Raw genomic sequence first — 144,179 nt, 5'->3', positions numbered from 1 at the left:
TATATATGTGGGATTATTGGGCATAGTGAAAGGGAACTATGTCAAGTTGGTTGAGTTGTCGGAGGCCGAGATTTAGCGGGGGTGGTCGAAGGATATCCGTGGGAGGTTCGGCGTCAAAATTGGTCAGTATCGGTGCCATGGAGGAGGGAGGCGGGGGTACCGTGGGGATCAGGAGTTGACTTTGTCAATAGGGTTCAAAATTCAAATTGTGGGGATAGGCCAAGCGAATTGATAACAATTTTCCTTTTAACTGAAATTAAATGAGTTTTTGTAACCAACCATCTGTTTTTTAGTGGTATTAGAAACGGTGATTTCGAAATTCTATTTTTGATAATTTAGCTCATAAATATTATTATTTGATATTTATTTATGAGTTTAATTTAATATTATAATAAAATTTGACCTAATAAATTTATTGAATTAATAGTTAATTGAGGTATAAAGATTAAATCGTAAAAGGATAAAAGTTTAATAGTCATATATTTTTAGTTAGCTAAGGGACCAATTAAGCAATTGAGCCAATTTTTATTAGTGAATAGTGGAAAATGATGCTGTAACAACTTGTACCCATCGCCGGATTAGGTTTACGGCGTATTCCCCTACAATCCAAAACAATCAATAACAAATAGTATCAAATTGTCAGAATTTCATGATAATTCAAATCCGAGTAATACATAAATTTAATTATGAGCCTTAAAATTAGTTTTGGAACTATCAAGAACCAATTGTTGGAATGATCACAAACCTAAGCTATATTACACAACTCTCCAAGATCAAGAGCCTGTTGATATTCACGCAACTCTTGTTGATCCAAATTGGAAGGAAGCTATTCTAGCTGAATAGGATGCTCTTTTGTCTAATAACACATGGACGTTGGTTGAATTGCCCCCCGATTGCAAGCCAATTGGTTGTAATGGCTGTTCAAAGTGAAAAAGAACCCTGATGGAATCGTGGCCAGATTTAAATCGAGACTTGTAGGAATAGGTTTTTCTCAAGTACCTGGACATGATTTTCGTGATACTTCCAACCCTGTTGTGAAATTTTCGACAGTTAATGTGTTTCTTTCCCTTGCTACCTACTATGGTTGGAACCTTCGAAAAATAGATATCAACAATGTGTTCTTAAAGGGTGAATTATCCGAGGATGTATAGATGATTCAACCTTCGAGTTTTGAGTAACACCAAGCTGATGAGATTCCTCTCGTTTGCAGACTTAACAAAGCTATCTATGGATTGCGACAAGCATCTCAAAATTGGTTTTTTAAACTTCACAATTTCTTCATAGTTTTGGTTTTATCTCGTCCGAAGCAGACTCATCCTTATTCATTTTACCACATAGCTCAGATATCACATATGTCATCATTTGAAATAGTTGTTCAACAACTTCATAAACAGTTCTCCTTGAAGGATCTTGGCTTATTGGAGTATTTTCTTGGTATTGAGGTTAAAAATTTTGGTCAGGGTCTTTTTCTTAATCAACAAAAATATGCTATAAACTTGCTCATCAATGCTGCCATGATAAACTCGCAACTTGTTCCCACCCCTATGGTTGTTGGACGAAAACTGACCAAAGATGATGGAGCTCTTCTTCATGACCCTCAACACTATCGAAGTATAGTAGGATCGCTTCAATATGTATGTCACACACGGCCAGACATTTCATTCAGCGTTAGTAAAGTGGCACAATATATGCATGAACCACGAGAGTCTCATTGGATTGCCGTGAAACGAATTCTCCGTTATTTGAAAGGTATTTTTTATTATGGCCTTATGTTTTCTCCAAGTGCATTACTATCTCTGACTGCTTATTATTTGGATGCTGACTGAGGTAGTGATGCTGATGATTGACATTCCACATCTGGTTGTTGTGTTTTTCTTGGTGCTGACATTGTTTCTTGGAGATCACAAAAACAATGGTCTGTATCCAGATCAACAGATGAGGCCGAGTATCGCAGCCTCGCTGACATTGCGTCTAAAACCATTTGGCTTCAGTCTCTGTTGAAAGACATCGGCAGTTGATCCACCCAAAATTTGGTGTGACAATTCAAGTATTGTTGCCATGGCAGCCAATTCAATTCTCCATTCAAAGACCAAACATATTGATTTAGACCTTCATTTTGTGATGGATTAGGTGTTTAACAATCAGTTTCATATGTTATGTTCCTGCTAAACATCAGCTAGCAGACGTTCTTACCAAACCTCTCATTCAACACTCTTTTCTTGAGTTAAGGAACAAGTTATATGTTGTTTCCAGTAATGATGCTCTATGCATGCTCTCTCAAAACGAGTCAAAAAACAAGGTGAATATTAGCCAAAATGAGTGTTCACATTAGCCAAATGTTCTATCCTATTGAATGAGTTGGATTTTATCACCAAGGTTTGCATAACACATTAGCAAGGTGGTTACAACAAATAGAATATTTGTACAATTTGTTATGATAATTTTCCTCTCCCGTGCTCTATAAATGGGGTCTTTTTCTCTCTATCGTAGGCAACCCTTTATGAAATATCCAAATAATATTTTATTTTGCATTCTTATTAGAATCCAGTTCTTCATAGCTCTTCAATATAGCTTGGTTTATACAATATGTAGAAATTAAATGACTCAAGGATAGTAAAAGAAAGTTTGGATTCCGTTAAACAATTTAGTGTTATCAAAAAAACAGTAGTTACTATCAAGAGTTTGAATAGAAGGACTATACCCAATACCACTAAACTATTACTATTAGTAAGTTTAAGTTTTGGTCAATTAACTTCAAAAAGTTACAAACGGTCACTTAATTATTTTTTCTAAGTTTTCATTTAGTCACTAAAAGATTCAAAAGTTTTTAGTTAAGTTGCAGGGTTGTTAAGTTTTTTCTTTTAAAGTCCGAGTAGCAAATTTTAAGCGATGATTCAACGATCAGTACGACAGATTTGTACCCATCAACGAGTAAAATAACATACCTTAAATCCAAGTCGATTTGATAGCAAATGTCAGAGATTAGAGAAGAAAGTTGTTTAGATTTTAGTTTACAAATTCATGATGTTCAAAGTTGTTTCATAAAAAAATGAACTATAGAAGAGAAGAGGAATGAGAGCTTCCAATTGGTGCATGCAATGTGAACAGAGAAGGCTATGCAACAACGATTTTAACAACTCATTGACTTAAATGAAAACTTTCTAATAAATAACTTCTTCAAATTGAATGACCAAAACGTAAATTTACTAATAGTTTAATATAATTTACCAAAAATAAAAATAAAAATAGAGTGTACTTGCCGGACTCCTTAAGTGTTTTTCAAAATTAAGTAATTTCCGAACTCCTTGAATGCCAATTATTGATACAAAATTGGGTTAAATATGTAAAAGTTTTCAAAATAAACATCAATTCTACAACAATCATTTGCTACAAATCCAATATCTAGCAATTCAAATTTAAACCTGAAATTTTCAGCGCTCATCTTATTTCACTGGTTTCATCAAGTCTTGAAAGAAAGGGTTATTATGCAATTAGTGTTTAACTTTAATTAAATTTAAGATTTAATTAAGACCGGTCATTAACATCATTAGTATTTTCTGTGAGAATCTACATGTTGATTAGGCTACCCTCATATGATTAACGAAAAATGAACATGCAAAATTGATCAATTCTATCGAAAGCTACTAACAATATATATTTTAGCTAAGAAATTACTTGTAAACATTTTAACTAAAAAGTTAGTAGTGCTGGGAGAGGTAATTATAAATTCTAAAAGATTAATCTTCGTAGAATGATACCTTTCTCATACTAAAAGAAAGTTACCACTACCAATTATTTCATCTATTATTAGCATTATAAAAGTTGAAAAATATTAATTCATTTTCGATAAAATAATCCTAATGACTCAACTTTTTCCAAATCAAATCTTTGGTCTGCTTGGTTGTTAATCGCGGTTCTTTAATTGTATTCTCTTTTTTTTTTTTTTAAATTCCAGCCTACATTATCGTAGTTTTTATTTTGTCTACTTTGTTTTATCTAAAAGTAATGGTAGTTTTAGTTTTTAAGTTCTAGTCATGTTCTAGCATATATTTGAGATTTGTCAAGGAAAGAGTGCTGTCAGATCTATTGAGAACTATTTTCGGAATACTTTATCATGATAAAGCACAATGATGGTGTTTGTAAAATTGGAATAAAAGGTAACGAGGAGGATAGACCATTCAAGACTTGACCTTTTGTACATCATTAATGCAATGGGTTTCTTGGGGCTCTTGTTAATGGTTTATTGATTGATCGAAGTTCATCATCAGGTTGGTCTGATGATGGTGAGGCTACGATGCAATTTTCAACTATTTGATCAAGGTGACACATCTCTTGTTTGTTTCTGAATTCTTCTAATATTGAGGTTATTGCCAATTTATTTTTCCCCTCTTATGATTATTCTGTTGACATGACATTTGTGTATCAATATAATATCTTATTTATCATTTGTACTATGTGACATATCTTTATATTCTTATTGTTCATAATTCTTATTAATGATGTTTTTTTTCTTAATTTCTTTTTAGCAAAACTCTTGGAACCCATAATTAAGCACATTATTTTATAACTTCATGTAAAAGTTCAAGTGTAGGACAATCGACGAGAAAGTTTTTACTTTTTTTTCATATAATTTGGAAAATTTTAAAAATGGAAAAAAAATTGATTTAGCCTTAATTCGATTGGCATGGGTATTATTATCAATGTAGGGGATGTGAGTTGGAGTGCGTTGAAATGCATTATCCTCCTATTAATCTTATGAATTGAAAAGGAATTATGTATAATTCTAAACATTATATAAAAAATAGATATAATTAAAACTTATAATAAAATTATTAAAGAAAAAGTGCATAAAAAATTGCAAGAGATTAAGTTCTAAAGTCAACATTAGAAAATAGCAGGCAAGTTGGGCAAGCCACCAAATGGTCACCAGTACTATATGTGGACCCATGGCCCAACCTTGTTTTCAATCAGCTCGACAATTTTCATACAAAAACCGAACCATGTAGCCAACTTTATAGAGTCAAGGCCAGCCCCCATCTCTCCCCCTTATCTCAATTATAAACAGTTTCCATCTCTTTTTTAATAATCGGATTGATGGTTAAACCGATCAGATCACAAGTTTAATTAATTTAAATTTTAATTATTTTATAAAATTAATTTAATGAGTAAATTTTTGTTTTGATTTTAAATAATTCACTAAAAATTTAATTTAATCCAATTTAAATCAATATATTAAATAATTTTTAATTCAAGTGTATAATCTAATTCGATTCCATTAGCACCCATACCTCAGCCTTATCCTTAAATCCCATTCCCTCTCCCACTTTGAAGCTAACAATTCAACAATCTTCCACTACTATTACTAATCCATTATTTCTCCCTTAATTTTCTTTCTAACCATAACGTTAGCCTCATTGCTTTTCTAGCTAAATCACAATATTTTATTTCAAAACTCTTTTTTTTAAATAATTAAATTAAATTAGGATAATTTAAATGGACGGTGTGGTAAGGTGCGTTTAGTTTATTTTTTGCCTCACGCTATAGTATCATTACAATATCTAATCTCATCGTTACCACTATTTTTACACTAACCGTAGATAAACATACTGTCTATCCAAACTCATCCTTAATCATTCGTTTCACAATGTTTAAAAATACTAAAATTTTGGATATTTGAAACATTTATCATATCAAATACATATTATAAATATTAGCTTCTTCCAAGGACGTAAGGAGGGGTAGGTCGGGCCCTTTTGTATTTAACATTTAATATTTTATACATATTTAATTTTTTTAATCATGAATTTTCAATATAAAATTTCTAATTCCATCCTTCATTAACTTTTAATCTCTTGTTTTAGTTGACCGGAAATTAACAAAAGGATACATAATTGTATATCATTTTGGGCGCGCCACGCATGCTGTAGCCGCATTGTCCAAATGATTGAGTAGAAAGGGTTAATTGCACTAAACATCCTCAAATCATGATTTAAAATTCTAATTTATTCATAAATTTTAAAATATTTAATTGGATCGTTAAAGTATCAATACCATATTGATTAAGCCTTTTCGTCAATCTAATGTCAGTTCGAGCATTAAATATAATCTTGAATCTAACACAAAGCTATTTGAAACGCTATATACCTATTACACAAGCAACTTAGATTTGACGTGTTAAAAGAAATATACAATACCATTAAAATTTAGGATATCTATTTCTTTTCTTTTAACACTTAAGAATTAAGTTGTTCATGAAACAAATACAAACATGTTTAAAATTTGATCCGCATGTTTTAAATATACTCAACATAAAATTTGATCTGCATGTTTTTATATAATATTTTTTAAAAGAATTTATTTTAAAATTCAATAAAAATGATATATTAATGATAAATAAATACATAAATTTGATGTTGGTGGACTCAAAATTCAGTGCCTTGGTTTTTGCTTCGTTGCAAATGCCATTTGTGCGACGTAAAAACGAAACCCAAATTCAAATCCATTTGCTAATTACAAAGGGAAACAAATAAATCCTTCATGGAAAAAAGAAAAAAAAACCGATAAGATCGAGAAAAAAAAAAAGGGAAAATTATTATCGAGCGTCAAAAAGTGGGGCCCAAAAAAGCACATTTAATTATTTTTCATGTTTTTTTAAAAAAATCATTTAAAAATATATTTTAAAAATGGAGGGCCCACTTTTTGAATTTCAGGTACGTTAGGAAACGTTGGTTCTTAGATCAGACGTCTCAAATTCAAACCTAAAAGCATTGTTTTTGAATTGGACATGAAATCATATCTTGGATTTTAATAATTTTGGATTAAAATTATGTAGAAATAATAATAATGATAATAATAAATTATAGTTCCAGTTTTGACCCTCTATGTGAATCAATAGAAAAATAAATAGTTAACACGTTGAATTCATTTCGTACCGTATGGATAAAAGAAAATTAATAAGAGAAGGCAAGGGCTAAGGAAGATGGTTTTTTTTTTCAATTATTATAAATTTATGAATTTAGAGAGAAATTCATAAATAGGGATCAACATTCGATCGAATCGAGTGAAAATATTTCGAGTTAATTGAGTTGAGGAGTCCTATTTTATCATCCCAACTCGATTTGAAATTTTCTCGAGTTAAATTTAAAAATTAAACATGTCAAATTAAAATTTTGTTACAATATAACATAAATTTGGAACTATATATATTTAAAAAAAATTCAAAAAATAAAAATAAAAAATACTTTAGTATGATAAATTTAAATAATTAATTAACTTATTTAGGTTGCCAAAATTATTATTCTAGAAAATTTTAATTTTTACCTTTATATATTTTTTGTTGAGAGAAAGAGAAATTTGTTAATTTTCAAACTTGACAAGGACCAAAAGGGTATTTACACCAATATATTATTCTAATTATTCGAGTCGTAAAATTCAACTTAATTGAATAACTCATTTCGATTAACTCAAAATTTGAATTTTTTTTAAATTTTTTTGAATCGAATCAAGTTTTGTTCACCGTTATTTATGAAGTTTCATCTTTTAAAGGTTACTATAATTTTCAACAGGTTTGATATTATTCTAAGGGAAGGGTTGTGTATGAAGGGTGGCTCGGCCCCCGAAATAGAAATTTAAAATTTATAAAGTTTTAAACTAATATACGATAGAATTTATGAAGATATAACTTATTAAAATGATGAAATTACATTCAACTTTTTATTTTGTCTTCTACTTTCAACGTGATTCGTGAGAGTGCTTCACTTGTTGAAAAGCTCGACACTTTATAAGCTTTTTTTCGAAACGAATCCAATCTCTTTTCAACGAATTATAATTACAAATACAAATAATACGAAATAGTTATAAAAACAGGGATGAAATGATAATCAGCCTATTATTATGAACGTATTACTTTACATTTCAAGTGAAGCAACAACTTTTTGTTTATTCCTTTTTATAATGCCCTTTTCAGAAAAATAAATAAATAAATAACAAATTTTCAAGTAAGAGAAGGAGAGGGATAGTTATGTAATTTCAACTCTTGTTTCTTATTTCGAAACTCCTAATTATAAATAAAGAAAAGAAAATGGAGGATTTTCAAAAAACCATTGGAAACGAAGGCAGTGAGAGAGGAGAGTCAATTTTGAAGATCAAAGCGAAATTTCAAAAACACTCACAAAAGGGGGAAAAGAAGAAATGGGAGATATTGCTTTGTTTATCGATGATTTACCATCAGATCCTTCAATTTCACACTGTAGAATTTGCCACGAAGAAGAATTTGAAAGCATGAAAAGCTTGGAAGCTCCTTGTGCTTGTTCTGGCTCTGTTAAAGTAAAAAAAAAAAAAAACGATTTTATTCTTTATTCTTTTGATTTTAATGCTTGTTTTCATGTTTTTGATTTTTTTTTTTTGATTCTCAGTTTGCACATAGAGATTGTATACAGAGATGGTGTAACGAGAAAGGGAACACAACTTGTGAAATTTGTCTTCAGGTTCGCAATCTAATGATCACATAAAAAAAAAAAGTTTCAAAATTTTAAACCTCCATTTCTGGGATTCTTCAAAGCTTGTGATTCAGTGTTTAATGATTTTCATTGCTTCATTTAAAGAACTGTTGTTAATGATTGTTTATTTAATCTTATTAGAACATTTAACAATTGGCAGTTATTAATGAAAAATTTCACTGTTCAATTAACCTTTTGTTTTTTTCTAAATGATGAAGGAATATGAACCAGGATATACAGTAATAGCACCTTCAAAGAAGTCTCAACTAATTGAAGCTGCAGTAACCATTAGGTATAATCTTTTAAACTTTCTTTTTTCGGATCAGTCCGGTACAAACCACTATTTGTTTAGCTAATAATTAGTTCAATTTAATCGCCGGTGAAATAATGATTTCCGGTAATCATAATTTTTTTGCTAAAGAAAATTGCCAGCTTTGTGCCGTTGAAATAAAAAGAATTTTTTTTAAAAAAAAGTGTTCATCTTTATTTTAAAAAAAGGTTCTCTAATTTTAATCAAAAAAAGCCAGAGACCCCAAACATGCTTTTTTCCGCTAATTACTGATTCACAACGGGGCCTAGTAGCAATTAATTATACTGTGATCTTCTGCAAATTCTGTATTTTACTTAGCAGCCTTTTCATTTAGCAGTCTATTATTTTATTTTATTTTAAAAATTTTTAATTTTTTGTTTTTGGTCCCTCAGAGATAGCCTGCAAATTCCCAGAAGAGAGGTTGAACCACTAGAAGTAATGAACGACGAAAATGAATTCTTTCAATGTACTTCAACCATTGAAAGAAGCGCCGCTTGTTGCCGATCAATGGCCCTCACCGTAAGTGTTTTTTTTTTTTTTCAATTTATTTAAATTTGCTATATCCATATTATGATTTGAGTGAAACCCTTTACCTGATCTGAAAACCACTTCATTGTTAACAAATCATTGATTTCTTTATGGTTTAGATAAAAGGTGAAATTCTATAGAAGGTTCCTGTGTTATGTGTTTTGGTTGATTTCGTCCCTCTACTACAATTCTATTAATTCTATCAAATAATTTAGCAATTTTTGTATAGTTCAATAATTTTTTGCATATTTTAAAAATATAGAATATTTGGTCACTTATAAAAAAAATGGAAAGGTGTATGGGCTGGATGGTAGTAGGAGCTGGGACCTGCCTCCACTCAAATTTTTTTTTTTTGGAAAATCTCATTAGACCCTTGAAATTTTTAAAAAATTTAATTGTCCCCCTAAATTTTTTAAAGTTTCAATTAAACTCTCTCAAAATTTTTTAAAATTCTCATTATATCCTCCAAATTTTTAAAAATTTTAATTAAACCCTCTAGAACTTCTAAAAGTTTAATTAAGCCTCCAAAACTTAATGTCTGAATCCATCACTTTTTACACTAAAAGTCGTCAAATGCATATGGTATAGGGACCATCTATACAATTTGATCTAAATAAAATGGGGTTAACTATTGCACATGCATTTTATTTTAGTAGTACTACACATGCATGTTAAGTTACTAATGTTGGTTTGTTATTATGTTAATGAATTGCCAGTTTACCGTGGTTTTGCTCATAAAACATCTCTTTGCTGTCATTAATGGCGAAACAGATGATTACCCGTTTGCACTTCTTATGGTAAGAAAATCCACCATTGTTGTACTAGCTATACTTTTTTAGCATTTACAGTATTAGGAACAGTTTACTTATTTGCCATAAATTTTTACAGATACTGCTTTTGAGAGCCACCGGAATTTTACTCCCAATGTACATAGTAATTCGATCAATTACAGCCATTCGAAACAACATTCGACGACGACGACCACGACAACATCATGTCAGCTTTCTTACCTCAATGCAATGTTATAAAATTTTCGGGTTTTTTCTTAACGATATCGCCTTGTTTCAATAGGATTCCGAGGAGATTGCCATGTCTGAAGACGATGATGATGATTGAGCAGCAGCAACTTCACATTGCCCGACAGATATAATCTTGTTGTATGTTCTTAAATCAATTCCCACTTTTAATCTGGGCATTACATTGATGCCCATCTTGTCCAAATTCCTCAATTTTTTTTGGCATCAATGAAGTATTTATTTGCAGTACTGTTTTAAATGAATAGTCAAAATTTATAAGCTCAAGTAATGCTATTACAGTGATAATCTTATATAATTTTTAAATAAAATAACTAAAAATAACATATTCAAAGATTTTAATAAAGTTTATAGTATAATTTTAAAAGAATATTCATTTTACCTAAAATGTTTTAATGGTGGATGTAATATAAATTTATATTTTATATAATAAATGGGTAGCAAGCAATGCAGCATTAAATTTATATACGGTAGATGGCCTAACTTAGAGATGACTGCAACATTTTCAACAAAGTCAGCTGATGGGCCCAATTTTTACAGATTTAAGATGAGTTACGTTTAATTTATTTTTTATCTCACGTATAGCATCTAATATTACTACCACGGTTACTTTTACACTAATAATAGATAGACATACTCTACCAGTGCTACAATCCCATTGAACATACAAATGATTAATAGTTTGGAATCTAATATATGTTATAGTTAGGTTTGGAAGCAAAATTGGAAAGTTGAGTGAGTTAGTATAGTTTTCCATATGACGTTTGGCAAAACAGAATACTGACACATGGATTGATTGTACTTTTATTACGCTACCAATTTTGTATTATAAATTTTCATTCAACACAATCAATTTCCTATTTTAAAACACCCTGCAATTTGTTATTTTACTTATTTACATAATATAAAATAGTACATGTGCTTTTGATGTTAAATTCAAAGTATTAACGAGTAACTATGTATTTTAAATAAATTTAATACATTACAATGTGAATAATATCTATATTTTAAGTTTCCATTAAACCTTCTTTATTTTCAACATAAAATCTAAAAGTTTATAATTTTAAAACTTCCTAAATATAAAAAATTATCATAACCTAAGCAATATTAAGATAAATTGACCCATGAATTAAGGCATATATTAGCAGTATCATATATTTAATCAAATATATGAGTACAAAGATTGAATTAAGACATATTTTGTTAAGATAAGATACAAGTTAGTTTGTTATCTAAGTTAAGGTAATTTAGTTAGTTGTTATATATTGTAAAGTTATAAATATACCGTTCATGTAAGTTAGAAGTATGAAATATAGAATAAAGATATATTTTTCAGTTTATGGTTCAAGATTCATCATTTTTAATATGGTATCAGAGCTAGGTAAGGCTCTAATTTTGTCATTCTCGAATGATTTGTTTGTGGTTAACAATTTGTTAATAAAAAGTAATATTTTCTAGTTTGTTTACTCAAGTGTTTTGGTAGAATTTTGGTATGATCTTAGTTGATATTTTGTTTATTTGTTCTTTATTTTCTTACTTTATTAGTTGGAGTAGCTTGGAAGAGCAAACAAATACAATAACAACTGCAACAAGTGTGGAGGTGTTAGATTACAATCATCCATTGTATCTTCATGCTTCAGATACATCAGGTACACTTCTTGTGTCAAACCAATTAATAGGGATAGAAAACTATAGCATTTGGAGTCGATCAATGTGTACAACATTATTAGCTAAAAATAAATTGGGATTTGTAGATAGTGCATGTTACAAGGGTCTATATAATGCATCATTACATCTTCAATGGTAACGGTGTAATGCTATGGTTCTTTCTTGGATTTTGACTAATGTTTCTAAAGAGCTTTCAACATGCATAGTATTTGCTTCTTTTGCATCTTTAGTGTGGAAAGACCTTAAAGAAAGGACAAGCTTGAAGGTTCAAGAATTTACTTCTTGCATAGAGAAATAACATCTCATGTATGGGGTGTAAGTTTTGTTTCTACATACTTTACTAAGCTATGTTTATTGTGGGATGAATATGATGTGTTAGTGCCATACTCTTATTGTGCCTGCGAGAATTCAAGGAAAAATGTTCAACATATCAATCAACAAAGGTTATTTCAGTTCTTGATGGCTTAATGAAACTTACAATGGTGTCAAAAGTCAAATACTATTCATGCAGCCTTTGCCTACAATTAATCAAGCCTACTTGTTGTTGATTCAAGAAGAGTCACAAAGATAGATTGCTCATAGTTCTAGTAGCCTAGAATCAATAGTCATGTATGTAGCATCTCAAGGTCGTCAAAAGAAAAGGTTTAATAGAACATTTGACCATTGTAAACTAAAATGCCATAGGAGAGAAAACTGTTATAAACTGATTTGTTATCCTTCTAATTTTAAGATCACAAAGAAGAAATCATATCAAGCTATTAATGTTTTTGCTTCAAATGGATCCCAATTAAAGATGCTACTCAATACAGTTCAGAAGCTTCTATTCCTTCTAATACAACTCTTATTTTTACACAAGATCAATATCAACAAATTCTAGTGCTTCTTAACAAAAGTCCTGATGTTACAGGAGCTGCTAATATGGTAGGTTTGGCTACTAACACTCAACACAACAAAGATTTTGAATTGATTCTTGACACAGGTGCTACCAATCATATGATCTCTATATTAGATATTTTAGAAAATCTTAGAGATTGTAGTCCCAATTAAATTGCAACACCCTATACCCGACCCGATTTACCAAACCCGGATATAGGATGCTACAATATTTAAATACTTAACAAAATTTTACAATTGGCGAAAACCATACTGAATATTCTTTTTATTTATTTATTTTCTTTTCTAAGTCAAAATTTTTTAAAGGAAACATTTATTGATTACAAAAAATTCTCAAAACAGTATAAGACATTACGACTTAAATCCTTTTTAAACTAGATTTAATCATGGCGTAGGATACTATTTGCCATATTTTCAAAAGTGCCCTTCTATATGCATAATATTGCTTTTCAAACCGCCACATTGGTTCATTCCTGGCTTGGTCCCTCCTGGTGCATTGGTTCAATTCCAAGAACCTGCATTACATATAGACGCTTGTAAGTTCAACGGAGCTTAATGAGTCTCAACCAATATTACCTTTACGCGATGTTGTTGAATTCCTCGACTTATGGATTTTGGACTTCCTTTCAGACTTTGGCTGATACTTTTCTAATTCCTAGCGGAAACAATATGCCAACCTCTACACTTGACCCCTTTATACACATTGTAGCACCCTAATTTTAGAAGATTTAAAGTTTTAGGCATATAGCCGTAAACAGTCTGTCCGGCATGGTGTTATCCACCCAAATGATCATTTTGGCGCATACGTGTGGGCGTTTAGTATCTGCCACTTAAGTTAGTAAGAATTTGATTTCATGATATCCTGCTATATTAAGGAGACGCTCATGTTAAAGGATAAAAGGGAAATATGGGATGAGTATTCACCAAAGGTATAGTATGCCCGGTTTGTATGGACTACTGTGCTAGTTAGACTTTAGTAATCTGGTTAGAAACCAACCGTATAGTTTAGTCTGATAAGTTTGATGAAGGAAACTTATTTATACTTTTCTCGAAAATTGTAGGCCGATAAGAAGGCAAGTTCTAATACGTATGACACTTGTTAAATTCCACTAAGAAAGATGAGTCATATTTATATGCGAAAGTGTGTTATGAAATGGGTTCTTTTTCCTCTTCTTTAAGTGGAATTTATAGATACATTTCTTAAGTCTGGATGTATCTCTTTATCGATAATCTAGAACCTAAGGTTATGTCATGATCAGTGGCTATTCTATTCTTAGGTAAGTATTGCTATTCTGCATGTTAAATTCTAAAAGAGTAAGTCTGTAATAGGTGCATGAATGGTAAGATGTAAGTATAAGGCTTTACATGGGAGTTGTCAGTGTTTGAATCGATAGTAAATTGTATAAAAATGAGTCCTAATGATGTTCTTATGTTCTGAAAGCAGTGTTTGTTGTTGGTTCGAGATGGATATTTAGACCTGGAGTTCTGAACTGCCGTTAGTGAGAATCAGGTGAGTTCTTGCTGATTCCTGCATGTATACTATTCATATTGAGATATACCTGTAGGAAATTGATTAAACTGTGAACCAGAAACTACGAAAAGTATAGTATGTATCTGAACAGTGAATATGATAATTTCAAGTATGTAATGATTGGCATACGAGTATTGAAACATTAAAGATTGGCTGAAAATGTATATGTCGTAAATGCATGTTATGAGATGTGTGTCTTGATTGGGTGTATGTTAGTGAAGAAAAATGTTGTATTTAGATTGTGTTAATGCATGAAGAGTCTGTTAAGAGAGTATGTGTCTATTCATTGCAGTGGTGTTTGATGGAGTTCATCGGGACTGAAAATATGAGCTTTGATATGAACTTTGAAGGAAAAGTTCATGGCCATGGCACCCTCTAAAATGATCTAATGAATGGTGATTTCCCAATGGGGTTCTCTGCGTGTCCCAAGACGATGATGGGAAAACCTCATGTAATGTAAGTTTAGGTGAATCTATATCGTAAGCACGACAACTAAGATTAGCCTTTGTGGCGTACTCTATATGATTGCCTTTGTGGCGTGTTCTGTTAGGCCTATGTGGCATGAACTGTCAGAAATATCTGGTAAGCTATGGATCTGAATGTGGCGTGTCTGTCTTTATGATATGGTATGAGTAAATTTTAGTAGTTTTGTAATAAGTATAACCAAGATAATATAATTATATGCTCTAGAATAATAGTTGAATAAAGTCGTAAGGGTTTCATGAAAAAGAAATGTGTATCTGTATGTTGAGAAGGGTATCTATCACAATGAAATGTAAATATGGAAAGTAACTTGTATTGTATTTTCTTCTAAAATTATTTTGAATCTAAGTTAATGTTTTTTTGAATTATGAGATTCTGGTATAGCATATTATGAAGTTCATTTGGATGGTAGACGCAGTGAAATATCAGTATGGATATGTGTACAAAATTGGATCAGAGTATGTTTGAGTGTAAATTAATGGTATGAAATTCTACGTAAGTATTTGCCTTATATATATGTATCCGTCCAAGATAATGTCAGTGAGAAATTGTTTGGAAAAAGAGTATGAGTTAAGGTATAGATGGTTGAAAGTGGTTTATAAGGGTTTGTTATGTTAAGTAAGTATTATGGGATAAGAGGTCTGTGAAATGATTGGAATGATTCCTCTGTTAACAAGATATAGAAGATTAGGTATGATAAATGCATGATAATTGGCGTATAAAGGAATGCTAACACTATATTGGTATCAGCTGAAGTAAATGAGGTAGGATATAGCTGGCTCATAGAAATTCATACAATATTGCAAAGTACCCATAAAGGTATGGTCATAGTGAGTTCACTAAGTACTCTTGTACTTACAAGGTTTGTTATTGCTTTTCAAGTTTGTTGAGAAGAGGCTTCGCTTGGAAAGGCAAGGCTAGGAATACACCAAGCTGGTGGCGGAGTGGGCTATTATGCATATAGTGGATTTGTGGCGCAGTCTTGAATACACCTTTTTGAGTCTGTCTTAAAATAAAATTCTAACTTGTAAAGATCTATATCAAATCTGATGTAATAAGTTATTTATCATATATTTTATTTTAAATTTCCAAATATTAAGTTTTTTTTTTGAACTTTAAATAACAAGTTTTAAATACATAAGAAATTGTAAATTGTTTTTGTTAAATGTTTTGTATCATTTAGTAACACCCGAGATTCGAACATTTCAGGGTTATTTTCGTTCACGCAATCAAACTTATACGAAGACCTAGGATGTGTTGAAGACCTAATTTGGGCTGCTAACTCCTCTATATATAAGACATTAGGGGTTGATTGGTTTATCAATTTAATTTATTTTTTATTTTTATTCTTATAAATTTATTTTATGATCCATCGTAATATAGGAATTAATTATTACTACTTAGAATTAGTATTATAAAAAATACTTTCGTTATTTATTCCATCCTCCTTTGGGTACGATCCTCGGAATACTTCCAAGTATTTCGTTGTACAATCTATATTACAATTTGACCCGTGCACTTGTGGACACCGCCGTTCTTAACTCTTATATTTTAGGGTGTATTATTTAACTATAAACAATAACTCGTTTATAAGTAGTCAATCTGCCATGCTTTTTGGGCGTCGTGGAAAAAATCTTATATCACGAACTAATCGAGGATGTGCCCCATCAAAAGGAACATTCAAATGGAGATGGAGAATTTAAAAGTTGAGTTTGTGATCCAAACATTGATGATCCCTCGAAAGGTGTAATGGAGTGGATTGTATTTTGGTGAGAAATGGCTCGAGATGTGAATGAGCGAAGGGTCAAAGACTCTAAGTGTGACAGCTCGATTTTTCAGTTGTGTCGGAAACAGTGGTTTGAGGCCACCAAATTCAATGAGTAAGCTCATAAATTTTATTATTTCATATTTATGAGTCAAATATGATTTTAAAAGGGTTTTTGAATTTGTAATTTGTGTTTTAATAATAATTTAGGTCAAGCTGATTTAGAAAGTGAGCTATCAGGACCTTGTTTCTATAAATTGAGTCGTAAATATTTTTATAAATATTTAATGAGTATTAATAAGATGGTATTAAAGTTTCGTTGAAAATTTTTAATGTTTCGATAGTTAATTAATTTAAAAGGACTAAATTAAAAAAGTGCAAAACTTACTAACTATAATAATTAAGTGATTAAATGGATTGATTAATAAAAAAGGAGGAATTAAGTAATAAATATGCCTAAATTAATGGATGAGGCAGAATTTGAATAAAAAAAATGGCAAAATTGTAATTATATTGAAATTAAATAAGACAAATTGAAAATGAAAAACATTTTAGGCTTTTCTTCTCCAATTTTTAGTTTAAAACAGATGAGGGAGAGAGCTCAAGCTGGTTTTTAATATTTTTTCCTCATGTGAGTTCAATTCTTACCCGTTTCTCGTAATTTTTATGTTTTTGAGATTGTTGCAATTAGGTCCAACTAAATCTTACTTTAGTTTTTGATTTTGTTAAAGATTTTGGATGTTTCCATTGATGAATCTATATGATATTTTATGTTAAATGATGAATTTGAGGTATTAGTTGTTATTTAAAAGTATTTTTTATGTGATTTTGATGAATTTTTCGATTAGGGACTAAATTGTTTAAATAATATAAATACAAGGGTTTGTTGTGAGATTATTTCAAAATGGGCTGTATATAATATCATGAAAATTTTTATACCTTGTATTTGTATTAAAATGGTTAATTTTCATGATTTGGGCTTAGGGACTAAATTAAATAAAAGTAAAATTTTAGGGGCAATTTTGTAAAAATATCAAAATGACCAAATTGCATGAAATGAATTGTTTTATTGTATAAATTAATAAATTGAATGAAATTATTAATTTAGATCAAGATTGGGTGGAAAGTTGAGGAAAATGAAAAATTACCAAAATGCCCCTAAACTTTGGGATTTCTGCAACTTAGCCAAGTAAGTTCGTGTAACTAAATTGTACATTTATATGTTTTAAATTGAATATTATTGTGTGTGATTTGTATGTTTGCTATGAATATTATTAATCACATATCCGACAAGTACAGAGACCCGTTTAAACCTTAAAAAATCGATGGATACAAATGACATGTCATTAAGGTTTCCCGATTGGTTGTGTTGCAGACACACCACAGCTCTTATGAGCGTCCTGATATTTGGCTTTCATGAGCTTCTCGATACTTGGCTCTCACGAGATTCCCTTTATTTAGCTCTCATGAGCTTCCCAATTAATAGCTCTCTTGAGTTTCCTGATATATGGCTTGTATGAGCTTCCCGATAATTGGCTCATAAGAGCTTCTCGTTATATAGCTCACATGAGCTTCATATTACATGGCTCGGAGAGCTTCCCGATTACATGCTCATATGGGCATACCTGTATATGAATTGACGAATTACAGATTTGTACACTTCGTGTGTACTACCCATGTGTCTAACGATATTCTAATGGTTCAACGGACAATGTTCTGTTACGAGACGATATGAGTTCGATACGAACTAATACTGGTATATACATGAAATACGTGGAAATGATAGTACGTGATATATTGATATATTGAAATGGATGGTATATGTATATGAAGAAACGGAAAGAGAATGATATGTATCATGACATGTACATATGTGAATATCTTTGATATGTTGATACATGGAAATTAAATTAGTTGAGATGAGTAATAAACTCAAGTGTGGCATGTTGAGAAAATAAGTTTATCAATGTTTAATTTATATGAAATATGTTCAAGTACACTAATAAATGTTGTTGTTTGATGCCTGGGCAAGTGTCAAGCTATTGGTTGAATGGTAATATGTTTATTTATATGATGCATTGAAAGGGTAAGTACTCAAGTTAAAATATGCTAGTGCTCATGAAAGAGTGGTAAGGTTTAAGTTATACAATTTCTTATGAAATGACTTATCAGGTGATTAATTCGAAAAATGATATGTTTAAATGTATTAGCTTGTGGCTATGGTTGAATGATATGTTTATGATTGGTATGTTATGCATATGGAATGAGTGTGGAAAGTAAAGAAATGCAAATGAAAATAAAAAAATTTGGAAGAGTTAAAGTTGTTTAAAATCCTACTATGCTAGGAATAATATGTATAAGTGATGCTGTGGATTTATTCACCTTGTGAGTTATCGAATATAACTTCACGAGTATTGCAGTATCAATAGTAGATTATTCTTGATATGTATAAATTTCATATATGAAATTAATTGATATGATTAAAGTTTATACGAGCTTACTAAGCATTTATTGCTTACGTAGTTGTTTTCCTTTACTTTCCAGATTATCGGAAGCTCGACCGGGTTGGAAGCTTGTCAGAGATATATCACACTATCCATCATTTCTATTGGTACTTTCGTATGTTTTAATTTTGGTTATAATGGCATATATAGGTAATCTGGTTAATGTTGGCCTATATGTATTTTGTTGAGATTAGCCACTTATTTGGCTTGTGTTTTGGCACATATTGATTTGTGCATATTTGTCTTATATGGTTGATGTGTGGTTTGGTTTATGGTTGTATGGTGAAAGGTAAAATGTTAGTTAAATGTGCATTTTATACACGTGGTTTGGAATGTGATGAATTTATCATGAATCTGTACTTTAATATATAAGGTATATATATCTAAATATGTTAGTATTTGAAATACATTTTGGCACCAAATGATATGTTTTGGTAGGTAAGTGACTTGGTTTGAAATAAAGCAAATTAGCTTGGTAAACCTTGGGTACAAAAATACATATAAGTTAGTTTATACATATGAATATATTGAATGCATGAATACACTTATTTTGGCTTATTTTGGATGCCTAATTACGGCTTGTTGATATACGTAATGTTGATTGTAGGTTGACACCAAATTGGGTGAGAAATGTGGCTTGTAAAATAGTCTATTTTCGTCCACACGGGCAGAGACACGAGCGTGTGTCTTAGTCGTGTGTGACACACAGCCAGGTAACATGGCCGTGTGTTCTCTGTATCTTTTAAAAGGATGCAAGTCAGTGAGTTACACGGCCTTAGACACGGGCGTGTCTCTTGACCATGTGAGTCACACAGCTGTAATGTTGAAAATATTAAATGTTTCCGAAAATTTTTTTGAGTTTTCGATTTAGTGCCGATTTGTTTTTAATGTGTATTTTGGGCCTCGAGGGCTCGTATAAGGGACAATATATTTAATTCTGATTGGTTTCTGACATGTATATTATGTGATGTGAAATATTTAAAATATTTGAAATATTTGTCTATTTGTTCTGTGAACTCCGGTAATGATTCATAACCATGTTCCAGCTACGGACTCGAGTTAAGGGTGTTACACTAAGACGTCATGGAAGTTCCACTTCGGGGGCATGACGTATCATCGAAGAGTTATTTTTATTGCTTTTTTGCAAAATTCAGACTTGTTTTGTAAATAATTAAACTAATTGAGCTGATGCTCTATTTACTTTTGTTAGTTTAGTTTTTAAATTCATTGCACGTTTAGATTTAGGACTTTATAGGTCTAATTTTTTTGTAGTTAGGATTTTGGCTGAAAAACTAAGAACTTTGGGTATTTTATAGTGGTATCGCGATACCCTAAACAATTACAAAATAAGGCACCAAAACACTCAGGATATCACTATACCCAACCCCGGTTTTGCGATACTCTGATTAGGTCCTGTAAAATACCTATTTTAGGTATCATGACCCACGTGTTTTAACCTTTTTTAACCCTAAGTGCTCCTTAAAACCTCAAATCTCTTTTATTTTCAAGCCCTAAACTCCCTACTTGGTTTGGATTCTTGTTTTTTTTTTTATTATTTGCATATGTTTTCTTTATGTGTTCTTTGTTTTTCTATGTAGGTCACTCCACTTGAAGACTACATTACAACTTCGAGCGATAATGTGAATGTGGACGACCCGACCATAACACGATGAGCAATCTAGCTATTTGATCTGCTGCAATCCGTTTTAGTAAATTAAACCATTTTTCGTACTTGAAGAGCTCGTATAAGAGCAATTTAGTCATGTTTTTACTTAGTTTTTAATTTTAGTTCATAAATAATGAAAGGAGTGATTTGAGCCATTTATATGTTGTTAGGGGCCAAAATAGGTCTAAAGGAAGGCTAACGTATTCGGTGAGTGTGCAATACATTATTCAGAGGCATAGGAATATGAGAATGGCCATGATGTTGCAACACAAAGTGTCGATGTCGTAACATAGTGAGCAGAACACTCAAAAGGAGAAAACTACCTTCAGTGTTGTGATATAGATAGAGTGTGTTGCGACACAGCTCTACAATCCAGCCTAAGCTTGTAAACTGCCATCAGTGTCGCGACACATGCAAGAGGGTGTCGTGACACCGACGTGATGAGGTGAAATAATGAGTCAATGGCATTTTGGTCCGTGCAACAAACTTTAATGCAAAAACGTTAGCTGAATAAGGTCGACAGACGACGACCAACCCTAAGCCTATAAATAGACAGCTCTAAACACTTTATAAGCAATTTTTATTCAAGTTTTAATTTACGACTTCATTTAGCTTTACTTTTCAGTTCTCTTTAGTTTATTTTGTACATAGGTTTATTTTCAATTGTAATTCTATTTTAGTTTTTGTTTTCTTTTGTTGTGGAACTCAATTTGTGGATTCATCAACTCTTCGTGGATTGTTGTTAACACAATTATCAATATATATCAGGATTTTTCTTAAACTCTATTCTTGATTTATTATTTATGTTCATCTTTTATGGGAGATTAGTAAGTGGATGTGGGAGTAATTAACTTCTATGTAGGGTTTCTTAACTGATAAATTGGTTGAGATAGGAAGAACTTAAAATCATAGGCCTGACAATTTAGGAAGTCATCTAGGTGGGAATGAACCTAAAATTGGTATTACCTATCTGTGAACACCTTACCCCAATCTGGTCTAAACTATGAGGTCGAGAGATAAGTAATTCTTGTTAACTCATTAGTGTAGTGGAAGATCAAGAGATCTTGCTAGGTTAATGAATAGTTGATTAAATAGAACCCAAAATAGGAGTTAGTTATGACCATCTAAGCGAGTTAATCTTATATCCTTAGAATTGATAAAATCTACTATTTGTTGTCCCTTATTTATTTTTATACCTTTAATTATTTTTATAAAATATGATTTTCCATCACCTTTGGATTCATCGTAATATAGTTTAATTAAATTACCAATTAGATCTATTAACGTAGATATTAGAATTAGTTTAGTTTTGCATCCCTTGGGTACAATCCTCGGAGTACTACAATACTTCGTTGTATAAATCTATAATACAACCTAACTTGTATACTTGCAAAAACCGCCTAACGATTATATTTAGTTGTAAGATTTACACTCTAAACGTTAGTACGTCCGAAGACAGTCAAGTTGTTAGCACCGTTGCCGAGGAGGCAACGCCACTAGATTAGTTTTAATTTTTGTTTTTAATAGGATAATTAGGAAAATTTTAAATTATAGATACGATTTTAATTTTTAGTTGTTTTTATTTTTCTTTACTAACATTTTAGCTTTTTCTTTGTGGTTTCAATGCATGACTTGAAGTAAGAGCACACCCATAGAGCCACCCACTGATCCACTAACTACCGTCAATCCACCACATGAAAACCCGCTCTTCGACAAATCCGCAAACAAATAACAATTACAACAGCAATTACAACAACCTAAAAATATTACAAAAAGTAATAGTTTAAGCAACCAATTTCATATTTATTTAATGACACATAAAATTAGGTTTACAAGATTATCAGTTTCGAAGGTGTTGCAACTTCAGCATCGACGGTTCCTAGCGACTAATAAAATATCAGATAAATATTAAATAAGATATTTACTAAATTATAAGTTTAATATCAAATAAATAATCACCATTGAAAGATATTTAACATTAACCATATAAATTTCATCAACAATTTGCCAATCAACATCCTCCCACTCGCCATCCGCCTCAAAAGCCCCTTGACCAACACCATTACCATCCCCCTCACAGTCCCCTTGTTGGACCCTTCTATAGCTCCCAAAAGAATCCCCTCCCCAGCTCCAAATTCATCATTCTTATAAACATGTGATGCATTATTCTCTTGTTTTACAAGTGGCTCACTATCTATTTCATGCTCCACATATTAGTCAATAACAAAATGCTTGTAGCAATAATTCAACATATCTATGATGATGATATCATCCCATACTACCTGAAGCCCAACATCCAAACTCCCACTATTAGGCACATAAAAGTAAATAATTTTCACAGTATGGAATTGCAGATCTTTTTGTACTATATTACATAACTCAAAGTAAGATATGATATCAGGATCCTTTTTTTATTTTAAGCTTATTCCCACCCACGTACCTAAGATATGAGTTACACACAAAATGCCCACCCGCATGCAAGTTGATGTAATATTCATCATCACACATTTGCATTTAATTAGAAAATATAATTTAAAAAATTTCTACTACACACTTCCGCATGTAAATTAAATAACAATTGATGCTATATGATAATGTAATAAATAATAATAATAATAAAACAACAACCAATAATAATTATTAATTCAAGAACAAATACAAGTAACAAATAATAATTTCAAAAATATGTTGTTTTCCACATTCAAAATAAATTCACATTATAATTAAAAAATACACAAAATAAATTCGTTATAGCAAATTGTCACCCAATATACACACAACAAAATCACACATTGTCATAGATGCTAAACAAATACATAAAATAGATTATTTTACTGATTGCTCACTAGAATATTAAGTTATTGAAGAGTTTAATTCAGGTTAATTTAGCTTAGGTGTCCTTGGCTTTTAAAAACTAAAATCAGTGTATTTAAATTTCCAACCAACTAATATATTCTATAAACATATTTGAATTTAATTATCGTTTCTTATTATTATTTCTATACGAGCAAGCAAATAATTTATGATGCGGTCGTTGAAAGCACCAAAAATATCTTATCCCTAATAAATAATGAAAAAGAATAATAAAAGAGAAATAAAGTCAAATCTTCAGGGACTGGATTTGCACAATATCTTGTTCCGTGAAATCCCAGGCAGAATCTTGCCCAAGAAAACCTGCGTTCCTGAAAAAAATAAGAAAATAACATAATTAAAGGTTTGGTTATGGAAACGAAAAATAAAATAAAAACATAATTAAGAATATTGAATCGAAAATTTGAGAAATTAAAAATAGAGTTGAGAGAAAGGAAATTCTTATGGGAGGTTCCAGCCTCCAGTTGTCTCGTTCCGCCTTAGGTTCAATCCTCGGCTTTAGATGATCCTTCCCGAACCAAATAAGCTAGTTATAGTGGAAGAGGACGCCTACGACCACCAGCTCCAAGGATTTAGACTTACGATTTAGTGGAACCTGACTCTAGCCAACAATCACTTCTGTGGGATCGTCTTATGCTAGATCAACGCTTCTCAATGGCGAATCCCGTGCCATTTTGTCTCTTGGGCTCACCAACCTCTGACGCAGTAAGCTAACGAACCGACTGTGCAACCTTCCCAAAACATACAAAGCGACCGCCTTTGCATACATTGAAAAGCTTACTTCTTAAGGAACATAGATGGAAGCGTCAGCCCCGTAATGCAGAGAAATGATGAATACTCGACGATGAGGCTAAGTCCGGACTCTAAGCCTCAAGAACCCTTTTTGGGGAATATCGATAACCTTCGGCTAGATGGGTTTAGTGGCTCATGATTGTGGTGTAAAAGAAAATAAATAAAATAAAAATGAAGATTTTATTGAAAGGAAATATGAGAAGAACAAAAGCCTAGACTTTTGGGGAGAGAGTGTTTACAGAAAAAGATAGATGCCTTTTGAGTCACTTCACCCCCTATTTATAGTGCTAGGGGAGATTAGGGGTGAGCATTCGATCGAATCGAATCGAATCGAATCAAAAATTTTCGAGTTAATCGAGTTTTCGAATCTCATTTTATCATCCTAACTTTATTTGAAGTTTTCTCGAATCGAGTCGAGTGAGATGGAATTCGAATCGAATCGAATCGAATATATTTGTTCGAGTTAATTTTTAAAAAATAATTTTGAGTCCTTGTAACTATTGTCACCCATCGTAATAAAATTTGTCCACCTTAATCAATTTTTTTATTAACTTTCATCACCTCATAATTTATTTATTAATTTTTATATATTGATTAGCTTCTTTGCTTGCTTAGTTGTTTCAATTATCTTTAGATTCTTGTCACTATGTATTTTGGAATTAAATAATATATTAAAAGTAAAAATACGATTTTTAATAAAAGTTATTTTAAAAATAAAATGTGAAATTGATACCAATATAAAATTTTAACACGAATATTTTATGGCATAATTAATAATTCAATTTTAATATAAATATTCAATATGACTAAACAATTCAATAATATAAATAATATAAAATGTGAAATTTAATTTAATAATATAAATAGTAGATATAAATAAAATTATTACTATTTATGTTTAGTGATTTTTTTGGATAATTTTGATTTTTATTTGAGAGTAAAGGGTGAGAAGTAAAAGTTTAGGGGAAAATAAAAGTTTTGGTGAATAAAAGTTTGAGGGAAAGTAAATAGGGGGAGTAAAATTTTGGAGGGAAAATATTAAAAAAAATGGAGGGGGGAGAGTTTGGGGTAGATGGGAGGTGGGATGGGGAGGGAATAAAAGTTTTAGGGGAAAAGTGGGAGGAAGTAAAAATAGTGGGGGAAAATAAAATATTTTGAGGGTTTTTTGGAGTAAAATTTTGAGAAATAATAAATGGGAGAGTAAAATTTTGATGGGAAATGGATTTTGGGTAGATTGGGGGGTTGGGAGGGGAGGAGAGTAAAAGTTTTGGGGAAAAAGTGGGAAGGAGTAAAAGTTTTGAGTGAAAAGTAAAAAGGTTTGGGAGTTTAGGGTAAAAATGTAAAATATTATAGTTTAATATTCGAATTATTCGAGTTATTCGAATTTGAAAACTCAACTCGATTTGAACTCGAAATTCGAAAAAAATAATTCGAGTTGATTCGAATAACTCGATTAACTCGAATAACTCGATTCGTTTAACTCAAAATTCGAATTTTTTTTCGATTTTTTCGAATCGAATCGAGTTTTGCTCACCCCTAGGGGAGATAGTCTAATCCTACTTAAACTCCCAAAAGATAAAAACATTTAATTGAAGATAAATAAAGATAAATAAAATAAAATCCTAAAATTAAATAATCCTTAATAATTATTTTAATATTAATTATCCTAATATAATTAAAATAGAGTCTGATAGAATAAAATTAATACATAAAAAATACGTTATTCTAGAGTGTTATAAAATTCCCCCTACTTAGCCCATGCTTGTCCTCAAGTATGGTTCCTATCTACTGTGAAAGTTAGATTCCTTCATAAAAGAAATACCACTCCAAAATTTTAGAAAAATCAGTTAAAAAATGCATATGAAAAATAAAGAGAACCCTAAACTTACTTTAAGTAAAACAGAAAAAGTTTTCCAATTAATACACAAAAAAATTAGAAACGACTTGAATTATTTAATGAAAATTAGGTAAATTACCAAACCTACCAAGACACCCTATTTGTTTCCTCCTTCAACCCCCAAATTATATTTTTTTTCTTTTTCATTTTTTTTACTTATTTTGATTTTGATTTATTTATTATTTATATTTTTTATGCTTTAGGAATATACTGAACCTTTTGACGGGAAGAGAGATGACAACCAAGCACCCCACCCCGGTTACTCAACCGAGCAGACTCCGAATTTATTATAATTTTTTCTTAAGAACACATCGAACCTTTTGACGCGAAGAGAGATGACAGCCAAGTACCTCACCCAGGTTACTCAGCCCAACATGTTCTTAAAAATTAATTCTGGTTAGCGGAGTTTTACCTAGCACGTCACACAACCTTTTGAATCGAAATAGGATGACAACCCAAGCACCCTACCCCAGTTACTTAGTCAGTCACGTTTTTAAGCTTTACTCATAACCACGGAAACGTTAAACGACATTTTAATAATAACTTTTTTTATGAGGACTTTAGAGAAAAACAATCAAGTGCCAAAAATAAGTTTTGGTAATTACCTTAATAGTCATGAACATATTTTAGCATGCAAACATATTAAGTGTCCACTTTGTATTACACTTGATTAATTTTACGAAAAGCAACATAAAGTTAACTCTATGAATCACAATTATTTTTAGCCTAATAAGAATAAAACAATAGAGATGGTATCAATTATGGAAATTTCGTAATTTCCTCAGAAAACAAGAATCATACTTGTAGGTCAAGCAGTAGGCAATTCTTGGTAAAAATCTTGGGGATGAAAAGAGGCAGGAGATTCTAAAAAAAAATAAATAAATATGGACAAAATGGAGCCTCAAGCAGCAACACCAGTCAAAAATAATCACAGCAACAACAACCAAAATCACAGCAGAAAATGACAGTAATAACGAAGAGTACCTCCCCCTACTGAAAGCACATTGTCCTCAATGTGGACAAAAAGAAATAAATAGGTAGACAAGTTTAAAAAAACTCCCCGTGTTGTTACTGTCGATCGCATATGATGGTTGGGGTGCGAAGAAACGGTACTGTTGTGGGTTCATGGTGAAGGAAGGCTCGACGGCAATGCGGCTTCAGGTCCAAACCATGGTGGTAGCGATCGATAGTGAGGGAGAATAGTTGAGGGAAGAGCGGCGGCTATGGTGGTTTTGTGGGAAAAGGAAAAAAATGTTTTAGAATTTTAGGGTTGAGGGGTTAATTTGTGCTGAGGGGTGGTGCTTGGGTGCAGGGATAAGGGTGGTTGGCTGCAGGAATATGGTAGTTTGGCTGCAGGCATTCTGGACTGGATTAGTATCTGGAATAGAGGCTGTTTGGTACCATGGATAGAGCTGTTTGGTTCTATTTTTCTAGCTTTTTCTTTTTTCTTCGCATTTTCGCTCTGTTTTATCTAAGCAAAAGAAGAGAAATTTATTAATATCCAAATAATTAATAAATAATAAAATAAAATAAAGTAATAAATAAAGTAAAAAAATAAAATAAAATAATAAATAAATAATAAATAAAAATTGAGTTGCCTCCCAACAAGTGCCTGTTTAACTTCGTTAGCTCGACGTCGTTATTGGTTCTATGGTGGTTCCAAATGGATTTTCTCAACCGTGTGGGCTTAAAAATTCTCATAAAATGGCTTCAACCGCTGGCCATTGACTACGAACTGCTTTCCAGATTCTTCACTCTCTATTTCAATTGCTCCATGTGTGAACACTTTAGTAACAATAAAAGGTCCTTTCCATCATGATCGAAGCTTACCTGGGAATAACTTTAACACGGAGTTATAAAGCAAAATTTTTTATCCTACCGAAAATGCATTTGAGCTATTCTCCTATCGTGAAACAACTTTGTCTTGTCTTTATAAATGCGAGCATTCTCGTAGGCATCATTACGAATTTCTTCTAACTCTTGGATGTTTAATTTCATTGCCTATCCTGTAGGTTCTAACTCCATGTTACATTGTCAAACGACCCAATAGGCTTTATGTTTCAATTTGACCGGAAGGTGACAAGCTTTGCCAAAAACAAGTCGATATAGGGTCATGCTAATCGGTCCCTTATACGCAGTCCGATAGGCCCAAAGTGTGTCATTTAGTCGAAGGCTCCAATCCTTTCGATTGGGACAAACTGTTTTCTCCAAAATAGTCTTGATTTCCCTGTTCGAGACCTCGGCTTGACCGTTCATTTAGGGATGGTAAGCTGTAGCTATACGGTGGTGGACTCCGTATTTTGCCAACAGTCCTCCATGACCTTATTGCAAAAATGGGTGCCACGATCACTGATTAGGGCTCGAGGTGTGCCAAACCTGGAAAAAATAGTTAGTTTTATAAACTCCACAGTAGTTTTGGAATTATCATTGTGAGTATGCTTTGCTTTTATCCATTTAGAAACATAGTCTATTGCAAGAATTATATATACATTCCTAAATGAAGAAATAAATGGGCCCATGAAATTGATACCCCATACATCAAAGATTTCACATACATGAAACAGGAAAATGGGCATTTGATTTCGTTTAGTGATGTTACTTGTATGTTGGCACCTATCGCAAGACTTACAGAAGTTATATGCGTCTTAGAAAATTGTGGACCAATATAGCCCACATTTTAACACCTTATGAGCGGTCCACTTAGGGTCAAAGTGACCTCTGCAAGCTTCAGCATAACAAAGATTAAGGATAGAAGTTACCTCGGTTTCTAGAACACATCTTCGTATTATCTGGTTTGAACAGTGTTTCCACAAGTATGGGTCATCCCAAATGTAATATCGAGCATCACGTCTAAGCTTTTCCCTCACGGAATGTGCTAACTCAGTGGGTAACGATCTTTTGGCTAGAAAGTTTACTATATCTGCATACCATGGAAGACGTGCCTCGGTCGAGAATAGGCTCTCAGCAGGAAATTTTTCCTTAATAGGGATGTCGTCAAAATGTACTTTTATTCTGCTTAAGTGGTCAGTAAATAAATTCTCGCATCCCCTTTTGTCTCGAGTCTCGATGTCAAATTCTTGGAGCAGCAAAATCCACCTAATGAGCCTTGGTTTTACTTCCTTCTTCACGATCAAGTACTTGAGGGCTGCATGATCAGAAAAAATAATTACTTTAGATCCCAATAAATAAGGTCAAAATTTATTTAAAGCAAATACAACGGCTAAGAGTTCTTTTTCTGTAGTGGTGTAGTTGATCTGCGCAGCATCTAAGGTTTTCAAGGCATAACATATGATATGTGGTTCTTTGTCTATCCTTTGCCCTAACACGGCTCCTATACTGCGCTCGTTGGCATCGCACATAATTTCAAATGGGTATTTCCAATCTGGCAGTTGCACTATAGGAGCGGAGACTAACTTTTGCTTGAGTGTATCAAATGCCTCCTTACATTTTGGGCCAAACTCAAATTTCTTATCCATCTGCAATAACTCACACAGTGGTTCAACTACCTTCGAGAAGTTTTTTATGAAGCACCTGTAGAACCCTGCATGGCCAAGGAAAGAATGAATTTCCCTCACAGTGGAGGGATAAGGCAAAGAGATTATAGTATTAATTTTGGCCTTATCGACCTCAATTCCTTTAGATGAAACAACATGACCCAGAATTAAACCATTGTCTACCATAAAATGACACTTTTCATAATTCAAGACAAGATTAAATTCTATGCACCTACTCAAAATTATCGTTAGGTTTTTAAGGCATTCATCAAAATAATTCCCATATACAGTAAAATCATCCATAAAAACTTTGATAATTTTTTCTACATATTCGAAAAATATACTCATCATGCATCTCTGGAAGGTGGCCGGCGCATTGTAAAGACCGAATGGCATCCTTTTGTATGCAAATGTACCGAATGGGCATGTAAAAGTGATCTTTTCCTGGTCCTCCGATGCGACTGGAATATAAAAGAAACCTGAGTATCCATCAAGACAACAAAAGTGAATTTTTCCGGCTAATCTTTCGAGTATTTGATCTATAAAAGAAATAGGGAAATAATCTTTTCTAGTGTATGAGTTCAACTTCCTGTAATTAATGCAGACGCACCACCCGTTTTGTACTCAGGTAGGTACCAAGTCACCTTTAGCATTTTTCTTTACTGTCACGCCCGTTTTCTTGGGCATGACTTGTACCGGACTTACCCACCTACTGTCAGAAATAGGGTAAATTATGTCAGCGTCTAGAAGCTTGATTATTTCCTTTTTTACTACCTCTATCATATTCGGATTTAGTCGTCTTTGCGCCTGTCGCCTCAGTTTCGTATCTTCCTCCAAGTAAATCCTGTGTGTGCACATTAAAGGGCTTATCCCTTTTAAGTCTGCAATGGTCCAGCCAATCGCCTCCTTATGACTTTCTAGTACAGGAAACAAACTTTTCTCTTCATGTTTGGAGAGTCTATTGGAGACTATGACTGGTAAGGTATTACCCTTCCCTAAAAATGCATATTTCATATGCTCAGGAAGTGGTTCCAACTCCAACGCTGGTGCCTGTATAACAGAAGGTAACAATTTAGTATTTGGAGATAATAACTCATTAATAAATTTAAATTTATCAAGTTCATACTAATCTCCATAAATTGACTCAAAATTCTCTTCCACTAAAGAGTCAATTATGTTGATACGATTTACGCTCAAGATTTCGCTTGGATGGCTAATGGCGTCGTAGACATTAAACTTTACGATCTCCCCATCAAACTCCATCGTGAGAGTTCCACTTCGAATGTCGATTTTAGTACTAGCTGTACTGAGGAACGGTCGACCCAGCAAGAGATCTGAAGATCCAGGAGTGCTATCCTCCTCCATTTTGATCACATAAAAATTTGCAGGGAAAATAAGTTCGTTAACTTTTACCAGAACATTCTCAAAGACTCCTTCTGGATGCACAACAGACCTGTCCGCCAATTGAATGATAACACTTGTTTTTGTCAAAAAACCCGCGTTAAGTGATTCATAAATAGAATATGGCATTACATTTATAGAAGCCCCTAGATCACACATAGCCTTCTTAATTCCCAGATGGCCTATTTTGCATGGTATTGCAAACATGCTCCTATCCTTGCATTTTGCCGCATTTTTCGTTGTAACACTGTGGATACATTCTCACCAACATTCACCCTTTCATTACCAGTTAATTTTCGCTTGTTGGTGCAAAGTTCTTTAAGAAATTTAGCATATCGCGGTATTTACTTGATAGCGTCCAACAGTGAAATGTTGATCTCGACATTCTTAAATGTTTTGAGGATTTTATTGTCCTCTTTACCTCTTCGACACTGGTTGAATTATTCTGGAAACGGAGGTTGAATTTTAGGCAATGGAGGCTTCGGTCGGACCTATTCGTCTTTATCAAGTTTTTTCTAGGCAATTTCTTGGCCAAGATTCTTGTCAGGAATCGATTTCAGTACCTTTCCATGCGCATTTTGTCTAAGGTTTGGTTCTGTTTGTGACGGCAGCTTCTCTTGAGAAGTTAATTTCTCGATCGATGTGGTCAACTCTTTGATGGACATCTCGATTTTCTGTTGGAAATCCTTCGTCTCTTTTTGAAAATTAAAAGTTTGTTGTTGGATTCGCTGTTGAAAATCAAGAACATTAGTTGCTAACTTATTGACCATGGTTTCTAGAGAATTACCTGAACCTTGCGGCTGTTGCGGAAACCGATTTTGGTATGGCTGGTTATTTCGTGAATTGGCCCCATAACTTAAGTTAGGATGGTCCCTCCACCCTGGGTTGTAGGTACTAGCGTAGGGGTAGTATCTCTTTTGTGGTGGCCTAGGGAAATTTCCTACAGCATCCAAATGGGCCATGGTATCATCATACAAACTGGGACATGCATCAGTTGCATGATCAGGTGTAACACATATTTTGCATAACCGGGTTGTCTTCACCTTTTCTGCAATAAGAGAGTTCATCATATTAGTAAGTCTATCAACTTTATCCTCTAAGGTAAAATTACTTAGTTGGTGAACCCTTCTAGGGGGTTTAGTATTGGCTCGAAACTGCTGAGAATTTACAGCCATCGTGGAGATCAAGTCTCTCGCTTGTTGGGGAGTCATGTTGACCAATGCTCCTCTACTAGCGGCGAGTTCAGTATTGGCTCGGAACTGCTAAGAATTTGCAGCCATCGCGGAGATCAAGTCTCTTTCTTGTTGGGGAGTCATGTTGACCAATGCTCCTCTACGAGCGGCGTCTACCATATTCTTCTCCATGGGCTTCAAACCTTCATAAAAGTATTGGATGAGAGATTGCTCCGTTTTACCATATTGTGGGCAGCTTGTACACAACTTCTTAAACCGCTCCCAATAATCATAAAGAGGCTCAGCTTCTTTTTGCCTTATTCCAACGATCTCTTTTCTTAGTTCAGCTACTCGAGACGCTGGAAAAAAACTATTCAGAAACAAATGAGATAGATCAACCCAAGTTGTAATAGACCCAGGGGTTAAATAAAATAACCATTCATTAGCGGAATCTACTAGGGAGAAAGGGAAAGCACGCAATTTAATTTGATCCTCAGTTACCCCCTGAGGTTTCATGCTAAGACAAACCATATGAAACTCTTTCAGATGCTTATGGGGATTTTCATTTTGCAACCCACGAAAAGTTGGCAATAACTGGATTAGACTTGACTTCAACTCAAAATCGGTATCCACAATAGGATATGTGATGCACAATGGCGGTTGTTTTGTTAGAGCTTCAGCTAGTTGCCGAATCGTTTGAGCCATTGGTTGGTGTGCTAGATTCGGGTTTTTGTTAACCCTAGCGTTAAGCACTTCTTCTGGTGAGTCGACTTCTACTTTTTCACTTTCAAGTGTTTGAGTAGGGTTTTCATTAACCCTGGACTCAGTTTCGTCGTCGACTTCGATTTCTGGCGGTGGGTTACTTTGAGTTCCAACCACCGCTGATTGTTTTTTCTGTAACTTTGTCTTTCTGCTATTGGCTCTAGCAGTCTTCTCAATTTCTGAATAGAATGCAAGAGTACCTAGAGCAGATATGGTCATAAGAAACAAAAAACAAGATTAGTACGTTGCCAGTCCCCGACAACGGCGCCCAAGTTTGATGCGGTCATTGAAAGCACCAAAAATATCCTATCCCTAATAAATAATAAAAAAGAATAGTAAAAGGGAAGTAAGGTCAAATCCCCAAGGACTGGATTTGCACAATATCTTATTCCGTGAAATCCCAGGTAGAATCTTGCCCAAGAAAACCTGCGTTCCTGGAAAAAAATAATAAAATAACAGAATTAAAGGTTTGGATATGGAAACAAAAAAATAAAATAAAAACATAATTAAGAATATTGAATCGAAAATTTGAGAAATTAAAAATAGAGTTGAGAGAAAGGAAATTCTTAGGGGAGGTTCCAGCCTCCAGTTGTCTCGTTCCGCCTTGGGTTCAATCCTCGGCTTTAGATGATCCTTCCCAAACCGAATAAGCCAGTTATAGTGGAAGAGGACGCCTACGACCACCAACTCCAAGGATTTAGACTTACGATTTAGTGGAACCTGACTCTAGCCAACAATCGCTTCTGTGGGGTCGTCTTATGCTAGATCAACGCTTCTCAATGGCGAATCCCAAGCCATTTTGTCTCTTGGGCTTGCCAACCTCTGACGGAGTAAGCTAATGAACCGACTGTGCAACCTTCCCAAAACATGCAAAGCGACCGCCTTTGCATACATTGAAAAGCTTACTTCTTAAGGGACATAGACGGAAGCGTCAGCCCCGTAATGCGGAGAAATGATGAATACTCGGCGATGAGGCTAAGCACGGACTCTAAGCCTCAAGAATCCTTTTTGGGGAATATCGACAACCTTCGGCTAGATGGGTTTAGTGGCTCATGGTTGTGGTGGAAAAGAAAATAAATAAAATAAATAAAATAAAAATGGAAATTTTATTGAAAGGAAATATGAGAAGAACAAAAGCCTAAACTTTTGGGGAGAGAGTGTTTACAGAAAAAGATGGATGCCTTTTGAGTCACTTCACCCCCTATTTATAGTGCTAGGGGAGATAGTCTAATCCTAGTTAAACTCCCAAAAGATAAAAAAAATATTTAATTGAAGATAAATAAAGATAAATAAAATAAAATCCTAAAATTAAATAATCCTTAATAATTATCTTAATATTAATTATCCTAATATAATTAAAATAGAGTTTGATAGAATATTTTTTTTTTTGCATTTCAACCCTTGTTTCCTCCATGCTTACACTTCTGGCACCAACTTTTCATTGTGTCGCACATTGGCTCATTTTATCTCTAAATTCACGCTTTTGGCCCTTAATTTTGCTTTTGCCTCAAATTTAGTCCCTATGAGATAAAAGATCATAAATAACTCAAATTAGTAGCATCATACTCAGAATAAATACATAATTAATATATAAAAATACTTTATTCTAGAGTGTCATCAACCTATCTAAGACCAAGAAACTAAATAAGTGTTGCTTCAGCTTCTAATGAGTTTACCAGTAAGACATCCATGCTGCCCTGGAGCATAGCTTTTTTGCTCGCTTTCAAAGCAACCTACAAGGGGAGCTCCTTTGCTGCCTCTTTTGAGCAAACATTTACTCTCAGAAGTGCATCTGCAATTATACATAATGAACTCAGACTTCTAAGGTGATCTTCATTAGATGGATCTACATCAATCAAAACAAATCAAGTGTACTCAAATTTTCAAAATTTTAAAAGTTCATGTAGGATCTAGAAATTTGTATGCTTTAGCATTTAGTGCACCTCTCACTTTTCATAAATAACTCCTTACCGAACAAGCATTTGAAAGTAGTAATGAGGTAGCTATGGATATCAATTCTAGAACAGCAATAGTTGAGCGGCAGGTCATAGACATGACTTTTGCTTTGAGCTAGCTTTAGGTTAATTATATTTTTAGTTCAAGTGAACGGGGATCTTTAAAAAGTGAGAAAAGATTAATGAGATTTCTTTGGACCTCCATCAGGAAACAAGAAAAAGCAATGACATGCCCATGAGACCATCATTAGTAAATTTAAACCATATTGTTATCTTCTGAGTGATTTGAAACTCCAGAAGCGTAGAAATATTTTCAAGAGCAACAATCGCAGAAAGAAACCTGATATGCCCCGTAGAAGGTAATTAAACGTCCTGGCAACATACTGTTTAAGAGCAACTTGGGCAGCGGAGACCACAAAAGAGTATCATTCAACAGAATATGAAAATAAACTATATTTACTCAGATTAGAGGAAGAAATGAAATATAGACTAAAAATATAATGGGTCAAATAAGTTTCAAGAAAGACCTCCAGAGAAAAACTGGGTAGAACAGCCTCACTTAACACTTCATCCATTAGAAGCACATCTGTCCAAATAACCCCTGCAAATGATTTGGCAATCAATAAGAAAAAGGTTAAATAAGTTTAAGTTTCAAAATACAAAGAAAAGAAATACAATAAATGAAAGCATTGTTTATATGATTCCAACAAAACTCAGAAACAAACAAATTCAAACTCACACCATCATTGATAAAACAATATGGTACCAAGGATCAAGTTTCTTATGAACACAAAGAAGCCTCAGCTTTAGTTGAGACACATGCTCAACAAGCAGTAACATCAAGAGCACTCTCTTGTCTCCATCAAGTAAAAAATGCTAAAGACATCTCCAAATATCGAGATAATAAATTATTTGACTAGCAGACACTTGTAAAATGTGCATTTGTAAACAATGATATAATTGTTAATAATTACGTTTAATATTCGGATAGCCATGAACAACAACAGGTCAGGAAAAGCAAATGCACCCTACTTACGAAGAACACCCAGGAGATTGCCACAAGAAATCCGACCCTTTACATACTGCTCAGTAGTTTCAAAAGTGCCAGGAGAAGCTGGGGAAAGCCAATCCCACAAGCCATATATAAAGAAATTAACAAAATGCTAGTTTATGCTTATTTACCTCATGAGCTGCAATAGGAATTGAGTCTGAAACTTTTCCTTGTTTAGGATCATTAGACTCCACAGAAACATTCTCAATTTCATCTGATTTAAGCTGAAGGTCTCCAAGAGATTGCTCTAACTTTTCAAGCAGTTTTGCCTGTAAGCTATCCACCTGCCCAAATACACATAATCTAGATCATGCATAAGATTATACTTCAAACGGATATATGAAGCAATATCAAAATCCTGTTTAGAAAGTAACATCACTGTAAGTCAAAGATATTAGCTGCACGTTTTAAAGACTTTCAGTAATCAGAAGTTTAATTTTTTAAAGAAAACATGAGAGAGAAAGAATGAAGTCATTTACATCCCTTTGCTGATGCATTTCATGTGGAGTAAAGCCATACATGGTAATTTAGTTTTTAAGCTCCATTTTGACAGAGCACAACCAGCTAGATAATTCAATCTGAAAGATTGCGGTACAAACTGAAAAATCCAATTGCTTCAAAAGCACTGCAGCTTCAAAACCAGCTCTCCCCGAGAAGGTAATTTTCAGAAAAACATTAAAAATTTTCTTTTATCTGCAATAAATCACCTTACATGCATAAGGCAAAGACCAGATGTACCTGCAAGTTTTTTACTATTATAGCAATTACTTCTTAGATGCTTGTTTACAGTCCTGAAATGACGAATCTCCATCTGCCTGGTAAGAAAACAATGGTGTGTGTTAAATCTTTTGAACAGAAAATTTTGACATAAAAGCAAAATTATGTAGAAACAAAGTGTTAAAATTAAAAAAATAGAAGAAAACAAACAAGGTAAGCAACAATGACCTTAAAAATTGGCTTTAAATCTTAGGGCTGCTGTCACATTATTCACTAGCCACCACGTAGATTTAACAGTCTTGAATACCTGAACTTTAAGCAGAAGTTACGTGTCCGGTGCAACTTCTCTATGTGTTCTCTCTTCTCAAAAAGAGAAGTGTTGATCCCATCACTTTTAGATTGCATTGACATTATCTACAATTATAAAAATGTAAAGAAGGAAAAATTTTCAGCTTTGAGTAATTCCCTTTTCCTCGTTTCTTAATACATTATTCAAAAATTTCAACTAGAACTGACATGAAGAATGTCGAAACCCTTTTTTTTATCGAATTTTCATTTTGAAACAAATGAAAATGGAAGTTGCCACCGTGATTAGACAAGGTCGTCACCTCCGATAAAAGGTGACTCTGAGGAAGTTTTCAAAACTAAAAAAACCAAAAGGTTTTTGGTCATTTTTTGTTTTTTTTAATGGGTTTTTGGAGTTTTGGCTTAAGATCTGGGTTGAGGGAAACTCAACGGCCAAAATAGGCCCTTTTTATGAAGTCCTGCCACCGGGGGCAGCGGTCACCGTCGTCGACGACCGGTGGCCGCGATGGAGCAGCGACGGCTCTCATGGCCGGAGAAAGGACGTTTTGTTTTTTAAATTTTTCGAAAATAGTCTATTATATTAGACTTCTATGTTATTTTATTATTGCTACAACGTGCCCCGGACCATGTTTAAATATATTTATCCATTTTTATATTATGTCTGAATAAGTTAAATGCATATCACTTCAAATATTACGTTCGTTTTCACACGATGTATAAAAAAGAAAAATTTTTAAATCGAAGCAATGTTCATTATTTTTGGAATTAGAAGAGTCGTAATTTACGGAATATGACTTCTTTCTAAAACCGAAATAATCGAATATCTATTTCAAAAATAATAAAAAAACGAGATTTAAGTAATGAACAAATGGTGCTTACTTTTGTCTTCGAGGATTTAAGGCATTGTGTCCTAACTTACGGGACAGGATCATTTCTTCTCGATTAACTTGAAATAGGCTATTTTCGTGAAAAATAATTTAAAGTAATGTCTTAATACAAAAAGGGATCGTGTTTTAAATTTTCTTCAAATTTTCAATTCTCGAGATTAAGACATTCAGTAATCTATTAGGTACCAATTTTGAGCGTCACGAGGGTGCTAATTCTTCATCGTGCGTAACCGACTCTCGAACCTATTTACTGGATTTTGTAGACCAAAAAGTATCGTTTAAATAAATCTAACATTTTATTTAAAATGAGTTTTGAGGTGATCCAATCACATCTAAATATAAAGGATTGATAGCGACTCCTAATTTCTTATTTCAAAATAAGAGGTCGATCTAAAAAAAAAAAGTTTCGACAAAGAATATTCCAACACACCTTGTCAAGCAGATGTTCCATATTTGTTTCCATGCCTACAATATTACTTTCATCCTGTTAAAATCAAAATTCCAGTACAAGAAACAGTGCTTGTGAACAAACTTCAAAAGTCCAGATAACTTGATCGAACAAACAACAGTTGCTACCACATCAAACATCTTGCTGAATCAAAAGGAAATAACAAAATATCTACGAACAGATATAATATTGACAAACCCTATAGTTTTTCCCAAATTAGCAGTGGCGGATGTTAACATTGATTTTAAGATTTGAAACAAGTTACCGTTTAACTGCATCCGTGGTACTGATAAACTTGTTGTAATTCTCGTAAACCAGCACTTGCAAGTCGGTATCGATATTCTTAATTTCGGCTGCCATTTCAACATGCCTCTGACGAAGCGCTTCCAAATTCGACTTCCGTATCTGTACATTTCAATCCAATCCATGTTTGAAGGTATCAAACCCTCCGAATCAACAATAAATCCAACCAAAAACATGATTAATCTAATCTAATCGACGAATTCCATTCCGAACAATCGATTTCTATAAATCTAGCATTAGAATTCAGTAAAATTTCAATCCGTAATTCAGATCAAAACTATTTGGAACGTACCAGGAGATTCATGTACTGATCGGCATTGAAAGTAGTAGTTTCGATAGCGTCTAAGCTGCCGTGGTTGGAAGGAGAGTCGTTTGTCGAAGAAGGATCTGGAGAGTAGAAGCTCGACAGCAGATGTCTCATTCTCTTCGCCTTGTCGTCCAAAGGAATTCTCACTTGACTGAACTGAACTCCGACTCCGAATCTCACTTGACAGCAGCCGCCATTTCTCACCTTAAATGCTCCGAGTTCTCATAAAATATAATTAAAACTGCTCTCTTTTAGAGTTTTTTTTTTTTTTTGGTAAGAATTTGGACAAATGCCTCGATTGGTGATTTCATAATCAAGAACATGCTTCAACGGGTGATTTATAAATTTTATATAAAATTAATAAATTAAATATAAATGTTTCTTATGTTTTATTTTTATTTTTTAATTGTCCAGAATAGTCATGAAATAGACATTGATTGGGTTGTCTTGATATTACATGGCATATGGATAGGAAAATGGAAATGTAGGTTGAAAAGACCACATTTCGATTAAAGTCCAATTGATGTTATACATGATTAAATCGAGAGTAAATATATTATGGAGGTATTTATATTAAGAGTTGGATTGTATTTTTTTCTTAAAATTTGACAAATCAATCCATATATGTTATATTAAAGAACAAGTTGATTTTTTTAAATTTCATCTAATTCTATTTTTAAAAACTGGAATGGCTAACGGAATAACCAAATAATTAAATGTGACATACTACGTGTATCTTATACTGATGTATATGAAATTTTAAAAAAATAATTTTACTCTTTAATCTAACTTATAGGAACTACTTTACTTAATTTTTAGTTAATTTAACTCATAATATAAAAGACTCAATACTTATACCTTAAATTCCGTATATTTTTGTGTATATATATAGTAAAAGCATTTAACAAATCCTCCTTCATTTATTAGAATCTCATATGAGATATAATGTAATAATTACCATATCTTTTCTCATTTATATAAAATCTCACAAGATTACATAAACAAAACAACCTAAAAAATTTCAAAATCTTAATAATGTAACAAAAATTCATTTTATAATTTTTGACATCATATAATTTAAAATATTCAATTTAACGTGATGTACATGTTAGTATAACTATGGTTATAAATTTTATTTTTATAAAACAAACACGTGTCAATCCTCTTTAATAAAAACACGTGCGATAATTTAATATTAAAATTCCTGGGTTTCCGGAAAATAAAACTATGATAAATAAAACATAATTAAGAAATAGAAAATCCAGTTTAATTTTTATTACCATGTGCTGGTATTACAAAACAAAAGGCTGAATTTTGCATGAAGCCAACGTGCATGCCTTTCCATGCCCCATTAATTTCCTTATATTTTTTTATCCTCTATTTAAACATTGTCAATTTTTATCATCATTACTCCGAAAAAGAAAAAACAATATTCTTAATTTTATTCTCATCACAGTCCTCTACTCAGTCATCTCTCAGGTTCTATTTATCTTCTAAATTCTCATTCTTTTGATTTTTCTAATCATTCATACATACATACGTACACTAAATTCTTATACATTAGCTAGTTTTATTTTGTTTAAGAAATAATGATGTAATCTACTACAAGTTTGAGATTCTTTTGGATAATTAAGATTTTTATTTATTTGAGTTATGCCCAAAAGTGTTTTTTTTTCTATATTTTTTTTCAAACAAGAAAGAAAAGGTCTAATTCCGAAAAGATTATTACAATTATATATTAAAGTTAATAATAATAATAATAATAATAATAATAAATATCATCTTATTTTTCTTAATTAAGAGATTCATATTTTTTAATTGGAAATTAAAATTTAAAGTCAATGAATCTCATAATTAAAGAAAAAAAAAGAACAGATGAGATTGCATTTTATTCAATAAAATTATACCGATTGGAAAAGAAATTTTAAAAAGAGTGAGAGAAATAATGGATTTTCTTAGATTTGTAAAAAAAATGGAAATTTTGTAAGGTGAAAATTACAATAATTAACCATTAGATTTAAAAAAAAACCCTCTTTTCCAAATAAATTATCTTTAAGAAAAACCAAAGAAAATTCCTATTTATTTTCTCTTGAATGTTCTTCAAAGATGGTCATATATATAGATAAAATAAAATTTTAATTCAATAATTAAAGTGTTGTTATTTTTCATCAAATTACCAACATGATATATATACACATATATCATGAAAAGGTGAATGTTAAAGTTGATTTTTTATAATGCAGAAAATCTAATGAAGCTCAACAAATCAATAGCGTCACGCCCCGTCATAATCCTCATCTTTTGGTAATTTATACTTCTTCTTCAATTTTCTCTTTTCTATTTTTCTTATTTTTGTGTTACATGTATAGTAATTGCTTTATAAATTCATGAATGGCTATATATAATTATGAAAAGTAAATTTTATTTTATAAATAATGATTTTTTTCTAAATAGATAAATACCTTTTGGACTATTGAAACTTATCTTTGTTTAGAAAAAATAAAAATCCTTGCAAATTTGCTTAGAATTAGATTTGCGCAATAATCGAGAATTTTTGATCGTTTTATTTGAGATTTCAAAAGTTCGTTACTTATGTATATTTATAGAAAAATATTTCAACTACCGAATAATATATTAACTCATTTATTAAAAATAAAAACTATTTCATTGATATCTTGGTATAATGGGGACTAATTCATTTGAATCCTCTTATATGCCTGGTTATAATTCGACTTAATTACTTTTACGTATTACGAAAAGTTTTATATTGATCCTTAGATTTTGATATAGCATTTTAGAGTAAAATATATATATGAGACGATAGAAAATTTTCTAATGAATAAAGCTACCAATGTAGGCATTGCTGGTGTTGGTACCACCAAGTATAGTGATCACATGGTGGTATAAAACAACAAGACAAATTGAACAATATGTGGATTTCAATACCCATACCTTGTATTCTGGATTTCAATCACAAATTCACATCATTGCAAATTCAATACCTCCATTAAATTCATCTGCTGCAAGTTTAGCAAAGCTTTTAAGTTCTTCCTTCAACCAAACTGATGAAATCTCATTCGATGAGATTGAAACTAAGGTATGCATTAAACCATATATATACATACATGTATACATTGATACATAGGATTAAGAATTGTTACTTACTCTTTGCAGGTGGCACCTACATTGTTCCTTGCAGTTACTACAATCCCATACCTGTCTCAAATTTCATATGTTGGATTAGAGGGTCTGTTTTTTTCTTACTACATTGATGGAAATCAAACTCTATCAACATATGCTAACTCGTCGTTTTCAAGCCGAAAGAAGCATGTTTGGTACAAGCAACCAGTGGACAATCAAACAGGGAAGCTATATGGAGAACCTGTTACATCCCATTCATTCAATGTTGTGAATACAAGTTGGTTTCAAGTAGCATTAAATCATTCATGGGGGTATTCTTCATTAGAAAATGGGTGGAACAATGGTGGGGAACCTTTGTTTCTCACTAGTGTTAGCTTGCTTGGAAAAGGTGTTATTGCCATGGGAGTACCAGTTAAAAATTTAACCGATAGACTTGGTGGTATTAATCTTTATGGTGGAAGCTTAAGCTTGATTACAATGGATGGAAAATTGTTACTAAATGGAATCCCAAACACCAAATTCATCTATGTTAATGGTACTATTTTCTTACAGTTTATGTGGCCAAATGGTGTTAAAAATTTCCCATGCAGCAATGATACCTCAGAAACCTATATGATGGACATTGATGGAAAAGAGTATAATGTTCGCTGTTCAACAGTCAAAATCTCGGGAGTACAATCCGTATGTTATTCGAATTCTTCATTTTTCTCGGTGTTTGCAGTGTTCACGTCTAGTTTTATTAACGAGTTTCGGTTTTTGGGTTTTGGTCTTCAGGTATATGCATTGGCTTTACCACATGAAGGAATAGCAAGCTTTGTTTATAGCAAAATCAATTATTCTCACATTGCTCTTGTGGTAACAATGGTGTTATTAGTCATCCCTCTTGTTTTCTTCGTATCATCAATGATCACCAATGCTCAAAGGGAGATCTGCTTACATGATAAGCTCATTAAACAAATGGAAGCAACTCAACAAGCTGAGAGAAAAAGCATGAACAAAAGCCTTGCTTTAGTTGGTGCCAGTCATGATATCCGAGCAGCCTTAGCCGGTATTACTGGTTTCATCGATTTATGCCTGGCAAATGCAGCCCCTGGGTCGGATTTCGAGACATATTTGAAGCAAATGAGTCTTTGTGCACAGGATTTATTAGGTAAATTCATTTCACTTGCCTATTGGAACCAAAATTTCAGGGGGGTCTAATCTAAATAGTTGTATATATAAATTGCAGGGCTATTGAATTCTATACTTGATACAAGCAAAATTGAAGCTGGAATGATGAATTTGGAAGAACAAGAGTTCAATTTGGCTGATTTGATTGAACATGTGGTTGATTTATATCATCCTGTGGGTATGATTAAGGGTGTTGATGTTGTTTTAGACCCTTGTGATGGATCCATTATTAAGCTCTCACAAGTGAAAGGTGACAGAGGGAAACTCGTACAAATATTAAGCAATATACTCAGCAATGCTGTTAAATATACTGTTGAAGGGCATGTATGTGTTCGAGCTTGGGTCGGAAAGCCTGATTTCGAAACCGAAATACTTGCTTCTACTCGGAAAGGTTTAGGCAAGTACGTGTCCCGTTTGTTTTCTGACAAAAACGAAGGCAATGGTGATGTCAAAGCGGAAAGTGCAGTTAGACAGAATCGTGATTCGGTGGAGATTGTGTTCGAGGTCGATGATACAGGTAAAGGTATTCCAAAAGAGAAACAAAAATCAGTGTTTGAAAACTATGTGCAGGTTAAAGAAACAGCAGCTGGACAAGTAGGTACTGGTTTAGGCCTTGGAATTGTTCAATCTTTGGTAAGTTACAACTATTACCTACATACATACATTTCCATGTATGGATGAATTAACTAATTCAGAACTTACTTTATTAGGTACATTTAATGGGAGGAGAGATTGGAATTGTTGATAAAGAGTTTGGTGAAAAGGGAACTTGCTTTAGATTCACCGTTTTCCTCAGAGCTTGTGAGACTCAAGGTGATGCCATGTATGGTGGCACAAACTCGAGCTTTGCCATTCGAAATTCTAGTCCCAAACTCGGAATTCGTACTCCTAGTCCCAAGTTAGACGGATCACAAGTCGTTCTCTTCATGCAAAACATCGAAAGGCGAAGAGTTGCACAAAAATTCTTGGAGAGTCTTGGTATAAGTGTATTAGTTGTAGATCAATGTCACCAGTTTCCATCTGCTATGAAAAAGATACAACCCAAGCTAAATTCTTTACACCATTCGTCAAGGAGATCAGATATGAGTGGTAGAAGTGATATCTCAAGTTCGAGTTCTAAAGATATGCCTTTAAGTGCCATGGAAGGAGCTGAACATAAATTGCCTTTCAACCGACGCAAAGATACACCGAGCTTCATACTACTTGTGATTGATGTCAATGCAGAGTCATTTTCCGAGCTCTGGAGGATTGTAGCTGAATTCCGAAGAGGCCTTCATAGTACATGTTGTAAGGTGATATGGTTAGATAAACCGACTTCACCTTGCATCAATCCAAAAAGACTCGATCCCGATGATGAAATTCTGTTACAACCTTTCCATGGGTCACGTTTGCATCGAGTGATAAAACTTCTTCCGGAATTCGGAAACTTGTCACAAGGTATTTCATCTAGTTCAGAAAGTTCAAAGCATCCATATAACAAGACAAGGTTGAGAAGCACTCAACGTAATGACGAGATACAAGAATACGTCAGTTCGAGCGATGAACGGTATAGTAAGCAAGGACCATCATCACCTACACTAGTGCACACGCGTGGTAGGTTGAAATCAAAAAGAAAGAACGAGGACAGTGCCGAGTCGAGTAACGGCGAAATGCCCTTGTTTGGGAAAAGAATATTGATTGCTGAGGACAACAAAATGTTAAGCATTCTTGCTATAACTACTGCTACACAGCTTGGTGCCGATGTTGAGCATTGTGAAAATGGAAATGAAGCTTTAGAACGAGTGTGCAATGGTCTCAAAGCTCAGAGAAACTATGATTATGTATTGATGGATTGTGAGGTAATGTATATAAATGATTTCTCACTACTTCATGAATTTTTAATGTATGGTGGATTTAATGAGTTTTGATCTTTGTTTCTCTGTGTGTGTTCTGAAAGATGTCGCCGATGAATGGATATGAAGCAACGCGACGAATTAGAATTGAGGAGGAACGATATGGTGTTCGTATTCCGATCATTGCGTTGACCGCTCATACGTCAGGGACGGAGGCGTTGGAAGCTGGAATGGATGCTCATTTGAATAAACCTTTGGTGGCAAATGAATTGATGAAAGTCATCGAAAGTCTCCAGACAAAAAAATGATGGCTGATTTATCTCATGTTATATTTTTCTATGTTAGGTTTTGTACAACATGTGTTGATACATTGTGGGCAAGAAATCTAGTGGGTAGTAGATCTCGAAGTACAAAGTTAGAACTATGTTTGAGTCATTTATTTAAATAAATAGCATATGAGGGATGCAAAGTTTGAGTCATTTTTGCTTGCATAAAACAAGTGTTGCTTCAGCTTCTAATGAGTTGCTGGCTTCCAAAGCAACCTGCAAGGGGAGCTCCTCTGCTGCCTCTTTTGAACTATATTGTTATCTTCTGAGTGATTGAAACTCCAAAAGTGTAAAAATATTTTCAAGAGCAGCAATTGCGGACACAAACCTGACATGTCCCGTAGAAGGTAACTAAACGTGCTGGCAACATACTGTTTAAGAGCGACTTGGGCAGCCTGAGACCACATAAGAGTATCATTATACGGAGCATTGTCCTCAATATGAAAGTAAACTATATTTTCTTATGAACACAAAGAAGCCTCGGTTCTAGTTGAGACACATGCTCAACAAGCAGTGACATCAAGAGCAATCTCTTGTCTCCATCAAGTACAAAATGCTAAAGACATCTCCAAATGTCGAGATAATAAATTATTTGACTAACGGACACTTGTAAAATGTGCATTTGTAAACAATGATATAATTGTTAATTAATTACGTTTAATATCCAGATAGCCATTGCGTAATCATGAACAAGAACAGGTCAGGAAAAGCAAATGCACCCTACTTACGAAGAACACCCAGGAGACTGGCACAAGAAACCTTGATATCTAATGGTAAAGCTTTGCCTATCTAGCTAAGTTTATACATTAACTAGTTTTATTTTGTTTAAGAAATAATGATGTAATCTTGTTTCAAAAAAAAAGAAATAATGATGTAACCTACTAAAAGCTTGAGTTTTTTTTTTTTTTTGGTAATCTTGATATGCCCAAAAATATTTTTTTTTTTACCTTTTCTTTTCTTTCATTAACATTAATTTTATCTTTTTCAAAAAAATAAGAAAAGATTTAATTCCGAAAAGATTATTATAATACTAATATATATTGAAGTTAATGATAAATAAATCTCATCTTATTTTTCCTTAATTAAAAGATTCACTTAATTCGTGTGTATATATATAGCAGTATTACACTATCCTTTAGTGTAGTTTCTTGGGAGATATCTTGATTTTAAAAAAAAAAAAAAAAAAAGTCCGGGACGAAAAAAATTTTACGATATGAAAAGGAGCGAGTGGAGAGAACATCAAAAGCCATAAGGTATGCTAATAACTTCATTGGCTACTAGATCTATTCGTGATGTTGTGTTAATTATTTGGATACATTGTTTATGTTTTGTAGTATTTTCAAGAGTTATTACTTTGTCAAGATTTTGATCTTATCAATTAAATGGATGCGTTATATTTGTTCATACAATTAAAGGGTCATGAAGGTGACTTTCATGCAATTTGTACGAGTTATTTAGATAGATTCATTCATTAGATAAAAAAAAATATGAAATTGCAAAGTATTTTGTGGAAGGCGAATATAATGATAAATATTTTTGTGAAAGGAAGAGTTAGACGAGGAATTTATATTAAATTGGCTAATTGCTTTTTACTCCAATTTAACTTCACGTACAATGTGGATATATATGCTATGGAAAGAGTAATAATGAACACAAAACCATGTGACTATAGCTCTATGGGATTTCATTTGGTTCTTAGTGGCATCACATTATACGTTTTGTCAAATTTACCTTTTTCGTCATTTCACGTTTTTCCAAAATTCAATTTCATCCAATTCATCACTTAAAATATATTGTACAACCTACCCTCTAAATGGCTGTTAGATTGGTTAGGGGCTCAAAATTACATATATAGGTGTAGAGTACATACCTTAGTCCCCTCCTCCCATATTTTTGTTGCGGGGAAAACCCCCGCGCCCAATATAAATATAGATTTAAAGATATATGGTAATTATTAAAAGTTAAAATGGGTGAATCTCTTAATTAAGGAAAAAAATAAGATGAGATTATATTTTATTTAATTTGCATGCAAACAAAAGGAAATAAAAACAATTTAAACAAGGGTGAGAAAGATAATGAATTTTGTTAGCTTGGTAATAAAATCAACATGGAAAGTTTTGAACAAAATTCTTATATCTTTTCTTAATGCTGAATTTTATTCAAAACGATCCATATATAATGAAAATTCGAATCATTATACATTGATTTTTTTATAATGCAGAAAATCTAATGAAGTTCAGTTTATTTATAGCGTCTCGCCTTATGGTAATTTGTAGCTCTTCTTCAATTTTCTCTCTTTAATTTTTTGTGTTATATGTTTAGTAATTGCTTTATAAGTTCATGATTTTTTCTTTCTAAATTGATTAATGGCTTTTGGATTATTGAAAGTTATGTTTGTCTAGGAAAAATTTAAATACCGGCAAAGTTGTTAAAATTTTATTTTTGGGATAATTAATATTTTTATTTATTTGAGTTGTGCCCAAAAATATATATTTATCCTTTTTATTTTATTAAAATTAATTTTATATTTTTTCAAACAAGAAAGGAAAGGTTTAATTCCGAAAACATTATTACGATACCATTATATATTGAAGTTAATGATAAATAAATCTTTTTCCTTTCACTATTAAAAGTTAAAATCAGTAAATCTCTTAATTCAGGAAAAAATAAGATTGCATTTCATTCAATAAAATAATATCAATTTAATAGAAAAAAAACAAAAGATAGTGAGAGAGATAATGGATTTTCTTAGATTTGTAAAAAGAAAAAAAAAGACTTTGTAAGGTAAAAGATTAAAGTAATTAATTAACCATTATAATTTTTTTTAAAACTCTCTTTCCATATAAAATTATCTTAAAAGAAGAAAAATGAAAAGTAAATTTTTTATCTTTTCTCAATGTTGAGTTATATATATACATATACGAAAAGCTGAATGGTAATTTGAAATGCAGAAAATCTAATGAAGCTCAACATATTTATAGCGTCACGCCCTGTTACAGTCTTCATTTTTCTGGTAATTTGTAGCTCTTCTTCAATTTCTTCTTTTTTTTTTGTTAGTAATTGCTTTATAAGTTTAAGATTGGGTATATAAGAATATAAAAAGTAAATGTTATTTTATATGTAATGAATGTTTTTCTTTCTAAATTGATAAATAGCTTTTGGACTATTGAAACTTATCTTTGTTTTGAAATAAATTAAATGCTAGCAAATTTGTTAAATTTTATTTTAAAATTTTGCTTCAAGAATTCGATTGGCGCTATTATCAAGTATTTTTCGTCCGTTTTATTTGAGATTTCAAAAGTTTGTTAATTAAGTATATTTATAAAAAAATGTTTCAACTACCGAATAAAAGTTTAATACATTTATTAAAAAATTTATTTCATTGATTTCTTGGTATAATGGGAACTAAATCATTTGAATCCTCTCCTATGCTTGGTTATGATTTGGCTTAGTTCCTTTTACATATCGTAAAAAGTTCAACATTGATCCTTAGATTTAAATGTACCATTTTAGAGTAAAATATATATATATATATATATGAGACGATAGAAAATTTTCTAATGAATAAAGCTACCAATGTAGGCATTGCTGGTGTTGGTACCACCAAGTATAGTGATCACATGGTGGTATAAAACAACAAGACAAATTGAACAATATGTGGATTTCAATACCCATACCTTGTATTCTGGATTTCAATCACAAATTCACATCATTGCAAATTCAATACCTCCATTAAATTCATCTGCTGCAAGTTTAGCAAAGCTTTTAAGTTCTTCCTTCAACCAAACTGATGAAATCTCATTCGATGAGATTGAAACTAAGGTATGCATTAAACCATATATATACATACATGTATACATTGATACATAGGATTAAGAATGTTACTTACTCTTTGCAGGTGGCACCTACATTGTTCCTTGCAGTTACTACAATCCCATACCTGTCTCAAATTTCATATGTTGGATTAGAGGGTCTGTTTTTTTCTTACTACATTGATGGAAATCAAACTCTATCAACATATGCTAACTCGTCGTTTTCAAGCCGAAAGAAGCATGTTTGGTACAAGCAACCAGTGGACAATCAAACAGGGAAGCTATATGGAGAACCTGTTACATCCCATTCATTCAATGTTGTGAATACAAGTTGGTTTCAAGTAGCATTAAATCATTCATGGGGGTATTCTTCATTAGAAAATGGGTGGAACAATGGTGGGGAACCTTTGTTTCTCACTAGTGTTAGCTTGCTTGGAAAAGGTGTTATTGCCATGGGAGTACCAGTTAAAAATTTAACCGATAGACTTGGTGGTATTAATCTTTATGGTGGAAGCTTAAGCTTGATTACAATGGATGGAAAATTGTTACTAAATGGAATCCCAAACACCAAATTCATCTATGTTAATGGTACTATTTTCTTACAGTTTATGTGGCCAAATGGTGTTAAAAATTTCCCATGCAGCAATGATACCTCAGAAACCTATATGATGGACATTGATGGAAAAGAGTATAATGTTCGCTGTTCAACAGTCAAAATCTCGGGAGTACAATCCGTATGTTATTCGAATTCTTCATTTTTCTCGGTGTTTGCAGTGTTCACGTCTAGTTTTATTAACGAGTTTCGGTTTTTGGGTTTTGGTCTTCAGGTATATGCATTGGCTTTACCACATGAAGGAATAGCAAGCTTTGTTTATAGCAAAATCAATTATTCTCACATTGCTCTTGTGGTAACAATGGTGTTATTAGTCATCCCTCTTGTTTTCTTCGTATCATCAATGATCACCAATGCTCAAAGGAGATCTGCTTACATGATAAGCTCATTAAACAAATGGAAGCAACTCAACAAGCTGAGAGAAAAAGCATGAACAAAAGCCTTGCTTTAGTTGGTGCCAGTCATGATATCCGAGCAGCCTTAGCCGGTATTACTGGTTTCATCGATTTATGCCTGGCAAATGCAGCCCCTGGGTCGGATTTCGAGACATATTTGAAGCAAATGAGTCTTTGTGCACAGGATTTATTAGGTAAATTCATTTCACTTGCCTATTGGAACCAAAATTTCAGGGGTCTAATCTAAATAGTTGTATATATAAATTGCAGGGCTATTGAATTCTATACTTGATACAAGCAAAATTGAAGCTGGAATGATGAATTTGGAAGAACAAGAGTTCAATTTGGCTGATTTGATTGAACATGTGGTTGATTTATATCATCCTGTGGGTATGATTAAGGGTGTTGATGTTGTTTTAGACCCTTGTGATGGATCCATTATTAAGCTCTCACAAGTGAAAGGTGACAGAGGGAAACTCGTACAAATATTAAGCAATATACTCAGCAATGCTGTTAAATATACTGTTGAAGGGCATGTATGTGTTCGAGCTTGGGTCGGAAAGCCTGATTTCGAAACCGAAATACTTGCTTCTACTCGGAAAGGTTTAGGCAAGTACATGTCCAGTTTGTTTTCCGGCAAAAACGATGGCAACAGTGACGTCCAAGCAGTAAGTGCAGTTAGACAGAATCGTGATTCGGTGGAGATTGTGTTCGAGGTCGATGATACAGGTAAAGGTATTCCGAAAGAGAAACAAAAATCAGTGTTTGAAAACTATGTGCAGGTTAAAGAAACGGCAGCTGGACAAGTAGGTACTGGTTTAGGCCTTGGAATTGTTCAATCTTTGGTAAGTTGCAGCTATTACTTACATACTTTATTTACAGGGTACTGATTTAATGAATTAACTAATTCAAAACTTACTTTATTAGGTACGTTTAATGGGTGGAGAGATTGGAATTGTTGATAAAGAGTTTGGTGAAAAGGGGACTTGCTTTAGATTCAATGTTTTCCTCACAGCGTTTGAGATTCAAGGTGATGCCATGTATGGTGGCACAAACTCGAGCTTTGCCATTCGAAATTGTAGTCCCAAACTCGGCATTTATACTCCTAGTCCCAAGTTGGACGGATCACAAGTCGTTCTCTTCATGCAAAACATCGAAAGGCGAAGAGTTTCACAAAAATTCTTGGAGAGTCTTGGTATAAGTGTACTAGTCGTAGATCATTGTCACCATTTTCCATCTGCATTGAAAAAGATACAATCCAAGCTAAATTCTTTACTCAATTCTTCAAGGAGATCAGATATGAGTTGTAGAAGTGATATCTCAAGTTCGAGTTCTAAAGAAATGCCTTTAAGTGCCATGGAAGGAACTGAACATAAATTACCTTTCAACCGACGCAAAGATACACCGAGCTTCATACTACTTGTGATTGATGTCAATGCAGAGTCATTTTCCGAGCTCTGGAGGGTTGTAGCTGAATTCCGAAGAGGCCTTCATAGTACATGTTGTAAGGTGATATGGTTAGATAAACCAACTTCACCTTGCATCGATCCGAAAAGACTCAATCCCGATGATGAAATTCTGTTACAACCTTTCCATGGCTCACGTTTGCACCGAGTGATAAAACTTCTTTCGGAATTTGGAAACTTGTCACAAGGTATTTCATCTAGTTCTGAAAGTTCAAAGCATCCATATGGCAAGACAAGGTTGAGACACACTCAATGTAATGACGAGATACAAGGATACGTCAGCTCGAGCAATGAACGGTATAGTAAGCAAGGATCGTCCTCACCTACACTAGAGCGTACTCGTGGTAGGTTGAAATCGAAAAGAAAGAACAAGGACGGTGCCGAGTCGAGTAACGGTGAGAAGCCCTTGATTGGGAAAAGAATATTGATTGCTGAGGATAACAAAATGTTAAGCATTCTTGCTATAACTACTGCCACACAGCTCGGTGCCGATGTTGAGCATTGTGAAAATGGAAATGAAGCTTTTGAATTAGTTTGCGATGGTCTCAAAGCTCAGAGAAACTATGATTATATATTGATGGATTGTGAGGTAATGTATATTTATGATTTCTTACTATTGCATTAACTTTTGATGTATGGTGGATTGAATGAGTTTTGATCTTTCTTTTTTTTTGTGCATGTTCTGATAGATGTTGCCGATGAATGGATATGAAGCAACGCGACGGATTAGAATTGAGGAGGAACGATACGGTGTTCGTATTCCGATCATTGCGTTGACTGCTCATACATCTGGGACGGAGGCGATGGAAGCCGGTATGGATGCTCACTTGAATAAACCTTTAAAGACAAATGAATTGATGGAAGTCATTGAAAGTATTGAGACAAAAGAATAATGGTTGATTTATCTCATGTTGTAATTTCATGTCAGTTTTTGTACAACATATACCGATACATTTTGGGCAAGATATCTAGTGGGTAGTATATTTAGGAAGTACTAAATTATGACCATGTTTCAAAATGAATACAAATTAATCTTTCTATTAATAATTCATCATTAAATGATGATGTAGAAAGTATTTTATGAAAAAGTTAGATAAATGGGTAAATGAAAAATATTTTTTAATCTTAATTTTAAAAAAGTCAAATCATCACTTATAACATTAAATGGAGAGAATATTTAAGAGAATCAATTTGCAATTTATTCTATCATAGATAAATTATCAAGTTTTTAATAAAATGAACAAAATAAAATCTTACTCCTCCATTATATTTTTATACCAATTTGTTGCCGTCCTCTACTCTGCAACCAAAGGCAAAGGGTGGTATAATTTGATAAGATGTGATGGAATTATGTCACCCTTCTACAATTTGATCTCAATCAAGGTTTTTAAAATAAAACTGATGGTTGAATTGATCAGATCATCGGCTTTTGATTTAATTAGTCCAACCAATTCGATCAAAAAAATTATTAAAAAATATAAAAAAGAATCTTTTAAAAATAGAGAGAACTAGTTAAACTAATATTTTAGCCTAGTTAATTGAGTCAACCGATTCAAACCCTCTTTCCAAATTAATATCCCGATCAGTTCCTAATCCAACCTATCAATCTGGTTTGTTCTGAAAACAATGGGGATTAATCCCTAATAAGATATTATTTACCAATAATATGCAGTTCAATTTTTCCTGCAAAAAAAAAAAAACTTCGAATGGATGCAAACCGGTAGTCTCCTGCAATCGAGAAAAGGAAATAGGAAAGTGAGGGAAGCAAGAACATGCATGGGGACGTAATCATTTTAATGTATGTGAGATATCCATGACCACAAGGTACTTTTCAAGGATAGTAAATGGAATTTTTTTTTTTTTGGACAAAGAAGGGCTATGAAGAGTTCGTTGTACACGAGCTATGACTCATTCCAAAATGATTTTTTCTAAGTCATACAAATCAGAAACCCTAAGGTTGAATTAGATCATCTGATTATAAACGCCGACTCGGTGTATGCCAAGATGTGAGCGGTAGCAACTTGAACATGAATCACGTCAGGATCAGATACGAAATTTTCCTTTCCACCATTGAATCACATCAAAAGATTACAATCCAAGCAACAATAAAGCAGGGCCATTCGTACCACTTTTAGTTTTCAACTTCTAGGGTGTAACTGGATTCTGTTCCTTCCATTTTGCTAACTTAGCTTGTATGAGTCTGTCCAAAATTGGAGGCTCGAGAGGAATCGGGTCAAGACAACGCTCTGATGCTGCAACAATCACCTACCAAACAGAAATAATACCGATATTTTTCATTTTTGTTACCAGTCATACAAACAATAAGTAAAAAGAAAAAAGAGCAATATGCATGGTAGTTATAGGATATGAAAAGATCCAAGTTCGTAACCAGGGAATGTTTCTACTACCTCGTCAAGTAAGAAATCAATCGCCGCTTCGTCTTCAACAGTTTCCTTCAAAGGAGTCCTTAAGAATTGAATATCCAGTTGAATTTGCTGGAAACCACTTCGATTAAAGGTCTGGAGTCTGGCAAATTCTTGCAAGCTTTTAAGGCAAAGTTTTACTATAGTTGTTACAACGGACTCCTACAAGAAGGAAATTCGGCTCATTTTGCTTCAATAGAAGCACTGGATATTGTTCCACTAGCTCAAGTATTCATAGACCATACCTGTGTATATTCAACTTTTGTAAAAATTTCAACTTTTTGTTTGAACAATTTTGCTAGATGTGTTTCTAAAAGCTGGCTCCTGGCTCTCTGTGTATTTGACCTAGTCATTTTATCATCTCGTAATTGGTTACTCCGGGATGAGGCAGTGCTTCCATTGCTGTCAGAGCGCCGGTGCTTACGCGAGAGCCCTTGAGGTAAAATCTGCCTCACCTCACTTCCTATTTCCTTCAACTAGAGCAGAGCAGAGCAAAGAAAATTGAGGTTAAGCAGAATTGTTGCATAGCCAAAATATTTAGGCATATTGAACTATGAGGAAAATAAAATAAAATCGATATCCTCATTCAATCAGAAATGTTTGAGGAAACGCTAACCTCTTGAAGAAACAAATCAACGAACATATGAACTTCTCTAGGTTCCTTGTGCTGCAAATATTAAAAATAAGTTGTTGGAAAGTTGAATGATGGACTATCTTAATTATAGGAATTTCTTTCAATACAGCATACTAACCTTGACCCAGTTTGGTGTTGTAAACCGCTTTCTTAGCAGAGTAGATACCTTCTGAGTTCTCATTTTTGTATACTGCAGAATGGAACAAAATGAATTTGTAATTAACAATGAGATAACTGGCATTGCTTGAAAAAGGAAAAGGATATCTCAAATTATTAATCCAACACGAAAAATTAAAAACCATCAAAATTAAATTATGAGCTCCCTTGAGCACAATGGCATGGGACCAAATCATCGACATTCCATGAGGTTTCCAAACCGATGAACTGAATCGGGAGAGAACACATCCCACAGTTGCAATATAAGTACTAAAAATTTCAAAAGAAGAAAGGAAGGAGTTCCTACATGAAGCAAAAGCTTTTCACCAGCTGACCGAAATATTCGACATATCTCCCCAGGAACAAAAGCAGGTCCATTTTCATAGCCTCGACCACCACCACCAGAAAAGGAAGCAGCTATTTCCTAAACAATAGTACATGAAAATATGACTGAAGCCCACAGAAGCAGGGACAGTAACAGAATTATTCCATCAGCTGGTAAGATAAAATTATTAGGTGAAGACAGAAAGTTACCTCGGTTATTCTTGGGACAGCAGTTTGTTCAATGAAAACGGAAAGTTGAGCCAACACCAGGACAAGACCAGCAAGAACTTTTTCGCCGTGTGCTCCAGTTAAATCTTGATCTTGACTGGATGAACTCTTTCTTCCCGAAAGTAAGAGAAAACGATCATCAAGAGCCCTGAAGAAGTCCTGAAATCCTTCTTGAACCCAATCAATTATGAAATCTCTCAATTGAACTAGCAGCCCTAAGTCATCATCAAGAAGTTTGCGGAAATCCTGCAGTAAGCAAATAGATTAAAAGTGAAGTTCAAGGAATACACTGCACTTAAATTATAAACTATTATGCAAAGAAAAATGAAAACATAAAAGGTACAAGCTCAAAAAAGAATTAAATAACAAGAAAAGGCAATATATATATAGCCCACAAATGCAAAGCAGCCTCCAAGCTTAGGCCATTTTTCAATCTAGAAAGTATTTCAAGCATTTACAAGGTCATTTATATGCATCCAAGAGAGAAATATGCAGAGAAGCAACATAAAAAATGGACTAGAATTATTTATATAAATAGCATATGAGGGATGCAAAGTTTGATCATTTTTGCTTGCATAAAACAAGTGTTGCTTCAGCTTCTAATGAGTTTACCAGTAAGACATCCATGCTGCCCTGGAGCACAGCTTTTTTGCTGGCTTCCAAAGCAACCTGCAAGGGGAGCTCCTCTGCTGCCTCTTTTGAACTAACATTTACTCTCAGAAGGGCATCTGCAAATTATACATAATGAACTGAGACTTCTAAGGTGATTTTCATTAGATGGATCTACATCAATCAAAAACGAATCAACTGTACTCAAATTTTCAATATTTTAAAAGTTCATGTAGGATCTAGAAATATGTATGCTTTAACATTTAGTGCAACTCTGATTTTTTATAAATAACTCCTTATCGAACATGCATTTGAAAGTAATAATGAGGCAGCTATGGATATCAATTCTAGAATAGCAATAGTTGAGCGGCAGGTCATAGACATGACTTTTGCTTTAAGCTACCTTTAGGTTAATTATATTTTTAGTTAGAATTCAAGTGAACTGGGATCTTTAAAAATTGAGAAATGATTAATGAGATTTCTTTGGACCTCTATCAGGAAACAGGAAAAAGCAATAAAATGCCCCAGAGACCATCATTAGTAAATTTCAACTATATTGTTATCTTCTGAGTGATTTGAAACTCCAAAAGTATAAAAATATTTTCAAGAGCAGCAAGTGCAGAAAGAAACCTGATATGTCGCCTAGAAGGTAACTAAACGTGCTGGCAACATACTGTTTAAGAGCAACTTGGGCAGCCTGAGACCACATAAGAGCATCATTATATGGAGCATTGTCCTCAATATGAAAATAAACTATATTTACTCTGATTAGAGGAAGAGATGAAATATAGATTAAAAATACAATGGGTCAAATGAGATTCAAGAAAGACCTCCAGAGAGAAACCAGGTAGAACAGCCTCACTTAACACTTCATCCATTAGAAGCACATCTGTCCAAATAATCCCTGCAAAGGATTAGACAATCAATAAGAAAAAGGTTAAATAAGTTTATGTTTCAAAATACAAAGAAAAGAAATACAAGAAATGAAAGCATTGTTTATATAGTTCCAACAAAACTCAGAAACAAACAAATTCAAACTCACACCATCATTGATAAAACAATAATGTTACCAAGGATCAATTTTCTTATGAACACAAAGAAGCCTCAGTTCTAGTAGAGACACATGCTCAAAAAGCAGTAACATCAAGAGCACTCTATTGTCTCCATCAAGTACAAAATGCTATTGACATTTCCAAATGTCAAGATAATAAATTATTTGTCTAGCAGACACTTGTAAAATGTGCATTTGTAAACAATGATAAAATTGTTAATTAATCATGTTTAATATTCGGATAGCCATTGAGTAATCATGAACAAGAATAGGTCAGGAAAAGCAAATGCACCCTACTTACGAAGAACACCCAGGAGACTGCCAGAAGAAATCAGTCCCTTGACATACTGCTGAGTAGTTTCAAAGTGCCTAGAGAAAAGGAACCATGTGAGTAAAATGTTTTCATGCTTTGTATTCTGAGAAACAATAGAGTTGCAACTTGTCATGGGAAATCTAACAAAGCTGCTTACTTGACAACCAAGTCTTGAGCAAGTTTAGTTAGTTGCCCCTCTGAGTCAGGAAATATTACTCGATAAGCACGGATAGCCTCCGCAAACCCAAGGACAGAACCCTGAATTGAGATAATTGAAAACAAGAGATTCTTCATTAGTCTATCTAGATGGCAGTTTCCCTCCCTCCCCACACCCCAAGCCTCCTTTTCATTTGAGGGGATGCTGGGAAGGCCTATCCAACAAGCCATATATAAAGAAATTAACAAAACGCTAGTTTATGCTCATTTACCTCATGAGCTGCAATAGGAATTGAGTCTGACACTTCTCCCTGTTTAGGATCATTAGACTCCACAGAAACATTCTCAATTTCATCTGGTTTAAGCTGAAGGTCTCCAAGAGACTCCTTTAACTTTTCAAGCAGTTTTGCCTGTAAGCTATCCACCTGCCCAAATACACATAAGCTACGTCATGCATAAGAATATACTTAAACAGATATGTGAAGTGATATCAAAATCCTGTTTAGAAAGTAGCATCACTGTAAGTCAAAGACATTAGCTGCACGTTTTAAAGACTTTCAGTAATCAGAAGTTCAATTTTTTAAATAAAACATGAGAGAGAAAGAATGAAGTAATTTACATCCCTTTGCTAGTGCATTTCATGGAGTAAAGCCATACATGGTAATTTAGTTTTTAAGCTCCATTTTGACGGAGCACAACCAACTAGATAATTCAATCTGAAAGTTTGCAGTACAAACCGGAAAATCCAACTGCTTCAAAAGCACTGCAGCTTCAGCTCTAGCTTGAATGGATTCAGAGTCTGAAAACAGCTTTCCCTGAGAAGGTAATTTTCAGAAAAGCATTAAAAAATTTCTTTTATCTGCAATAAATCACCATACATGCATAAGGCAAAGACCAGACATACCTGCAAGTTTTTAACTATTATAGCAATCGCTTCTTCAGATGCTTGTTTACAGTCCTGAAATGACGAATCTCCATAAGCCTGGTAAGAAAACAATGGTGTGTGTTAAATCTTTTGAACAGAAAATTTTGACATAAAAGCAAAATTATGCAGAAAACGAAGTGTTAAAATTAAAAAATAGAAGAAAACGAACAAGATAAGAAACAATGACCTTAAAAATTGGCATTGCTCCAGTGTAGAACTTGACAGCATCAGCATATGCTTCTGACTTGATGCACTTTTCAAGTCTAACGGGCAGATCATAAATGAACTGTTCTCCAAATGAGACAATGTTTGAGTAACTAGCAATTGCATGTATAAAGAGGAAGTAATTTTTTAATTTATCCTAAAGTGAAAATTTTTCTTTAATAACTTCTAATGCTAAGCTCTAAAACCTAAAACCATTATTTTGTCACGGGCATTATGATCTACTTCAATAAAACATTGCATTACTCACAATTGCTACATCCAGTTAACATGTTTTCAGTTCGACCTTAGGGCTGCTGTTACATTATTCACTAGCCACCATGTAGATTTAGCAGTCTTTAATACCTGAACTTTACGCAGAAGATTACGTGTCCGGTGCAACTTCTCTATATGTTCTCTCTTTTCAAAAAGAGAAGTGTTGACCCCATCACTTTTAGATTGCACTGACATTATCTGCAATTATAAAAATGTAAAGGAAAACAATTCAGCTTTGAGTAATTCACTTTTCCTCGTTTGTTAATACATTATTCAAAAAATTCAACTAGAACTGACATGAAGAATATTCCAACACACCTTGTCAAGCAGATGATCCATATTTGTTTCCATGCCTACAATATTACTTTTCATCCTGTTAAAATCAAAATTCCAGTACAAGAAACAGTGGTTGTGAACGAACTTCAGAAGTCCAGATAACTTGATCGAACAAACAACAGTTGCTACCACATCAAAAATCTTGCTGAATCAAAAGGAAATAACAAAATCTCTACGGACAGATATAATGTTGACAAGCCCTATAGTTTTTCCCAAATTACGATTCTACTAGTAGTGGCGGATGTTAACATTGATTTTAAGAATTAAAACAAGTTACCGTTTAATTGCATCCGTGGCACTGATGAACTTGTTGTAATTCTCGTAAACCAGCATTTGCAAGTCGGTATCGATATTCTTAATTTCAGCTGCCATTTCAACATGCCTCTGAAGAAGCGCTTCCAAATTCGACTTCCGTATCTATACATTTCAATCCAATCCATGTTTTAAGGTATCAAACCCTCCAAATCAACTATAAATCCAACCAAAAACATGAATAATCTAATCCAAACGACGAATTCCATTCCGAACAATTGATTTCTATAAAAAATCTAGCACTAGAATTCAGTAAGATTTCAATCCGTAATTCAGATCAAAACTATTTGGAACGTACCAGGAGGTTCATGTACTGATCGGCATCGAAAGAAGTGGTGTCGATAGCGTCTAAGCTGCCGTGGTTTGAAGAAGCGTCGTTTGTCGAAGAAGGATCTGGAGAGTAGAAGCTCGACAGCAGATCTCTCATTCTCTTCGCCTTGTCGTCCAAAGGAACATCTTCCGTCCCCATTTTCTGCTCTTTCTACTAATGATTTGTTCGCCGCGAATCACAATGAGGGAGATTTTGGTTTTAGATCGGGAAACGAGTGAAATTTTTCACAGGCAATGAAAATGAACGACTTGGCGTTGAACAAACCAGCTTGGCTGCACGGTTATTTTGGTGCACCGTCTTTCCTTAGATGCGACGCAATTCGAAGGCAGTTAATTTGTCCAAAAGGACCCAAAAAGTCCCAAATTACAAAAACACCTATTCATTGTTTGCATTCGCAAATAGAAATAAATAGGTCGAATTCTGATATTAGTCCTCATAAATTTTATATTTTGGTCCTTATATTTTAATTTAAAGGCTGAATTTTGCATGAAACCAACGTACATGGCTTTTCACATCCTTGACATTGATTTTCTTTTTTTTTTTTTGCCTTGTTTTTTTATCCTTATCAATTTTTATCATTCCCTTCAATCCATTTATTTTGGTTAAACTATTAAAATAGTCACTTTTATTTACCTCAGATTACATTTTAGTCACTTATGTTTGAAATGCTATGTTTTAGTCACTAAGCCGTTAATTCCCTTCAAAAATTTAGGTTAAATTCTACAATTGATTCCCATATTTTTTTCATTTTGAGCAATTTAATTTTTTTCTTTTATATTCTTTTAACTTTTCTTTTCTTTTTTTCTTTATTTTCCATTCTCTTTGCTTCAACCTTTGTTTTCTCCTTCTCTGTCTCTTTTAACATAATTTTTCTATGTTTTCTATTTGTTAAAACTGGTCTCTATACTTTTATTTATTTGAACAATATTAGTTTTTCTTTTTATTTCTTTATTTTCCTTTTCTTCTTCCCTTTCGTTTTAACAAATGAAAAATATAGAAAACTACATTAAAAGATATGGAGAAGGGAGGAAAATAGAGAGAAAGCATAAGAGAATGAAAACAAAGGAAATTTAAAAGAATATAAAAGAAAAAATTTAAATTGCTCAAAATGAAAAATATGAGGACCAATTGTATAATTTAACCTAAAATTTTGTTTGAAATGATGATTTAACTTGCCATATCACTTACTGCTATTACAATAATAACAATTAACAAGTGAGTGAACTAAAATGTTACAACAGTTAACATAAATAACTAAAACATAACATTTCAAACATAAGTGACTAAAATATTTAAGTTTATAATAATATTATAATCTTTCACAATTTTTAAATTAAAGGGTTCTTTTTAGTTTTAGTTTTAAATTTTAAAAGTTAGGTTTTATTTTTATTTTAAATATTTGATGGGTTATTTAATAGTTATATTAATAATTTTAATAATAAATATAACATTTATAATTGAGAGATGTGATTTAAATAAAGATGCACTTAATTCTAATTTATTACCATATATTACAAATTGTATTTGTGGGTATTGGGAGATTTGAAATTTGAAATCCAACTTTACCCTATTAATTACATATTTGTTTTTATTATCTTCAATGTTTATTTTGAATTAAGAATAATAATATGTAATTAATCAATCATCAATATAATTTTCGAGTAATCATTGTCAAAAAGGTCAAAAACATTAAACAACTCCAAAGACGGAGTTGGAATCGTAGTTGTACCCACACTTCGCACGCCAGCGGTGACAACCAGAACTTTCCATTTTCCAATAAAATAACCAAGTAAAATACCTTAAATACCCCTCCACCTCCATTATTATTATTATTATTGCCACTAACCTAATCTAACAACTACCCCTCTTTTGCCTATAAAACAACCCTTTCTTCTTCATTTTAAAACCTTCCTCAGCTTCGCCTTTAATTGCTCTCTGTTTCTTGTTCGTCAATCAGCCAAGTATTCTTTCAAAATCTCCTCTCTCTCTCTTTAATTTGGGGATTTGGTTTTAGGGTTTCGTCTTTGTTAATGTCCGATCTGTGAATTGCGGTAAGTGTCGGTGTAAAAAAAAAGCCGGTCTAATGATATTGGGTGTTCAATGAGTTTCGCTATCCCTATGCATCGGATCCATATTCTTCACTCGTTCTCGGTCGTTTTCCTTTACTGGTTCTATGTTTTCTCAAGGACTACCTCTTTGTTCATCAATGTGATCGTTTAAAGCTAAGTTGTAGTTACTAGTTTAGTTTCTGTGATTATTGAAGGAAATTAAAATCTCTAAATTTTCATTTAATTTGTTAAAAAAATTTCCCTCCCCCCTGAGATGGCTACTGTGCAAAAACCGGCGAGTTCCTCCGATTCCGACCCAAGATACGCCAACATCGACGAGAAGAAAAGGAAGAGGATGCTGTCGAACCGTGAATCAGCGAGGCGATCGCGTATGAAGAAACAAAAGCTACTCGAAGATTTAGTTAACGAAGTGAGTGCATTGCAGAAAAATAACACCCAGATCTGTGAAAAGATCAAGTTCACAACCCAACGCTTCGTCAAAATGGAAGCTTCCAACAGTGTCTTAAGAGCTCAAGTAATTGAATTGACCGAGAGCTTGCAGTCCTTGAACTCGATGCTGCAAATGGTGGAAGACGTAAGCGGGTACGACGTCGATATCCCGGAGATCCCCGATCCTCTGATGAAGCCATGGCAACTTCCTTGTGCGACGCAGCCGATATGCTCGACTTTTGATGGATAAAATTTAAAAAAAAAAAAAAAAAAAACCCTTCTTCCTTTATGCACAGCCAATTTGTATGTTGCGTTTTAGCCTTTGGCGAAATATTTAAAGTAGCTTTTATCATTTATGTTTGCAGAAACCTTCTGGTATTTGCCCTTTCGTGTGTCTGTACTTTGGGATTTTCTATAGATATATGGAAATATGTTAATTTACAAATGCAATGCTTCCGCATCATCATCAAATTTCTTGAGGGTTGATTTGATTATATCATTGCTAATCTGATTCAAACCAAACATGTGGTTGTATTTACGTGTTTGTTTTGAATTTGGTTCTGTACATAGAAAATTTCAAGACGGCATTGGTGTTTGCATGTGTGTTTCTCCATGCTCTTTAATAGGCTGTATGATTGTTCTTTAATGTCAATGAACTTAACTATTTCACAATTCATGGCTATTATCCAAGTTTTAATGCCAAAATGCTTCTTGGTTCGATGTTGACATTCTTACTTCGATTATTGTTTGTTGTTGGAGTATACCTTTCTTAAGAGTGATGGGTGGGTTACATGTCCTTTGCATGCAATAACTAGAGATGGCATATTTACTTTACTTGAATTCAAAAAATAAAATAAAGCTACATCTTATTTCGATTTTGATCCGATCAATTGAAAAATTAGATTTCACTTACCGGATTAAAAAAATTTATCCGCTTATTAGGTTTGAGTTTTTTCTTTCTTTTGCTATCCGCAATAATATTTGATGTTACCAAAGATTTTCCCGTGCTAAGTATATTTTTATCCGATTAATTGAAAAATTAATTTTACTGACCTAAAAGCAAACATTAATTTACTTACCCTAAATTCAACTAAAAAAACAAAGCTATATTCGATTTTGATACAACCAATTAAAAACTAGATTCAACTAGCCTCAAAATTCGATTTAACAATATCTATCCGCCTATTAGGTTTGAGAGGTTTTTTTCATTTGTAAAAATATCTAATGCTACCAACGCTTTAACTTGCTAGGCATATTTTATATGATCAAATAAAAACTAAAATCCTCGCCTAAAAGTAAATATTAATTTACTTGCCTAAATCCAACAAAAAATATTATATTTGATTTTGACATTATTTATCCAATCAATTAAAAAAACTAGATCTCACTCATTTAAAAGTAAACATTAATTTACTTACTTGAAAACATTAATTTACTTACTTGAATCCAATTGAAAAAACAAAGTTATATCTGATTTTGATCTGACTAATTGAGAAATTAAATTCAACTCGTCTCAAAATCCAAAACCGCCTATTAGGCTTGAGTTTTTTCTCTTTTTTACTATCCATAATAATATTTAATGCTACCAACGATTTTAACATGCTAAGTATATATTTGATCTGATCAATTAAAATGTCAAATTTCATGGGCCTAAAAGTAAACATTAGTTTACTTACCCCAAATTCAACTAAAAGAAACAAAGCTATATCTGATTTTGATCCGACAATTGAAAAACTAGATTCAACTCGCCTTAAAATCCGATTTAACAAAATCTAACCGCCCATTAGGTTTGAGGGTCTTTCTTTTCTATTTGTAACAATATCCAATGCTACCAATGATTTAACTTGCTATGCATATACTTTTCTGATCAAATAAAAAACTAAAATCCCTCACCTAAAAGTAAATATCAATAATCAAAACTAAATATTATTCATAGCATAAAATACATTTACGGGCCTAAAATTAAGTTTACGGAGCCCTAAAAATAATTTAGAAACAACTAGGGACTAATTTGAATCAAAATAGAAAAACATGAAAAATTTTGGAAACAAGGGTCATACGGCCGTGTGAAAAAGGCCAACCCGTGTGGCCTCAAACATGGTTGTGTGGCTACTCCACACGCTCGTGTGTTCAGACCGTGTAACTAACTGTGACCGTGTGAACTGCCGTGTGCACCTTAAAAAGCTTCCAAAACAAGGAAAATTTTCATCCAACACTTAGATACCAAGCCAAATCAAAATCAATCATTTTCATACTTTAAAAACACATTCCAACAAGCCTAAAACATGCCAAAACATTCAATCTAAGTGTCTAACCAAAGTGTCCTCATTAACAACACAATTCAATTATCAGCCTCAATTCACATATCACACCAAACTAAATTGTATTCAAGTTCATAAGTTCATACATAAAACTCATGCCAAACTTATCATTTCTTATTATTTATTCACATTCATTCATACCATGATTCAATCACTTACTTAAGGTTTATATCAAATGATCAAAACAACTTAATGAACATATTCACACCAAAATTAAAGGCACATACACAAACAAACTAATACCAAACGTAAGTATCTTTGTATCAATCTCATATATAACACATGAAATAAGTATTCAAAACATATACAAAACACACCTATTATATGCCATATAACCCAAAATAAACGTATCAAAATCTACCAAAATATATCTGGATACTATGATCTTCAAGTTAATCCGATCTCTCGAATCCACGAAAAGTTATCTACAAGGAACATGAAAAATGACACAAGTAAGCTTCAATAGAGTTTAATAAGTTTAATGGTTGAAACAATAAAACTTACCATATAAACATAGCTATTTCATTAACAAGATTAACAAATAATAAATTATGTCAATCACAGTCACTCAACAAGTGAGTTTATACATGTATGTATACAAGTTGCAAAATATATTCAATCACATGAGACCTTTCAATACCAAGTCACAATATACATTCAGAAGACCATGTAGGCACTTATAAGATTTAATAACACGTTATATAATCATTGGAAACCTGTCCGATGAACGGTATAAATATTTGGATACGCCGTTAACCATCCAGAACACACTAGAACGCTCAAATGAGTAAAGCCAACCAAAAACACATCTGAGCACCAAGTGTCAAAGCCCATAGGCTAACATCCCTCTGGAACACACCTGGGCACCAAGTGAAAAGCCCATAGGCTTTACATCCGCCCCCAGAACACACCAGAACCACTGTAATTATAACACGATAGTCCGCAACAAATGTCGGACACCAGTATATTCAGTGGAAAGTAACAAATAAAAAGTCATCATCTAATCAAATGTCAACCCTATATTGCGTGCAATATAACCTATTGGCTTGCCAATTGTATCCAATCATACGTTCATCCGGGCTCGATATATCATCGGATTAATAAAATTTAAATCATTTCCTTTCTGTACTCACATCAAATTATAGTAATTCAATTGTGTCTAAATTATCCAACAACCACAACACAATATCAAAATAATATTTCAATTTATATTAACTAAACCGTACGAACTTACCAGGGCTAAATTGCAGAGACAATGAAAGTTTAGAGACTATTCAGTAAGTTTGTCTTTTCCTTGATTATCTACTTGTTCTTGATCTATAAAATAATTTATTTCAATTTATTCGCTTCAATTTCATATATTATTCAATTTAGCACATATTCCTTCTTATTTACAATTTTTCACAAATATCCCAAACTTTTACACTTTATTCAATTTAATCTCTAATATTAAAACAAGCTAGTTTTCACAATTACCTCATATACTCGTTTTTGCCGAACATTCAACCTTATATAAACAGCCCTGAATTCTGAAATTTTCTAATAAAATCCTTCCAATTTCACATTTTATCTATTTAATCCCTAAACTCAAAACTATACAAATTTACTTTACAAAATAACTTTATTTAACAACTAAACTTAATATTCTACCATTAAGCTTAAAAACATAACAAACTCATCAATGACATCTTTCAAAACTTTTAACAATTTTACAAATTAACCCCCGAGTTAGCTAGATCAAGCTAAAATAATCTCAAAAACATAAAATTCATGAAAAACGGGTGAGAAATGGACTTACATGCAAAGAGATGAGCAAAGCCAAAACTTTTTCCTCTCTAAACAATGGTGTTTCGGTTTCACTCAACAAAATGAAGAAGATGATACAATTTGCATTTTCATTTGTTTCGTCTTTTAATATAATTACAAAAATGTCATTAACTAACAAATTTTCAATCAAATTTTTACCTACTTATCGTTCACTAAATAAGAATGCCTTAGTTGTCATATTAAACCATCCTATTTTACTTAAACACCCAATTGGCACTAAAACACTAATAACAATAGACTTTTACACTTTTTATAATTTAGTCATTTTTCTTTAATTAATTATCTAAATATTAAAATTTCTAATCCAAACTTTACTACGACATTGATTACCTCGTAAATATTAAAAAATTAATATTTACGGACCCATGCGTTGAGGTTGTGGTTCCAAAACCACTATTTTTAACACCACTGAAAAACGAACTGTTACATGCCTGAATCCAACAAAAAAAAAAGAGTTATATTTGATTTTGACATGATAGACATATTTTATCCAATCAATTAAAAAAACTAGACTTCAGTTACTTAAAAGTAAACATTAATTTACTTACCACGAATCCAATTGAAAGAAACAAAACCATATCTGATTTTGATCTGAGCAATTGAGAAATTAAATTAAATTCTCCTCAAAATCCAATTAAACAAAATCTAACTGCCTATTAGGTTTGAGTTTTTTTTTTTTTTTTTTGCTATTTGTAACAATATCCAATGCTACTAACGATTTAACTTGCTAGGTATATTTTTTTATCCGATCAATTAAAAAATTAGAATCCACTCGTCTAAAAGTAAATATTAATTTACTTACCTTGAATCCAACAAAAATAACAAAGTTATATTTGATTTTGAGTCGATCAATTGAAAAACTAGATTTCAGTCACCTTGAATCCCGATTTAAAAAAATCTAACCGCCTATTGAGTTTGAGTTTTTATTTCTCTTTTGCCATTCGTGACAAAATCCAATGTTGTCAACAATTTTAACGTGCTAGGCATATTTTTGATCCAATCAATTGAAAAATTAAATTTCACTCGCCTAAAAGTAAATATTAATTAATTTCTTTACCCTAAATCCAACAAAAATAAGTTATATCCATTTTGGTCCAATCAATTGAAAACTAGATTCCACTTGGTTTGAAATCTGATTTCTTTTAAAAAGAATCTAACTGTCTATTGGGTTTGATTTTTTTTTTCCTTTTGCCATTCGTAGCAGTATCCAATGCTACCAACGATTTTAACGTGTTTGGCATATTTTTTATTCCATCGATTGAAAATCTAAATTCCACTTGCCTAAAAGTAAACATTAATTTACTTACCTTGAATCCAACGAAAAGAAAAAAAAGCTAAATTTATTTTTGATTTGATCAATAGAAAAACTAGATTTCACTCGTCTCAAATTTTGACTTTTTAAAAAACCTAATCGCTTACTGGGTTTGAGTTTTTTTTTTTTTATCATATGTAACAATATCCAATGCTATCAACGATTTTAACATGATATGCATATTTTTAACCCCACCAATTGATCAACTAGATTCCACCCGCCTAAAATTATATATTAATATACTTACCTTGAATCCAACAAAAAATATAAAATTATATTCGATTTTGATCCGAAGATCTATTGAAAAACTAGATTCCACTCGCCTTAAAACCCGGTTTAAAAATAATCTAACCGCTTATTGGGTATGAGTTTTTCTTTCTTTCTTTTTGCCATCCATAACAATATCCAATGCCAAGAGCTATTCTAATTACGTATATTTTTTATCTGATTAATCCAAAAACTACATTCCACTAGATGAAAAAAAGAAAAGCAAAAACAAAGTTATATCTGATTTTGACGAAATCAATTGAAAAATTAGATTCGCCTCAAATCCAATTTTAAAAAAGAAATCTAATAGCTTACTAAGTTTGAATTTTTCCTTCTTTTGCCATCTATAATAATATCCAATACTAGCAATGATTTTAACATATTAGGCATATTTTTTATCTTATCAATTGAAAACTAGATTTCACTCGCTTGAATCCGATTTTTAAAAATATTAATTTACTTACCCTGGATCTAACAAAAAAAAAGAAAAGAAACAAAGCTATATCTAATTTTGATTTGATGAATTGAAAAACTAGATTTTGACCTATATCGAAATTCAATTTTTTTAAAAATTCTAACCACATACTGGGTCTGAGTTTCTCTTTTCTTTTGCCATTCCTAACAATATCTAATGCTACCATCAATTCTAACATGCTAGGCATATTTTTATCCTACCAACTCATTCAAAAACTAGATTCTACTTGCCTTGAAATTTGATTTTTAGAAAAATATCTCACAATCTATTAAATGTGAGTTTATTTTTCTTTTACTAATAATAATAATATCTAATGCTACAAACGATTTTAACATGCTAAGCAAATTCATAAGGATGATAATTAAGATTCGTATTTGAAATCTCATGGTATATAAATTTTGATGTTATAAGTATGATATTCAAAATCGTATAATAAATTAAAGTTTATAAGTAAATTAGAAATTTATAAAATAATTTTATATTAAGCAAAAGGAAGTTTCCATATTGCAGATTGGGTGAGTGGGTGTGGGTGCCTAGTCTAATGGTTTTACTAGACCCAGTTCATGAATATATGGGAATACCAGCTGTGCCTGTGTGTGATGCTAGAGTTTACCAGCGGCTAAGGATGGACCCCTTCGGGAGGAGCCGTTTAGTAAGGTTGTCACATTATCCCACGGATCACGCCTAATTGAATAGCTGTTTGTTTGACTCTGATGAACCATTCTTAACCTTTTTCTTTTTCATCCAGTTCCAATGTAGGTTGAAATGACTGCAAAAATTGTATCCACATATTGAAATTTCAATTGTGAATCAATTTAGTAAAAAAAAAAACCCCACAAAATTAATTAAAATTTATGATTTTTTTAATTAAAATAATTATATGATTAGAGTTGTGCAACCCAAATCTCATCACTCGTTAAAGAAATAAAATACAGTCGTAAAATAAGGGGATCTGTGGGGGCGATAAGTAGAATCTGTATAGAATTACACTTCTTCTATTTGACATTAATTACAATAGGGTTTTTCAACATTTAAATAAATATAGTCAAAACTCGTATTATATCATTCAATTTTGAACATTAGTGAATTTCTCCTCCTTTGCCCATATTTTTTCCCGAATGAGTTTCCACGTAAAATCTATGTATTTTTATTTTTCTTCTCTTATCATTTTACAATCGTTCTATAACCATTATCGACATCTATTATAACATAATGGATTTGGATCTTTATATTTTAAAATGGTTAAATCCAAATTCATTGCAAGATTTATGTTTGTTTTTCTTTTGTTACATTTATTACCACGCTTTTTTATTTATTTCAAATGTCACATAAGCGAATTTAATAGAAAAACTTTATAATATTAATAATTGGACTTAAACTTTAAAACTTAAAATATAAAACGATTAGATTTCTGAAAATAAAAATAGATTAATTAAATTTCAAATATATAAAAAAAATATAGAGGCTAGGAGCATAATTTAACCTTTTAAATTTTCTTTGTTCAAAAAATTTTATGAATAAATAATGTATATTTAATATTAAATATTTATTATATATTTTTATACAAAATTAGCGTGAAGATGAAGTGATAGATTATAAACTCGTGTCAAGTAAATATCTCTGGGCAACGCCAAAAAGGGGGAAAAAAAAAAAGAAAAACATTGAATCTGGTCCTTTGCTTCGCAACCGAAAATACAAATTCTTTTTTTAATTGAAAAATAAATAATTAAAAAAAACATAGAAGATTTGTGTTGAATGAAGATTATAAGTGAAATTCAATTTAAGTAAAATTAACTTATTAATCTAGCATGCATCACACATAGTTTTTTTTTTTAAGGAATAGGAATATAATATTAAACTAAAATCGTTTCCCTGACATCATCACAGTGTATGGGGGAAAATTACAAACACAACTAGAGTCCATAGAAAGTAAAACATTCGGGGGAGGTGGAGTGTGAAAATTGCTTCCCAACCTAGTCATTCACGAAATACATGTGGGCGTCTTAAAATGGAATCCCGCATTCTCTGTTGAGTCAAATAACTAAGACAAAAGTTTTTTTTCCTTCATGCTTAAGCTGGGTTTGGATGGACCGTGGGTGGGGCGCAGACGCAATAGTATCGTTACAATATCTAATTTTATTGTCACTATTGTTTTTATACTAATCGCAGGTAAATGCATCGCCCATCTAAACCCATCTTGAGAAGTTAGTGATGGGGTTCGTGAGCAATTTCTATTTCTGATTTTTTCTTGATTGGAATAAATACGTGGCGATTCAGTATATGCTCTTTCTTTAAATATGTTATGATAATTTTAATCGTAGAAGATCATATTAATATAAGAGTCTATTTCGATTTGATTATTGATTTATATATTCTATTTTTTTTCCATTTGTAACATAATATATTTTTCTGTAATGGTTTTTGCCATTAGAATTGGTTTTATTATTCCTTTATATGCTTTAAAATCACCGTTATAAAGGAAGGTGGCAATTTTAATGGCGCAAGGCCATCAAAAAATAATAATAATGTCATTTGACCATTTGAATAAGGATGTGTTTTTTATTTTTGTTTTCATGTGCAGAGTAGAATGGCAGAATAAAAATATACAAGGTTAACATTTTTTTCTTTTATATATTCATTGACAAAATGTTTTATGTTTGACAATTAGCCATGTTTAGATTTGTATATTTGTTTTGCGAGCAACGTATGATACATGAACATGAATAAGTAATTTCGAATGATATGTACAAACAATGAATCAATTAAAATAAGTTTTAATCATAGAAATATAAGGTTTCTTAAATATTAATTGTTTTTTTTATCTGTATGGTGATACGTATTTGTATTCTAAAAGTGATTAGAACTGAAGAGGACTTAGATCGAGTAATAAGTTTGATTGATGACTTGACTCTTTCTTGGATTGATCCAAAAGATGATATTATATATTATCCATGACATGAAAGTCAATAGCACAATAAAGAAGTTGCTTTGGGTGGGTAGTATAACGACGATGACGATGTGAAAATTTAGAGTCTAAGAGTGGGTTTGGATGGGCGATTGGGTACAGTGCAATGTGTTTAGTTTATTTTTTATCTCACGCTATAGTATCTAATCTTATCACTACCGTTGTTTTTACATTAATCGCAGATAATCGCACCACCTATCTAAATTCACCCTGAGAGACAAACGTCTCTGAGATGAAATTTGGTTCCCCACTGATGATCAGTCATACGATGAACTGATTCAAATGTTTGTAAAAAATAGTTTACGGGTGGGAGCTAGGTGAACTGCGATTTTCGCCACAAGTTCCACCACTCATCCAAGGAACCATAGCATGCTCATCACTCCGTGTATTGCCACGGTAGACATTCAACTTTCACTGGATTTTATGGATTCCATCTTGGTTATGAGACAAGTGCTTGAGGGTTTTTTGGACATAGATGATGATGATGATAATGATGATATTGAGTATGTGGAGCTCAATGATTAGGATTTGTTTTATGTATCAATCTTATGATGACTTATGTTTATTTTTAGGTGTTTGTTGATTTGATTTGATTTGATTTTTTATTTTTTATTTTTTATTTTCTTCTTTTATGTTACATATTGCACAAATAAAATGTATGGGTATCTTTATATAAATATATGATGGTTACTAAACTAATTATAAATACGACAAAGGCAAGCGCACCTATCGAACAATAGTATGGCTATAATGAGTAGAGAATATCGTATCCACGAGGACTAAAAGTATTAGTAATTACTGTTTTTCTATTATTTAGCCGATAAATTGGAGTGATGTGTTTAAATCTAAAATTACTAAACTAATTTAACTAAGAACGCAACAGAGAATGAAATAGAAAAATAATTGAATATAACCAATGAGAGAGACAATACCCAGGAAAGAATCCACCTTGACTTCGCCTATTATTATGAATCTGAATTAAACGATTTATTCACTTGTGACTTGATCCGTTGAAATCCCTAAATTATGTTAATATCTTTTTCAAGAGTAAGAACAATTAACTCTATATTGATTAATTGAAATCTCTTTCTAATTAAACCTCTATCGTCGCATTAACTCGATCTATGGATTCCCCTATTAAATTTGACTCTAATCCGGTAGATTTATGTCGTCTTATTTCTAGGATTGCATGCAACTCCACTCAATTATGTTGGATCTACTCTTAAACAGAGACTTTTTCTCCACTGAAATAAGCACATTAAACATGAATTAATATCCCAGAAATATTAAAACAAGAAATAAGCATACATAATTGAAAATAAGAATAAAGTATTTATCGCGTAAAACAGAAATTAAATAAAAAGATTCATCATAGGTTTCATCCTCCCTAGGTATCTAGGGAAATAGTTCATAATTGTAAATAGAAACATCTCAAAGTTAGAATAACCACAAGACATAAGAAACTCATTAAAACTTTGAAAGAAATTAAAAAGAGATCTTTGATCTTGATGGAGATCCGCTTCCGAGTTGATTCTAATGGCGTTCTTCGAGTGTTTTCTTCGATCTTCTTTGGTTGCTCCCTTATGTCTTCTTCTAATAGATATTTATAGACTTTAGAATGCTCAGAAAGCCTAAAAATTAGTCTTTCTGCGTATTCGAGAAGTAGGATGCGAAATCAACACGGGTTGGCTCATGGGCGTATGTCCAGCCCGTGTGGAAATGCCCAGGCCGTGTGGCTCTTGAAAACGACACTATTTGTCTGATTTTGGCTCGTTTTTCAATCCTTTCGTTCCTAAATGCTCTTCTAAGTATAGAAACATGAATTTAAAGGATTAAGAGCATCAAATTCACTAATTTGCATAATTAACCATCCAAAAACGCATTAGGAATGGGATTAAAATATGTTACTTTTATAGCTTATCAATATATTATGTTTTTCATTCATAGTTTGATTGTTTATTTATTACTTTTTATTTTTTTATACCATTCGTGCAATATATCAAATAATGAGATTTCTATTATTACAATAACTAAATTAGTGACAATCAAAGACAATATAGATTTTGATTGTAAATATTGGTTTGTAGTTGGTTCTATGTAATATAATAATTATTACTAATTTTATTTTATTGTAATAATATAATAAAATGGAGAATGTGTTTTCTAGGCATTAATATGTGTATGTCTTAATGAAGACAATGTTTTGAAATGACATCTGCTACAAAGACATTGTTGTTGAGCTTAACAAAGGTGAAAAGTTTAATGAGAACAATTTTGAAATCTAGAGTATGAAAATCAAGTATTGTACTGGAACAAAAGGTTCATGAAATTGTAAATAATGTCCTAGTTGAGCTTGAAGAGGGAAATACGACCCAAAATAGAAGGATCGAGAGGCATAATGATGCTTGAAAAAATAATAATTCCATAGCTCGCATAACATTGTTGAGCAATATAGACAATGACATCATGCATGAGTTCAAGAAGCATGAGGTCACAAAAGACATGTGGTTTACTCTTAAAGAGATATTTGGTGGCACTTCAGTCACTAAACTCAGGCTGCTCACAATCAAGTTTGACATTTACAAGAAACGACTAAATCATAACATGAGACAACATGTAAGAGAAATGTCAAACATGATTAGTGAACTAAAAGATGTAGGCCACACTCTGTATGATGAATAATAGGTTTAGGCACTCATTCAATCATTGCCTCACAGTTGGGAGCATATAAAATTGCACCTTATTCACAATGAGTGCATCAAGACTCTAGATGATGCTGCTCAACATCTTTAGCTGAAATAAGATCGTATTGAGGCAACTAAGCATAATATTAATGTATATATGGTAGGAATGAGTTCCAATGCAACTTCTGGCTCTAAGAAGTGCAAATCATATGGTGGGTACAAGGGAAAAGCTTTTAAGAAGCAACTTTCTAACTCTTAAGGCAAAGATAAGGCTTCCCAGACATTTAAGAAGAAGAAGAAAAATAAAGCTCAAAATAAGTGTTTCAACTATGGAAAGAAGGATTACTTTGCTCGTGAGTGCATTGAGCCAAAGAAGGTAAAGACCCATAGAGTACTTTCAAATGCAATAAATATATTTGAAAGTACTACATTTGTTTCTAGTGCTATATTACTAACTGAATCTTATCCTTTGTGGATTTTAAACTCTGGGGCCACAGATTATGTAGCTAGAGATCGAAATGTGTTTGTGGATTTCTGTCAGATTCCATTGGGAACTAAATGGATTTATGTAGGTGACCGGCAGCGCGCGTGCGTATTAAAACACTCAATTTATGAAACTATTTTTAAAGTCCGATTTTACTGCAAGCGTACAATGTCAATTGTAATATTTATAGTGTTACAATGAAACACCGAAGTATTTCAAGGATCAAACCCAAAGGATTCGGCGATTTAATGGTTTCTATTCAAAAATACATGCAAGAAAGGAATCTAGCTAGCTACTCACTAATTACTATAGTATGACAAAGCATAAACAGATATTTTTAACACTAATTTCTAAATTAACTATCCTAAGGCCTAAATTATAAAGAACACAAAACTAAGTAATTATCTAATAAATAACTAACGGTGGTTGGTTGATTTTGATGTGGTTTACGGATCCTTGAACAATAAACTTAAATTGCTTAAATTACTAAGTGGCTCCATTTTATCTCTTAATCTCAATTTTACCGACTTAGACGAATTAGGTCTGGTTTATCTCTCGATCTCACCGGTCCGAGACTAATGAATAGGTGCGCGACAAGATTACCTCTCAGTCTTAATTTATCTTGATATTCCCTTAGGGGCGTCACTACTTTAGTTCTTAGTTCTATTCGATTTAGTCAAATTTATTACAATTTAATTCTTTGTCAAAAGATCAACTTACCAACATCTCCATCAACGAACCCCCTTGGGTTTAGTTACCCATTACTATATTAAAGCTAACAAACATGAAAGAAACAACTATGGAAGCTATTAACATAAACTTGAACAAAAAGATGAAAGCTTTGATTTTTAACTTGATAAACTTAAATGAAAAGCAACTAACACAAAGATAAAAAAAAAAAGAATACTAAAGATGAGAGCTTTAACAGATGAAAAGAAAGAAAACTCAAATAGCACTAACTCAAAGATTAAAGTGTGATTCCAACTAAGTTTAAAGTCTTTAACATGTAAATAAAACTAAGCTATAGCAAAAACTAACTTAACTAACAACTATAAAACTAAATAAAACATGAAAGAAACATGAACTAGAACCCTAAAACTATAGAGAAGAAAACTACCCTATTCCTAAGCTAAAAGATAAAAGAAAACCCTAAAACTAGAAAGCTTTCTAACCTAAAACTAAAGCCTCCTTTGTTTTCAGCAAAAAATGGCTTTAAATAGCTTATTACCACCCAGTTTTTAGTGACAAAAATGCCCCTGGACGTTGTATTTTGATTGGTGTTGGACAAAAACTACCCCTTGCAATCATTTTTCTCCATACTAGACAGCGATATCGCGATACCCAGGCTTGGGTATTGTGATACCCACAACAGTTTACAAGTAGGGAGTCATTTGTATTAATATCCCATTAAGAATCAAATTGCTAAGAGATAATATCCCAAAAATAATATCTTAACAAAAAGCAACTCTTCCACAAACTGAACCGGGAGAAAGACGGGAAACAAGAACCAAAAAAGAACAGTGACTCGTGCAAGGATGAAGAGGAGATGAAAGCAATCAAACGTCTCCCATCGTGATTGGAGAAGCCAATGGAATCAATGGCAGCAACACTCTTCGGGATAGAAAAACGATATAGAAAAAAGAGCAATAACTTTTTCAACATATTATAAAAATTGAAAATGAGAAAAATTGAGCCTTGATTAGTGAAGTTAAATTCAACCTATTTTTTTAAACAGATTTAGGCTTCATTTGGATTCATTTGCACCATAGTATGTTGGAATTTTTTGCCTTGATTTTCAATCTCACTGCACCACAGTGAATTCAATGGTTGTTTGGATGTCTTGGTTTCCAGCACAGTGAGACAAACTTGCTGCACTGGATGACCTTATGCTCACTGGTGCTAAAAGCTCCAGTCAGCTCTAGCTGGGGCAGTTGGTATTTTTAGTAGACAAAAATACCCATACTTTAATTTATTATTTTACCATTTTAGCCTTAGATGTTAAACTAATTTCTTTCCCAATCTTATTTGTTTTCAGATTTGGGAACAAAATAGCCATATCTCCCCTCGTTTTTGCTGGTTTCTTCCCTATTTCTTGCTGTTTTCAGATCTGATAGCATTTATTTTACTTTGTCTACATTTTTTTGATTTTGTTGTTCTTTATTTTTGAAATTTCTTTTTTAATGGACACTGCCGGTAAGGTCTAATCCCTGTTGAATAACAATACTCTTTGAAGAATAAGAAGATCAGACTCAGCCTCTGGTTGAGATAGTTTCAGCAATCAGGATGACATGGTTTGCTGTCACTCACTATTATTATTGTTGTTATTGTTATTGCTTTTCTTTTAAGTAGTCTGGTTCTCTTAGATAGAATTCAAACAAATCATACAAGTCAATAGATTATTGGATTCTTGAAACTGATATTCCCTTGCAATCAAGTACTCAACATACACACATACATAATATTAACTGTAATAAAAAGACCAAGGTGTCATTTTCATGTAACATAGAAAGGGGAAATCCATAGATTTTACAATACATACATAGCCTAATCCTAAGTTGTAAAGCCATCTTAATAGTTTGCTGAACCAAGTAAAACAGAACTAAAGTTGTGGTTGGGGAGGAGGGCCGAATATGTAACTAGTTCTGGGGTTAGTATTAGGCCCTGGCTCCTTATAATCCATGATTTCAATCATCTCCCTTGCTCTCTCTGCACATTCCTCCTTCCCATACATTTATGGAAAAAGAAAAGGAAAAGAAAACCCAATTTTAGCTTCTGAAATTGAAAATAAAAGACTAGATAAAATCAAAGGAAATAGAGAAAAATCAACCTCCAATTGAACGTTGTATTCTCGAAACTCAACATTATTCTCCATCCATTTCCTACTCAATCCTAAGCATCGAGAAACAAAACAAAGTGTATATATAGATAAGAAGACCAAGAAAACAAAGAAGCAGCAGCAAACATGAAATAAAAACAAAGTAATACCTTGAGAGAGGGAGAGAATGAAAAGCATTGAAAGAAGTAGTAGTTTGAGAAACCAAGAACCACCCATTATTTCTTTAACAGTCCTGAGGAATGGCTACTTCCCAGATTTTATAAACACGTTGTTGAATGACTGCTTCTACGAAGCTACTAAGCTTCTTCAGTGTTCAGGTTAGGCTTTTCAGCTTCTTCAGATCCAAGTATATAAAGCAATAGAGAGTCAAGAGCTTTAGCTAGAATGATAAATTAATTGAAGGTTTAAAATTTATTATATGTGATTTTTTTATTCATAGAAACTTTATTAATTAGCGATAACAATGCAGTTAATGACATTATTGGTGGCAAATGTCTGTTAATTCACTTTTTCTTCTAATTATAAGAAAATGGTCAAATCCATTTTGGTTATCTCTCATGTACCTAAATTTGAGATAATCTCTATATTTTAATTTCTATCATGATTTGCTTCATAAAATAATATTATTGTTAATTATTTCAATTAAACTAGTTACGTGAATTTTTTAAAATACTATTATAATAAAAATTTACTTTGGCATGCTAAATTAGAACAAGTGTTCTAAAAATCCATGTCAGTTACTAAAATAATTGTGTTAATTATTTGGACTAATTAATAACAAGACTTCCTCTCTTTTTTTCTTGTTTTAGTCATTATATAATAATGGTTAAATTTTAGTTTTGATCCTTCCGATATGTTCACATTTAGGAGTTAATATTTATATTTTAATTTGACATAATTTGATCATCTACTTTTACAATAACATTAGTCTAAATAGTTAACATTAATCAAAATGTCTTTATTCATTTTGAAAAGATAGTCATAATCAATTATCCTTTCTATATCCTTGTTATTGTTTACCATGGATCTTTGAGAATTTTTTCTTTAGTGTTCATCTTATGGCTTTCATCCATTCGTAATGTATTATTCTTATTTTTTATGAAACTATATTATTATATCTAATTATATATTTATGGTTTTATATCTGTTGACATTTAAAATCAAAATAATAATAGATGGTAAAGACACAAAATTTTGTGGAGGGAGATAGTACCTTAGCAACAAAAGCTGTTTGGGATGATGAGTTGACGTTGATATTTTGTGAACTTTGCGTGAATGAAGTCAATGCTTGTAATAGACCGACAACTCATCTAAACTCAAAAGGATGGGAAAATGTCATTGCTCTTTTTCAAGCAAAAACACAAAAAAATTATGGAAAACCTCAATTGAAAAATAAGTGGGATACATTAAAAAAGGAATGGAGGTTATGGAGGGAGTTGCTTAAGGAATCTACAGGTATTGGATGGTGCCTATCTAAAAAGACGGTCGATGCTACCGAAGAATGGTGGGCTGAAAAAATACAGGTTAGTGTTAACTTTATCATCATTTTAATGCATAAAGTTTATTGAAATTAATAATTTACAATTATAAAAATCTTAGTATAACATTTAACATTTAACATATTATGTAGGAAAATCCTGATTTTAAAGGATTTAAGAAGAAAGGAATTGAACCACGATTGAATGAGTTAATGTGGCAAATGTTTGGTGGCATTGTAGCCACTGGAGAGAACGCATGGGCACCTTCGTCTGGTGTTCTTCCAAGTGGGGTTCCTATGGGAGATGATGCACCTAATGAGGGATTTGGTGATTCAGATAAACATAGTAACGAGAATGAAGGTATTCCTCCTGATGAGGTACCATCAAACTCTTCTCATGAAATTCCTAATCGAAGAAAGCAAACACTTGGGGCTGTACACGGTAAAGGAAAAAAATAAAGTTCAAGTAGAAAATCATCAAGAAATACATTAACTACTCAGATTGAGAAATTGTGTGAGAGTATGGCTAGTCCAAGGAAGTCAGTGAATGAAATTATTTTTCCTCACTCTCAATATACTATTTCAAATGCAATGGATGCTTTGCATGCTTTGGGAGATGAAATTCCAAAAAAAAGATGAACTATACTATTTTGCCATCAAAATGTTCCAGATACCGGTGAAACGAGAAGTGTTTTTGAACTTAGATCCAGATGATAGGGTTTGGTGGCTTCGACGTGAGTATGCTGAACAAAATCCAATTGCATCATTTTCATCCTTGGTAGCAACATCCTCATTTCCCTTCCAACCATACCATCAACCACCTCCACCATAAGCTCCTTAGAATTATTATTGTAATATAACTATACTACTTTTTTATATGTAAAACTAATGTATGATATTTTTTTATGTTTGGTATTTTTATGCTATGCTTTTAATCAAGTTTCTGTTTGTATAGAATGTCACGAAATATTAATTTATTTTTATTTGATTACTTTTTCAGGTTATGGATGAATTTAACAATATGTATAATAGTTTTGATATGAATTATGATACTCCTGAATTAAATGAAGAAGCTCAACAAAGAATAGCCACAATTGTTACCCAAGTTGAGCACAACAATTATCATGAAGAGGAAGAATATGTGTTAAGTAGTGTATTGGTACACCATGAAACTTATTTCACTATGCAACCGCTTATGGATTCAAATTATACAGGTCAAATGTGGGTGGACGAAGCATTAAATGGGCACGATGATCGTTGCATGAATAGTTTTTGGATGTCAAAAAATATATTTCACATCTTGTTGCATGATTTGCAAACAAATTATGGTTTAAAGAATGGGAAAGTATCGGCGATGGAGAAGTTAGCATTATCATTGTACATTCTTGGAAATAGAGAATCAAATTCAAATGCAACAGAGCGATTTGAACGATCTGGGGAAACTGTTAGTCGAATTTTTACTGATATGTTGCGTATATTTGCTCGAATGGGAATAGACACGATTAAACCCACTGAAGGTCAATTCGAGGAAGTACCAAACCATATTCGACATGATACAAGATATTGGCATCACTTTAAGGTAAAATTTACACAATCTTTATATTTTTAAAATATAAATTATTTCTAACTTTTATCTCATTACTTGTATTTATTTTAAAGGATTGTATTAGGGTCATAGATGGAACACACATAAAAGCATGCATTTCACCTTCTTGTCAAATACCTTATATCGACGGAAAGGTGAACCAACTCAAAATATTATGGCGTTTGTGACTTCAACATGTGATTTATTTTGCATTTCACGTTGGGAAGGAACAAGACATGATAGTAGAATTTTTTGCAAGCACTTAGAAAACAAGAGTTAAAGTTTCCACACCCTCCACCAAAGTTGAACTTCAATTTTTTAATTAATTTTACATAAAAATATTAAAATTTTTAATTTATTTTAAACTTGATATTATGTTTTACTTTTTGTAGGAAAATATTATCTTGTGGATTCAGGATATCCACAAATGGCAGGTTTTCTAGGTCCATATAGGGGGAACAATATCATTTACCTGATTTTTGTCGAGGTAATTGTACAGCCCAATTTTAGCCCGGGCCAACACCAAATGAACCCAAACCAAATCAAAAACAAAAAAAATAAAACCCAAATAATAGTCCACTTCACATTACAATACTAGCCCAAATTAAAATTTAAAACCCAAGTTACAAGCCCAAAGCCCGACGGCCTAAAACATTAACTAAGTTTCAATAAAACACAACTGAAACCCTAACCCTAATGCTCATGCGCCGCTCCCATGTGCTGCCGTGCGTCTCCTCTGCCACCGCTTGTCAGCCTTGCGCCAAAATGGCCAGGGTTATCCCTCCAACGCTCGTTGACTTTGCCAAAACCTGCAAACAGGGAAAAAATGAGACAGACACAGAAGCAAGACAGTAGAAAATAGTAAGGAAATCGGCTATAAGAGCCGAATGAAATGTAATGAAAAGGGAGAGGTTTTTCGAAATAAAAAAGGGGAAGAAAGAAAAACAAAAATATCAATAAAAATAGAGAAGTCTTCAGAAGGTTTAATTTTTATTTCGCGTTTTAATTCATTTTTTATTTTGTTTTTTACTCTACCTTTTATCTCTTTTTTTTTCCATACGAGAATATAAAAAGAAAAAGAGGATCGAATACAAAAGGGTCTAAAGATCGGGTTTAAACAAAAAAAGGTGATATTTTCCGTTCGTTTTGATTCTTAAAAGAGAAAATAAAACAAAATCTTTTACCTGTTTGCCGGTGTCCCATTCTCTGTTTTGCAAGGCCGATTAACCCTCGGGGTTAGACAAACGGTCGCAGCAAAGGGGAGGCAGATCTGAAGGATTCTTTTTTTTTTTGGTTTATTTGGTCTTAAATCGGGGTAGAGGACGTTAAGGTGGTCAAAAGGCTCCTTTTTCTTTTTTTACCGGCCACCGTGTACGACGGCGCCGTCGCCAGCTGCCGGAGCTAATGGGGCAGAGGGAGAGTTGAGAGAGTTTGGTAGATTTTTTTTTAAATAGGGTTGAAATGTTTTTTTGGGGTTAAAAAATTTCTATTTATAGTGTAGGCCATATGACGTCGTTTTGGGCCTAAGTTTCAGGCGCCAAAACGGCGTCGTTTTAACGTTGCCCGATTACCTAACCCGCTCCAGGCCAAGGTCCGCGCGTTTTTAAGTTGAAGGGATAATTGCACCTTTAGCCCTTCCGCTTTTAAATTGTTTTGCATTTAAGTTTTTTTTTTAAAATTTGCCCTACAATTTATTTTGGCTCTCAATTCGATCCACCTAGAAGCTGTGCGTTTTGGAGGGATGGGATTATTGCCCATTTGGTCCCTCCTTGTTATTTGCGCATTCAATGTGGTCCTTCTCCTTTAATTTATTTGCGATTTGACCCCAAATTTTATTTTTTAAAAATTCAATTTAGCCCTCAGTTTGTATTTTGGTTATTTTATTATTAAAATTAATAAATTATTATTATTGTTATCATTATTATTAGTATTATTATTAATATTATTGTTATTATCATTATATTTCCATTTTATATTTACTTATGTAAATTTTAAATATATGTGTCTTATTATATTATTATTATATAATTGCTTACATATCTAAAAACAAATATATATTTAAACTTTAGATTATTTTGTTATTCTATTAGTAACATTAATAATATTATTATTGTCCTTATTTATACTTTTTTACTTCAAATTTTGTTATATAAATATATACATATATACATATTTTTTAATTTATATATATATATACACGCTCACATTTTTATATATTTTATAATTTACACACAAGTATATGTATCTATATGCACATTTTAAATTTTATATATATACATACTTATATATTTTTATATTTTATAATTTTCATATACATATTTATATATATGCATGCATGCATGCATGCATACATACATACATACATACATACATACATACATACATATCCTTTTGCATTTTTTATAATTTTATTCATTTTCTTTATTGTTATTATTTATTTATTTATTTACGTGTTCGTTATTATTTTAAAAGAACGTTTTAGTTCTATTCATTTATTTATTTGTTATTGTATATATAATTGATTCGTCTTTTATTTATTTATTTATTTATTTTGTTTTTTTTGCTCGTATTATTTTTACTTACATTATCATAATTGTTATTCCGTCATATATAATTTTATCCAAATTCAAAAGGAAAATTTTTCTAAATAAAGGCAATACTCGATATTTGGGATCTTCGAGAGGATTGAGCCCTAACATATTGGGTTCTAATTTTCTTCGTTGAATCTAAATAATCGAGAATGCACTTTAATTAAAAATACATAAATAAAAAGCTCATTCTTAGGAATTCGATACGTTGTGTCCTAACGCATTGGCTATGACATGTAGTTTTCACGAGACGAAGATTTTTCTAAAAAATATAATAAATCAAAATAAAGGCAATATTCGGTATTTAGGAATTTTGTGAAATTGAATCCTAACTTACTGGGTTTTGATTGTTCATTTGACCCAAATAATCAGATATCCTTCTCAAAATGCATTGGTTTTAAAAAGTCAAAAGATAAACTTGATTTTGAAGATTAAGAATGTTGTGCCCTAACTTACTGGGTGTGACATTTTATTTCTTTGAAATAAGAGTGTCTTGTCATTTAATTCAATTTATTCAAAGTTAAAAGGATCGTAATTTAAAACCTTTTCAAAATTTTGACACTAAGACATTAATTAATCAACTAGGTACCAATTTTGGGCGTTACGAGGGTGTTAATCCTTCCTCGTACGTAACCGACTCCCGAACCTACTTTTCTGAATTTTGTAGACCAAAATCGTTGTTTTAATAAAATCAAATCGTTTATTAAAAACAACCATTTTTGAGGTGATCCGATCACACCTCATCAAAAAGGATTGGTGGCGACTCCCATATTCGTTTTCATTTTTAAAATCCAAGTCGACCCCGTTTTATCAAAAAAATGGTGTCAACAGTAATCATCAAGTATCTGGAAAAAAGGAAATCTTTAATCATGCTCATTCTTCGTTACGCTCTGTGATTGAACAAACATTTGAAGTGTGGAAAAGAAAATGGCCAATATTAAGAGATATTCCAAGTTATTCATTCAACAAGCAAGTTTTAATAGTTATTGCAACAATGGTTTTGCATAATTACATTCGAAGACATGCTTGGTCAAATGATGAAGATTTTCGAAAATTTGAAAATATACCCGACATGTCAGTCTCTTCAAGCCATTTTGATAAAGGTGAATCGAGTTCTTCTAATAGAGAAAGTGACCTTGAAATCATGATGTTAAGGGAAATCATTGCAACTAGTTTAATGAACCCATATTTGTAAAAACATTTTGTATCATAACCTAATTTCTAGTAATAATGAAACTTGTTATGTCTTATGTTACTATATTTTTTTAATTAAAATCATCCGTTTAGATACTTTAAAATTTGATCAAAGTATAATGTTACTATTTGTGAAAATAATATTTATCATTGTTATAAAAAATATTTAACTATAAAAATTAAAAATAATTATCATTTTATCTAATAAATAGTTTAAATTGATTATATAAGTCATTAAAATATTAGAAGATACATTTTAATATTTTATTAAATGAATTTATAAATTCACATATTTTAATAATTTTAAAAAAGTAAAATAATTTTAAAAAATTCTATTATATATCAATTCTAATTTGATGTCCTTAATAGTCATTTTTTATTCTCACCTCACCGCCACAGCTGCGTTTGAATTCAAACACACACTCTACCATTGTTTCTAATCTCACCGCTACAGTAACTAATCTCACCGCCACCGCTATTTTTAACCTCACCGGAGGTAAACATACCGCCCATCCAAACTAAGCCTTAATATTATTATCTAAACTTATTTTTAAGCTTTATTTTTGTTCAAACCTTCATATTTCAACTAATAACTAAAGAATTATATGTATTTACAAGCTTCACTTTATAGGAAAAAACAAAAAACAAAGATCTTCAAAAGATTTTATAAGATTTAAAAAAGGAAAGAATAAGTTAATTTTTCCATATAAATGAAATGTCCAATTTCAAAATAGTTAATGCAAATGGAAACACAAAATCTCAAAAGTATTTGTTTCCATACTGGTAAAAATTTCAACTTTAAACTTAAGATGTATACATATGAAAACCCAAATTCGTTTTGTCTATTGATATAATGGCAAATATCAAGCTTTTTCTATTTGTCTAATTCTCCTATGTATTATCTTGGCTGAGAACTTGGATCTTTACGAATGTAAGTATATAATTTATATGAGATTTCAGATTTAAATTAGCTGGAAAATCATATTTCTTACTCCTCAATAAAAATATATATTCGTATTTTATTTATTTCATTAGAAAAATACTTATATATTGGATGTTTAATTTTGTAGGTAAAACCAGAAAACTTGCAGATACTGGAAATGATATGGATTGGTTTGAAAAAAATGGGAAGAAAATTGAAAGTGATGCGATAACGTTGTCACCATGCCATAGATTGCTTTGCAATGGGTTACATAATTGTTATTGTTGTATTGCAAAACCAGATTTAGGATGTTTTAATGTACAGGCTGATTGTGAAAAGATTTGCCCTTATCAATAATCTCATCTATTTTGTATTCATTTCAATAAATTCATGAAATGGATAAATAAATTGATTTCATATTTATCATTTTCTATTCATTGACAATATTGTTTTTAATTTTTTTACTTATAAATATGAAAACTATTATAATTTCGTATTCTTTCTCATTCATATATTACTATTACACCCTTGTTCCGCTTGAGGTTAAAACTAAGATTAAGATTAATATTTTTTATCAATTAACATTAATTTTATCAAAAGTTCAAGAAACATATATAATTGAACCCAATACATGGGAGGCTCAAAATCTCTCATATCACATGAGAGTCCGTAACCCTAGTGTTATTATCTAGAGTGTGTCATCCACCTCTACTCCAGATATAGTAGGAGTGTGTTTTCTATTAAATAAATGTTATTTGTGTTCTTTTTATTTAACCCGGATTCACCTCTCTCTCTACAAATAGACACCTACAGTAAAGGAAAATATACTTGATTCATACATTGTTATTCTACTAAAAAATAGGGTGAATTTTTTCCTAAGCATAAATTATATTTTTCGAAATAACAAACTTTTTGATTTATAAAGAGAGAAATTACTTTTCCGCTGAAAGTAGTCCTTCAGTTTCTTGTTATGTGTTTGGTTCGTGTCACTCAAGCTTACACTCGCACAATTCAGAGTACGAGGATAGCAGGAAAGGTCGCTCGGTTGAAAGCCATGAATGTTTCAAATTCGTCTCACACAAAGCACATGTACTTTTTCGAGAAAAGTTAATTGCTATAAATATTACAAGTCGGCTTAGTTCTCAAAATTTTAAACTTCCGCTATAACTGAAAACTCTTTTCTTAACCGAATTTTTCCAACACTCGAGACATGTACCCTATGGTATCGAGTCAAGTAAACATTGAACCTAAATTAAGTTTTCCCTATTTCAGGTATCGAGAGAGATACCCTTTGTCTCGAGCATCCAAACATAGAAGCTAAAACAAGAAAACAGGGGAGTTATGTCTCCAGACTAGTCTTGAGACATGAAAGACCTAATCTCGAGACATTAACCCAATGTCTCAAGACATATTTACTTCAAAGCATAAATAGTAAATAAGGAAGACCGGTCTTGAGACGCAATGCTGAACTTTGGCATTTTAAGTTAGATTCAAGTCCAATCAGAGATTTTGGACTTGCGTAACCTTGAGACTCAATAATTAAATATATTCAATACCTAGAATGCATGTACATGGTTATAAATGATGATTAAATCGATATGATTACAAGTTTTAAGTTAAATTTATAAGTTAATCTGAGTTACTTTGACAATATAATATAATATCACACATTTAAATTGGGCGTGAAGTGTAACATGATATCTTTGCATTCCTCTCTCGAGGAGGTCGGTGTGCTAAGGATGATTTGGAGGATGCGTGGAGGGAGTTGGTAAGAAATGCAGTTCCCTCCTAATGCATTCCATCTTTATCCGACTTGCTTAAATGTCCACTTGCTCTTTACATTGCAGAATTATCCCTTATAAAGAAAACCCATTACTTAATACATAAAAAGAAACTTCAAATTACCAAATTAATTAATATCATTTTCTTTTCTAAGAGTGTATAATTTTAGGATTACATCATTATAACAAACTATATAAACCAACAATAAAACATATTTCAGATTAACATCCAATTACTATAATCTAAGAAACTAGAAAAAACAAACATTTTCAATTATCATAAGTACGACACTCATCGGTCTCCGGGTTGTCTTTACAGTAATTCTCCAAAGGATCATCGTCTTTCTTCTTGTCCCTAGCGTGGCTAGCCGCCGCACTCAGCTCTTCCACTTCGTCCCAAGCCGCCACACACTCGCCACTCGCCGGATCATCCGAACACATCTCTTGTGCCTCTTTTATACTTTTCTCCACCTTCTCCGATATTCCATCCGGTGCAGCTCTAACAGGCCCGACACGCAGCTTCATTGGGGATACCCTTTTCCAAGGCCGGTTAAGGCATGGGACCTTGAGGGTTGGGACGTCTGGTCCATTGGCTATGGTTCTTGGGGTTACCAGGTTCACGCTAGACAGGGTTGCCATTGGTAATGTTACTTGTTTGGATATTATGAGTGGAAATGATGTAATGGTTATGTTATGACCGGGGATGAAAAATATATAAGGGTTTTTCTAATGGTTGATGAACACAAATTTCTTATCATTTTGGGGCCAATAAGATGGAGAAAAATGGAGATATGTTATGAGAATATCTTTTTGTTTTTCTTTATATTTTATGGGAATATTTTGTTTTGTTTCGAATATCTTTATAAACCACTCATGTTGGAATGTTAGAGACCTACGACTCTCCATTACTTTCCACACTTTATCATCAAAATGTCGACAATTATTCGGATAGAAATAATGAGTATTAAAAGGGTAAATTATTAAAATAGTCATTTTTATTTTTCTCATACTATATTTTAGTCACTTATATTTGAAACATTACGTTTTAGTCACTTACGTTATCATGTTGTAACATTTTGGTCACTGAGCGTTAATTACAGTTAACAGTGTAACGGCAAGCCGACGTGGCATGTTAAATCATCATTTCAAATAAAAATTTAGGCTAAATTATACAATTGGTCCATATTTTTTTTTCTTTTTTAGCAATTTAATTTTTTTTACGTTAAAAGAAATGAAGAAGGGAGGAAAATAGAGAAAGAATCGAGAAAGAATGGGAAAAAAAGAATAGTTACAAGAACATAAAAGAAAAAATAAATAAATTGCTTAAAACCAAAAAATATGGAGACCAATTGTATAATTTAACCTAAAATTTTTGTTTAAAATGATGATTTAATGTGCCACGTCAACTTACCGTTACACTATTTACGGTAATTAACGGTTCAGTGACTAAAATGTTACAACACGTTAACGTAAGAAATTAAAACATAACATTTTAAACATAATTGACTAAAATGTAACTTAAAGAGAAACAAAATAATTATTTTGACAATTTACTCTAAAATATATTATATATATATTTTTAAAAAGTCGACAATATTATTAAAAAGAATACCTACCATCATCGAATATAAACTGTGATAACAAACGTACGTGAAGGATTAAAATTTCAATAAAAAGCGTAAGCTGCTTAACACCATAAATAATATCTTGACCAAGCACACCGATCTATATGTGACTTCATAGAGTGATATGCTGTCGTATTTTTCTTTTTTGTTATATTGGTCGGCGAGAAATATAGCAAATACGTGATAGCAGTAGTCACTACTGCTTGAGTGCTAGCAGTCGGCGAGAATTATAGTTTTTTTTTGAAAAAATTGATTTTAATTTTATTTTAAGTAATATAGCAAACATATTTTATTGAATTTTAAATATTTAAATTTTCAACACTTATGCCTCGTTTGATAGGTAAATTGCTAATCACGTAATAAACATATATTACTTTGTTTGGTTAAAGTGTTAAACAAGTCATACATAAGTGTTATTTTATAAAATATCAATTTCGCCCTTAATGAAAGATTAGGCTGGTAAAATATTAATTTAGCTATAAATTTATCTCTTTATTACTCTAAAATACTTAGATCAGACATAACGCTCAAATACCAAAATATGAGTTGGCAATAATCATTTACCGGAAAAAAAAGTTGGTGAATAAGAAGAGAAAGATGAGAAGAAGAAAGAACCTTAATAAGACATGAGAGTGTTGTAATTTTTCAAGCAACCAAGATGATTTTGTTTGTAAAATAGAAAAAAAATTAAAAGAAAATAAAACCTAAACACATATTGAAAAAAAAAAAATTGGGAAACCGCTTATCTGGATCCAACAACTCAAATGGTCAGTACGAAAATTTTGAAAAATACATAGATGGTATTTGTTGGAAAAAATTGTAATAATCCGATTTGAGTGGAAGGTTGAAGATTTGAGGTTAAGATTTATATTGAATTTCGAATTTATGTTTAAATAAGATTATGGGAAGTATTTGATACGTTGTTAGCGAAATTTTTAGACTTAAAGCTGGATAAGTGTTTCATAATGATATAGTAAAATATATATTTTTAAAATGCCATATGTCAAATTTTAAAATTACTTGTGAAAGAAAGAATACTAACCCATAGAATTATTAATATTTATTTATAAGTCTTCCATTATTTTTATTTCACTAACGATGAGGCATTATTTTGTTATTCACTAACAGTATATAAAATTTATGTATTAATGGTACATCAAATATTCATAAATATTTTTAATATATATGTTGTATTTCAATTTATACCACTGCCTGAGATATTAATTTATTTAAATTACTTAATTAATTTATCATAGACATGGTGATTAATTTAGTGGAAAATTTATTTTATTTTATTTTAAAATAATATATCTAAATTAGTTGGTGTGCACGTCATATTAATTTAGAATTTACTAGAATCGTGAAAATCTTGATACAAAATTTAATAAATCGGGATCTCGTTATATACAATCATCAATAATAAATCATGAATAAAATTATATGCGGAGGTGTACTGATTTCATTGATTTCTTGAAATTTTTTCAGATCTTACAATTTTTTATCTTTCAAGAAAATAGTTTTTCTCTTTGTATAATTTTTGATGGGGATGGAAAAGATATGCGAGATAATCCTATTTATTGGAGACCACTACCTCTTTAAATAATTTATTATTAAATCAATTTTGGGTATTTATAATTTAATCCCTCATCAAATTATAAATGCAAGTTATGGTATCTACGTTATTTCCATAACACTTTAATACCGTGACACGTATAACATAATTGGTCACTTAATTTTGTATCACACTTTATAATAGCATTATACATTATACATACGATTAAGGATTTTAATCCAACAAAATTCACATTGCATAAATTAAGAAAAGAAAGATAAATAAGATCATTTAAATAATTATTTTAAATTTAAAATATATTCATTTGCAAATCCTTTTCTTCTTCTATTTCTAGAGGATATATTTAAAATAGTTAGCTTCCACGTTAACTCATGGATCAATCAAATAGACACATTCCATTAAGGGTAAAGTAAGAAATTCTCATTCAAGGATCGATATTTAATTGTAAATTCAGAGAGTCATACTTTTACCATTTAATTAGTTAATAAGTTCACAAATTTAGAGGACTAATAGAAAAATTTTACCAAACTAAGAGGGCCAAGACTTTTTACCTACTCCCTTGACGCCGCTTGATAAAAGTTTATGTACTTTTTCATATTTGAAATGATTTAATATATTGCATTAACAAAAAATTAAATAAGTATCTATTATTTAATAAAATTTAATTTAAAATATTAAAATTTGTTGATATAATGTACAATAAAGAAAGAGAGTGGGAAGGAGTATGTGGTAGTGCCAAGGAAGTCGGTTCACTTAAAGAGGCGGAGAGCTGGAAAGGAACAAAAGAACAAATCAACTACTAGAAGAGAGGATATTTGCTCAGAGTAACTTTGAAGACTCAAAGGTCGATCTGTTCTTCATGGTTAGGGGGTATTTATAGAAGGGGTTCTCTTATCACTAGTGTGACGTGGTGGGTTATTATGAAGAAGGTTGACATCATACAATATGTGAAGGACGTGCCCCATGAGACTCATTTTTTTATGCCTTTAGTTAGTACAAAATTGTTATGCACTGGTAGATCCTTATTATTTTGAGAGTGTGTTGACACTTTGAACAGTGTTAAAGTGCAAGTGCTTGTCTCATCTTAGAAGAGGGGAAGGTCTTATCAAGACTGTTTGTTAACTGAGTGGTCTTGAACATGGAAGGTTTATACTTTTCTAGTCAAGATGGATGGTCAAGCAAGGCACTTTTTTAGGTGAAGTCAAAGGAAAGGTCAACGTTATTTGTTTTGCTGACACGTGTACAAGTTAAAGAGAGGCAAATTTGTCGTCGTAGAGAATATAACAACCACTACAACGCCGAGCTCGAAAGGAAAAAACCCAATAAATAAAAGGGTAATGTATGAAGTAGTCGTTAGTAGTGAGTACAAATATGGGTTTAGTCCTTCAAAAATTTATTTTACTTTTTTATCTTTAATTTTTAAAGATTTTATCTTATTCTAAATAAAATTAAACTTTAAAAGTAAAATTTTTATAAGGTAATATAATATTAAAATAAATATTTTCACTTTTTTATAAAAAGAAAAAATTAGTGTTATTTTTATTTTAGATTATTAAACTGTATGTAAAAAAAATTAAATCCTTAAAATATTATTTATCAAACAATGATTTTTATTTTTAGATTTTTCTATTTTCATTGTATTTTCTGTTTTTTATTATAATAATTATTGAGCTAACATCAACATTATTACCAATCGGGAGGGCGTCACTTCGAGCTCCTTGAAAGGCAAAAAAAGAACCTGAATAAACCAATCAACATGGAGGAAATTATAAATTTTTTATTTATAAAATCGAAAAAACACAAAAGAAATTATAAATTTTTTTAAAAGTTCTTTGAGTTGCAATACAGAGTGTCGTATCATCATAGGTTATGGAATCTAAGTTTAAAGATTAAATTGAGAAAACTTTCAAATTCTAAGACTAACGTAGATAAACAGTTCAAGGATCAAAATGAGAAAAAATATCAAATATAGGGACTAAAGGTTACTTTACCCCTTCAAGAAACCAGGGCTATTACTTTATTTTATTTTCTTTTATTCTTTTTTTTTTAAATAATATAATTGTAGCACTTCAACTTTTAGTCGCATCAAAATAAAAAATGATGCGACTTTACAAAGTGTATCATCGGCTCTCCCCTTTCTCTTCATCTTGTTGCTGTCTCCTCCATCCTTTTTCTCTCGGCAACGCTCGATTCCCTTCTTCTACCCTTCGCTCATTTCGCCACCTCAGAACTCATTCTACAAACCTCTTCAAACCGGCCATGTCCGCTTCCCGCTTCAACCGTCTCGTCCCTGTTAACTCCGCTCTTGCTGAAGACGGCTCCGCTGCCGGCAATGGCTCCGCAAATGCTTCTCTTACTTTCGCTGAAGATGACGATGGTACTCTTTTTTTTTTTGGTGTTGAAAATAATGATTTTTTTTATATATTTCAGTTTTAAGTTATACTTAAAAAGTTTTAATTTTGATATTTGATTTATAACGTGTTGCAATCGGAGTTAAAATATCAAAATTTGAATTTGATTTAGCTTCTTTTGTGCTGAATTTTGAACTTTTAATTTCAGTTCCAAGTTAGTATCTTTTTTAAAATTAATTTAATTTTGAATTTGATTTAGAGAGTGTTGCAATCGGAGTTAAATATCAAAATTTGAATTTGATTTTAGTTTCTTTTGTGCCGAATTTTGAACTTTTAATTTCAGTTCCAAGTTAGTAACTTTGAAAAAAAATATTAACTTAATTTTGAATTTGATTTAGAGAGTGTAATCGGAGTTAAATACCGTGTCCCGCCGCCGGAGATTCGAGATATAGTTGATGCTCCGCCGCTTCCCGCGCTGTCGTTTTCGCCATTAAGGGATAAAATTCTGTTTATGAAGCGGAGATCTTTGCCTCCATTGGCGGAACTAGCGAGACCTGAGGAAAAGCTTGCTGGTCTTCGAATTGATGGGAAATGTAACACCAGGAGCCGGATGTCTTTTTACACTGGCATAGGGATTCATTCACTAATGCCTGATGGTTCTTTGGGACCCGAAACAGAGGTTAGAGGATTGCCTGATGGTGCTAAGATTAATTTTGTTACTTGGTCTAATGATGGTAAACATTTGGCCTTTAGTGTTCGTTTTGAGGAAGAGGAGAGTAGTTCAAGTAAACTTAGAGTGTGGGTTGCCGATGTCGAGACTGGAATGGCTAGGCCGCTGTTTCAGTCTCCAGATATTTATCTGAATGCAGTGTTTGATAATTATGTTTGGGTGGATAACTCTACCCTCTTAGTTTGTACTATTCCTTTGTCTCGTGGAGATCCACCAAAGAAGCCTTTGGTTCCTTCGGGTCCGAAGATTCAATCCAACGAGCAAAAAACTATCGTTCAAGTTAGAACTTTCCAGGATTTGCTGAAGGATGAGTACGATGAGGATTTATTTGATTACTATGCCACTTCTCAACTCGTTTTGGCTTCCTTGGATGGCAAGGTGAAGGAGGTTGGTTCACCGGCTATTTATACATCTCTGGATCCTTCCCCCGATGAGAAGTACATTTTGATTAGTTCAATTCATAGGCCATATTCTTTTATTGTACCATGTGGAAGATTTCCCAAGAAAGTGGATTTGTGGACAGCTGATGGGAACTTTGTTAGAGAACTTTGCGACTTGCCCCTTGCGGAGGATATCCCTATTGCATCCAATAGCGTACGAAATGGGATGAGGTCACTCAATTGGAGAGCAGATAAGCCTTCAACTCTATACTGGTAAATATGTATCTGTATCTTTTACCCACTTATGCATTTGTTAAGATGAAATTGAATGTAATTATATAGGACTATTGATGGTCAAACTTTTAAGCATTTTATGAAGTCATAGTTTCATCATGAAGTTTCTCTATGTAATTTTAGTTCCCTGACTCTGCTGAAGTTTTTAGGGCAGAGACACAAGATGGAGGTGATGCAAAAGTGGAAGTTTCTCCACGTGATATAGTTTATACACAGCCTGCCGAGCCACAAGAAGGTGAAGAGCCAGAAATCTTACACAAACTTGATCTTCGCTATGGGTAGGTATACATGTTTCACTTCTTATATTTATCTTTGTAGGTTTCTTTATATTGATTTTAATCGATGAATGTAGCTGGCCTTTCTTTCTTATGTATTTGCAATGATGTCACAAAACCTCGGAGATGTGAACTTTGTCTGTGACTGCTTGCTGATGTCAACTATATCATCAGAGTATAGGAATTCTAAAATTGAGTCAAAGATTTGTAGTAGATGGAGAAGGATGTGCTGAACTGAATTGCTACGTACTAATCTATGTTTGACTGCCATCCCTTGGCTCTCATTTCATTACCTAACATGGAGATCCTCGAGTTCCTGCGACAAATGTTGGGATAAAGATTTTTCTTTGCATACATCTATATGACTTAACTTTCATGTATGCATTGTCTTTGCTCAATAGTTTATGGCAAGGGGATTGATCGGCTTATTAAGTATTGAGTTGTACACAAAGTTTCTCTAATTTGTGTGACTCTTCATTTTGACAGAGGTATTTCCTGGTGTGATGATTCATTGGCTCTCGTGTACGAGTCATGGTACAAGACTCGTCGAACAAGAACCTGGGTTATATCTCCCGGATCAAAAGATGTGAGTCCACGCATACTCTTTGATAGGTCATCTGAGGATGTGTACTCTGATCCTGGTTCTCCAATGCTGAGGAGAACCTCTACTGGGAATTATGTGATAGCTAAACTAAGGAAAGAAAATGACGACGCAACTTATCTTTTGCTGAATGGAAATGGTGCTACACCAGAGGGGGACATCCCCTTCCTTGATTTGTTTGATATGTAAGTGTTTAAGAATTAACCTTTTTCTTTTGTGTGCGTGTTCTTGTTGTGGGGTCTATTGGTGCCTTTGTAATCTAAAAGCAAAAATTTTCCAGAAATACTGGCAGCAAAGAACGAATATGGGAGAGTGACAAAGAAAAGTATTATGAGAGTGTTGTTGCTTTGCTGTCGGATCAAAAAGAAGGGGATATACACATCAATGACCTGAAGATTCTTACTTCTAAAGAATCAAAAACTGAGAATACTCAATATTACATCCAAAGTTGGCCAGATAAGAAATTATGTCAGATCACAGACTTCCCTCATCCGTATCCACAGTTGGCGTCGTTGCAGAAAGATATGATTAGATATGAGAGGAAGGATGGGGTTCAACTTACTGCAACACTGTACTTGCCGCCAGGCTATGATCCATCAAAAGACGGCCCTCTTCCATGTTTGGTTTGGTCTTACCCAGGGGAATTTAAAAGCAAAGATGCAGCTGGGCAAGTTCGTGGTTCTCCTAATGAGTTTGCAGGCATAGGTCCAACATCAGCTCTCCTTTGGCTTGCTAGAAGGCATGAAACTATTCTTTCAATATTTGCTATATACTCATTTTTGTGTTTTTAGTTTCCTCTCCACCGGTTTTTCCTTTTCAGCTGGATGCCACCAGACTAAATTATGGTGACTCATATTTCCGCTTTGTAGATTTGCTATCTTATCCGGGCCAACGATCCCAATAATTGGTGAAGGGGATGAAGAAGCCAATGATAGGTAAAGGTTACATGATTAATATACATGTTTGTGTATGTCTGTGTATGTATATCCTATCCCATCATATCACTATCTGTGTAGGTATGTAGAGCAACTGGTTGCAAGTGCAGAGGCAGCTGTTGAGGAAGTTATCCGACGTGGAGTGCGTATATCTTTCATTCCCATACAAATGATCATCCTGTTGCAGCATACCGATTATAAAGTTCTGACTTGAGCTTTTCTCATGCTGCATGTGTTTAGGTAGCGCATCCTAACAAAATCGCTGTAGGAGGGCATTCCTATGGAGCATTCATGACTGCAAACCTTCTCGCACATGCTCCTCACCTTTTCTGTTGTGGCATTGCTCGGTCTGGAGCTTACAATAGAACCCTTACACCTTTCGGTTTTCAGGTAGTGAACTCAAGGATTTGAATATATTTAATTCAATGCCCGTTTCTGCCCTTTCTCCTCTCTCTTCATTTCTCGTTGGTGGATTTATGGCTTCCTTCCTCTCTTTGGCGCAGAATGAGGATAGAACACTTTGGGAGGCAACTAATACTTATGTAGAGATGAGTCCATTCATGTCTGCAAACAGAATCAAGAAGCCTATCTTGCTTATCCATGGAGAAGAAGACAACAACGCGGGAACATTAACCATGCAGGTATATGGCTTCCCACACCCTCGTATGAATTATGCTATTTTAGATAGCCCTCTCCGTCTCCTTGATAGAAAAGCAGAACCTGTTACACATTTCTTTTTAGATGCTTATCATAAATCTCTTCCTTTGTTTGCTTACCTACTTGTTGGCCATATCCATACGATGCAGTCGGATCGTTTCTTCAATGCCCTGAAGGGTCATGGAGCTCTCTGTCGCCTTGTTATTTTACCCTTTGAGAGCCATGGCTATTCTGCTCGAGAAAGCATCATGCATGTCCTGTGGGAAACTGATAGATGGCTTCAAAAGCATTGTGTGTCAAACACTTCTGAAGTGAGTGCAGATATTGGTAAGAGCAAAGACGGAGAGGGCAAAGAAGTTACAGATATTGAAAACAAAGCAGTTGCCGCTAGTGGAGGTGGTGGTGCGGAGCTGTCTGATGATATTGAAAGTGGACAGTTCCATTCCAAGCCAAGGTCATTAATGTGGTAATTTAACTGACACCTCTGTTCTTTCTAGTCTTTATATTCGCTATAATTAATTGAACAACAGTTTCACCGACTTAATTTCTGTTGCGTATCATGTGTTTGTACTTTGTAGATTACATTACTGAGCTTCAACCCCGGGGGGAGTCATGATGAGCGGCACCTAAACAGCAAATGCTGCGACTTTCATAATCCCAGATAATCGCTGCAGACATCATATAATATCAAAACCCCAGAATGCCATTTGGTTTGAATTCTTAAAGCACCGGCACCACGGTATGTGATCTAAAATCAACGTAAACGGCCCTCGTTTTCCTGTCATTGCCGGCTATCTAGTTGTAAGTTTATGAGAAAAGGTTTAGTCATGTATTAGTTTATAGTTGAGAAAACTCGAAATTCAGAAACTGGGTATTGTTGGGGGGTCTGAAGCAAATTGTGACAAAATACGATGATATTTTTATTACTCTATTTTAAACTCTGGATTTGATTGTTTAAGTTGCAAAAGATTTGAATGCTAGGGCAATACGTTCAATATGTTCGTTGTTCAAGCTCAGCCCCTTAAAAAAGGGGGCAGGACTAGACATGTTTTAATTTTCAGTTTTTTATTGGCTTAAATGATCTAGTTTGTATTTGGTTTTATGTGACCAGTTAGATAATTGATGATCAATTCAATTGGTCAAATTGATTCTATTTTAACATCATTTATCGTAACCTTAAATTTTTTAATAAATTTAAATTTAAAATTGAGTCGACTCGATTTAATCATAAAATTTGTACGGTTTGAAATAATTTTAACTGAGATGATTTAACTTGCAAAATTATCACAAAAGTCAAACAACTCATCTAATTGGTCGGAAATTACCCACTTATTTTATTTGGAAATAATTTTTCCCTTAAATGATTGATTAATTATGGCCAAGAAAAGATTAAATAATTTAGTCTATGATATTCTTTTTGGGTTTCATAGGGTTTAGAGGACCCTAAGTTTAAGCATGTGCATTCCAAATAAATTTATTGGTTAATTTTAATAAATATCTTTATCCCTTGACACAGAAGGCATCATATGCAAAAAAAATTCTTTTTCCTTAATGAAAAAATAATAAAATATTATTACTTACATCACTTTTTATTTGACTTAAAACACAAGCAAAGAATGCTTAATAACCTTAAAAACACTATAGACAAAACTTAAGGATGGATTCAGATTTGTCAAATATATTCAACATTGCTGTGCTATATGTCTTATCTAACTTTAATTGCACAGCCTCTCAAATATATTCAACATTGCCCACCACTAGGGTTAGGATAACTTTTACTCCTTAAACTTTATAATTAGGTCCATTGTGATACTTATATTCTTTTTAGTTCACTTTGATATTCAATTTTGGTCCTTGTGTTTGATACATGTAAATGTACGCTTTGAGATTGTGTCCCATTATTACCTGAAAAATTTTAAAAATATTTTCTTTTTTAATTTTCAAGTGATGACAGGTACGATTGTTGAAGTGGACCGACTAGACATATTGGACCCGGCTTTGGACAAAAAGTTGAATTGGCTTTTCAGCGAACCGCTTGAAATCAATTGAATGGGCTAAAACTGAACTTATCAATTGAATCGTGAATTAGTAGTCTAACTAGTTCGAACATCAATTATGTTTAAAAACCTTGATAACATAGTATAATCTTAAAGTGTTGCACTGTCAAATCTATAAGAATCCAAGTTCAAGGAACTAATTACCAAGTTTAAATAGAAAAGTAAACCAAAAAAGTATAAATATCAAAGTGAAGTTCAGGGGCTAAACATTATATTAACCCTATATATATCATATATGGCTTATTGTTGCCGCCAGCTATGTCTCTCGTGTCGTGTGGAGAAGTGGTTCATATTCTAGTAATTCTCGACTTCCCTGTTAAACTATTTGGTTATTATTATTATTATTATTATTTTATGTGTTTGGTAAACTAGAAACACTAATGGTCAATTATTTTACAGTCGTTTCTTTTGATAATTTCGTACTTTTATCCTCATATATTCATTAACATGCGTACATGCATCTCTGATAAGTTTCCTCTACCAAATCCCCTTGAAAAACTATTCCTTTAAACTATTTTTCCTTTTTTTTTTTGAAGCATTTTTACTTGTGAAGCTTCCATTGATGGAGAAACAAAGAAGTTTCTCATTGAAATCCACTAGATTCTTAGTGTTTTCTTTCGCAATTTCTTCTTCTTTAATCTTCTTGGTTTTTTTATTTACTTGGGTCATCAAATCTAACCCTGCAATCCATCGAGAAACCCATTTTCAGTTCAATAAACCACTTTTTAATCATAAATCCATAACCATAGAGAGCTTAAGTAGGTTCAGTAGCAATGGTTCAGTACAGAGTGTAAACCATTCGACCCATTTTTTAAAACCTGAAAATGAATCTGGGTCTGTAAAATTTTCAGTTTTTAAGCAGATCCAGAGACAAGAAAGTGAAGGTGAAGTTGTAGAAGATGGTGATGGTGATGGTGAAATTGAGGATGTTGAAGAGGATACACCTGCACCTACAATGGAAGAAGACATTGAAGTTGATGATAAACTTGAGCTTCTAAAGGAACACAAAGAAGTGAAGATGACAAAAGTGAGTTCAGCTGATGAATTTAAAGCTCAAGGTGATGGGAAAATGGAGGAGAAGATGATGAATGGCTGTGATGTAACGAAGGGGAAGTGGGTTTACGATGAGAGCTATCCACTCTACACAAATGGATCATGTCCTTTCATTGATGAAGGTTTTAATTGTGGTACCAATGGAAGGCAAGATAGGGATTACATGAAGTGGAAATGGCAACCACAAGACTGTGATTTTCCTAGGTAAAAAGATTGATTTATTTACTTGATACTTTCTTGGATATTGTTGAAGGTGGATTACTTTAAGAGAAGTTTTGAATGTGTCGATTATTTAATAGCGTTCTGACCCCAACAATGGAAGATAAGGTATGCTGGCTTCGGTAGATCACGGAAGATAAAATTCCCACCAAAAAGATACCTGGCATTGTTGGGGTTTGGCCAATTATCCGGCATAAGATAGTTCGAAAACTTCTCCTAAAGGTGGATCTTCCTCAAAGAATCTAGCAATTGATGCAAGCAAAGACTGTTTTTTCTTCTTTTTTATGTAGGTTCAATGCTGCAAAAATGCTGGATTTGATCAGTGGGAAAAGACTGGTCTTTGTGGGGGATTCAATTAATAGAAACCAATGGGAATCCATGCTTTGTATGTTAATGTCAGCTGTAAAAGATCCTAAGAAGGTCTATGAAACTCATGGAAGAAGAATCACCAAAGAGAAAGGGAATTATAGCTTCAAATTTGTGGTAATTTAATTGATTGTTTAAAGTTCCATGAACTTGTTCATATGTGTGAAAATTTGAGGCATAGTTGAATTATTGAGGTTGTTTTTCTTTGCAGGATTACAAATGTACAATTGAATACTATGTTTCTCATTTTCTAGTTCATGAAAGCAAGGCGAGAATAAGGCAAAAACGGAGGCCGACTTTACGGATTGATGCCATCGATCACGGTTCTTCTAAATGGAAAGGAGCTGATGTTTTGGTCTTCAACACTGCACATTGGTGGTCTCATTTCAAAACAAAAGCCGGGTTAGTTCCATTATCGAACTGTGGTTCTTCCAGTCTTGTCATGTATGGTTTTCAATCTTGCATTGACTGTAAGCTAGGGAAGTTCAAACAAGGTTGTCTGAATGTTTAGTTCCCTTGTAAGAATTAGGATGACATCGTTGTGATAGTGAGCTAAACATTTATATATGCTTCTATTGGGTATTTTTTTTTTTTTATATTTTAGGATCAACTATTATCAAGAAGGGAACCAAGTACATCCCAAGCTTGATGTTTCCACAGCTTTTAGAAAAGCTTTGATGACATGGGCAGGATGGGTTGATAGACACATTAATCCGAGGAAAACCCGAGTTTTCTTTCGGAATTTGGCTCCGTCCCATTTCAGGTTTGCTGCTGTTCTACACTTTCCCTTTAACATCTTTGATTGGCCGACCTAAAACAAAGAAAATAACATCTACTTTTATCGGTTACAGGGGAGGACTATGGAATTCAGGCGGCCATTGTATGGAAGCTACTTGGCCTCTTAATGACACTTCAGGCATGGAATACCCTGAGAAGAACAGAATTGTGGAAGAGGTCATTTTGCAGATGAAAACTCCGGTAACGTTACTGAATGTAACCGGTTTATCTGCATATAGAATCGATGGTCATCCGTCGATATACGGGAAAAAAACAGGGACTCGTTACTCTTCCAACATTCAAGATTGTAGCCATTGGTGCCTTCCCGGTGTTCCAGATACATGGAATGAAATTTTGTTTTTCCATTTGCAATCCAAAGAAAACTCCAAGTATCACTCAAAAATTAGATTGTGATCTTTTTAACACATAATATTCTTTTAATTATTTTTACCTTGTAATGTTGTGAAATATCATGCAAAATGTAATATTTTAGGAGATAACTCTTCAAATGCGATTTGAGAATATTTAACTGAGGTTAATTTTTGTTGATTCCTCTTTGAAAAGGTATTAAGCCTTGCTTTGGTGATTTTACACTGCTCTCAACCTTTGGGTTTGGTCCTTTTAAAAGGTTAAACTATTTTTTTTTAAATAGAACGAATTGATCTTTTATCTTAGCAATGCAATTTAAAAAATTTACTTTACAGGTCTTTTTTAGAGCAAATTAATCCTTTTAACTATAAAAATCGAGATTTAATGATTGTACATATAATTGGCAACATTGTAAACAACTATTTTCATTATAGGTTTTTTTTTTTTTTTTTATCATATAAGCTCTTTATGATATAATGACTAAAATTATGCATAACTCTTTCCAAACTCTTAATTAGAAAAATAATGAGTTTCAGCGTACTTGAACACATGTCCTCTGGCAATAATGCTGATGCCAATTGTAAACATTTTAAAATGTTCATTTGTCATGTTGTAAAATAGTCGTGAAAAAAAAATTATTGTTTAAGCTTAATGACAAATTTAGTCACTAACATTTACATGTTTTGTCAAAATGACCTTAATTACATTTTTGAGTCTTTTTTGACTATCAAGCTTTGTTCTTTTTTTCAATTTGCTTTTTTCTAATAGATTTAATGAATAAATTCAATGTTTCAATCTTTTATAGGTTTGTTTATTGAAAAGTTTTTCTCTTGAGTTAATTTTTTAGATAATTATGTTTATTTTTTTAAATTAAGAGTTGTTTTTAAATTTAATGTATTATTTATTTTATTATTTTTCACATGTAATTATCTTATTAGATTACTAAGTAATATATTACATCTCATTAAAAATATCCCAGTATGAAATTCTATATCATCTCATTAGCTTTTTTAATGGTACTTTCATTAAATCTATTAGAAAACAAACTGAAAAAAAACAAACCAAATGTTGGTGGCCAAAAGAAACTCAAAAATACATTTAGAACTATTTTGACAAAATATACAAACCATGTCGAAACCGCTTTTTGAAAACAAAAATTTAGTTGTCGACTTTAAAAAACGAAACTGGAGTCGCCACCGATCCTTGATTAAGGTGTGATCGGCTCACCTTAAAAATGACTTTGGTCTACGAAATTTGAGAAAATGGGCTCGAGTCGATTCATACGAGGAAGGATTAGCACCCTCGTAACGCCCAAAATTGGTACCAAATTGATTTTTTTTAAAATGCCTTGGTGTCGAAAATTTGAAAAGATTTTAAAAGGAAACTTTTTATTTTATGAATGGATTAAAATAATAAGACAATTCTTATTTCAAAGAAATAAAACACCACACCCAGAAGTTAGGGCACAATGTTTTAAATCTTCAAAATACCGAATATTGCCTTTTGTTTTGAAAATTCTTATTTCGAGAAGAAAATGTCATGACCAGAGAAGTTAGGACCCAACATTTTGAATTCGAGAATAAGCTTTTATTTGAAATTTGTGGATTTATTGCAAAACAAATACTTGGCTTTCTAAATTCATCGAAAAATAATCGCAATCCAGTAAGTTAGGACACGATCTTTCACGAGAATCATGAATGCCAAATATTTTGGAATTTATAAAATAGGATGATTTAAATACTTTGAGAACCAAAATATGTGTTTTCTAAAAGGCGTGTTAAAAGGTTAATGTACAACATGAAACAAATACCTTAATTTAAAATATATATGTACATGTATTTACAAAATATATATACAGGCACAATTTACAAGTAAATTAAAAATATGAGTGTGCATGTATCTTTTCAAAAAAAACATATAAGTATACATGTGAGAGAAAAAGGAATGAAATATATAAACAAAAACCTTGTAATAATTTATAAAAAAGTATGTATTTATGTACATGAAAATCATGAAAATAAAATAAAGATAAAAATGTATATGTGTATATATTTACAAAATAAAAAAATGTATAAGTGTATGTATTGGTAAATCATGAAAATTCACAATCGTATATACTTAAATACATATATGTATGCAATATATAAAAAATAATAGAATATGTAAAATAATAAAATATTTATAATGATTTAAAAAAACGGATACATAAATATATTAAAACGTGCACATGTTATAAAACATATATGTATATATATATAAAGTATAAAGTTTGTGAAAGTTAGGGAATAAAAAAGAAAAAAAACATATGCATGAATATAAATAGGTCGACATGTACTATAAAAAGCGCATATATATGTTATAAAAGAGACAATGCGTGAATACTATATGTAAAAAAAATCATATATATATATATATTATATAAAAACCATGCGTATGAATGAATATAGAAATAATAATAGTAATAATAACAAACTAACATTAAACTTAATTAGTAAAACAAATATAAAGGACAAGATTGTAATCAAAATAGGAAGGAAGGACCGGAATGTAAATTCCCCACATGCTATAAAACGCATGTAATCAAGATGCAATGGTGTTGGTACGGGCGTCGTTCCTTCACTTTAAAACAAAACCAATGTTAACCCTAATGTCAACCACCATTCTAATTCCCCCAACAGACTAAACCTATGCCCACAACGCCACCCTCAACTCATCCATCACCCGTTATACTCCGATTTGAAGCCGAAAGTAGAGGGACTCCGACAATACAACATACAGATAAGGTTTTTTTTTTAAAAAAAATCTCTTCTTTTCTCTTAAATAAAATAATAGAAGCAGAAAATTATCAAAAGAAGAGGAAAAACTCTTTCACCTTCAATAAACTCTATTTTTTCTTTTCTTCGTATTTCCCTCCTTTCTTTACACCGATTTTGCTTCTTTTTTATTCTCTTTTTTCCCTCCTTTTGTTACAAAATATACTGGCTTTATATAGTCTGAAAACCTATTTGTTTTACACTATATTTTCGCTAATGGACTCTCTGAATCCGTGTTTGCAGGTGCGTGGAGAGTGGAGGCCAAACGCGTGAGGTGCAGCAGGAGGTCATATGGCTACCGGGCATGGGTCACTTGAGGCTTCTGGCAAGCGAGAGGCTCTAGGGTTTCTGCTTTCAATGTTTTTGGTGTATTGGACTTGAACGGCCCATTTTTGTTTTGTAAATGGTCTGGGCCAATTGGGCCTTATTACAGCTGTCGAGCCACAAAATTGATTATGTTTGTCTTTGTGTCAAAAATCAAAAGTTTTTAAATAATTCACGAGTTCCCTTCGCACACATTGATTTTTCATCATGGTGTTGGCAACTTTGCATTTGCATTTTGCATTTTACCTTTTAAGTGGGAGCGAGAAACTATCCTTCGTGAGGTTTTCACCTCCGTGCAGGGTAGTAGACCGCTTCCGGGATACATCCGTACGTATGTCTTCGTGAGATTTTCATCTCCGTGCAGCCATAGGGAAATGTATCCCCCTGAACTGAACTCGATCCATATGAGCCTATAATGGGTAAGGATCGAGGAATCTGCTGGTTCAGGTACCCCTGCCCTAGAAGCCGAACCGCATATAGTGAACCTTAGGAGCTTACCCTAGGTAGAATTACTCTAAACCTTAGTAGATACCTGACTAGGAGTTTTTATTATTTCTTGATTGTATTGGATTTAATGTTTATACCCGATACTAACCCGTTTTGTTTTGTTTTGGTTATGATTGCATTGCATTTGCATTGTAGAAAAGAGATGTTGATTCAAGTTTGATTACTAACTTAGAAAGCCTATCATAAGAAAACGGGTTTCTTGATAAAATGGAAAATAGTACGGCAGCCTGAATATATTCCGAGAAATACAAGAAGGGCGATGAAAGAATTCGTGACTTTACTTCGGGTCCCGAGGATTCAAGATGATTGTCTAAAAGCTTTTAACATTCCAAATTTCTTAAAGAAGCTAATGAGCATTGCGAGGATAGGCAGACAACGGATTGTGACCAGAATCAAGCAGAAGGAGCTAGCAGTGATATCCTTTGGAAGTTCGCGAGGTTTATCTTAACATCCGGATGAAAAAGGTGAAGATGTCTTTGCTTCGAGTATGAGGGCAAAGCCGTATATATATCCGCTTTATGTAAAGAAATTTGTCCTCTAGTAAGGTTTTCTAAATGGAATTGAATCAAAATCAACGTCTCTTTATGTATTCATTTCATGCATTCGCATTTCATTACATCATATGTATCAAAGATTATTCAAAGATCCTAATTAACTAAAATCATTGCTCAGTTAACCTGGAATCCAACCAACCAACCCAACACCGATACGGCACTCGAGCAAAGACAAAAGATATGGATCAGAGATTAGAGAAGCTCGAACAGTACTAGAAGGAGATGCAAGACCGACTTCAGCTACAAATGCAGGAGCGGTTAGACAAGATGAAACAAGAGATGTCTGAGAAGATGCGGGAATCTCAAGAGGATATAGTGGCAAAGCTAACCCGACTGATAACTAAGGGAGGTGACAAAGGAAAGGGCCCCATGGCAGATGTCGATGAGGGAAATGATGATGAACTTTTCTATCCTCCGTGTTTCACCCTCCACATGAGCGAACTCAAGTGAATACCAGCAAAATCTCATCACCATCATGCCTCAGCAATTTCGAGCTGGTGTTTCGAACCTCCAAACTGGGCCGAGTTTTAATCCCGAAAATAATCCTATTAACTCTGCCATTCCTGACTTGGATGAAGTGGCCGAGAAGGAAAGAATGAAGGAGGAGTTACCGAAACAGTTAGAGGAAAGGTGTAGGTGGCTCGCGGAGAAGTTCAAGGCGATGGAGGTCACTGAGAGTTATCGAGGCATTGACGCAAAAGAGCTGAGTTTAGTACCAGATTTAATACTTCCTCATAAGTTTAAGATGCCTGAATTTGAAAAGTACAACGGGACAAGCTGTCCAGAAGCTCACATCACCATGTTCTGCAGGCGAATGGCGGGATATGTTAACAACGACCAACTCTTCCTACATTGTTTCCAAGACAGCCTTGCAAGGGCAGCATCCAAATGGTACAATCAATTGAGTCGTGCCATAATTGGTTCATGGAGGGACTTGGCGCAAGCATTCATGAAACAATATAGTCATGTGATAGACATGGCTCCTGATAGAATCACCCTTCAGAATATGGAGAAGAAGCCGAGCGAAAGCTTTAGGCAGTATACACAGAGATGGAGGGAGGTCGCAGTCCAAATTCAACCACCACTCTTGGAAAAAGAAATGACCATGCTATTTATTAACACACTGAAGGTACCGTTCATTATGCATATGTTAGGGAGCGCTACAAAAAGCTTTTCTGACATAGTTATGAACGGTGAAATAGTCGAAAATGCTATAAGGAACGGGAAAATCGATGCAGAAGAGAGTAACAAGAGGTCAGTCTCAAGCAGAAGAGAAAATGATGTGAACAGTATGGGTTACTCTAAATCAGCTACAGTGAGTCAGCCAAGGAAGGTAGTTGGTAACCAACAAAATTCATCAAGGCAGGGTTCCAGCATGAAAACTAAGAAGTTCCAGTTTACACCAATCCCAGTACCGTATAGGGAACTGTATCAAAATTTGTTTGATACACATGTTGTTTCCCCTTTTCATGTGAAGCCTCTACAACCTCCGTATCCCAAATGGTATGATGCGAACGCACAATGTGAATACCACGCGGGAATTACGGGACACTCGATTGAGAATTGCACTGCCTTCAAGAAGCAAGTTGAAAGACTCATCGACATGGGTGTTGTCAAGTTCGGTGACTCATCAAGTGCAGAAAATCCATTACCCAATCATGATTGATAATGGAGGGAATGCAATGCTTTCTGGTCAGATATTCGCCTGGGAGGTGTTAAAAATAATGGGACTGCAGAGGAAACCCCTATGTTATTTAGAGTCTGTTAGAGTAATGTTCAGAACACACTTATTGCTTTTAACCTAGAAGCAATAAGAACTTCTTTGTGAAATGGGCTCATGTCTGAACATTATTATTTTAATGAAATACATTATCGCAATCATCTTTTTTCATTCTTTTGGATTTTTTCTACCAAACCATTCATTCATACATTCATATTATTCATACATTCTTTTGTATATTCTTGGATACCTACTATGGGTCCCCAGATATCAACGTCATGAGTGACGCTGCTACAGACTCAAAATTTCCTTTTGAGTGAGACATGTGTTTAGAGGGATCTCATGACTTTGAAGATGACATAGATTGTAGCTTATCTCCAGACTTGAGGAGGGTGATAGAATAAGAGAATAGACAGATCCTACATCACAATGAATTATCAGAAATTGTGAGCTTGGTGAAGATTGGGATTGACATGACCACAAAGACGAGGCGGGACCTTATAGAGCTACCGCAAGAATTCAATGATGTCTTCACATGGTCATACCCAGATATGCTCGGGTTAAGCACTAGCTTGTAATCTGAATAATAGCATGATGTCAGAAATGGGCAGTAGGTTCAACATCGATGCTATGAACGATGCGGTAAACTTTCTTTGCTGGGGCAATGTCCTCCTCTTTGGCTTATCATAGCTTTACTCATTGAAGTCGAATTGTCATTTCTCTACATTTTATCCTAAGAGGAAGACCCGAAGGTTCGTCCCAAAGAATTTCACAAGAGGGAACTAGTGTTGAAAAAGATCCTTCCTATACAAAAGGATTTTAGAGGAAGATAGAGGCCAAATTAGAAAGGTTCATATGTTATAAAGAAAGTCTTTTCTGGAGAAGCTTTGATCTTGAGTGAGATGGATGGTAAAAATTTACAAAGTCCTGTAAACTCAGATTCAGTCAGGAAATACTCTGCTTAAAAAAGGTGGGACCAAGGTGAAAGCCTACAAAGGGTGCTTTGAGTAAAAAAAAAAGACCAAGGTGAAACCCTACAAAGGGAGCCTTGAGTAAAAAAAAATGGAGAGGCTAAGGTGAAAACTCGCAAAGGGCGCCTTAGACCAAAGGGGATTTGAGTTGAAAACCCGAAAAGGGCGGCTCAAATATTAATCAGAATGGGGCATGAAGTAATCAGAGTAGCTCAAATACTGATCAGAATGGGATATACAGTGGTCTTGCTATACCAGAATCAGCAAGAAAGGGTATGCGACATCTTGGGGCATCGATAGAGTATGGTAGATCTCCTAAACACATGTCAAACCCAGAAAGGTCTTCAGCAAGTTTGTACAGAGAAGTTCAAGCTACGATATCTGGGGCACCTAATCCTTATACCATTTTTGTTATTCTTGGAACACTTCATTCATTTCCAAGATACACATTTCTTTGTCATTTATCTTTATTATCTTTGACAACTTATTCATTTCAAGCTATGCTCAGAACCAACTCTATTCTTATCCATAATCTTTTTTGCAAGCATGTTGCATTAAAATAATGATTAATGGACTAATAAAACTTTCACAAGGGAAGTTTTGCATACTACTCTAGAAGTCTCTGAATAATATGTGAACCTCAAACAGGACTATTGTTTAGAACGCACCAGGTTGGAAATCTGATAAAGAATAGTCTAAATTAAAGACTATCCCTTTGAATTTTCTTGTTTAAATTGAATAAAATGGCAAGATGTCATGTTGGTGACAAAGCTTCAATGAACAAGCAACCAATGATCACCGAATAATAAGAGGAAGTTGTTCTTGGAGAAGATTTCTTCATTTGTGCATGAGCATTTGGTACAACACCCTGGGAATGGTGTAAGGGACCAAAGAGTTTCATATCCTGTATCCTTGAATTGTGATAGTAGAGGATTGAGAAAAGACCAAATCTTTTTACTCTTGGGTTACAACGGGAGAAAGATGGTATAAATTTTGCATCCCAATGGATCAAACTTGGAGGTTTACAGTGGGGGGCAATCTGGTCAAGTGTTTCTTTCGAGACGCCAGCTAAGCAAGAGGGTGCTATAGCACATTAGCGATGAAACTTTAAATAAACTTTGAGTAATGATAACCTAAGTGAAAATGAGGGATCATTCTCGAAAAAATGACATTCTGCATTCATTCAAATGTCATTCATACACGCCTAGTTAGGAGCATTTGATTCATTTGATCATGACATCCTAATCATTAGGCATAGTTAGGTTCATAAAATAAATCATACAGGTCACGTTCCCCAGAGAACAGATCAGTGAAAATATAAAGCCTTATCTCCCTGAACAACAGTGGAGCAGGTTGAAAAGCAGCAGGTCCTGTCTTCCTATATTGGTAGCGAAGTGGATTGAATATACAGATCTTGTCTTCCCATACTGGTGGCGAAGCAGATCGAAGGAATACAGATCTTGTCTTCATGTACTGGCGTGAAGTAGATCGAATATACAGATCTCGCCTTCCCATACTAGTGGCGAAGCAGATCGAAAAAAAATAGATATTGTCTTCATGTATTGGCGTGAAGTAGATCAAAGATATCAGATCTTGTCTCCCCATACTGGTGGTGGAGTAGATCGAAGAAAACAGATCTTATCTTCATGTATTGGCGTGAAGTAGATCGAAGATACCAGATATTGTCTCCCCATACTGGTGGTGGAGTAGATCGAAGAAAGCAGATCTTGTCTTCCCATACTGGTGGCGAAGTAGATCGAAGAAAGCAAATCTTATCTTTATGTATTGACATAAAGCAGATTGAATAAAACAGATCTTGTCTTCATGTATTGACGTAAAGTAGATTGAAGAAAGCAAATCTTGTCTTCCCATACTGGTGGTGAAGTAGATCGAATATACAAGTCTTATCTCCCTGAAGTTGCAGTGGAGCAGACAGAAGCAACCAATCCTGTCTCCTTGAAGTTGCAATGGAGTGGATTAAATCCGCAGATCTCATCTCTCTGAAGTTGCAGTAGAGTAGATCACGTCAGATTTATCTTTGAGTTGTAGCAGAATAAGTTGAGGTTATAAGTCTTATCTCCCTGAAGTTGTAGTGGAGTAGATTAAAGATGGCAAATTTTGTTCTTTTGAGAAGCTACGACGTATGAATTCTATCTCTCTGACATTACAGTGGAGTGGATTAAAGCACTAGCTCCTATACTTATGAAGATGTAGTAGGAAGCAATGAAGCTATTTGAAGTCATTTTGCACTGAAGAAATCAAGGCTCGGTAGGACCAGGAACAATTGGGTCTTTAGTCTTTGCTCTATTCCCGTTGCACGACAATGAGCAAAGAGGGGCAGCTGTAATAAGGCCCAATTGGCCCAGACCATTTACAAAACAAAAATGGGCCGTTCAAGCCCAATACACCAAAAACATTGAAAGCAGAAACCCTAGAGCCTCTCGCTTCAAATACCATAAGCCTCAAAGACCCATGCCAGTAGCCGCAACGACCTCCTGCAGCCTCCGCACGTTTCGGCCTCCACTCTCCACGCACCTACAAACACGGATTCAGAGAGTCCATTAGCGAAAATATAGTGTAAAACAAATAGGTTTTCAGACTATATAAAGCCGTATATTTTGTAACAAAAGGAGGGAAAAAAGAGAATAAAAAAGAAGCAAAATCGGTGTAAAGAAAGGAGGGAAATACGAAGAAAAGAAAAAATAGAGTTTATTGAAGGTGAAAGAGTTTTTCCTCTTCTTTTGATAATTTTCTGCTTCTGTTATTTTATTTAAGAGAAAAGAAGAGATTTTTTTTAAAAAAAAAACCTTACCTGTATGTTGTATTGTCGGAGTCCCTCTACTTTCGGCTTCAAATCGGAGTATAACGGGTGATGGATGAGTTGAGGGTGGCGTTGTGGGCATAGGTTTAGTCTGTTGGGGGAATTAGAATGGTGGTTGACATTAGGGTTAACATTGGTTTTGTTTTAAAGTGAAGGAACGACGCCGTACCAACACCATTGCATCTTGATTCTGTGCGTTTTATAGCATGTGGGGGGAATTTACATTCCCGGTCCTTCCTTCCTATTTTGATTACAATCTTGTCCTTTATATTTGTTTTTACTAATTAAGTTTAATGTTAGTTTGTTATTATTACTATTATTATTTCTATATTCATTCATACGCATGGTTTTTATATAATATATATATATATGATTTTTTTTTACATATAGTATTCACGCATTGTCTCTTTTATAACATATATATGCAGTTTTTTATAGTACATGTCGACCTATTTATATTCTCGTGCATATGTTTTTTTTCTTTTTTATTCCCTAACTTTCACAAACTTTATACTTTATATATATATACATATATGTTTTATAACATGTGCACGTTTTAATATATTTATGTATCCGTTTTTTTAAATCATTATAAATATTTTATTATTTTACATATTCTATTATTTTTTATATATTGCATACATATATGTATTTAAGTATATACTGATTGTGAATTTTCATGATTTACCAATACATACACTTATACATTTTTTTATTTTGTAAATATATACACATATACATTTTTATCTTTATTTTATTTTCATGATTTTCATGTACATAAATACATACTTTTTTATAAATTATTACAAGGTTTTTGTTTATATATTTCATTCCTTTTCTCTCACATGTATACTTATATGTTTTTTTGAAAAAGATACATGCACACTCATATTTTTAATTTACTTGTAAATTGTGCTCAGTATATATATTTTGTAAATACATGTACATATATATTTTAAATTAAGGTATTTGTTTCATGTTGTACATTAACCTTTTAACACGCCTTTTAGAAAACACATATTTTGGTTCTCAAAGTATTTAAATCATCCTATTTTATAAATTCTAAAATATTTGGCATTCATGATTCTCGTGAAAGATCGTGTCCTAACTTACTGGATTGCGATTATTTTTCGATGAATTTAGAAAGCCAAGTATTTGTTTTGCAATAAATCCACAAATTTCAAATAAAAGCTTATTCTCGGGAATTCAAAATGTTGGGTCCTAACTTACTGGTCATGACATTTTCTTCTCGAAATAAGAATTTTCAAAAACAAAAGGCAATATTCGGGTATTTTGAAGATTTAAAAACATTGTGCCCTAACTTACTGGGTGTGGTGTTTTATTTCTTTGAAATAAGAATTATCTTATTATTTTAATCCATTCATGAAATAAAAAGTTTCCTTTTAAAATCTTTTTAAATTTTCGACACCAAGGCATTTTAAAAAAAATCAATTTGGTACCAATTTTGGGCGTTACGAGGGTGCTAATCCTTCCTCGTGCGTAACTGACTCCCGAGCCCATTTTCTCAAATTTCGTAGACCAAAGTCATTTTTAAGGTGAGCCGATCACACCTTAATCAAGGATCGGTGGCGACTCCAGTTTCGTTTTTTAAAGTCGACAAGTAAATTTTTGTTTTCAAAAAGCGGTTTCGACAAACCAAATTACCAAATTTATCATTAAATCTATTTTTTATCGTGTTTAAAGATACTAAAATTTAAACCTCGACTTTTGACCAGCACCGAGTGTTCACCTCAAAAATCCAATAGATTCAAATCACAGTAGCAATCCTGTCTGTGGTGAGACAAACCTATTTATAATGCAAATTGACGGTGCTGATTTACTTCCACTAGGATTAAGAGAGCGAGTCAATTGTAAATACACTGAAAAAAGGACTAATATTTAACGGTCCGATACTCTAAATTACGGAATAATTTACTCTAAACAAATTAACCAAAACAAAACAAATTCCATATTGCAACGAAAGGCAGTGCTAAAAGAAAAGAAGAGACCCCCAAACCCCTCTTAAGCAAAAATTTCAAGTAGTGATTTCACAATTACTTAAATCAAAGTACTAAATGCAATCCTAGTACTGCAACTTTATTCAATAAAAATATAGTAACAGGGTCAACATTTTTGAAACTTTCTATTATTTCTATAAGATTAACATGCTTTTCTACCACCAATTCCTATAATTTTATTGTTAGAAACACCTAGTTTGTTTGCCAAAGCAATTATTTCTATCTTATTTTCTTGACCCTAATATCTTTAATGAAACTAACTATATACCGCATAATGACACAATATTGCATATGTTTTACTTACGAAGAAATTCCCTCTTTTGTGATGATACTAAGAAGCTGAAGGATATATAGAGGTCTAGTCGATGGTTGCTTTAATGAGACTGGTGTTTCTTCGCTCTACCTTGAGAGGCTGATGTTTCATCTCTTTTGGAACCCTCAGGTTTCCTAGCCCATGCAGGTGCTTGATCTGGACCATAACGGTAATCATAAAAGAGTTCTTCACTAGCTTCGATTCGTTCCTTGGCAAATATTCCAACTCGATGATCCCCGGCTACCAAGATTACCTGTGCAAGCTAAAGGAATTAGCTTAACTAACAACAAGAAATGTCCCTAAAATGTATCGTGGACGGTTGTATACCTTGGCATAGCAATTTGGGTTAGAAGAGTGGTTTGCAAATTTCAATTTGTCTCCTTTGCGGTATGCGTCGAGGACATACTGCAAAGACAAAACAGCAGCTTCCAATCAGATTCTACATGCTGGTGTAATGTAGTTATTAACATAAATACATTTAGGATATAATTAAGCTCCGAAATGTGAACATGGTACTTCCGATATTAGGATCATTGCAGCAATCTTAGATTAAAAAATAAAGAGCACCTTTGTTAACAGGGAAATTTTAGTGCTGAATGTGAAATGTGAGAGCCACTTGCCTGATCATTCAAGTCAAAAAGGAAAGATGAATTTGCACGATCGTAAATTTTCCCTCGTTTGTCTGCTTCTGTGTGTGAGATCAATTCACCAGTATATTCTCCAAGATAATCATTTTTGTTGACAGAATTCTGAACCAACATCATCAAGTTCACAGAAAAGAGTTTAAACACAATTGAAGAAAATAGAGACAATTAACTATCCAAAGGTCTGCATTGGGAAAAAACGGGGTAATATCCTACTTTTAGGAATGCTCCCCATCCGGCAACATCAGACTTTGCCAAGAGTATCTGAAGAATAAAAACATGAAAGATTAGAAGAGGAGCAAAAAGAACATTCCAGTTTTAAAGCATTTCGAAACTATAATTTTACAACTAAAACATTCTTAGTAGCTCACTCTCTGCTGTTGCCTTAGAAGAAGCCTCATATTTCCACACTGACCATCTCCTTGTTTCGGTGGCTCACCCAACGAATCCCCACCACAACTGCAAATGTATAAATATTACTAACAGATCATGTTAGTAATAGGTTATATAAAATCATGAAACTTTACCTAACCCAACAATTCCTACAAACATCTGGGTCACATTCACGCCCAGCAGCAAAACATGGGCACTGCCGGCTTCTGCATTGGCTTTTTGCACAGTGGCATCCCCTAAACCGATTTTTGCAACTCTTCGAGCATCTGAATGATCATAATCTTTGAATTTATAAGAATGTTCTGGACTTGATTGGCTCATGGTATTTTTGGTTCGGGAAAAAAAAACACAAAAACAAAACTGAAACAACTGGTTCATCCATAACAAAAGCAGCTGGTCAAATGTAAATATTTCAGATTCAGTGAGATACATATTTTCTTACCCATACCATCTAAGTATATATTTTTTCACATTCGCATGTTAAAACAACTTAACTTACCCACAATACTTCTCACAGCAAGTTCCATTGTTCAGACAAGGGCATTGCTTTCCACACATTGATTGGCATCCACATGGAGTATATTGCTTGCAAGACTGATTTTTTCCATCTGCAATTCTTTTCCAAATTGAGGGATGGCCAGCTGACTTCCAAGAATATTTAAGTTTCCGTGTTCTACCCTTTCTACGAAGCAATCGTGGTCTTGCTGACATCTCTTGCTCCTGAATTACAGAAAGAATTTTAATTGGGAAAAAGTATTTATAATGCAATGCAAACAGGAAAGAGAAAGGTCTACAATGGAGAACCAATTATTCACCCTAAAAAATACAATGCCATATAATGAACTGATCAAGATAAATTAATAATGAATCAATATTAGAAGTTGCAAAATTAAGTAAAAAGAAAACCAGAATGCAGAGCAACATAGTCAGCTTGCTCCTAATTTACCATTGTTCATGGAAATCAGACACTAAAGATAAAAGCTTGATGAATTCAACAACTTTCAGGATGGGTTTCCTACTTTAACATTGTCTAACTAAATAGCCAAACCTTAATGGCCACGTAACTCTAATTGCAGATTGTAATGCCACTCTATATCTATGGATTCTTGAACATTTTTTGAATCGGTAAGCATTTAACCTTAAAAGGAATGCTTGCAATTGTAGCTAATAAAGGTGATAGTGTCATTAATATGGCCTCAGGAGAGCCATGCAGGTTGGCAATTGGAAACCTTTTCTTTTTCACCCCTTATCAAAGAAATATCATATAGTAGGAAATAGAGAGAAATTAGGGTTCAGGTACATACCATAAAATCTGATTCAGATTTCCCATTTTCTTCCAAAAATGAACTTGTCATGATGGACCTATTTAGTGTTGAAGATCCACCATCACACATGTAACTCGATACTTCTAGGCAAGTTTTCAAACCAGAGAGTAAGTTCCTGGCTATAAGGCAACTGTAAAGCATGGATCACACATTAGTAGAAGAATGGACATATTGTTATCTAGGAGGGAGAAGAAAGAAGTCTAATCACAACTGTCTAAATGTACAAGCTCATCATGATAAGAGAGTAAAGCAGTTGAATCGTACAAATACGAGCATGTTACACAATTTTAACTATGAGTTTTTTGCTCTGCACATTTTAGTCTTGTAAAAAAAACTGCTGAGCTTAGTCCATTCAATATTTAGAAATGCAGAAACCAATGTGAAAAAAAATATTTATATTTGCATTTTATGCAAAGCTAGACTGACAAAAGTTCTAATCCCTTCTACCTGTTTCTCCCAAATATCTCCACTCCCTTCAAACACAATTCTCTCTCAATAGGCTTCCACTCAGAAGATGACCACTTCAATTCGGGCACCTTTAAAACATCTTTGGCTCCATTCCTTGTATTATCCTTGGTCTTGGAAGCACTAGCAGAACAGGTGGAAGTTTCCAATCCCCGTTCACCAGATTCATTTTGGTTGTTTTTGGCTGTAATTTGAGTTTCATTTTCAAGAAGAGTACGAACTTGATAGTTCCTACTTTTACTACTTTGAGCACTGGCATGACTTGGTATAGCTTCAGAAGACTCTCTGGCTACATCCAAAACCAATAATGTCTTTTGTTTCTTACATGAAGAATCCTGGCTGCTATCAGAGCAGTGTAGCAGATCATCTAATGGTCTATTGCTTTCTTGGGAGGCCTTCCGCTTTCCAGAATTTTCATGGTTATCTATTGGTATGGAAGACATCACCGAAGTTAGAGCTTTACCAGCACCTTCTGAATCATTAATTCCTTCTAAAGTAACGGGCCCTTCTTCTTCAGAGATGCCTCTTTCATCTTGCATGAGATCTGCATCAACATTAGTCTTTTGCTCTTTGGCATCAGACGATGCAACCTTGTCTTTTTCTTCTAAAGTTGTTTTCACTCCATGCAATGCATTGACACCAGAACCTTCTGCCACATCTTTGACGGCTCTTAACTGCATGAATTGATGTAGAAATCACAAAACATTTTTCTTTCCCGACAAATATAAAAAATCTTAGATCCAAACAAAAATTAAATATGGAATATGATGATAACTAAATACTTGAAAAGAAACTAAAAGGTACTCCAAGGATATGAACAAGTTCAAATTCACATCAAATCAAACTTGAGTCTCAGCAACATATGAGTACGAGCACTAAAACAATCTATTTCTCTTCATTAGGTAAGAACAAATTAGACAACAAGCCAATGAAATGAGCTGCAGATAAACACAAAAATAGGAGGCTTATTAGTTAAAATAGGTAGACAAAACATCTTTTGCATCAGAACCCAGGTGTTGGGACAAGGAGCAGCATCAGAGAACAAGAAAGAATGCAAATATTTGGAGAACAAGAGAGAAATTTTGTCCATGAAGTTATCAACAAGAATGGTTTTTGCAGTATCAACTCATAAGACATCATACAAGGTTTTTAGCACAAAAGAATAATAAAAACCAAACCCGGAGGTAACACTGATCACTGCAAGGCTTTCTGTCATCTTCATATTCAGACCAATATGGCTGCTTTTCACTCTGTCAAGCAATAGGTACCAAAGCAGATAAACTAATGAGTCAAACTCGCATTAAATTGAAACTTTGAAAGACAAGAAATACATTGCTTACAGGATTAATTAGAGTTTGAGAACAGCCATGAAGACGGCAGTCAAATAACTGTCATGCAGGTACAAAATATATCAGCACAGGGAGTTAAAAAATGTCCAAAGACTGCCTATGATATCTACATGCCCATGCTTCTCTTTAACAAATAACATTAAGAGTGATGGTTAGAGACTAAGCACCAAGCAACGGCGGCAAAAGAGGTTATCAAAAGAATCTAAGGCAGCACTGAGGCTCTTGTCCAAAGATATGCCCTTCTCAGATCTACAATCCTCAGAATCTTTAATGTTCTGGTCACTGTATTTTTCTCTGAGCATGCCATGCCGTTCCTGCAAATCTCATAAGAAAACAGTTACTGATAAATATTAAATATTTGGAAGGATTAAAGAAACCAAACAACATCCAAAGCAAGACATCCATAAGCCATACTTATAGCAGGATACCTCGATTTCAGAGCCAGTGACTCCAATAAATTGGCTGACAGCAGCCAATGTTTCCTCACCTAGACCATACTCCTGACAGACATTCCTGCCAAACTCAACATTGTTAATCTAAACTGATTGAGCTTTTTTATTTTTCCCCCATAAAGTGCAATAGAAAAGATCTTATCCACAGTTCAGTAAAATCCAAATGAACATCTCTTATGGTGACACTGTCATTTCTGCACTAAATCCCACCAGTTACTTAATATACTGAAATAAATGCCAGCATGAAGAGTCTAATAGTATAAAAAGAAAACAGCAGCAGAACCTGCACACTTTTGCCATATTGGTTTTACAACAGTCTAACCCCATCTCACCATGCACTAAATCAGTTACAGGTCCTATGCCACATTGCTGAAAGATTATCATCAATGTCTACCACTTGCATTTCTGTAGATGATGTTAACTTCTGACCGTATAATAATAAGAAGGCACAGGAAGTTCAGCTGTCCGGGTGCAACTGTGCACTTCCTTTTTTCCCCAAGAGAATCATATATATGTATGTGTATATGTATATGGTGTTTCTCTTTAAAAGAAATGAATAACTCCTCTTTATTGACTAACGGAGGTTGCATCTGGTTTCACTTACCACAAAATGCGGTCTTCAACCTCAGAAAATTCATGTTTTTCTTCCTCAGGCTCCGCAATATCTTCCTCACTGTCACTACAGATTAAAGCTTCACTGCCATGTTGATCATAGTATATACGTCTCCTCCCCACAACAGATTGGTCTTCAGCCATTCTCTGATTTCTGTGCTGAATGATGCATATTTAAGATAAGACAAGCAAAAATAAAATCTCATGGGAAACAAGATGAGCCGAGGAAAGATGGTAGGTTCATGTGTGGATGCTTGTGCTGCTGAAATCTCCAACTTCGAACTAAATATCAGTAACAAAACCTTGAGGGCTTAATAACATGACTAGTTTTTCCAAATGGCTTAATATTGGTGTTCACATGTTATCAAGCCCTTTCAGGAAATCCCCCCAAAATTATAACCCTCACTGGAGATGACTTAAGTAGCACAGCTAACCCATGACTTAATGGCTTAAGTCTCTAGTGGCATACTGATTCAAAGCAGAAGTATTGTGTACCTAAACAGACAGAATAGAATACTCGAAATTAGGCAAACTAATAAATTAATCCAACTTACTTGTCCAGAAAAATCCATGTTGTATATGGTGGCAACTTTTCAACGTACGGAAGCTTGACACTTGTTGAAGATACAACTTCGTGACCATTAGAATAGTCTCTATCTCCCGACCCTTGCGCAAATCCAGCATACTTAAATAGAGGAATTTGGATTCTTGAAGAAAGCATTTTACCAAATCCATTCTCCTCCACACACAGAACGTTTCTACTTGATGTAGCTGACAAAATCTCTGAAATATGACTCTCGAGCTTCTTTCTGTTCTTCTCGACTTTTTCCTGTGCACACCACCCAATATAAATATAATTTATTTGCATCTCTAGCAGGTTGGAGCGCAAATCAATTCAATTTAGACAAGCCAAATACAACAGTAATAGTTGCTTATCAAATTCACACTGAATTGACGACGCTAGTGAAATTCAATGACAAATAAATAATGTAGCAATAATTTAAAAAGTGAAATTCATAAGTGACGAACATAACTAATCCACCTTAATCGAAGCAATTCTCTCCGCTTGAATTTGCCTTTTAAGCTGATTTAACTTATGTGTCAAGTTTCCTACTCCACCACTAGAGCACTCTTCAAGTGATTTCTGCCATATCAACAAATAATAGCAATAACATCAAAACATTGATAATTAAGCTAAAACGGATTTTTTTTAAAAAGAAAAAAGGAAACTCAATTCCATTTTTTTTCCTTTCCGTTTTCTGTTTCTTTATAATTCATTAGCAGCCAAACAGAGTATAAGCTGCAGTGAACGGCGATGGAATTGAGAGAAACCTCAGCCTCCACACAAAACCATTGGCGAATACTATTCAGTGGAATTTCAAGTCTACGCGATCAATTACAAACTAAAAATCAAAATAATATTTTGAAAAATCATTTTAAATTTTATGTTTAAATGATACAGTGAATTTAAGCGACTGATAACTACTTTTTTTATGATTAGTAATGAAGATTGAATACAAAAAGAAGGAATCAAAAGGGAAAAATTGAAGATCAAAAGGATAAGGAGAGAAATCCTAACTTTAGATTTAGTGGAAGGGTCGCTCCCTTTAGAGACCATTGTTGGCTGAATTTGGTGCTTTGTTTTCTCTGCGACTCCGAGTCATACAACCAGAGTGAAAGAGCATCTGGAAGAAAATAATAAAAAAGTAAAGAAGGACAGTAAAGGGCCTGGCACGTGTGAACTGTTGTTACGTGGCCTTTACTGTTGGGGGACTCAATTTTTGAGTTTTTTCACAAGGGCCCAAAGCATTTATTTTTCTTTATCTTTTTTATATTTATTTTGTTTCATTTAAATTTCGCCTTCAGAAATTATAGCTGGCTTACACAATGGGCTTTAAGTGAAGGCCCAAATTATATGGCTTGTCTGTACGAAATGTGTGTTTTTTTAACCAAACAAGTGTCTAAAAGCTGGGAGAAAACAATTTTTTGTGCACATACAGTTTATATTAAATCACTAACTTAATAATAATTAAACTCATTATTTAAAATTTTAGAAAATTTATTCAACTAAATAATTCAACCCAAAATATAAAATTTTAAAATTTATATTTAATACAATAAAACATTTATTATATTTATTTGTGTTTTTTAATATAATAAAATATTTATTATATTTATAATAGTGTTTTTAATATAAATACTTTTTAATGTGTTAGTGCATGATAGCAAGATAAATTCGTATTTTAATATATTTATTCTTAGTTAATTGTCGGATAAAATGCTATTAAATTTAGATTTTTCTTATCAAGAATGAAATTGGTGTCTTGAATTCAAACTCTTACAAAAGGGATAAATTGGAACAAAAAATAAAGAGGAGGGCTTGATTGAAAGATTGAAAATACAAAGATAATTGGATAAAGATTGAAGGGTTGAAGTTTTTTAAAAAAGTGGTTGGATAAAGATTGAATGATTTTTTATATTATTACAACTCTGTAATTAGTTTAAATTTAATCTCTAGTATAAATTTAATTTTAAAATTTTAAACTATTTACTGATAATATTTAGGAAAAATCTACGGCAATATACAAATAAAAGCCCTTTTTTTAAAAAATTACTGAAATGGGCCAGGTAAAAAATTAATTACCGGAATAGCCTTATTTCCGCCAAAACGTGTCCACGTCAACGCGTTGTCAGGTGACGAAGCAGGAAAACGCTTCCTTGAGGAAGCGTTTTGCCCGTGTCTCCTGCTATTAAGGTTTTGGGTTAGGGTTTTGGGGGTTTTTAGGTTTAGGATTTTTAAGAAAAAATTAAATAAATAAGGGATTATGGTTTAAGGTTTCTTAATTAAATTAATTAAAAAAATTCAAAATTAGATTAGGGTTTCGTGCTTATAATTTTTAAAGAAAAATCAATTAAATTAGGGTTTAGGGTTACTTAAGTAAATTAATTAAAAAAATTTTAAAAAAAATCATATTAGGGTTTAGTGTTAAGGGTTTTTAAAAAAATCAAATAAATTAAGGTTTAGGGTTACTTGAGTAATTTAATTATAAATTAAAAAAATTAGATTAGGGTTTAGGGTTTAGAGTTTAGAGTTTAGAGTTTAGAGTTTTTAAAGAAAAACTCAAATAAATTGAGGTTTGGGGTTTAGGGTTACTTAATTAAATTATTTGTTAATTTAAAAAAGCTCCCACGTGGACGCTCTTTTGCTACAGTAGCTCCTGAAAAAATAATTTCGAGAAGATGTTTCTGAGCAAATAGTGTCAAAAACGCTTTAAGCAGGATGCATTGTCAACAAAAGTACTGAAAGAAACTCCCACGTGGACGCTCTTTTGCTACAATAGCTTCTGAAAAAATAATTTCGAGAAGACGTTTCTGAGAAAATAATGTCAAAAACGCTTTAAGCAGGATGCATTGTCAGCAAAAGTACTGAAAGAAGCTCCCACATGGACACGCTTTTGTTACAGTAGCTCCTGTTTGGCCTGAGGCTATAAATGAGGCAAATTTTTTTCTCAAATTGCATAAGTTACAGCAAAAAAAATTTAGAGAGGTTAAGAAGGATAGAAATTGAAGATGAGTGAACGTATTAGTGCTGTTATTTACTATGATGGTGAGGTTCGTCACACCGAGAACGGTGTTATTTTTTTATCGGAGAATACAGCGCGACTGCTTTTTAACCAGAACATAGATTTGACAGAACTTCGTAAAAGAATTAGGCGTAAAATATTCGGAACGACGCCAATGAAAGTTCTGTCTATTACGCATCGGTTTTGTTCTTCTGTTGATCCGGTGACATATGACTCGTTCGACATAAAATATGCTCATAGCTTGGAGGCAATGGTGCAGACTCATCTCGCTAGTGGAGCACCCTATATTGAGTTATATGTACAATTTACATCGCCAAGTGATGCACTTGCGACTGCTGTTCGAGAGGTATACACGACCCCTGCCCGACACTCGGTTAGTGGGTTATAAAACACGGAACAACCCATGTTTGGTAGCGGTATGAAATACACAACCCCTGCATGACACTTTGTCAGTGGATGGGACATGCATCTCGGTGGGTCGATGTTTGATGCTGGAAATACGTACTAGGGAACGGCATCAACTTCTAGTGGTTGGCAATCTACATCCAATTGGAGACGTTATGAAACGCCCAAAAGAAGGGATGATGTACTCCCTACGACGTCCACCGGTGAGGGGACCTCATACGTTGCAGATGATGATGGGTTAGAAGATGACTCCGATGAGTATCCACCTCGAGAGCCCGGGCCCGATGGTGCAGAAGTTGTATTATTTTCTGAACCGGTGCCTATTCTAACCGAACCTGAAGATGTTGAAGGGGGTTCAGATGAAGAAGAAGATCCACGATTCAGGGCATACTCACCTCTAGCCCACATGCATAACGTCGATCTGTCTGTAGATGATGCGTTAGAGTTTCTAGATCTACCACACAGGTTGCGTGATCATACAAGTTCGCTACTGGATTCGGGTGAATTTGAAGTTGGTAATGAGTTTTCCAACAAGGATAGTTTGATTGGTGCATTGAAACAACATAGCATCAATAACGATGTTAACTACCACGTGGTTAAATCCAAAGCTGATAAGTTTGAGGCGAAGTGTGTAGTGCAAAACGATACATGTTCATAGAAAATCCACGCTTTGTTGAGGAAAATGACAGGGTTGTGGGAGATAAAAAAGTACAAAGGTTTATATACATGTGCTGCAGGTACAGTATTTAGGGTTTCTAAATAATACTATTATTATGTAATGTTGCATTATTTAATGTACTCCGTTGATAGGTATTTCACAAAATCATCCCAAGATGGATTCAACTATGTTAGCTAGCTTGATACCACCCACGGTGAAGGCAATCCCAAGATTTCAATGCCAGTCTTAATTACTAATATTCGTAGCCAAATGGGGTACATGCATTCGTACCGCAAGGCTCGGATAGCTAAGCAGAAGGCTTTGAAGAAGTTGCATAGTGGGTGGGACGCTTCATATAATGAAATATGGCAGTGGTGTCAAGTGTTAGAGAGATACGTCCCAGGTTGTATAACATACCTTGAAACGGAACATGCGTACTACAACGACTAATTGCTACGTGGATGTCAAGTGTTCAAACGCCTGTTTTGGACCTTTAAGCAATGCCGAGACGCATTTCCATACTGCAAGCCATTGGTACAAATTGAAAGTACCTTTATGTTTAGTAGCTATACCCATCGGCTATTGCTTGCAGTGACACAGGATGGCAGTGGGAGAATTCTTCCAATTGCGTTTGCAATAACACCGGGGGAGTCAGTTGATGACTGGATTTCTTTCTATCTAGGTTAAAGAGGTATGTGTGCCCCCAACTTGATATTTGTGTTATTTTAGATCGGGGCACCTAAATACTAGCTACAATTGATCGACAGATAAGCTTATGGAACGCACACACCATCGGTATTGCCTAAGGCACGTTGCTTCCAACTACTACAGGTAATATCTATCTAAGAGTGAACGACGACAAGTGACCAACATGGGTATTTAGTCTCTATTAATAAAATTTCGTTTGTCATTTTAAATTTATTCTAAATGAAAGAGTGGTATGTAATATTAGCAATGAACTTATATTGGCAGGGTATGAAATAAATAAAGACCGTTTTCATGAGATATTGGCAGTTTTGCGTTCAATTAACCGTGAAAGCGCGGACTACCTTTGTAACATACCTTTCGAACAGTGGCCTACAATATGATCATATGACATCAAACCTGGCTGAATGCATAAATTCTGTTCTAAAATGAATGCGTCATCTACCGATAACATCGGTTGTGTGAGAGACATATTTTTTTTAGCGGCGCTATTTCCAAAGCGAGCAACGAGTTATGCAGGCCAGATGCAAGGAGGCCATGTATGGTGCAGTAAGGTAGTGCAAGAAATTAACGAGGTCAAGGCACGGGTGAACACCATGTACACAATATGCACGATCGAGACAACTTATGGTTTCGCATGACAAAGTTTGACAGACCGCACCAAGGTGTTATCGGTGGGCAATATCGTGTATACTTGCGAAATAGGACTTGCGACTATGGGATGTTTGATGCACTTCATTATCCATGCGCTCATGTAATTGCAGCTTGTCAGAATCTCCGCCTGGATCCGATGAGCTATGTCGATGAAGTGTACAAATTAGAAAACATGTACAACATCTGGAGACACGTATTCCCACCGATCCCAGATGAACGTAAGTGGCCGTCTGTATCGCTTGCTCGCTTTAAGCTGTTACCGGATAGAGAATTACGTCGCAAACCAAAGGGTCGACCTTGTTCGACTAGAATACGTAACAATATGGATATCCAAAAAATAGCCAGTCAACAGAAGTTGTGCGGATAGTGTAGGAACCCAGGCCATACAAGCCGATCATGCCCAAATCGCAATAGTTGAACATTATTGTAAAAAAACTTTATATTATTTATATTTTTTAAATCAAATAATATAGAAATATTCAGAATATTGACTTATTTAAAAGAAAATCTATTTTATTAAAAATATTAAAGCAAATTACAATTACTTTATTCAAAACAACGTTTTATTTTAATAAATGAAATAATATAGAAAAATTTCTATTTTATTACATCAAATCATATCAAAATATTCAAAATGTTTGTTCAAATATATTAAAATAAAAATCAATCTCCGTGCCATGGGATTCAAGATTACCACATGGTCGCCGTCAGCGATTCTGTATTGGATTCCTCCTTTGTCTAGCTTTCAGAGGGGGTTGTGGTTGCTCCGGCGGGGATTCTGGTTCCTCCAGTAGAGGATCTAGTTGTCGGTGTTAGAACGATGAGCCACATTGATAGAATAGTGACTGTGGAAGTGTTTGCATCACCAATGGCCAAGCTATTTGAAACCTATACGGTGATAGGGATTGGTAAAAAGAAGAGCTCCCTGATGGCCCCTCCTGCGATCCCTCGTGCGACGGTGGCCTATACATCAGCGGTCCACTCGGCGTAATTGAAAATGGAGATGAACCGGGCCATGGACTCTAACCTACCATAGGACTAAAAAAAGGAAACATATAAGGGTTAGGATACATAAAAGGGCTAGGATACGCACCTGGCATCATCTGAAAAGGTTGTGCTGTGGGTATTGTCGGTTGAAGTCTTTGAAATTTGGGTGTGTTTGTCGGTCTTTGTTCTTGGGCTCGGTATTGTATGGGCGCTGCTGATGGGTCGAGTGATTGTGTGGGCGCTGTTGATGGGCCGAGTGATTGTGTGGGCGCCTGCGTCGTCGTCTCTTCTTCTTGGATTTAAAGGGCCACGTCGTTCCCTTTGGATACGCAATTGTCGCTGCCTCTCCTCTGTCGACAGTAAATACGGCTTGTCATGAATCTTAAACCATGGCATGTATTCTGGCACGCACGCTAACTCTGGAACGGTGATCGGTTCTCGAGTAGGTATATAATCATACCGATCTTCCCATATTTGGATGTAGTGTGACCAGAGTCTCGGCCAATCCGTATGCAATTGCCGTAGGTCGATTTTGTGATGATCATCCAACATCTCAGGTGCCACGGGAATCGATTGTCGGAATATAAATTACTGTAATACTCTGTCCGACTAGTGCATCTCCACGGTCGCAAAGTTGACCAATGGGACTTTCACATGCCAATCATTTGGATTTTGGAAGTACTCATCTGGAATTACTGCTCAAATTGCCGGATCCTCGTATGGTGTCCATTGAAACTATATGAACATGATGGAAATATTAGTTATATACATAATACATGATACTAAAAACTAAATACTAAATACCAATCGACTATCTCATGATGGAAATATCTATTTTATTTAATACTTACTTGTGCTTCCGACCATTGGTCTAATAGAAGTCGTATATCTTCAAAAGAGGTAGGTAATCGAGCATAATTTACCGAATGGTTCCACCTAATTAAATAAATTTTTAGCATACGATTATATTTTAAATCTACGTAATAATTGTAAAATCTAATATAAAATTTACCTCGTTATGAGTGGGAATGTATATGAGTGGTCCATTCGAGGACGTAAAAATAGAAAGCGAAACCGTGCCCATGACTGCAGTAGTGATAGGCAACCTCCAATTTTAGCTTTATTCGGTCGTGTTGCCCTACACATCTCCCGGTACAATGTTGCCAACACGACAGACCCCCAGCTAAATTCACCAGCTGTTCTAAAATCAACGAGTTTCAGCAGCCATCTCAGATGTACAAGGTTCCGTGACAAGTCTGACATCAGATAACCTCCAATTATCTGAAAAATGTATGCCCGAACATATCGGATTCTTTCTAGTTCGGTAGAATCATCATCCGGCTCCAAGAATGTGTCTCATAACCAGCCCATCTCTATCCGACCTCCGTTAATATTATCTGGAATAGAGCCCAAAAGCTCGTAGCATACCGCTCCCTAATCACCAGATTGAACAGACTCGGTGACTGTGTACCTGTCCATCGACAATCCCAATTGCAAATTTACGTCTTCTAAAGTTATAGTACACTCTCCACATGGAAGATGGAATGTGTGTGTCTCGAGTCTCCACCTCTCAATCAACGCATTGATAAGTTTCGGGTCCAACTTGCATCCCTGGCCTACCGTCGCCATGTGCCAAAAACCCGCTTCCCGCAGGTAATTCTCTACCAACGGTGATAGAGGACCATGCATATTACGGATATAGCATTGCAATATTCGATCTACAAACTTCTATGAGAAATAATAAAATAAAAATTATTTAAAATTGCATAAATCAAAAAAATCATAAATAATATTTAAAAATTAAATTTAAAACTTACCATTTTCATTTGTTTGACTGATATGTACTTGTTATCAAGACGAATTAATTCTCCGGCCATTACTAACACGATCAAATTTTTATGATTTAAAAAAATTCAAAAAAATAAAATTAAAGCTTTTTTAAAAATAATTAAAAAAATTAAAGCTTTTTTTAAGAGGAAATTGAGAAGAATTTGAGAGAATATTGGAGAGAAATTGAGAGAAAGGATTTAGGTGTGAAAAAAATGAAAGGGGGATTTTTATAGTTTTTTTTTTACCGTTGGGGGTGGTCACCAATGGTAAAAAAAGTAGCCGTTACTACTGTTCACGCGCGGGAAAAATACTTCCTTGAGGAAGCGTTTTCCAGCCTAGTCACCTGACAACGTGCTAACGTGGACGCGATTTCGGGGAATCGGACCATTCCGGTAATTAATTTTTTACTGGGCCCATTTCAGTAATTTTTAAAAAATGGGCTTTTATTGGTATTTTACCCAAAAATCTAGTTAAATTTTTCTACTAAAATTGTATATAAATAACTAGTAGCTACATCCAATTACACACTTGGCTTTAGTCTTTAATAATTTCTTTTCTTTTTTTTTCCTTTCCATTACCTGCATTACTTTTCATTCTGTCATTTCAATTATTTTTATTTTATTTTCAACTTTTTGATTTAATTATCTTTCAAGGCCTTTTCTCTTTCAACTTTCCACAATTCCAATTGAATCATTTACTTTCGAGCATGATTCTTTCCATAATTAACTAAACCTTTTTTAGCTTTAGCTCAGAAATTGTTCCAACAAAACAATCGTAAGATACAAACCCGCTCAAAAATACCTCTCAACACAGTATTTTCTATCTCTCTGGTATATGGGATAGTACAAATTCACCCCTTAAAGTTGATTCAGCTTCGATTCAAAAAGTGCACGTTGAGTTGGAGTTGTTTGGCGTATAGTTGGGAAGTTGAATCGACCGTACTGTGTTCGAATTCCCGCAAACAAATTGGCGTGTCTAGGTGGAAAAAGCAGTTGGATTCCGTTAAGGGAGATAAAGATCGGATTTAAATGACCCACGTGGTTGAGGCCATTGATTCGAGTTTGGCTTTTTAGATTGCAAGGCTGTCGAAATCTTAAATTGTGAACACGTGTATTGCAGTTAGAAATTTGGCAATAGTCAATTTGCAGGTCGTATTAGGATCGACTACAAACAAAAAAGTTGGCGGTTGGGACATTGTTGATCGCTATAACTAGTTTAATGCTTGGGAGGGAAAACCTATTTCAGGATCAATTCAAGATTGAAGTACACCAAGGCTAAGGCCGAGCTTAAAAATATTTGATTTATCCATTTATTTTATTTTCTTAAATTTATTTTTACATTTTTGAATCTGTTTTTATTTTCATTTTATTACACTACATATTTCCTTATATTATTATCTTTATCAATTTAAACCCCCCCATTTTTATTTTTCAGCATTGCTATGCACAGGTCGTGGGCACGACTGTTACCGCGTCAACGATTTTGGTCACAGAAAAAGACGAAATTAAACAGCCAATCCTTATGGATTCGACCCTACTACTCTATACTGCTATTTACTGTTATTTTGTCGTAAGAATTTATATTTGGTGGTTTTGACACCTATCAGTGCTTTCAGTGTATTATATTTTTTAAAAATTTTATTTTAAAAATAATCTAAAAACAAATATAGGGGAGCTAAATCGAACCCAAATTTACCTTTTCTAAATTGGGTTAGGTTTGGATAAAAAAGTAAGTTAATTTTTCGGATCTGATCAAATTTGAACTTAAAAAATTGATTTAAATACTTTACATAGGCCCAACCTGACTTGACCCATGAAAAACTTCTAGATGAGTAAAATTTGAACTTTTAAATATGCCTTTTTTTTTGTCCGAGCCCATTTTTTGAGCATATATTTTTTTCCAAACCATTTCACTTTTCGAAAGATCTTTCAGGCCGGGTTGGGTGGCTTAACCATAGATAGGTTTAGAAATAAGTATATATAGTGCATTTTCTACAAAAATAAAATTATCATGTTTGGTAGTCGGGTTGAAACAAATATTTTTATTTTATTTTATATAACTTTTTGAGATATACGTGCTGACAAATAGCCAAATTACGTACCATAATACATTAGAATACGTACCATAATAAGATAGTACATATTGACTGATGGGTTGTGTAGGCATTGGTGTTGTAGCCATCGGTGCTGGTTCTTGCGTGGACGCTAATAATGGATCCGCCTCGGCAATCCTTGGTTTTAAAGGGGCCCGTCGTGGCCTACTCGTATGGGGATGTCGACGCCTCACCTCTTCCCCGTATAAATATGGCTTGTCATGGATCCTAAACCATGGCTTGTACTCCGGATCACTTACTAATTCCGGAACAACAATAGGTTTGTGAGTAGGTAAGAAATCATACCGATTATTCACATGTGGTATGTTAGGAGTGGAATATCAGTCAATTCTCATCCGTCTAACCTCTTAAGTCGATAGGATGCAGATCATCAAGGTCTTGAGGTGCTCCGAAAATCGATTGTCGGAATCCAAATTGTTGCAACACTCTATCAGTCTCGTGCATCCCGATGATATCATACACTACCAATGGGACCTTCGCGTTAGGTGTTCGGATTCACAAAGAATTCATCGGGAATGACTTCTTAAATTGTCGGATCCTCATATGGTGTCCATTCAAACTATATTAATGTGATAAAAACATTAGTGTTATATATACTACTAAAAACGAAACCGACTACGTTAATATTATATAGTTCAAATTTAAATAAATAGATACCTCTTCTTCTGATCATTGGCCTAATAGAAGGCATATATCTTGAAGCTCAATCGGTAATCCCACGTGACTCGGCCCATGGTTCCACCTATTTAAATAACTTATTAGCATAATAATTTAAATTTAAATAATTTTTATTATGGTAATATCTAATGAAATTTACCTTTTTACGAGTGAGAATGTATACGAATAGTTCGCTCGAGGACGTAAAAATGGCAACTGGTATCGCGCCTATGATTGTAGTAGTAGAATGCAGCCAGTAATTTTGATTTTTCATGGTTGTGTCGCTTGACACATCTCCCGATACAATATTGTCAACATGACGAACCCTCAACTGAGTTCGCCTGCTCTTCTAAAGTCAATGAGTTTCAACAACCACCTTAGATGGACGAGTGTTTGTGACTTATCCGACATTAGGATACCCTCGATGATCTGAAGGATGTACACCCAAGCGTGTCGTTCTCTTTCGACTTCAGTCGAATCCTCATCCAACCCCACAAATTTCTTCGTAACCAACATATTTCGATCTGACCTCCGTAAATCATCTCCGAAACCAAACCCAAAAGTTCACCACATAAGCTTCTCTAAGCAGCAGAGTGAACAGACCCGATGACTACCAAGACATTCACCGGTAACCCCTATTGTAAATGCACGTCCTCTAGAGTAATGGTACATTCACCGTATGGAAGATGGAATGTGTGCATCTCGGGTCTCCATTTCTCCACCAACGTGCTTACGAGTTTTGGGTCCAACTTACACCCCTGACCTGTAAGGGCCACGTGCCAAAAACTGACTTCCCTCAAGTACGATTCAATCAACGGTGATGGAGGAGCGGGTGGATTACGAATATGACATTTTAAAATTCAATCTTTCACCTATTTATGTAAAATATATATATAAAAAAGTTAAAATATAACATTAAAATAAAAAATAAAAAATAAAAAATTGAAATTTATTAAAAAAATATTCTTATCATTTGCAATTGATTGACAGAAATGTGCTTGTCATCATGACGGATTAGAGAACCAGTCATTGCTAATTATAAAACATGAATTAATATTTAATAAAAAATATTTTCAGAAAATATTAATAAAAATTCTAATAAAAAATATAATCTAGATAGAAATAGAATTTAAGTAATAAAATTAAGAGAGAATTTTGAGAGTGATTTGAGAATTTTGAGAGAATATTGTGAGAAATGAGTAAGGGTGAGGGGTTTTATAGTTTGTTTTTTTTACTGTTAGGGGGGGCAACGACTATTTTATTAGTCATTGGAAAAGTAGTCATTGGGGGGAGGGACACGGTTTTCCATAAATGTTTCCAGCTAGAAGCGTTTTCCATAAACGTTTCCAACTGGAAGTGTTCTACTGGTAACACACGGAAAGTGTTTCTCGCTGGAAGCGTTTTTCTGCATTTCACTTGAAAATGCTTCCAGTTGAAAACGTTTTCCCTAAATCGGCCTATTCCCGTAATTATTCCAAAAATCGGCCTAATCTGGTAAATTTGAAATATTTTCGGCATTTTTGGGGTAATAAAGTCCTATTTTCAAAATATATTGTGGAAACATATTACCATATATATGATACCATGTTAGCTTGTTATTTTCACATATTACTAGAAAAAGTAATTTACAGATTTAAAGACGGTGTTTATGCCAAGATTGAAATTTTGAAATTCAAATAATGATCTAATTGGAGAACATAGACTAAATCTACAACTTTAGGCATAATCTGAGATTAATATCAAAATTTAATTGCTCTTGTTTGGTCAATACTGAAATTTCAAAATTTGAAAATATAATGATTAAAATTGATCAAATTAAAGTACAAAGACTAGATCCACAATTTATGCAAAGTAAATGGACTTATAGCAAAATTTAACCAAATACTTCCTGATATACATATTAATTTACTTTCTTTCATATGAGTGTAACATCACGATTCCTAGTTTTTGTTTTTAATACAATGTCTAAAACTACTCATAGCCCCTCCTCACCCTTAAATAAGAAGATAATGCGCTTCAGCATACTCAAACCTATGTCTTCTTACAAAATCGATATCAAGTGATTATCATCAGTTTTGTAAATAATAACTATTTGATTACTGTTTTTCTTATCCTGGCCTTGTGTTTCTGATGGTGTACTAGAATAAAATAAATGATAGTTGTTCTTTTGTATTATAAGACTAAAATAAATGCTACCACCCTTCAATCATATATATATTTTGGTATACAACAATAATCATATATTAACTCAAAGCAAAAAAAAAAAAAATAATAATAATAATAATAATAATAATCATACAAATTTCAATCCAGGAATAAAAGTTTTACTTGTGGAAAGGGTTGATTAGAGAATAAGCTAATAGGGAAAAATATTTGCCATATTTTTCTAGTGGGATGTATATTTTGAGTTAGTGTAATCACAAAATTAAGTGCTATATTTGACTTATTTTCCAAGTACCAGGATATATTCATTTCTTTAGTTATTTAGGATATGAAACTGTATATTAATTTTATTTCTATGATATTTATTGGAATAGGTTGATTTTAGAGAAGGAAGAAGAAAAGTGTTTTGTTGGACGTGTTTTCAGTCACCTTTTGATTTTTTTAACAAATTATTTCATTTGGTTAGATGGTTAAATATTAATATTTTTATTCTTGAGTCTAAAGTTTGATTCTTGTAATAGCCCGATTTTGGGTCTAGTCGGAATAGTGGTTTTTGGACCATAAATCCGATGAGGAAAAATGTAATGGCCTGAATTTTCAGAGGTGTCGGAACGGTGATTCGAGATCACTAAATTCGACAAATGAGTAGAAAATATTATTAATTTAGTGAGTATAAGTTAAATGTGAAGTTAGGAAAATTTTTGAAATAGTGAATAGTGCACTAGAAATAAATATTAAAATAAATAGAATAAAAAACGAGGTATCGAGACCTCGAAGATTTTAAACCGAGCCATAAATATTTATATTTTATAAATATTTATGGAGTGTTAAAAAGTTAGTATTAAAGTTTCGTTAAGAAATTTTAAAGTTCCGATAATTAATTGAACAAAAGGACTAAATTGTAATAAATGAAAAATTATGGGAAATGATTAAATAGCTTAAATGATAAAAGGAAGTGTAATAGCCCGATTTTGGGTTTAGTTAGAACAGTGGTTTTGAGATCACTAAATTCGACAAATTGGTAGAAAATATTATTAATTTAGTAAGTATAAGTTAAATGTGAAGTTAGGAAAATTTTTGAAATAGTGAATAGTGCACTAGAAATAAATATTAAAATAATTAGAATTGAAATGAGGTATCAAGACCTCGGGTATTTTAAACCGAGCCATAAATATTTTTATAAATATTTATGGAGCGTTAAAAAGCTAGTATTAAAGTTTCGTTAAGAAATTTTAAAGTTCCGATAATTAATTGAACAAAAAGGACTAAATTGTAACAAATGTAAAATTTTGAGAAAGGATTAAAAAGCTTAAATGATAAAAGGAAGAGGGCTTAAAAGGCAAATAGACCCAAGGTCTATTTGGGCTGGACGGCAAAGGCATGAAATCAGTAAGAAAGTAAGGAGAATTAAGGGTAAAATTGGAATATTGCAAAATTTGCTTAATAAAGTTAGGACCCAAATGGAATTATCTAGATTTCTCTTCATTTTTCTGCATTCTCATCAGCTAAAACATCATAGAAAGGCTTCTTCAAGCTGGTTCTTCATATTTTTAGTGCAAGTAAGTTCAATTCTTGATTATTTCTTGAAATTTTTGTATTTTTTGTATTTTTATGACTTTTACAACTAGGCCCACTTGTTGAATTCATTAGTTTTTAATTTTATGAAAGAAGTTGAAAGTTGCTATGAATATGTGCTGGAAGTATATGATGATTTAGCATGGAATTAGAGTTTTAAATTGTTCATATGCTGATTTTATTGAAAGAATTGAATAGAAAGTGAATGTTTGGGACCTAATAGTAAAAGAGTTTGAAGATAGAGTTATATGTGGGAATTCTGAATTTCAATAGTTGTGTAACAACTTATAATGTCTAGGTAAAGTATTAATTGAGAAAATTAGATTAATTGAGGGGTTAATTGAGAAAGGACCGAATTGTATAAACTGTGAAATTTGGGGCAAAATGGAAATCAACATTTTGCACTAAAGCAGTTTTGGACAGCAGCAATAGTGTAACTTTGAAAAATCACAAAAAATTGTAGAGATTGAATTAGAGGATGAATAAAATATGAAATTAAATTTTATTAAGTCTAGTTTCTTATAAAAGAAACGGTGTGAGTAATGGAATTGTAAATCATGAGATATAATAGATTTTGTGAGACAAGGTCAAAATGAATTCGGGTTCCCCTGTTCTGACTTTGGAAAATCATTAAAAATTGTAAAAAAATTATTATGAGTTATAATTTATATGGTTAGAATCCTTAATGAGTCTATTTTTAGAAGAAACAAACGAAAACATCATCCGAATTCTGTACAATGAGATAATTAATTTTTAGTGAAGAGTGGTCAAAACTGTCAGACAGCAAAACAGGGAAAATTAACGGATCTTAATTTGGAGCTCTGTAGCTCCGGATAGAAGTAATTTAGTGACTCTGACTCGGATAAACAGCTTTGAATATACATGTTAGTGAATATTGAAATTATGGTAAATGTTGTTTAAGTGTGTTATATACATTAAGGATGTGGAATGGAGAGGAGGAGGAGGAAAATTGGAGAATATATGAATGATTTGTGTATAATTGGTCATATGCTTGATTTTAATTGATAAACGATGAAATAGAAATGATGCTTATATTTGTGCATTATTATTGGTCATGGTCTAAGCTCATGTGTGAAAATAAAGTTTCATAGTATGTGTGTATGGTATATTCAGTATATGATTTGGCATGAAATAATGTCATGAATGGTTTATGAATTAACACATGTTGGCTTTGGCCAAGTAGTGGTTGGATTATGCTATGTTAAATTTATAAGTTATGCACTGAAATGGTAAGTGCCTAATTGAAAATATGCTTGTGATCATGAAAAGGGCGGTAAGATTTAAATTATGTAATCTCTAGTGAAATGGTTTATCATGTGGTTAGCCTCAAAAAGAGTTATGTTTAAATACACTAGCTTGCGACTATGGTTGAATGATATGTTTATATTCTGTGTGATGTGCATAGAAAACGGGTGTGGAAAGGTAATGAAATAGTAAGTTCATACGGCTGAACTTTTATAATTAATTAATAATGTGGGAATGATATAATGTAACAATTCGTATATTGTTGTTGAATTATGATTATGGTAAAAATGAGAAGAAAATGAAATTGTTAGTTCAAATTAAGGAACACGCAGGATTGAGTATGTGCGTTCAGTAGCCAGTGATGAATTGACGAATAAGTTCATGGTGGATCCATGGCAAAGTGTGAAAAAGTAGGTATGGTAATTCGGTAAAGAAAACCATACCGAGTTGTGAAAAGTAGGTATGGTATTTCGGTAAAGAAAACCATACTGAGTTGTGAAAAAGTAGGTATGGTATTTCAGTAAAGAAAACCATACCGAGTTGTGAAAAGTAGGTATGGTATTTCGGTGAAGAAAACCATACTGAGTTGTGAAAAGTAGGTATGGTATTTTCGTGAAGAAAACCATACTGAGTTATAGCATTGTGAAATATTCAAGCAAATCGTGGTGCCGGGCAAACGATGTACTCAAATCCATAAGACGATCCTTAATTTGACAAGTATTTGTAGTGCAATTGAAGCTAAATGTTGGAATATAAGTTGACATCTGATATTGAACTCAATTGAGTAAATTCATTATTTGAAATTGTGGTTGGCAGGAAATGTTGCATTATGGATATTGTGAAGAATTATAAAAGTACGTTAATAATTTGAAATTTTTAATTTGGATGAAATTTTATAACTCGGTTCAATACGTTTACAAGTGTATGTGTTCTGGTAATGCCTCGTACCCTATTCCGGTGTCGAATACGGGTAAGGGGTGTTACAGGAAGAGGGCTTAAAAGGCAAATAGACCCAAGGTCTATTTGGGCTGGACGGCAAAGGTACAAAATCAGCAAGAAAATAAGGAGAATTAATGGCAAAATTGGAATATTACAAAATTTACTTAATAAAGATAGGATTGAAGTGAAATTATCTAGATTTATCTTTATTTTTCTGCATTCTCATCAGCTAAAACACTATAGAAGGGTTTCCTTAAGCTGGTTCTTCATATTTTTACTGCAAGTAAGTTCAATTCTTGATTATTTCTTGAAATTTTTGTGTTTTTGTGACTTTTACAACTAGGCCCACTTGTTGTAGTCATTAGTTTTTGATTCTATGAAAGAAGTTGAAAGTTTCTATGAATACATGCTGGAAGTATATGATGATTTAGCATGGAATTAGAGCTTTAAATTGTTCATATGCTGATTTTATTGAAAGAATTGAATATAAAGTGAATGTTTGGGACCTAATAGTAAAAGAGTTTGAAGTTAGGGTTATATGTGGAAATTCTGAATTTCAATAGTTGTGAAATAAGGTAAAGTACTAATTGAGAAAAATTAGCTTAATTGAGGGGTTAATTGAGTAAGGACTGAATTGTATGAATTGTGAAATTTGGGGCAAAATGGAAATCAACAATTTGCACTAAAACAGTTTTGGACAGCAGCAGTGGTTTAACTTTGAAAAAATCACCAAAAATTGTGGGAATTGAATTATAGGGTGAATAAAAGAAATAGTGTAAGTAATGAAATTGTAAATTATGAGATATAATAAATTTTGTGAGACAATGTCTGAATGTTTTTGAGTTCCCTTGTTCTGACTGTGTAAAATCATCAAAAATTGAAGAAAAAATAATTATGAGTTATAATTTATATGCTTAGAATCCTTAATGAAACTATTTTCAAAGAAAATAAATAGAAACATCATCCGAATTCTGTACAATTAGATAATTCATTTTTTGTGAAGAGTGGTCGAAACTGTCAGACAGCGAAACAGGGGAAACTTTAAAGAATAAACTGTACTATTTGGCTAAACCAAAAATTCTGAAAATTTTATGGTAAGAATATATGTGAGTCTAGTTTCAGGAAAATTTAACGGATCTTAATTTGGATCTCTGTATCTCCGGATAAAAATAATTTAGTGACTCTGACTCAGATAAATAGCTTTGAATATACATGTGAGTGAATAGTAAAATTATAGTTAATGTTGTTTAAGTGTGTTATACACATTAAGGATGTGGAATGGAGAGGAGGAGGAGGAAAATTGACTAATATATGAATGATTTGTGTATAATTGGTCATATGCTTGGTTATAATTGATAAGCGATGAAATAAAAATGATGCTTATATTTGTGTATTATATTTGGTCATGGTTTAAGCTCATGTGTGAAAATAAAGTTTTATAGTATGTGTGCATGGTATATTCGGTATATGATTTGGCATGAAATAGTGTCATGAATGGTTTATGAATTAACACATGTTGGTAAACATGATACATGAATAAATGTTGTGCTCATCCATGCTTATAATGCCTATGCTATATATGTATTTGGCTAACATATTTGGTGTACATGCTTAGGCTTTGGCCAAGTAGTGGCTAGATTATGTCACGTTAAATTTATAAGTTATGCATTGAAATGGTAAGTGCCTAATTGAAAATATGCTTGTGATCATGAAAAGGGTGGTAAGGTTTAAATTATGTAATCTCTAGTGAAATGGTTTATCATGTGGTTAGATAAAAAAAGTTATGTTTAAATACACTAACTTGCGACTATGGTTGAATGATATGTTTATATCTTGTGTGATGTGCATAGGAAACGAGTGTGGAAAGTTAATGAAATAGTAAGTTCATATGGCTGAAATTTAATGATTAAATGTTAATTTCACGAATTATATAGTATATGATGATATATATTTGTTGATGGATTGAGAATAAAATAACAATACGAAAAACCGAATAAATGATCAAATTGAGCTGAACGTCGGATTTGAGTACTTCTAATCAGTGACAAGTGATAAGTGGTAGCTTTAGCTACACTTATCTGATCAGTGACAAGTGACAAGTGATAAGTGGTAGCTTTAGCTACACTTATTTGATCAGTGACAAGTAACAAGTGATAAATGGTTGCTTTAGCTACACTTATCTGATCAGTGACAAGTAACAAGTGATAAGTGGTAGCTTTAACTACACTTATCTGATCAGGGACAAGTGACAAGTGATAAATGTGATCCGTGTAAGACCGTGGTAGTGCTATGGCTTCGGAAAGTGATAAGTGATCATATGCAAGACCATAGTTATACTATGGCAAAGTGGAAGTGAAGTACTCAATTTTCCATAATCGTTCCCTAATTTGATTAAGGATGGTAAGTGACAAATGGACCCAAAAGAATTAAAGTAAATGGATAAGTGGTAGTGTATTTATACCAGGATGATGTTGTTATTTAAGCTAAAGTGATATTTTCATTGCAAAATTGAGAATTTCATAAATGTGTTAATGAATGGTATAATCAATAAACGTTGAGTTAAATGGTAAATACGTATTAGTGTTAATCTTAGTGACATTGAATTGTACGTGAATTAAATGGAAATTGCTAGTGATATGATTTAAATTGTGAGCATGAGAAATTGTGAATTGAATGAAATGGAAATGAAGCATTGAATTGCATGAGTATGTATCGGGTCTCGTAGGCCCTATTTATTAAGATTATAATATTTTGAGGATATATTGTGAAGAGTTATAAAAGCATATTAATAATTTTGAAAGTTTTAATTTAGATGAAATTTTATACCTTGGTTAAATACGTTTACAAGTGTATGTGTTCTGGTAATGCCTCGTACCCTATTCCGGTGTTGGATACGGGTAAGGGGTGTTTCAGTTCCTCTCCTATTCACATTTGTCTTTTTAATTTAATATTTCTTCAAGTTTTTTTATTAATATTTTTAACATATTAACTTCTTTGATTAGATAGTTAGATAATTGCGCTTACATCTTTAAGTCACAAGTTCCATTATTTTATAAGCATATTAATGTATTTTTTATTTCATGTTGTTTCAAGCTCTTTTTATTATTATTTTTAATTAATGTATTTAATTAATAAATATATTATTTACAATTTTTTATTTTAATTCATCTTTTAATTAATAACTGTTTTAATTATAAAAACAAATAATTATTATAAATTTTATTATTTTTAGTAAATATAAATTTCAATTAATTATTTCAAATATGTGAAATATTTTAAATACACATACAAAAATATATAAAACTAAATTTTACTTCACTCATGATATGTTTATAGTCGTGTAACACATATATGTGAAATATTTGATAACATAATGATAATTGAAATCATTATTTGATTTTATAAATAAAAATTATTAATTAAAAATAAAAACTTGAAAATAATATATTTATTAATTAAAATATTAATTAAAATTAAAAAACTTGAAACAACATGAAATAAAAATACGTTAATATGCTTATAAAAATAATGGAACTTGAGACTTAAAGATGTAATCGCAATTATCTAACCATTTAATCAAATGAGTTAATATGTTAAAATATTAATTAAAAAAGGTTGAAGCAACATGAAATAAAAATACATTAATATGCTTATAAAAATACTAGAACTTGAGACTCAAGGATGTAATCACAATTATTTAACCATTTAATCAAATGAGTTAATATGTTAAAAATATTAATTAAAAAAAAGGTTGAAGCAACATGAACTAAAAAATATAAATATGAGTAGGAGAGGAATCTGAGACGCAAAGATAAAAACACTAACATTTAAGTAAAAACGAGTCTAAATTTTCGTCCCTCTCTAAAATCGACATATTCTAGTAAATATCACAAAAATCAACCTAAACAGTTAAATTTCTTTAAAAATCGACATTTCTTCGTAATTTAGCCCTGTTCTAGTGTTAGTTGTAAATTGCTTTGTTATATTGTAATGGGATTACTTAAATTTCAGGATGACACCAAATAAATTAAATAGAAAAAAGGGTATCAGAGAACAAGTGGAAAAGTGATTTTGAGAAGTGATTTTGAAAAGTTTGGCTTAAACTTTGAGTGTTTAGCATTGCTGTCAAAAAGTGCTTTTGAGAAATAAAATGTTCATTTTAGACATGTTATTATCAAGTAACAAATATGTATTTAAATAATATTTAAATTAGTTAATATTATTATATTTTAGTAATAATATAAAAAAATTATTATAACTTGTTGTTAATATTTTAATATATAAAATATAAATTGTAAATATTTTAATTAATAAATATTAATTATTTATAAAATTTAATTAGAATATATAAACTATATTTTAAATATTTAAATATAACCATTAAATATTTGTAATTAGTATTTTAAAAATATTTTTATTTTTAATTAATGATTTTAACACAATATTGTAAATAAGCACCAAGAAAAAAAATACTATATTATAGGAGGGATGAAAAAGTAATTAAGCACAAAAAATTACTTTTAGGAGAGGAAAAGCTAAAATTTTTAGCTTCTCCTTTCTAGCTCATTTTCAGAAGTTTTCAGAAGTGCTTTTGAAAAGCACTTTTGAAAAGCTAAAAATTTCAACCAAAAGCAGCTTGTTCTTCACAGCTTTTCTTTTAAAAGTGTTTTTGGAGTCAGAAGTACTTTTTTTAAGCAATGAAGAACTGACCCTTAGTTGGACCTCCTCAACAAGTCCAATCGATGGAATCCCAATGCCTTCACCATAATGGAAGCTATGCGAGTAGCTTTGGCAAATGCTGGAATCTCAATGTCTTCATCACAACTTTCAGATGTGTAGTACACGATTTTCCCTAAAATAAAATTTTTTCATATAATTCATATAAAATTTTTAAAATTTTAAACTAAAAAATAAAATTATATTTTATTCTCCCTAAAAATATAAAAATTTATTTAATTATTTAAAATTATAAATATATAGTTTATTAAAATGGTAAAATTATATTTTTTATCGTAAAAATTATAATTTAATTTCGGTCCCCTAAAAATTTTCTGATTTTGCCCTAGTATAGTAATATGATTTTCATTATTGGTGAAAATTCTATAATTAAATGACATTATCTTTTATGTCATTATATTATTAGTAGTATATATGTGTTTATTTCACAAAAAATAATTTATAGAAAATGTTTTTATTATTATAATTTTCTATGTTTATTTCATGGAAAATAACTCACTCAACATAAAATGATTTATAAAGTAATTTTAAGGCCTAATATTATAATATTAATAATAATTTTTAGTTTTAATTTTAATTTTAAAACATTTAAAATACTAAATATTAATATAATTATTATAATTTTAATATTAAACATAAATGTTTAATTATTTATATTTAATAACATAATAAATTATTAATGATTAATATAATTTATTTAATAAAAAATTTGGACTTATTATTTTAATAAATTATTCAATATTACAATTTTATTTTAATAATAAAATTTAAAGTTTAAATAATATTCTTCAAATATTATTAAAAATATCTTCAAATATATTAACAATAAACATTTTATAGTATAAAGATTAAAATATGTCATAAGTCTTTGTACTCTTTATAAATTTAAAATTTAGTCCCTATATTTTTATTTTAGAATTTAATTCCTCTCCATTTTAGATTTCAAAAATCAGGTCCAATTATTAACATTGTTAAACTTTTTTTGTTAATTTTGTTGATGTGGAATTTTAAATAAAAAATACCCACTTAGTAGCTATGTAACTAAAAAATTATGAATTCTAAAGTATCTTTGAACTCGTGCTATCTAGGTGTGAAACCGAGGTTCTAACTAATGTTCTAAACAAGGCTTAGCGAATTAAATATGTTTAACAAACAAACAATGTCAATAAAATTTAGTAAGGCTTTATTTAAAAAAAACCCTTCAAATTCAAGTTGTTTCTTTAGTACATATGTTTACAATTTGGTCCATATGTTTTAAATATGTTCTATATATGTCAAATTTCAATCGATATTTAATGCCCAAGTGATGGAATGACTTGACTAATACGATAATGTACATGTTTTGAAGTTCAGTAACCAATTTAAAATATGGAGCATAATTTGAGGAAATATGTTATTAACCCTTCAAATTAAGTAAAATATACCATAAGTCCTTGTACTTTTCTAAAATTTAGAATTTAATTAATATTTTCTTATTTCTAGAATTTAATCCTCTATTTTTAGATTTTAAAATTTAGATATAACCATTAACACTTTTTGGTTAAATTTGTTGGTGTGACATTTTGAAATAAAAAATACTCACTTGATAGCTACGTAATTAAAAAAATAACATTATAATTAACCTAAATTTAACCAAAAAATTAACAATGTTGACGATTGCACTTAAATTTTGAAATTTGAAAAGTAAAAGAAACTAAATTCTTTAAAATAAAAATATAGAAACTAAAATTCAAATTATCGAAAAATACAGCATAGGCTTTGTAATAGCCTGAATTTTTAGTGGTGTCGGAATGGTGATTCGAGATCACTAAATCTGACAAACGAGTAGAAAATATTATAAATTTAGTAAGTATAAGTTAAATGTGAAGTTAGGAAAATTTTTGAAATAGTGAATAGTGTACTAGGAATAAATATTAAAATAATTAAAATAAAAAAAGCGAGGTATCGAGACCTCAAGATTTTAAACCGAGCCATAAATATTTTTAGAAATATTTATAGAGTGTCATTGAGTTGGTATTAAAGTTTCGTTAGAAAATTTTAACGTTTGGATAGTTAATTAACTAAAAGGACTAAATTGGGAATAGTGTAAAATTTGTTAAATTGTGATTAAATAGCTTAAGTGACTAAAGTGGAGGGATTTAAAGGCTATTAGGCCCAAATTATATGGGCTGGACGGTTGGGTAAGAAAAATCAGCAGAATGTAAGGAGAAACAGGGCAAAATTGGAAACTTAACAAATTAAACATTTAAAACAAAGACAAAAGTGAAAAATCTAGAGATCTCTTCACAATTTATCAGCAAAAACGCCATAGGAGGTCTGGAATAAGCTGGTTTTCATATTTTTGAATCATGTAAGTTTAATTCTTGATTATTTCTTCTAATTTTGTGATTTTGATACTTTTACAATTAGGTCCAACTAATTATTTCATTAGTTTTGATTCCATGGCTGATTTTGAAAGTTACCATTGATTAGTGTTGGATTTTTATGATGAATAAACATGAAATTGAAGCTTTAATTTTGTTATATGATGATTTTATTAAGTAATTTTGATAGAAATTGATTTTAGGGACCTAATTGTGAAAAAGTTGGGAATTAAGGTTTGGTGTTGCGGTTTTGAGTATGAAAGGCTATGTAGTAGTCTAAAATAGTTGGAAAAGGTGTTAATTGAGAAAAATTAGATCAATTGAGGGTTAATTGAGTAGGGATCAAATTGTAAAAACTGTAAAGTTTGGGGTAAAAGTGTAACTTCGAAAATTAAAGGGCATAAATTGTGAAATGAATTAGAATTGAATTAAATGCTGATGAATGAATAAATTTGCATTTTAGATCGAGAACCTGAAACAAGTCGAGGAAAAGAAAAAGTAGCCGATTAG

At 32.7% G+C, this 144,179-nt stretch overlaps 8 protein-coding genes and 1 long non-coding RNA gene across 15 annotated transcripts; 5 read left to right on the top strand and 4 right to left on the bottom strand.

The window, feature by feature from the left end:
- Nucleotides 1–8,084: 8,084 nt before the first annotated feature.
- On the top strand, nt 8,085–16,286 carry LOC105764068 (uncharacterized). 5 transcript variants are annotated; one of them, XR_008191730.1, is made up of 11 exons: nt 8,085–8,325; nt 8,415–8,486; nt 8,717–8,790; nt 9,201–9,327; nt 10,053–10,133; nt 10,225–10,332; nt 10,408–10,493; nt 11,916–12,019; nt 14,377–14,442; nt 14,756–14,919; nt 15,829–16,286. XR_008191730.1 is itself a non-coding variant. In XM_012582521.2 (7 exons), exons 1-7 carry the CDS (start codon nt 8,191–8,193, stop codon nt 10,450–10,452), a joined length of 642 nt encoding a protein of 213 aa, XP_012437975.1. In that variant the 5' UTR covers nt 8,085–8,190; the 3' UTR covers nt 10,453–10,611. The 5 variants fall into 5 exon arrangements, 1 of the variants encoding a protein (XP_012437975.1); XR_008191729.1 differs by having other exon boundaries at nt 14,756–15,045; XR_008191728.1 differs by having other exon boundaries at nt 14,756–16,286.
- Nucleotides 16,287–36,438: 20,152 nt separating this feature from the next.
- Nucleotides 36,439–39,504, bottom strand: LOC105764067 (uncharacterized). The gene is made up of 5 exons (XR_008191961.1): nt 39,230–39,504; nt 38,617–39,039; nt 37,222–37,407; nt 37,015–37,091; nt 36,439–36,560 (listed from the first exon to the last, which is right to left on the bottom strand). It is a non-coding gene; the product is annotated as an uncharacterized LOC105764067 (long non-coding RNA).
- Nucleotides 39,505–53,755: 14,251 nt separating this feature from the next.
- LOC105764066 (vacuolar protein sorting-associated protein 51 homolog) lies at nt 53,756–60,596 on the bottom strand. The gene is made up of 20 exons (XM_012582520.2): nt 60,242–60,596; nt 59,909–60,048; nt 59,614–59,668; nt 59,386–59,493; nt 59,006–59,104; nt 58,798–58,875; nt 58,631–58,708; nt 58,166–58,318; nt 57,895–57,995; nt 57,726–57,793; nt 57,204–57,277; nt 57,004–57,070; nt 56,377–56,492; nt 55,747–56,010; nt 55,520–55,636; nt 55,175–55,246; nt 55,039–55,089; nt 54,668–54,898; nt 54,408–54,584; nt 53,756–54,264 (listed from the first exon to the last, which is right to left on the bottom strand). The coding sequence occupies exons 1-20, from the start codon at nt 60,410–60,412 to the stop codon at nt 54,145–54,147; spliced, it is 2,340 nt and encodes a 779-aa protein (XP_012437974.1). The 5' UTR covers nt 60,413–60,596; the 3' UTR covers nt 53,756–54,144.
- Nucleotides 60,597–62,167: 1,571 nt separating this feature from the next.
- On the top strand, nt 62,168–63,217 carry LOC105764065 (bZIP transcription factor 53). The gene has a single exon (XM_012582519.2). It carries the CDS (start codon nt 62,597–62,599, stop codon nt 63,020–63,022), a length of 426 nt encoding a protein of 141 aa, XP_012437973.1. The 5' UTR covers nt 62,168–62,596; the 3' UTR covers nt 63,023–63,217.
- Nucleotides 63,218–79,118: 15,901 nt separating this feature from the next.
- LOC105764064 (L10-interacting MYB domain-containing protein-like) lies at nt 79,119–80,022 on the top strand. Its single transcript, XM_012582518.2, has 2 exons — nt 79,119–79,466; nt 79,574–80,022. The coding sequence occupies exons 1-2, from the start codon at nt 79,119–79,121 to the stop codon at nt 79,877–79,879; spliced, it is 654 nt and encodes a 217-aa protein (XP_012437972.2). The 3' UTR covers nt 79,880–80,022.
- A 7,588-nt stretch (nt 80,023–87,610) lies between these two features.
- LOC105764063 (calvin cycle protein CP12-1, chloroplastic) lies at nt 87,611–88,193 on the bottom strand. Its single transcript, XM_012582517.2, has one exon. It carries the CDS (start codon nt 88,127–88,129, stop codon nt 87,761–87,763), a length of 369 nt encoding a protein of 122 aa, XP_012437971.1. The 5' UTR covers nt 88,130–88,193; the 3' UTR covers nt 87,611–87,760.
- Nucleotides 88,194–92,761: 4,568 nt separating this feature from the next.
- LOC105764060 (probable glutamyl endopeptidase, chloroplastic) lies at nt 92,762–97,908 on the top strand. The gene is made up of 11 exons (XM_012582513.2): nt 92,762–93,065; nt 93,438–94,422; nt 94,593–94,721; nt 95,205–95,504; nt 95,600–96,058; nt 96,189–96,254; nt 96,336–96,396; nt 96,495–96,644; nt 96,758–96,895; nt 97,061–97,377; nt 97,490–97,908. Coding segments are annotated over exons 1-11 (2,886 nt in total). The 5' UTR covers nt 92,762–92,785; the 3' UTR covers nt 97,491–97,908.
- Nucleotides 97,909–99,273: 1,365 nt separating this feature from the next.
- LOC105764062 (protein trichome birefringence-like 6) lies at nt 99,274–101,932 on the top strand. The gene is made up of 5 exons (XM_052624674.1): nt 99,274–100,225; nt 100,531–100,723; nt 100,818–101,008; nt 101,211–101,369; nt 101,458–101,932. Exons 1-5 carry the CDS (start codon nt 99,531–99,533, stop codon nt 101,795–101,797), a joined length of 1,578 nt encoding a protein of 525 aa, XP_052480634.1. The 5' UTR covers nt 99,274–99,530; the 3' UTR covers nt 101,798–101,932.
- Nucleotides 101,933–113,534: 11,602 nt separating this feature from the next.
- Nucleotides 113,535–120,770, bottom strand: LOC105764061 (histone-lysine N-methyltransferase EZA1). Of its 3 annotated transcripts, XM_012582514.2 has the most exons (17): nt 120,613–120,770; nt 120,076–120,177; nt 119,588–119,862; nt 119,026–119,187; nt 118,398–118,482; nt 118,137–118,283; nt 117,961–118,008; nt 117,799–117,870; nt 116,603–117,294; nt 116,135–116,285; nt 115,330–115,550; nt 114,965–115,096; nt 114,809–114,896; nt 114,654–114,701; nt 114,414–114,542; nt 114,121–114,198; nt 113,535–114,046 (listed from the first exon to the last, which is right to left on the bottom strand). In XM_012582514.2, exons 1-17 carry the CDS (start codon nt 120,649–120,651, stop codon nt 113,855–113,857), a joined length of 2,661 nt encoding a protein of 886 aa, XP_012437968.1. In that variant the 5' UTR covers nt 120,652–120,770; the 3' UTR covers nt 113,535–113,854. The 3 variants fall into 3 exon arrangements, with proteins under 3 accessions (XP_012437968.1, XP_052481025.1, XP_012437970.1); XM_052625065.1 differs by lacking the exon at nt 120,613–120,770 and having other exon boundaries at nt 120,068–120,577; XM_012582516.2 differs by lacking the exons at nt 120,076–120,177; nt 120,613–120,770 and having other exon boundaries at nt 119,026–119,192; nt 119,588–119,741.
- Nucleotides 120,771–144,179: the final 23,409 nt, after the last annotated feature.

Source organism: Gossypium raimondii, chromosome 12, assembly GCF_025698545.1.
Source record: "Gossypium raimondii isolate GPD5lz chromosome 12, ASM2569854v1, whole genome shotgun sequence".
In the NCBI taxonomy this organism is placed as follows: Eukaryota; Viridiplantae; Streptophyta; class Magnoliopsida; order Malvales; family Malvaceae; genus Gossypium; species Gossypium raimondii.
The sequence above is the reverse complement of the archived record's forward strand: the minus strand, read 5'-3'. Positions and strand labels throughout refer to the sequence as shown.

Bases quoted from the DNA above. Each gene is read 5' to 3' on its own strand.
- LOC105764068 (XM_012582521.2), top strand. From the start codon at position 8,191: ATGGGAGATATTGCTTTGTTTATCGATGATTTACCATCAGATCCTTCA. The intron at 8,326-8,414 runs GTAAAAAAAAAA...TTTGATTCTCAG, and splicing joins CTTGTTCTGGCTCTGTTAAA to TTTGCACATAGAGATTGTAT. The intron at 8,791-9,200 runs GTATAATCTTTT...TTGGTCCCTCAG, and splicing joins GAAGCTGCAGTAACCATTAG to AGATAGCCTGCAAATTCCCA.
- LOC105764066 (XM_012582520.2), bottom strand. From the start codon at position 60,412: ATGGGGACGGAAGATGTTCCTTTGGACGACAAGGCGAAGAGAATGAGA. The intron at 59,494-59,613 runs GTGTGTTGGAAT...TTATAATTGCAG, and splicing joins TGGATCATCTGCTTGACAAG to ATAATGTCAGTGCAATCTAA. The intron at 55,247-55,519 runs GTAGGAACTCCT...TCCATTCTGCAG, and splicing joins GTGAAAAGCTTTTGCTTCAT to TATACAAAAATGAGAACTCA.
- LOC105764065 (XM_012582519.2), top strand. From the start codon at position 62,597: ATGGCTACTGTGCAAAAACCGGCGAGTTCCTCCGATTCCGACCCAAGA.
- LOC105764064 (XM_012582518.2), top strand. From the start codon at position 79,119: ATGGTAAAGACACAAAATTTTGTGGAGGGAGATAGTACCTTAGCAACA. The intron at 79,467-79,573 runs GTTAGTGTTAAC...CATATTATGTAG, and splicing joins GGTGGGCTGAAAAAATACAG to GAAAATCCTGATTTTAAAGG.
- LOC105764063 (XM_012582517.2), bottom strand. From the start codon at position 88,129: ATGGCAACCCTGTCTAGCGTGAACCTGGTAACCCCAAGAACCATAGCC.
- LOC105764060 (XM_012582513.2), top strand. From the start codon at position 92,786: ATGATGCGACTTTACAAAGTGTATCATCGGCTCTCCCCTTTCTCTTCA. The intron at 94,423-94,592 runs GTAAATATGTAT...TGAAGTTTTTAG, and splicing joins AAGCCTTCAACTCTATACTG to GGCAGAGACACAAGATGGAG. The intron at 96,255-96,335 runs GTAAAGGTTACA...CTATCTGTGTAG, and splicing joins GATGAAGAAGCCAATGATAG to GTATGTAGAGCAACTGGTTG.
- LOC105764062 (XM_052624674.1), top strand. From the start codon at position 99,531: ATGGAGAAACAAAGAAGTTTCTCATTGAAATCCACTAGATTCTTAGTG. The intron at 100,226-100,530 runs GTAAAAAGATTG...TTTTTTATGTAG, and splicing joins CAAGACTGTGATTTTCCTAG to GTTCAATGCTGCAAAAATGC. The intron at 100,724-100,817 runs GTAATTTAATTG...TTTTCTTTGCAG, and splicing joins ATTATAGCTTCAAATTTGTG to GATTACAAATGTACAATTGA.
- LOC105764061 (XM_012582514.2), bottom strand. From the start codon at position 120,651: ATGGTCTCTAAAGGGAGCGACCCTTCCACTAAATCTAAA. The intron at 115,551-116,134 runs GTATGTACCTGA...TCTGTAATTCAG, and splicing joins AATCTGAATCAGATTTTATG to GAGCAAGAGATGTCAGCAAG. The intron at 115,097-115,329 runs GTAAGTTAAGTT...ATGATCATTCAG, and splicing joins TGCTGTGAGAAGTATTGTGG to ATGCTCGAAGAGTTGCAAAA.